We start from the raw sequence: 121,896 nt of genomic DNA on the forward strand, positions 1-121,896 counted from the left end.
GGTATATGCTTTTTCAGTAAACTGCGAGAGAGAGAGTGTGTGTGTGTGCGTGCAATACAATTAATTCATCGAATTTGTTTATTATATCCCACATAACCCACATAGCATTAATAAAAATTAACCCACATAGCATTAATAAAAATTAACCCACATAGCATTAATAAAAATTAACCCACCTGGCATTAATAAAGATGAACCCCCAAATTAATCCCATGGCATTAATAAAAATTAGTGCTGGTGCTGCTGCTTGGCTTGCTGGCTGGGCTGGCATAGGCTTGCTGCCAGTGCCTTGCCTTGCGCTGCCGCCGGAACCTCCTCACTGTCCGGTCCTGGTCCCCGACACACAGTGGACAGACTGCTAGGTAGTCAGTCAGTACTGTCCATGTGACGCCACTCCCGCATGCGCTTTAGGCCTGGCCGCCTAGGCTGGGTGCTTGGTGCGCGCCGCGCACTCTCCCTATGCTGGTGAGACGTCTTGCATGATGCCACTCCGCTGTGCACGCCCCCCTCCACCCGCCTGCCAGCCTGTGTTTGTAGGACAGAACAGGACCCCCCAGGGCAAGACAGGACCCCCCAAAGACAGGAAAGGACCCCTCAGGATAAGACAGGACCCCCCAAAGGAACAGGACCCCCAAGGACAGGACAGGACCCCCCCAAGGACAGGACAGGACCCCCCAAGGAACAGGAAAGGACCCCCAAGGACAGGACAGGACCCCCAATGATTGCAGAGTGCCAGCCACAGCATTGCCCCTAATTATTGCAGAGTGCCAGCCACAGCATTGCCCCTAATGATTGCAGAGTGCCAGCCACAGCATTGCCCCTAATGATTGCAGAGGGCCAGCCACAGCATTGCCCCCAATGATTGCAGAATGCCAGCCACAGCATTGCCCCCAATGATTGCAGAGTGCCAGCCACAGCATTGCCCCCAATGATTGCAGAGTGCCAGCCACACATTGCCCCCAATGATTGCAGAGTGCCAGAACACAGCATTGCCCCCGATGATTGCAGAGTGCCAGAACACAGCATTGCCCCCAATGATTGCAGAGTGCCAGAACACAGCATTGCCCCCAATGATTGCAGAGTGTCAGAACACAGCATTGCCCCCAATGATTGCAGAGTGCCAGCCACACATTGCCCCCAATGATTGCAGAGTGCCAGCCACACATTGCCCCCAATGATTGCAGAGTGCCAGCCACAGCATTGCCCCCAATGACTGCAGAGTGCCAGAACACAGCATTGCCCCTAATGATTGCAGAGTGCCAGAACACAGCATTGCCCCCAATGATTGCAGAGTGCCAGCCACACATTGCCCCCAATGATTGCAGAGTGCCAGCCACACATTGCCCCCAATGATTGCAGAGTGCCAGCCACACATTTCCCCCAATGATTGCAGAGTGCCAGAACACAGCATTGCCCCCAATGATTGCAGAGTGCCAGCCACACATTGCCCCCAATGATTGCAGAGTGCCTCCTCCTCGTCCAATGGCACGGTGTTTGCCTTTCGGCCAATCAGGAAGCGGGAGGACCCGCTCCCTGATTGGCCGGGAAGAGGATACGTGTGACAATAGCGAATTGTCATTTGCTATTGTCACAGAATGGGCAGGTCGGGGCGCACTGCTGCTCCCTGGCCGCCACGTCTGCGGCTGCGCGGTCCGACCGCGGGACATTCAATTGTACTGCGCTCGGACGCGCCACTGCTAAACTGGGGGGGATTTCACCATACCCGTCCCCTCCGCATTATTTCCTGGGGGGGATGTGTCCCCCCCGTCCCCCCCGGTTCCTACGCCCATGGGGGACATATCATTGGGGTCACCCATTCCATCTGGTAGTACAGAGAAATGGAAGGTTGTTTAAGTTGAAATGGCCCGATCAACTCCCGGATCTTTTTATTTTTCTGGAGACTTCTCCTATTCCTGTAATGGATTGGCTTGAAATATTAAGTGATCAAGGTATATGGGATACGAGATTAAATCGGCCCTACCGTCGTCGGAGAAAACTGAGCAAGTCAGTCACAGAAGAAACCAATTAATCCTGTTAGGACGTAAAAAAAAACATATATGTTTGTATGATGGACATTCACATAGATATCCTAGAGACAAACTGCTAAAAATCCGTTGTCTCCCCTATTTGAGTAAGGCTGGCCATACATGATACAATTTTCATGCAATTTTCTGTCCAATTTTTTTTTTTATTTGAAATTTGCCTTCAGGTGTGCAGTGCGAGGGCCTGCCTAATTGGATGCAGGTGAATGTGTTGTTTAGCTTTGGCCTCACGTCATGTGGTTTGTGGTAGATCTAGCAGAGGATTATGCAACAGAGGTTGAACATGTACGGCCAGCCTAAGGTGATCCCATTTCTCTGGATATTAGGGAGATGGGAATATATTTTAAAACGAGGGGATGGGGAAGACAGATGGAGGGGGAATGGGTTAAGGGCGGGGGAGGATGAAGGAGGGATAGAGGTATATATGCGATCAAATATGCCTGCCAGTTTTTTTTTTTTTTTTCATTTTTCTTTTTTCTCTCTTTGTGGATAGAATCATTGTTGTTTTTCTTTTTTATATATATATATATATATATATATATGTAGTTATATCCATAATTGGGGTTTTTGTTTTTTTCTATCTATCCTCCGGGGGCTATTGCAACCACATTTCTCTACATTAGGTAGGCGCCTGGTTGTGCATGGTTAAGGTTTAACCAATTTATAGGGATTTCTGCCCCTTCTTGGGGGCCCTTTTTTTTTTTTTTTGGCAAAAAAAAAAAAGAGAAAAAAAAAAGAAAAGGAGGGGGAGGAGGGGGGGGGGATATGAAGGAGCTGGGAGAAGGAACCGGGAGGGCAAGAGAGTGGGTGGGATAGAGACATTAACAGTCCCACATCTGGCGGCGCCTAGTACCTCGGAGGCCTCATCCCAAAATAAAGCCCGCCACTGGACGTGCACGGCAAGCAGGCACGTCCAGGCCGAGGCGCTAAGAAGGCCACAGTCGGGAGGCACATATGTACACACGATAAGCAGGCAATATAGGCAATATAAACATTCAAAACAATAAATAAGAGAAAAAGAAAAATTGCAAGTAGAAATGCTGGAAAAATACTGTAGAGCACCGGACAGCTATGCCTGCAGAGCTCCCACAGGTCCAAGCGAAAGAGTCAGTACACATGGCGCTTTTCGGGGGTCCCGGAGAACCGAGACCTAGGATGAGTTCCTGGAGATGGTAGGGATAAGGGCGAGGTATAGAAGCCATCCGGTTCCCGGCAGTGGCAGGGTATGGGACAGGGCCATAAGCCGATCAAGTCTACAGGTGCCAAGTCTGAGTGGAGAGCAAAGGGAGCCGAGCATGTAGAGGAAGATATGGCAGCCATATGGAAAAAACAAAAAAGGGGGGGGGGAGCACATCCATGGGTACCAGAGGGAGAGCAGGGGAGGCAGGGAGCAAAAGGGGGGCCATAAGCAAACTCACGATTCCGAGGCAGTCCGGGATTACACTTCAAGGGAGACCATCGTGGGGCTATCGGATCGCGTTCCCGAGGCTCTACATTGACGACGATGACCATTGGAGCGTGGCCGCAAGGGCCCGCTGCCGGGAGGGCGAGCATCTCTGCCCGGAAGCCTCGGCAACCAGTCCGGGATATCCAGTGGCTCCATATCTATGAACCGGAACAGGGCCGAAAGGTCAGCCTGCCTGCGAAGGGTGAAAGAGGACCCATTTCTGCGGACGACAAGGTGAAGTGGGAATCCCCAACGGTAAGTGGCATCTTGGGCACGTAGTCTTTCCAGAAGGGGTTTCAGCATTGCCCGGTGGGTCAAGGTACCACGGGAAACATCCGGGAAGATGTGGATGAGAGCCCCATCAAAGTCCACCGAGCCCTTCGACCACGCCGCTCGCAGCACCTGCTCCTTCACAGAATAGCGGTGTAGGCGCCAGATTACATCTCGTGGCCTTGCAGCGTCTGTTGATCTGGGGCCCAAGGCCCGATGGACCCGGTCAAATTCCAACACAACTGGGGGATCCGATGGCAATACTCGCGATAAAATAGCAAGGGCATCGGTATGAGCAGCCACTTTAAATGACACTTGCGCGGTCAGGCAACACTCTACCCATATGACATTTTTGTCATTTTCTTTCACGCAAATAGAGCTTCTTTTGGAAAATATTTAATCGCTACTGGATTTTTTATTTTTAGCTTAATAAATAAAAAAAGATCAACATTTTTTAATTAAAAAATGTGTTTTCTTAGTTTCTGTTATAACATTTTGCAAAAAAACAATATTTCTTCATAAATTTTTGCCAAAATGTATTTTGCTACATTTCTTTGGTAAAAATAACCAGAATTGGTGTTTTATCATTTAGTCTGTAGGAAAGTTAGAGAGCCCACAAACTGTGGTATTTACAGGGGCAACACAAAAAATTGTATATAGATTCATTGCACACAGAGTGATATATTTCAGGCATTTCTTTCTTGTAATTTAAATGATTATGCCTTACAGACAGTGAAAACACAAAATTCAGTATTTCAGGAAATTTGAATATTGTGGAAAAAGTCCAATACTGTAGACTCATAGGGGTTGATTTACTAAAATTGTAGAGTGCAAATTCTGGGGCAGCTGTGCATAGAAACCAATCACCTTCCAGATTTTATTGTTAAAGCTTAAAGAGTAACTCCACTTTTGTTGAAAAAAAAACATTCCCCTCTGGGTGATCTCTGTACATTGCAAGGATTTTAACAAACTTTGTTGCAGATTCCTACCTTTTGTTATTCTGAAGAAATCATTGTTTGTTCCTCTGTGCCTCTGTGCTGAGTGGGTCAAATGGGAGGGGTTTCATAATTATCTATCAGCTGTGGCAGCTGCAGGGCTCTAATGAGGAAAGCTGCCTGGCCTGCATCCCTTTAGACATGTTCCTATTGGGAGTATCTCACCAAAAATGACATTTTTGTTGCAGGGGATGCCAGAAATCTGACTTGTATCTTAGGCAGACATCTGGGAAAATTGGTGAGCCAATCACACAAGCAGGAAATTATGTTTCTGTGGTGTGGTCAGTACACATTCTGTGTACAGAACACCTCCAAGGTAGCCATATTGCATTTTCATAAAATTACAACAGCTGCAGATTGAAAATGAAAGGTAATTTTTAATAACATTCATTGTATACGCTATATTATTTTTTCTTTATTTGATAATTTTTTTCCCCACGAAAGTGGAGTTACTCTTTCGTTGAAGAAGCTGAAGTTAGAAGCTGATTGGTTACCATGCACAGCTGCACCAGATTTTGCACTCTTCAGTTTTAGTAAATTAATCCCATAGTGTCACACTCTAATCAGCTAAAAAAAAATCAAAACGCCTGTAAAAATTTCCTGAGCCTTTAAATGGTCTCTGGTTCAGTAGGTTACACAATCATGGGGAAGACTGCTGATTTAACAGTTGTCCAGAAGACAGTAATTGACACCCTCCACAAGGAGGGTAAGTCAGAAAAGATCACAAGAAGGTGGCTGTTTCATGAGGTCCAGTGTGAAGTTTCCACAGTCCGTGATGATTTGGGCCATGTCATCTGCTGGTGTTGGTCCACTGTGTTTTATAAAGTCCAAAGTCAGCGCAGCCCTCTACCAGGAAATTCCAGAGAACTTCATGCTTCCCTCTGCTGACCAGCTTCATGGAGATATTGATTTCATTTTCCAGCAGGACTTGGCACCTGCCCACACTGCCAAAAGTACCAATACCTGGTTTAATGATCATGGTATCACTGTGCTTGATTGACCTAAACCCCATAGAGAATCTGTGGGGTATTGTCAAGAGGATGATGAGAGACATCAGACCCAATAATGCAGATGAGCTGAAGGTCACTATCAAAGAAAACTGGGCTCAGCAGTGCCACAGGCTGATCGCCTCAATGCCAGTATTGAGTGCATACTATACTATACTGTACATGGACATACTTTTCAGGAGGCCAACATTTCTGTATTAAATCCTTTTTTTTTTTTTTTTTTTGCATTGGTCTTGTGAAATATTCTACTTTTCAGAGATACTGAATTTTGTGCTTTCCCTAGCTGTAAGTCATATTCATCAACATTAAAAGAAAAATGTTTGAAATATATCACTCTGTGTGTAATGAATCTATATAATAAGATGAGTTTCACTTTGTGAATAATAACTTTTTGATGATACTCAATTTTTTTTAGATGCACCTGTATATCTGAAAATTGATCAGCCCTGATGTACTGACGACCTATCACATTTCTTGAGGCCTGAAAATGTCAGGACAGTACAAATATTCCCCAAATTACCCCTTTTTGCAAAGAAGACAGTCCAATGTATTTTGTAAGAGATATGGGGAGTTTTGTCAAAGTGTCACTAGTACAGTACAGCATCATCATAAAACTATAGAGATCCAATTTAAGCTAGGGGCAAACTGAAGGGGATTTTCGTGGTACTGTTCCCAAACAGATAATCAGTCTGGGAACAGTACCACGAAAATCCCCTTCAGTTTGCCCCTAGCTTATATCGGATCTCTATACATTATTTTGGGATGCAGGTACTTTTATCTCATGCAAAATATTTATGCCTGATATTTTCACTTTTATCATCATAAAACTGGTGTGGCGGTGATCAGGGACACGGACTGGTGACAGTATGTAAGAAATAAAGAAAAAAACATTTTTTTTTCTTTATTTTTTTTTTTAACACTGTGACCAGTGACCAGTGTTAGCATAGGGAAAGTGATCAGGATTTTGTATTTTTGTTTACACTTTATGATTGCTTATACCAGTGAATTTCACTGTTATAAGTAGGGAAAGACTGATATATTTTTTTGGCCGATACCGATATTTTGGTCACTACATATCGGTATCTGCCGATATGGGCCAATATTTTGTACATTTAAAGTTTTGAAAAATAAAGAAAAATTTTGACACAAATCTGGTACTGAACATGTTAATTTTTGTTTAATGCTTAATGGCTGGCTTGCTGGCACCCTGTGGTGGCTGGCTGGCTGGCACCCTGTTGTGGGTGGCTGGCTTGCTGGCACCCTGTGGTGAGTGGCTGGCTTGCTAGCACCCTGTGGTGGATTGCTGGCTGGCACCCTGTGGCAGGTGGCTGGCTGGTACAGGGTCTGTGGGTGGCTGGCTGTCTGGCACCCTGTGGTGAGTGGCTGGCTGGCTGGCACCCTGTGGTGGGTGGTTGTGATACACTCCCGCAAGACTAGTCCCGACTCCAGACGAGGCTGTGCAAGACGAGGGAGGCGGCCTAAGAAGGCAGAATGACATCAAAAAAATATCAGCCAGTTCCGGGGCCGATACCGATGTATCGGGGAAAGTGCATATAAGCCTTGCCGATAATCGGTCTATCCCTAGTTATAAGCAATTATTTTTACTGCAATCACAGCTAGAAACACAAATGTACACAATAAATGGCATGACAAATGTTTAGGCAGCACTGATAAGTGACACTGGTTAAGAGGTACTGATAGGCAGCGATAGGTGGCACTGGTAGGCACTGATAAGTAGCACTGCAGGGCACTGATTAACAGCACTGATTTACACTGTGTGAGACCAATGATCTTATAACAGAAGCCGGTTAACGGCTTTCAGCTTTCTTCTTTTCTTTTTGCTGATAGCATGAGGGGAAAAAAAGGCTGATAACTGGCTTCTCTTTACTTCCGTGATGAGCTGTCATTGGCTGACAACTGATCACTTGGTAAAGGGCCCGTTGTGATTGGCCCTTTACCCAATCTGTGATCAGCCGAGTCCCAAGGACTCGACGGTCACAGAGCACGCTGCACACGAGAACGAGAGGACGTCTATTCACGCCCTCCCAGCATTTTAAGCCCAAGTAGTTATAGTCACTACTACTAAGAAGCATAGTAGTTATAATCACTAGATGGAGCTGATGATCAGCGCAAAAAAATACTTATTTACTATGATCATGGAAGCTGTCAGCTTGAAACTCAGAAGAAGTGCAGCCCAGGAGTGCTGTATAAATGATAAAAAAAGGAAATACACTATAATACATGGTACTTTATCAGAAAATACACACCTTTTATTGCTAGTTATACAAAACTATTTTTTCTCATTGTTAAAAGATTCTTCTCTCAAATTTTATGTGTGGGTGTATAATCACACTGCAGCTGTGGATGTTGAGATAGGGCACATAATCTCCGTTTTCTACAAGTCTTCAGAAAAAGGGAATTTAGGATGATTCTTCCATCTGCAAGAACAAGAACAATGAATATTACCATGGACCCATCATAAAAATTCACAAAAAATATACGTAGGAAAACTAACTGCATTACTAATTTGAGTTTTAGGAAGTCCAATTTCTTACACTTTCTTTACATTTCCTATTTAATGCTACTTCCAAGCTTCATAGCCTGGACATAAGATGTGAAAACCAAGAAGGTAAAATCATTGTGCAGTATTACTACACAGAGCCAGACTATGTAATAAGCGAAGATAGCTGCACTCCATGTATGTAAAAAATTACAATCCGAACACACCATTTACGTCATGTTTATATCTTTCAAATGCATTTCTAAAAATAGTATAAGATTAAAAATATTAAAGATTTAAATAATAATTCCTTTTCACCCATAGCCACCAGCCTCACACATGTATGCCTCGTCACAGAGGAGAGCCTTCTTCGTTGGCACCATGTATTCCTGCTGGAACCGAGCTCCATAGCCCAACATCTCGACACCAGGAGACGCTCCCGACATCTCCTGATCTCGTACTAACAACTGAAAGCCATGAGGAGACCTGCTTCTGTTCACATGACCACTGTGATAGCTTGTGAATAGCTATCATAATGATTACTTGCTGTAAAAGTTGTCCCTGTGGTCTTTCTCATATAAATTGAGAAAAGGATATTACCAAGTTGTACCATGTTATAAGCAATGCAAAAAAAATATTTTGGAAATTGGAAATAAATATATTTTATTTGGAAATAAGAAAATAAAAAAGCTAGATGAGACATTGATCTAGAATTTTTAGTATCGGCTTTAAGCAGGATTGAACAAAAAATCAAAATGGGCACTACTCCTACTGGGCCCTGTTTGGGTACAAATAATGTACTCAAATGTGGTATCGCTGCAAATGTCAGGAGTAGGAGAATGTCTTGACATTTTCTGGTACTATTTTTGTACTATTTTGGGTCAGTTTTCCCTTAATATTAAGAATAAGAAAAAGAAAAAATCAGGAGATACCCATGAAAATGTACCACCAAATGAAGGTCCGAATTATCCTGAAAAACAAGGTTTAACTCACCTGGATACATTTAGCAGCTGCAATGATATTTACAGCTTTACACATTCCAAAGTTCCAAAACTGCATTCAAATATTAAGATTTGTTTTACTTTCCACCATGAAGGAATTAGTGCCGATTCACACATATGCGATGCGGGAACTCTGCAAATCCACTGCGGGTTCCTGCATCGCACTTGACTCGCAGGCAGTTCACACTGCCATATGTGTAGCACTGGGGGTGTCAATATAATGTTAACGACACCCCCAGATCAGTTCGCATATCGTAGTGTGAACTGTCAGTTCGGACATGAATTGAATCGCATAGGATTGAACACCCATGCGATCCGATTCTGGTGCGGACCAAAAAAAGGGTCCTGTGCAACTTTGGTCTGAATGAGATGCAAATTCAGCCATACAATCTGTATGGCTGAATTTGCATCGCACAGATATCGCATGTGATTTTCAGAGCAGTGTGCTGCGAATCACATGCGATGTCTGACATATGTGTGAACCGGGACTTAATGCACAGTGCACTGTTTACATTTTTTAAACTGGATTGCATGTCACATTGAAACATTTAATTCTTCCCTTTGCATACAGAAATGGAGCTGATGGTGAGCTGTGGGCCGGGCAGAAGAATGCTGACATTTTCCACATTTCTGAACCACAGTTCACCTAAAGGATACATTTATTCTTATTTAAATTTTTATTTAATTTCAGACAATTACATCTTCATACATTTACATCATCTCTCCCTATATACTCAAGAAGAGAGAAAAAAATAATAAAAACAGCATAGAAGATGTAATTACCCTTTTGCGCAGGATTGACATTATCGCGGCTCTGGCCAGTCACAGAGCCGGAGCCGCAAATCCGGAAGGAAGACCAGGTATAGATGAACGCTGTCTCCAACAATGACATTGCATCGCTGGAAGGCTTCGTTTTTAGGTAAGTTTCACATATTGTGCTAGTATACAATGACTACTATCACATTATGCCTTTGCCTTGCAGGTAAGGCAAAAAAAAAAAATGCAGTGGTTTACAAGCGCTTTAATACATTCTGTGTATTAAGGCATCATCTTGGTATCTTTTTTTTTTATACCACTGATGCTCTGTAATGTGAAAACAATCTTAGTGACTAACTAGCCGCTGGATTGCTTTTACAAGTGGAAGGAAGGGTGCCCTCCCCGCTGCTCTCTGTTGACTTCCTGGGCTCTCCCATCAGATTTGGCAGTCTCAGACTGAAGCCAACACTATGGCCGGCTTATCATAGAGCTGAACGGGACTGGAACAAGTATTTTGTCACTTCCAGTTTCACTGGATGTAAACAAAGCCATTTTTGGCTTGGGAAAGGATCTGATCATACTGATCTTGGTGTGATCAGATGCTTTTAAGGGCAGAAGAGAGATCTGGGGTCTAATAGACCCCAGATCTCTGAGTAAAAAGTATCTGTCACTGCTTATTGGTATCACAAGAAATGTTTAGATAATAATAATAATAAAACAGCGCTTGCCTTTGTAAAACTATATATACTGTATATCAAAATCAATGAAAGGTTCATGTGCAAAAATATGGTATATACATGACATCAGTAAAGGTGCTAAACTATTCCAACAAATGTAAGTGCTGAAAGTGCTCCAAAATGTCCACAAAGTGTATTAAGGTGCTTGAAGATATAAAAGTGCTTCAGTGATTCAAACAAATCAAACGGTGCTGGGTGCTTCACTCCCCTCCTGTGCCCCCACTCACCAGAAATAATGAACCCTCAGCTATTTCATTCTGGCTTAGGACTGGTGAGGTGACACCAATACACCTGCTTGATGCTGCCACACTGCCGCTGTACACCAACTTGCAAAGGGTCTTTGGGGTTCAAAAATAATACTGTAGATAGCTAACATAGTGAAGTCTGTTTAAAACGTTTATTGCACATAATAAAAAGCTGCTCACAAGAAATAAGTACAAAGTCGGCTTGTAGGAGAACAGAACTCTTCCGGGATTTTTTACATTCCTTATGAAAGCAATAAAAGTGATTTTAAAAAAAATTAAAGAGACAGTGTAATAATAAAAAATTTAATAAAATAAATAATTTAAAAAAAGTTACCCCGTGTTTGCTCATAAAAGCGTACGCATACGTAGGTCGTGCACGCAAATGTAAACAATGTTCACACCACAAATGTCAGGAGGAGGCTTTCAGGAAAGATAGTGGGTCCCTGCTCTTTCCCTACTCATCTGGAACATCTCTCTTCAGCTAATTATGTCCCTGACTGACAGCTGACCTCTCCCTACACTACTCACTAGCGAAATGTGTGCGAAGCCCAGGATCCAAGGTCCAGACTCTGCCTGACCAAAGATGGACGCCAGAGTCACATGGGGCGGCAGCATCCAACCGATAGCTTCCCCAGTGACCCAGGAAACCATAGAGGAACCATGTTACTCTTGACTTCCTCTTCTTATGCAATGCTGCTGTGGTTGAATGCTACCTGCTTTGGAGTTAGTAGACTGCATCTGCCTACACAGGCCTATCCCCGAGGTCTGCCTATACATACTGAAGGAGTTATAAGAAGAAAAGTGCAACACCTAGACTCCCAGATTCCTCATGGAGATGGACTAACGGTGCTTCTGCTCAGAGTGTCTTCCTAACACTAATGAAACAGGAGGTATGAGGTAGAGAGCCGGCAACTTTTTCTTCAGAAAAAGTCACTTTATTATTATTATTATGATTATTATTATTAATAATATTATACAGGATTTCTATAGTGCCAACAGTTTGCGCATCGCTCTACAACATGAGGGAAGACAATACAGTTACAATACAATTCAATACAGGAGGAATTGGAGGGCCCTGCTCATTGGAGCTTACAATCTAGAAGGGAGGGTCAAGTAAAACAAAAGGCAATCACTGTGGGGGATGAGCTGATGGAGAAAATGGAAGTATAGTTGTTAGGTGTGGGTAAGATGGGCTTCTCTGAAGAGGAGAGTTTTCAGGGATCGTCTAAAAGCTAATAGAGTAGGAGATAATCAGACAGATTGGGGTAGAGAGTTCCATAGGATTGGAGAGGCTCTGGAAAAGTCCAGGAGGCGAGTATGGGAGGAGTTGACGAGGGAGCTAGAGAGCAGGAGGTTTTGAGAGGAACAAAGAGAGTGATTAGGTTAGTATTTTTCATCGATATTGACAGAGAGATCGGGGGAAGGGGCACGTGGTGGAGGGAAAATTATAAGCTAGGTTTTGGATAGATTGAGTTTGGGGAAGTGGTGTGACATCCAGACCGATATATCTGATAGTAAATTAGTGATACGTGAGGAGACTGAGGCAGAGAGCTGAGGGGTGGATAAATAGATTTGTGTATCGTCAGCGTAGAGATGGTATTGGAAGCTGTGGGAGGCTATCAGCTGACCCAGAGAGGAGGTGTAGATTGAAAATAGGAGAGGTTCAAGAACAGAACCTTTGGGGACCCCAACAGAGAAAGGAAGAGGAGAGGAGGAAGTAGAATTGTAAGTAACGCTAAAGGTGCGGTTGGATAAGTAGGAAGAGAACCAGTGAAGAGTACAGCCATGGAGACCAAAGGTGTGGAGTTTTTGAGGAGGAGGGGGTGGTTAACTGTATCAAAGGCAGCAGAAAGGTCCAGGAGTAAGAGTACAGAATAGTGTCCATTGGTTTTGGCTGTTAGTAGATCGTTTGTTTTAGAAGAGCAGTTTCTGTGGAGTGTTGAGGCCGAAATCCAGACTGAAGGAAGACTATTCTTGGCAAGGTGGTCGCTCAGTCGCTTGTAGACCAGACGTTCAAGGAGTTTGGATAAAAAAGGGAGCAAGGAAATAGGGCGTAGGTTGCTAAGATTGGTTGGGTCCAATGAGGGGCTGACTAGTGCATGTTTTAGTTGGGGAAGTTTACATCGACTGGAGTGTACAAAATACAGTTGCTTACGTGTTTCGGCAATTAGCAGTGGAGATCAGAGAGTATCCCTGACATGTGGAGGGCAATGAAGGAGGAATGACAAAAGGGTGAAAAAGAAAAAAGTTGAATACTAAAAATAAATTAAATGAAGGCCAGAAAAAATAACAAAAAGTACAGCAGAAAAAAATTGATTTGTACAGGAACATAATCTAAAAAAATTAATGATGTTTGAAAATGTATGACTATCTGGACGGAAGTGATTTCCTGAATTGCATGAGAGGAAAACATATATGTAAATCGCTTATTAAAAATACAAAAGTGTGAAATAATAATAAGAATATGAGTAGCATATATGAGCAATGTCAAATGATAGGCAGACCTCAAGTGTTGTTCAGAAAGCATCATATAATAAATAACCCAGTGACTAGTTGGGAGGAGCAGTCCGATCACCCTCATAATGAGAGACTACATGGTGTATGTCATCATTTAAAAAAAATAAATAAAAATCTATGTCCCACCTGTAATTGAGTCCTGAGTGCATTCTAGTCTGCATGGCAAAAATCCTTTTGGGCTTCTTATCCAAAAGGATGCAATGCATGTCCCCCCATATGCAGGCTTTTTTTTTTTAACTCTCTCTATGCCACTGAAATTAAATGAGGTCATATTTGCAAGATGCACATCCCTAAAATGTTTAGAAACATTTAAAATGTGGTTAGCATTGGGATTACCAGTATCATTGTAAAGCTCAGCAATCTTGGCACGTAATTGTAATTATGCAACCAACGTATTGCAGTGCACAGGCAGTACATTCTACTACATACTACTACATACACTACAAAATTCAATCCACAATTGATGTATTCAGGAATAGGATAAATCCTCCCTGTAGTTGTAGAAGTGATAGTTGTACTTTTATAATGTTTGTCGCAGTAGCGACAGGTTCTTAAGCCACAACAATAAGAGCCTGCATCCGAAAGTGACGTATTTTTGTGGATGTTTAGAGAAAAAGAGGCTGTTGGACAGGATTACCTAGTATCTGTGAACCTCTATTAGAAAATGTACAACCCTCCTCCGTGTTTGCAAGATCTTTGACAGCATATAATGTGGGTACACATTTATTTACAATGCTAACAACCTGTTAATATTTTTTCGATAAAACGGTGACAAAGGTGACAGAATTCTTGGTTTTCTTTTTAGACATTATTTATTACCATTGCCATGTAATGTGGCTCGTCTGTGTTAGAAGCAATGTGTTTACCTCTACTAATATGCCAGTCTTTGTAACAACACCTGTTGGATATCAATAGGTACTCCTTCTCAAAGATTTCAGGAGAATAGCAGTTTCTCTTGGCCCTAATAAACTCGCCCCCCTGAGATACATCCCAGCACACACTGCGAATCACCGAATGACGTAATCGCCGACCGGACCCGGAAGTGAGAAGAGGATAAATAAAGCAGAAAATAGGGTATTTACTAGCAACAACAAAAAAAAAACGTTCCATTTGTAAAAGTCGTTTTAAAGGGGATTACATACATCTATGTAATCCAATTTATTAAAAATGGGTGGAACTCCACTTTAAGAAATGATCAGAAGATGTTCGAGTTTGGGAAATAATTACTGGGAAAATGTCTGGGATTAATAACCGCTCCTGGATGTGCACTGGTTCAACAGCAGACTTTACTAACATATTTAGAACATGTGGTGGAATAAGCAACTAAGGGATAGAGATGTACCGAACGGTTCGCCGGCGAACAGTTCCCGGCGAACTTCGAACGTTCGCGTTCGCCGCTGCGGGCGAACATATGCGATGTTCGGTCCGCCTCCTATACATCATCATTGAGGCAAACTTTGACCCTGAACATCACAGTCAGCAGACACATTCCAGGCCAATCAGCATACCTCCCTCCCACACCCTCCCACCTCCTATAAATAAGCAAGGGCAGCATCCATCTTAGATCATTTCTGTGTTACTGAGAGCAGGGAAAGTGCTGGTGCTGCTGCTGCTGTTATAGCTGGGGACAGTTCCCGGTCTTGTTAGCCAGTGTTCTTGGTACACTCCTGCTGTAAGGACAGCACCCCAAAAAGCCCTTCCTAGGACTGTTTTTTTTTTATATATATATATATATATATCTATTGTCCCCAAAAGCCCTTTTGAGGGCTGGTATTTGTGTAATTTTTTTTGTTCTGTGATATATATATATATATATATACATATATATATATATATATTGTCCCCAAAAGCCCCTTTGAGGGCTGGTATTTGAGTATTTTTTTAATATATATATATATATATATGTGTAGCATGTCCAGAACCAGAAAAAAAAGATCATATAGGTGTAAAAGGGGTTCCCACCATCCCTGCTCTACTGAAAAATTATCTTTTTTTCTGGTTCTGGACATGCTACAGAGCTGAAACTTCACAGGTACACTTTTTAGACCCCCTAGACACTAAATCACACAAAAAAGTTCTTAAAAATTGTCATTTTTGATAGAGAGCCAATTATTGGAAAAAAAAATAAAACTTAAGAAAAAAAAAATTTCTTTGGATTTATTGTCTGGGGGGTCTAAAAAGTGTACCTGTGAAGTTTCAGCTCTGTAGCATGTCCAGAACCATAAAAAAAAAAAATAGAATCAGGGTTAGGGCTAGGGTTAGGGTTAGGGTTAGGGCTAGGGTTAGGGTCAGGGCTAAGGTTAGGGTTATTTTTAGTGCTTAGGGTTAGAGGGTTAGAGTTAGAGGGGTAGGGGTAGGGCTACTAACTCTAACCCTAAGTATCTCACCGTAACCCTAACCCTAGCCCCTAACACTAAACCTAACCCTAACCCTCTAACCATAACCCTAACCCTCTAACCTTAACCCTAACCCTCTAAGCCTAGCCATAAAAATAACCCTAGCCCTAACCCTAACCCTAACCCTAATTTGTATTTTTTTCTGGTTCCGGACATGCTACAGAGCTGAAACTTCACAGGTACACTTTTTAGACCCCCCAGATGCTAAATCCAAATTTTTTATTTTTATTTTTTTTTTAATTTTTCCAATAATTGGCTCTCTATCAAAAAATTACAATTTTTAAGAACTTTTTTTTGTGTGATCCCTCTCCGGCATGCCACAGTCCAGGTGTTTGTCCCCTTGAAACAACTTTTCCATTACTATTGTGGCCAGAAAGAGTCCCTGTGGGTTTTAAAATTCGCCTGCCTATTAAAGTCTATGGCGGTTCGCAATGTTCGCCGGTTCGCGAACATTCGCCGATGTTCGCCGTTCGCGAACAGCGAATTTTATGTTCGCGACATCACTACTAAGGGACTAAGTTTTGCAATATATTACATCCTTAACCAATGTCTCTATCCCCCAGGATCAAAGGGTTTTTCTATTAGGCCTGGTGAAACCCTTGGCCATGCAGAAATCAACAACAATATTACTTGGCCTAAGGTTATTTTACCAGGAATGACATTGTTCTCTTCTGGAAACCTCCAGCTCCTCCAACTCTGGACTGTTAGAAATCCTTTATTAACTCCTTGATCTTTGAGGAGTAAAAATGGCGACTGAGGTTTCTTAGCCCTGTAGAGGGCATGCGCATTCTACTTGATATGTGGGAGTATTGCCCAGCTAGGGTTGGTGTGATCCTTCTCTTTTGGACCTATGCATCTGCTGGAAGGGAGCTGTATAAAAGTGGCAGGGTTTGGTCCAGCACCCCCTGGGTTCTGTGACAAACACACCACAGTGACATCCCAACCTAAAATTGCTAGGCAGAGATAGACCCACGGTGGGGGATATAAAGGAAGGGGTGTCTACCTTATTTGGGAGATGAACAGGAGCTTTCCATCTCTGTGGGTCTGAGCACCACGATATTGTAAAATATATGGAGTACATTTATAACATGGCGGTTTTAAGACAATGGGTGTATTTGCTGAATGTTCTATTGCACAGTACAGTATTTACAGTGCCTAGAAAAAATTTTCATACCCCTTGAAATTTTCCACATTTTGTCATGTTTATCATTGAAGCAGCCAAGGGGCCCATGGTAACTCTGGAGGAGCTACAGAGATCCACAGCTCAGATGGGAGAATCTGTCCACAGGACAACTAGTCGTGCACTCCACAAATCTGACCTAATGAAAGAGTGGCAAGAAGAAAGCCATTGTTGAAAGAAAGCCATAAGAAGTCCCATTTGCAGTTTACGAGTAGCAATGTGGGAGAGACAGCAATAATGTGGAAGAAGGTACTCTGGTCAGATGAGACCAAAATTGAACTTTTTGGCCTAAAGGCAAAACACTATGTGTGACGGAAAAGTAACACTGCTCATCACCCTGAACACATCATTCCCACCGTGAAACATGGTGGTGGCAGCATCATGTTGCTGGGATGCTTTTTATCAGCAGGGACAGGGAAGCTGGTGAGAGTTGATAGGAAGATTTATAGAGTCTGCAAAGACTTGAGACTGGGGCAGAGGTTCACCTCCTAGCAGGACAACAACCCAAAACATACAGCCAGAGCTCCAATGGAATAGTTTAGATCCAAGCATATTCATGTATTAGAATGGCTCAGTCAAAGTCCAGACCTAAATCCAATTGAGAATTTGTGGCAAGACTTGAAAATTGGTAGATGTGTATATTCAGAGAATATGCCTCGCGCCTAGGAGTGCCTAATATAATATGTGCTGCTATAATAAATATATATAAATAAAGCAGCTACTATAGATAAATGAATTGAGTAAGAAAACCCCCCGGCTAAAAGGGATAATATAGCGCTTGCTAAAAATTGCAAATATGTAAAATATCAATCTAAAACCATAAATAATAATATAAACGTCCCTAAAACGCACAGTAAGACATTACATGAATATAAAATTAATAACAATAGTGCCAAGTGAAGTCCAAAAAAAGTGCAATAGTGACTATATAATAGTGACTATATATTAAAAGTCCAAAGAAAGTGCCAGGAAAAAAAGTGCGAGTGCTTGAGGCTGAATCCTCCAGTGATCCAGGAACTCCAATCACAAAGGTGACATTCAAAGGAGATATAGGATGTACACTCACCAGATGTGATGGGTCTCAAGTGTCATATGACAAAGAGACCAATATTGCTTAATGACCATCCAGGTCAGGGATAGGTGACTGCTGGGCTCAAATCCTCCTAGACCGGGATTCTCCTGATGTATAGATCGGGTTCCCTAGGTCCTCTAATTTGAATGGGGAGAGGAAAGAAAGAGGCTCCGGATGGTGCAATATCGTTAAAAAGTATTGTTTATTGAATAAAAGTAGCCAAACATGGATGAAATAGCTTAAAAATAGCTGCTAGCTGTCCTCCGGTAACTGCCTGTAGCGTGGTGAGCGGTTTGCGTTCCAAGCTCGACTTCCGGGTTGACGGAGTGCGTTCCACCTGACGTGCGTTCCACCTCTGAAGACATCACACGCTCTGACGAAACGCGCGTCAGGTGGAACGCACGCCGTCAACCCGGAAGTCGAGCTTGGAACGCAAACCGCTCTCCACGCTAGGGAACCCGATCTATACATCAGGAGAATTCAGGTCTAGGAGGATTTGAGCCCAGCAGTCACCTATCCCTGACCTGGATGGTCATTAAGCAATATTGGTCTCTTTGTCATATGTCACTTGAGACCCATCACATCTGGTGAGTGTACATCCTATATCTCCTTTGAATGTCACCTTTGTGATTGGACTTCCTGAATCACTGGAGGATTCAGCCTCAAGCACTCGCACTTTTTTTCCTGGCACTTTCTTTGGACTTTTAATACATAGTCACTATTATATAGTCACTATTGCACTTTTATGGACTTCACTTGGCACTATTGTTATTAATTTTTTATTCATGTAATGTCTTACTGTGCGTTTTAGGGACGTTTATATTATTATTTATGGTTTTAGATTGATATTTTACATATTTGCAATTTTTAGCAAGCGCTATATTATCCCTTTTAGCCGGGGGGTTTTCTTACTCAAGACTTGAAAATTGCTGTTTACAGACAATCTGACAGAGCTTGAGCTATTTTGCAAAGGAGAATGTGCAAAAATGTCACTCTCTAGATGTGCAAAGCTAGAAGAGACATACCCAAAAAGACTTGCAGCTGTAATTGCAGTGAAAGGTGGTTCTACAAAGTATTTACTCAGGGGGGCTGAATACAAATGCACGCCACACTTTTCAGATATTTATAGGTAAAACATTTTGAAAACCATTTATCATTTTCCTTCCACTTCACAATTATGTGCCACTTTGTGTTGGTCTATCACATAAAATCCCAATTAGGGATGAGCTTCAAGTTCGAGTCGAACCTAAGTTCGACTTGAACATCAGCTGTTCGCGTGTTCCCTGAACACACGAACAATTGGGGCGCTCGGCGGGAAGTTCGCACCGCCGATGAGCGCCCCATAATGCACTGCGCTGGTGCAGTGAATAAATTACTAACGATCTGATGATTGGCCAAAGCATTCACATGACCTGTATGCTTTGGCCAATCACAGCACAGTGTCAGTGTGCATGTCAGTGTCAGTGTCAGAGGCATGATTGTCCACGCCCCACACTATATAAGGCTGCTGCTTACACGGCAGCCGTGCATAGTGTATGATAATAGAGTTTAGGCAGGTAGTTAGTGGATAGTGAGTTGAGTTATTTTAGTACAGTGAACAGGCATACCCCACTTTTATAATGTATATGTTGTAGTCTTGGGTCCCCTCTCAGTGCTCCCCAAGTTTTGTGTCCCTGTCACTTATAGTTCATAAGCAGTGCCATGTCAAGCAGACCGAGATTTCCCATAGACGCCAATGTTAAAGACAGGGAGCAGGGCCATGTCAAAATGACCGAGATTTCCCATAGACACCAATGTTAAAGACAGGGAGCAGTGCCATGTCAAGCTGACCGAGATTTCCCATAGACACCAATGTTAAAGACAGGGAGCAGTGCCATGTCAAGCTGATCAAGCTTTCCCATAGACGCCAATGAGCACTGAAAGCTGAAGATTGGTCTAGGCAGGAAGGGGGTGAAAGTGCCCTGTATTTAAGTTAACACTATGACAGAATTAAAAAAAAAAATGGAGTGGGCCCCCCCCCCCCTCCCACGATCCATACCAGACCCTTATCCGAGCAAGCAGCCTGACTGGCCAGAATGGGGGGGGGGGGGACGAGCGAGCACCCCCCTCCTGAACCATACCAGGCCGCTTGCCCTCAACATGGGGAGGGTGCTTTGGGGTGTCCCCCAAAGCACCTTGTCCCCATGTTGATGGGGACAAGGGTCTCTTCCCGACGACCCTGGGCTGTGGTTGTGGGGGTCTACGGGTGGGGGGCTTATCGGAATCACAAAGCCTCCTTTAACAAGGGGGCCCCCAAACCCCGGCCCTCTATGTGAATGGGTATCGGGTACATCGACCCTATCCATTCACCGAAAAAGTGTACAAAAAAAATATAAAGACAGCTAGTTTTTGACAAGTCCTTTGTTAAAAAATAAAAATAAAAAAATAGTGTCCCCCCATTTTAATCAATCTTCAATCACGTCGCCCGCTGCTGCACCCAAAAAAGAGGAAAAAAAAAAGACGCTCCTGCCTCTTCACACGCCTCCCGTAATGAGCTGTTTGAGCAGTGACAGCTCTTTTATAGGAAAGGGGCGAGGAAACCGCCCCCCTTCTGACGTCACGAGCGCCCGATAATGCACTGCGCTGGTGCAGTGAATAAATTACTGATGTCACGTCAGAAGGGGCGGTGCCACTGGGTGATCCCCGCCTCTTTCTTATAAAAGAGCTGTCCCCATACACTTTTTATGGCAATAACGTGCATATAAGCCTTTAAAATGAGGACTTTTGATTTTTCATGTTTATGTCCCATAGACTTTAATAGAGTTCGCTAGACCTTTTACCCTGTTCGAGATGTTCTGTCACTAATCCCAATAAAATACATTTACATTTTTGGTTTTAACATGACAACATGTGGAAAATTTCAAGGCATTGTATGTTTATACAGTCTCTAACAATATAGGGTAATCTTTATACCCAACCTTTTTGTATTGAACTAAGGACCCCCCTAATACATACAAAAATCTGGTACAGCTTTCCTTAATTATTTCTTTGGGAAATTCAAAGTTTGTTGTTATTGGTTTAATATTTTTGATAGAAAAGCTGGTCGATGAGATATATAATTCATATCTTTAGTGACATCTAGTGGTGGTTTTCAGAATTTCTATAGCACTATTTAAAGAGGTATTAAATCCAAAACCACAAATGTAATATATGTAATATATTATTATTATTATTTACATTACATTCCGAGCAGAGGATATTGACATCTGAAAATGCTTTGTTTTATATTATTATTATTATTTACATTACATTCCGAGCAGAGGATATTGACATCTGAAAACGCTTTGCTATCTTCTTATAGCCTTCTCCAGCTTTGTGAGCGTCAACTATTTTCAGCTTCAGTTTTCTAGACATCTGCTTAGTAGGGTTGAGCGGACACCTAGATGTCCGTGTTCGACGGGTTCGGCCGAACTTTAAAAAAAAGTCCGGGTCCGTGTCCCGGACTTTTACCGAACTTTTCCCGGACACCGAACCCCATTGAAGTCAATGGGGACCCGAACTTTAAGGCACTAAAATGGCTCTAAAACACCAAAGGAAAGGGCTAGAGTGCTGCAAATGGCAGCAAAACGTAATTAAGAGCATGGCAAGTGCTCTGCAAACAAATGTGGATAGGGAAATAACTTAAAACAACAAAAAAAAACAGAAAAATAAAACAATGTTCTTCTTCATCTCTGAAGGACGAGGCCCATATGGAGTAGGAGGGAGGTTGAGGTGGTGGTGGATGTGGCGGTGACATAGGCGTGCGCACAGGGTGTGCTGGGTGTGCCTGGGCACACCCTAATCACCTAGGGCACATAGCATTGCCAGTGAGGAGATGGGAAAGATCTCCCTGGGACCTGCTCTGCTCTATTTCTCCTTGCCTACAGGTACATGGCCCCGATACATTACTCTCCCTGCTGGCAAACACATGCATGTGTATTTCAACTTTGGGGTGCACACCTTAATGCAATAGGCTGCGCACACCTATGGGCGGTGTAGGTGGAAGCGGCGGTGGAGGAGGACCAGGGCCGGATTAACAGCATCATGGGCTTGGTGCTGAGGATTTTGAAGGGCCTTAAGGGCCGTGCCTTGCCATGCACCCAGAGGAGGAAGGGTGCAGCCATGCATGCCTAATTCAACATGGGATGCTGTCTCTGAAGCCCATAAACACATCCATGCATCGCCAACTGTCCCTCCTTGTCCGGCCTTCACGCTGTGTGGGGAGGTTCTGAGGGTGCTGCCTGGGGAAGCGAGCATAGAAGCCAGACTTCTGTGTTTACAAGTGACAGAAGAGCGGTAACAGTGAATATGGCCAACCCGGGGCCTATATAAAAGGTAGGGGCCTGGAGCTGCAGCTCCAATAGCCCCTACATTAATCTGGCCCTGAGGAGGAGGACGAGGTAGCCAACACTGCTTCTTTTCAAAAATTTTAAATGAGGGTACACCCCAAAAGAGTGAGAAAGAGCAAAAATGGAACAATGGGTGGGTAAGGTCGGTATCCATTGCTATTCTGCATAAGGTACGGAAAAGTCCCGTGGGATCCATGCCTGGTTCATTTTAATGAACGTGAGCTTGTCCACATTGTCTCTGGACAGGCGGCTGCGCTTGTCTGTTATAACGCCCCCAGCCGTGCTAAATACCCGTTCAGATAATACACTGGCTGCAGGGCACGCCAGCACCTCCAAGGCGTAAAGGGCAAGCTCAGGCCATGTGCCCAATTTGGAGACCCAGAAGTTGAAGGGGGCAGACCCGTCATTCACTACATGTAGGCGTGTGCACACATACTGCTCCACCATGTTGGTAAAATGCTGCCTCCTGCTAAGACGTTCCATCTGAGCTGCTGGTGCTGCTGTTTGTTGTGGCGTGCTGACAAAGCTTTTCCACATTTCGGCCATGCTAACCCTGCCTTCTGAGGTGCTGGCGGTGCCCTGGTTGCGTTGGCGACCTCCTCCTCCTCCTCCTCTGCCTTGTGCTTCCACTGTGGCCCCGCTGTCAGATGGGAATGCCAGCAGCATGGCGTCTACCAGCGTGCGCTTGTACTCGCGCATCTTGCGATCGCGCTCCAGTGAGTGAATTAAGGACGGTACGTTGTCCTTGTAACGGGGATCCAGCAGCGTGGCCACCCAGTAATCAGCACAAGTTAGAATGTGGGCAACTCGGCGGTCGTTGTGGAGACACTGCAGCATGTAATCGCTCATGTGTGCCAGGCTGCCCAGAGGCGACGAAAGGCTGTCCTCTGTGGGAGGTGTATCGTCCGTGTCCTCTGTATCCCCCCAGCCACGCACCAGTGATGGCCATGAGCTGGCCTGGGTGCCACCCTGCTGTGAACATGGTTCCATCTCCTCCTCCAGCTCCTCCTCCTCCTCATCCTCCTCATCCTCCAGAACTGTGCCCCTGCTGGACAATTGCGTCCCTGGCGTTTGCGTGTGCAGGAACCCACCCTCGGAGCCCCTTGCGAATGACTGCCCTGAAAGCCTTGGAAATGTTACCTCTTCATCCTCCTCCTCCTCCTCATCCTGTGCCACATCCTCTTCCATCATCGCCCGAATTGTTTTTTCAAGGAGGCATAGAAGTGGGATAGTTAAGCTGAGAACGGCGTCATTGCCACTGGCCATGTTGGTGGAGTACTCAAAACAGCGCAACAAGGCACACAGGTCTCGCATGGAGGCCCAGTTATTGGTGGTGAAGTGGTGCTGTTCCGCAGAGCGACTCACGCGTGCGTGCTGCAGCTGAAACTCCACTATGGCCTGCTGCTGCTCGCACAGTCTTTCCAGCATGTGCAAGGTGGAGTTCCACCTTGTGGGCACGTCACATATGAGGCGGTGAGCGGGAAGGCCAAAGTTACGCTGCAGCGCTGCCAGGCGAGCAGCAGCAGGGTGAGAACGCCGAAAGTGCGCACAAACGGCCCGCACTTTCTGCAGCAGCTCTGACATATCGGGGTAGTTTTTAAGGAACCTCTGCACCACCAAATTCAGCACATGCGCCAGGCAAGGGATGTGCGTCAAACCGGCTAGGCCCAGAGCTGCTATGAGATTTCGCCCGTTATCGCACACCACCAGGCCGGGCTTGAGGCTCGCTGGCAGCAACCACTCATTTGTCTGCTGTTCCATGCTCCTCCACAACTCCTGCGCGGTGTGTGGTTTGTCCCCCAAACAGGCAAGTTGTAAAACTGCCTGCTGTCGTTTACCCCTGGCCGTGCTGAAGTTGGTGGTGAAGGTGTTACGCTGTCCGGATGAGGAGGCGGTAGAGGATGAGGAAGCGGAGTAGGAGGAGTTAGGAACAGGAGGCAAACTGAAGCGCCCTGCAATCCTCGGTGGTGGAAGGACATGCGCCAAATTGCTATCCGCCTCAGGCCCATCCGCCACTGCATTTACCCAGTGTGCCGTTAGGGAGATATAACGCCCCTGACCGTGCTTACTGGTCCACGTATCCGTAGTTAGGTGGACCTTGGCACAGATGGCGTTGCGCAGTGCACACCTGATATTTTCCCCCACTTGGTTGTGCAGGGAAGGGATGGCTTGCCTGGAAAAGTAGTGGCGGCTGGGCACGACGTACTGTGGGACAGCCACCGACATAAGGTTTTTAAAACTGTGCGTCTCCACCAGACGGAATGACAGCATTTCAAAGGCCAATAATTTTGAAATGCTGGCATTCAGGGCCAGGGATCGCGGGTGGGTAGGGGGGTACTTCCTCTTCCTCTCAAGTGTTTGGGAGATGGAAAGCTGAACGCTTCCACGGGACATTGTGGAGATGGTTGTTGGTGACCCAGGTGGTGGTGTTGCTGACAGATCGTCTGTTTGCGGGGTGGCAGGTGCCGGTATCACTACAGATGTGGCTGGAGCGGCCGAGACTGCAGCAGAAGAGGAAGCAGGATGAGCCAGAGACGTTTCTTGGTTTTGAAGGTGTGTACTCCACTGCAGCTCGTGCTTTGCACTTAGATGCCTGATCATGCAGGTTGTGCTCAGGTTGAGAAGGTTTATGCCTCGCTTCAAGCTCTGATTGCACAGGGTGCAAACCACTCGTGTCCTGTCATCAGCACATTTTCTAAAGAACTTCCACGCTAGAGAACTCCTTTGAGCTGACTTTGGTGCGCTCGTTCCCTTGCTGCGTTGGGCAGTAGCGGGCGTAGTGTCTAGGGCACGGCCGCTCCGCTTCTGCACCCTGCTCCCTCTTCTGCTGTGCTGGTGGCTCTGTGCGACCACCGCCTCTTCCTCCAAACTACTCAGGTCACCTGCATGACGTTCATTCCATGTGGGGTCGAGGACCTCATCGTCCTCCACATCATCTTCCACCCAGTCTTCACCCCTGCCCTCCTTGTCGGTCTCCACAATGCTGAACGCCGCAGCAGTTGGCACCTGCGTTTCGTCATCATCGGAGACGTGCTGCGATGATCCTTGCATGTACTCATCTTGAGAAATAAGTGGTTGGGCATCGCTGCACTCAATCTCTTCCACTTCTGGGGCAGGGCTAGGTGGATGGCCCTGGGAAACCCTGCTGACAGAGTCCTCAAAAAGAATAAGAGACTGCTGTATGGCTTGGGGCTCAGACTGCTGGCCTGATTTGCAAGGGGGTGAGGTGAAAGACGGTTGGACATTGGCTGCAGGTGCCAACTCTGACCTTTCTGCAGTAGACTGGGTGGGAGACAATGTGAAGGAACTGGAGGCACTGTCAGCAGCAAACCAATCTACTATCGCCTCAACTTGTTCTGGCCTCATCACTTCTAGGGGCGTTTGATGCCCTACCAAATACTGATGCAGGTTCTGTCGCCTACTCACACTTGAGGAAGGTGTTTCACTTGTGCGTGTAGCTGGCACAGATCGACCACGTCCTCTCCTTGCAACAGGAGCTCTACCAGCAGCACCACGACCCAGGCCACGGCCCTTATTTGACGGTCTCCTCATATTTCTGTAATTTAAGATCTTGCCCTAGAAAGGTTTTTATTGAATAGCGGAATAGGAAATATGATCCAAAAAAGTGTATGTATCTCGCACGTACAAAACCACACTAGGCCCCAATTACTATTGTTTCTACCCCTAAAAGGATGGATGAGGAGTAGGAGGAGTATGGAACAGACAGCACCCTCAAATCTTCAGAAGTATGAGATGAACCCCAAAAACTTGGAAAGGTGGATCTCACACGTACCGACACAGACTATCCCGCAATTCAATTGATCCTCAAAGGTTTTTATTGAATAGCGGAATAGGAAATATGATCAAAAAAAGTGTATGTATCTCGCACGTACACAACCCAACTAGGCCCCAATTACTATTGTTTGTACCCCTAAAAGGATGGATGAGGAGTAGGAGGAGGAGTATGGAACAGGCAGCACCCTCAAATCTTCAGAAGTATGAGATGAACCCCAAAAACTTGGAAAGGTGGATCTCACACGTACCGACACAGACTATCCCGCAATTCAATTGATCCTCAAAGGTTTTTATTGAATAGCGGAATAGGAAATATGATCAAAAAAAGTGTATGTATCTCGCACGTACACAACCACACTAGGCCCCAATTACTATTGTTTGTACCCCTAAAAGGATGGATGAGGAGTAGGAGGAGGAGTATGGAACAGGCAGCACCCTCAAATCTTCAGAAGTATGAGATGAACCCCAAAAACTTGGAAAGGTGGATCTCACACGTACCGACACAGACTATCCCGCAATTCAATTGATCCTCAAAGGTTTTTATTGAATAGCGGAATAGGAAATATGATCAAAAAAAGTGTATGTATCTCGCACGTACACAACCACACTAGGCCCCAATTACTATTGTTTGTACCCCTAAAAGGATGGTTGAGCAGTAGGAGCAGGAGTATGGAACAGGCAGCACCCTCAAATCTTCAGAAGTATGAGATGAACCCCAACAACTTGGAAAGGTGGATCTCACACGTACCGACACAGACTATCTCGCAATTGAATTGATCCCCAAAGGTTTTAATTGAATAGCGGAATAGAAAATATGATCAAAAAGAAAGTGTATGTATCTCGCACGTACACCACCACACTAGGCCCCAACTACTATTGTTTGTACCCCTAAAAGGATGGTTGAGCAGTAGGAGGAGGAGTATGGAACAGGCAGCACCCTCAAATCTTCAGAAGTATGAGATGAACCCCAAAAACTTGGAAAGGTGGATCTCTCTCACACGTACCAACACAGACTATCCCCCAATTTAACTGATCCCCAAAGGTTTTTGATTAAATAGCGGAATAGAAAATATGATCCAAAAAAAGTGTATGTATATCACACGTACACAACCACACTAGGCCCCAATTACTATTGTTTGTACCCCTAAAAGGCTAGATGAGGAGTAGGGGGGGTATGGAACAGGCAGCACCCTCAAATCTTCAGAAGTATGAGATGAACCCCAAAAACTTGGAAAGGTGGATCTCTCTCACACGTACCAACACAGACTATCCCCCAATTTAACTGATCCCCAAAGGTTTTTGATTAAATAGCGGAATAGAAAATATGATCCAAAAAAAGTGTATGTATATCACACGTACACAACCACACTAGGCCCCAATTACTATTGTTTGTACCCCTAAAAGGCTAGATGAGGAGTAGGGGGGGTATGGAACAGGCAGCACCCTCAAATCTTCAGAAGTATGAGATGAACCCCAAAAACTTGGAAAGGTGGATCTCTCTCACACGTACCAACACAGACTATCCCCCAATTTAACTGATCCCCAAAGGTTTTTGATTAAATAGCGGAATAGAAAATATGATCCAAAAAAAGTGTATGTATATCACACGTACACAACCACACTAGGCCCCAATTACTATTGTTTGTACCCCTAAAAGGCTAGATGAGGAGTAGGGGGGGTATGGAACAGGCAGCACCCTCAAACCTTCAGAAGTATGAGATGAACCCCAACAACTTGGAAAGGTGGATCTCTCTCACACGTACCAACACAGACTATCCCCCAATTTAACTGATCCCCAAAGGTTTTTGATTAAATAGCGGAATAGAAAATATGATCCAAAAAAAGTGTATGTATATCACACGTACACAACCACACTAGGCCCCAATTACTATTGTTTGTACCCCTAAAAGGCTAGGAGTAGGGGGAGTATGGAACAGGCAGCACCCTCAAACCTTCAGAAGTATGAGATGAACCCCAACAACTTGGAAAGGTGGATCTCTCTCACACGTACCAACACAGACTATCCCCCAATTTAACTGATCCCCAAAGGTTTTTGATTAAATAGCGGAATAGAAAATATGATCCAAAAAAAGTGTATGTATATCACACGTACACAACCACACTAGGCCCCAATTACTATTGTTTGTACCCCTAAAAGGCTAGATGAGGAGTAGGGGGGGTATGGAACAGGCAGCACCCTCAAACCTTCAGAAGTATGAGATGAACCCCAACAACTTGGAAAGGTGGATCTCTCTCACACGTACCAACACAGACTATCCCCCAATTTAACTGATCCCCAAAGGTTTTTGATTAAATAGCGGAATAGAAAATATGATCCAAAAAAAGTGTATGTATATCACACGTACACAACCACACTAGGCCCCAATTACTATTGTTTGTACCCCTAAAAGGCTAGATGAGGAGTAGGGGGGGTATGGAACAGGCAGCACCCTCAAACCTTCAGAAGTATGAGATGAACCCCAACAACTTGGAAAGGTGGATCTCTCTCACACGTACCAACACAGACTATCCCCCAATTTAACTGATCCCCAAAGGTTTTTGATTAAATAGCGGAATAGAAAATATGATCCAAAAAAAGTGTATGTATATCACACGTACACAACCACACTAGGCCCCAATTACTATTGTTTGTACCCTTAAAAGGCTAGGAGTAGGGGGAGTATGGAACAGGCAGCACCCTCAAACCTTCAGAAGTATGAGATGAACCCCAACAACTTGGAAAGGTGGATCTCTCTCACACGTACCAACACAGACTATCCCCCAATTTAACTGATCCCCAAAGGTTTTTGATTAAATAGCGGAATAGAAAATATGATCCAAAAAAAGTGTATGTATATCACACGTACACAACCACACTAGGCCCCAATTACTATTGTTTGTACCCCTAAAAGGCTAGATGAGGAGTAGGGGGGGTATGGAACAGGCAGCACCCTCAAACCTTCAGAAGTATGAGATGAACCCCAACAACTTGGAAAGGTGGATCTCTCTCACACGTACCAACACAGACTATCCCCCAATTTAACTGATCCCCAAAGGTTTTTGATTAAATAGCGGAATAGAAAATATGATCCAAAAAAAGTGTATGTATATCACACGTACACAACCACACTAGGCCCCAATTACTATTGTTTGTACCCCTAAAAGGCTAGATGAGGAGTAGGGGGGGTATGGAACAGGCAGCACCCTCAAACCTTCAGAAGTATGAGATGAACCCCAACAACTTGGAAAGGTGGATCTCTCTCACACGTACCAACACAGACTATCCCCCAATTTAACTGATCCCCAAAGGTTTTTGATTAAATAGCGGAATAGAAAATATGATCCAAAAAAAGTGTATGTATATCACACGTACACAACCACACTAGGCCCCAATTACTATTGTTTGTACCCCTAAAAGGCTAGGAGTAGGGGGAGTATGGAACAGGCAGCACCCTCAAACCTTCAGAAGTATGAGATGAACCCCAACAACTTGGAAAGGTGGATCTCTCTCACACGTACCAACACAGACTATCCCCCAATTTAACTGATCCCCAAAGGTTTTTGATTAAATAGCGGAATAGAAAATATGATCCAAAAAAAGTGTATGTATATCACACGTACACAACCACACTAGGCCCCAATTACTATTGTTTGTACCCCTAAAAGGCTAGATGAGGAGTAGGGGGAGTATGGAACAGGCAGCACCCTCAAATCTTCAGAAGTATGAGATTGTGTTCACTGTACCCCACAAAGATTGAGTTCACTGCACCCCACAATGATTGTGTTCACTGCACCCCACAAAGATTGTGTTCACTGCACCTCACAAAGATTGTGTTCACTGTACCCCCCAAAGATTGTGTTCACTGCACCCCACAAAGATTCTGTTCACTGTACCCCACAAAGATTGTGTTCACTGCACCCTAAAAGGATGTTGTTCACTGCACCCCACAAAGATTGTGTTCACTGCACCCTAAAAGGATGTTGTTCACTGCACCCCAAAAAGATTGTGTTCACTGTACCCCCCCAAAGATTGTGTTCACTGCACCCCACAAAGATTGTGTTCACTGCACCCCAAAAAGATTGTGTTCACTGTACCCCCCAAAGATTGTGTTCACTGCACCCCAAAAAGATTGTGTTCACTGTACCCCCCAAAGATTGTGTTCACTGCACCCCACAAAGATTCTGTTCACTGTACCCCACAAAGATTGTGTTCACCTCACCCCAAAAAGATTGTGTTCACTGTACCCCCCCAAAGATTGTGTTCACTGCACCCCACAAAGATTCTGTTCACTGCACCCCACAAAGGATTTTGTTCACTGCACCCCAAAAAGATTGTGTTCACTGCACCCCAAAAAGGATTTTGATCACTGCACCCCAAAAAGGATGTTGTTCACTGCACCCCAAAAATGATTTTGTTCACTCCACCCCAAAAAGATTGTGTTCACTGCACCCCACAAAGATTGTGTTCACTGCACCCCAAAAAGATTGTGTTCACTGTACCCCCCAAAGATTGTGTTCACTGCACCCCACAAAGATTCTGTTCACTGTACCCCACAAAGATTGTGTTCACTGCACCCCAAAAAGATTGTGTTCACTGCACCCCAAAAAGGATGTTGTTCACTGCACCCCAAAAAGGATGTTGTTCACTCCACCCCAAAAAGATTGTGTTCACTGCACCCCACAAAGATTGTGTTCACTGCACCCCAAAAATGATTTTGTTCACTGCACCCCAAAAAGGATTTTGTTCACTGCACCCCAAAAAGGATGTTGTTCACTCCACCCCAAAAAGATTGTGTTCACTGCACCCCAAAAAGATTGTGTTCACTGCACCCCACAAAGGATTTTGTTCACTGCACCCCAAAAAGATTGTGTTCACTGCACCCCAAAAAGGATGTTGTTCACTGCACCCCAAAAAGGATTGTGTTCACTGCACCCCACAAAGGATTTTGTTCACTGCACCCCACAAAGATTGTGTTCACTGCACACCAAAAAGGATTGTGTTCACTGCACCCCAAAAAGATTTTGTTCACTGCACCCCAAAAAGATTGTGTTCACTGCAGCCCAAAAAGATTGTGTTCACTGCAGCCCAAAAAGATTGTGTTCACTGCAGCCCAAAAAGATTGTGTTCACTGCAGCTCACACACAGAAAAATGGATGTGGATCACTGACACCTGCCTATCTCCAATCCCACACCACACAGCAATATCGATTGTAGTTTGTAGAACACAGTTTCCCTAAAATTCAGCAGACTCTGTCCCTAACAGGATTGAGAAGAGATCGTAGATCAGGATTGAGTGCAGATTCACCCCACCCCCCACACAGCAATATCGATTGTAGTTTGTAGAAGACACTGACCCTATAATTCAGCAGACTCTATCCCTAAAATGCCTACAACTCGCCCTGCCTAAACACTCCGACCTGTCCCTCAATTCTATCCGGACACAAATGGTTTTTTCCTGCCTATCTTTCCCTAATCAGCAGCCAGCACGTTGATGTGTGCTCTGTCCCTGATATAAGCAGCATAATGACGCCGCTGCGGCTGCCTCGAACTTATAAAGACTTGGTCACATGCTTCAGACGGCCAATCACAGCTACTAAGACATTTGCAGGCATGGCTGGGATGGCTTAAGGCACACCAGTTAAACGATTGTTGATTGGCTGTTGAAAGCCCGCCATGAAAAGAGCGCCAAAGCATGCAAAACCCGGAAATAAAACGACCGAACACGGATTTTTACCCGAACATACAGTAAAGTGTCCGTGTCCGTGTTCGGGTACAAAAAATCCAATTATTCGGTACGAACACGAATAATACAGTCCGTGTTCGCTCAACACTACTGCTTAGAAGATCCCATGTTGCTGATTGTTGGGGCAAGGTGAGATGAGTCTGGGCATTTAAAACCTTTGAGATTGACATCACCTGGTCTTCCCAGACGATGATTGAGAACAATCCATGACACTGGCAGGTCTCAGCCTTGCAAAGGGGGCAGTGCATGCTATAAATTCTGCAGGGTGCCCAAACTTTTGCAGACGCCATTTTTTTGTTTTCTGTAATTTTTGAAAGTGTCAATGATGGAAATAAAATCTAACTTTTGTTGACATTTAAGAATGTCTAATCTGTAATTTGATGCCTTTTGGAGATTTTTCCATCTTTCCTTGGCTTCTTTATGCACATTAATACAAATTTTTACCTGGGGTGCCCAAACTTTCGATCCCCACTGTACTAGGCAGATCACCAGGGGACAATAAAGGAAAGAAAGACTAAAAAAGAAAACAAATCCAGCCATCACATCTAAGGATTAGTAAACTGCAATATAATAAATGTTTCCTTTGGATTTAGAATTGCTCTAGAATTAAAGGAGATTAAATGGCACCCATTCATAGGATTAGAGGAGGAACATATAGATATTGACTAATTATGTCTATGCTAGAATTAGATTGATTGTATCATCAGTTAATTACATTTTACAACGAATATACACCTGTGGGTACTGATGTATGAATATTTTATTAATGCTCATACTCGTAGTTTAGGGCTAAACCTCAAATGGAATTCCAGGTAAAAATAAAAATAAAAGCTACTCTTTATTTCTATGTATAATAAAAACTTTTTTTATATTATGCATTATTGGAATTGTGAAATGTCTGATTTAGAAACTGCCTTCTAATCAACAGTCAATCGACAAAAGTTTGCTGCTCACAGGCAGTTCCTGGTACCATTGTCGAGGTCTGTGCAAGCAGAGCAGCACAGCCCTACCTCCTACTGCCCGGCTACATTGGCCCAACACCCAGCCACACTCTTAGACTGTCCAGACCAACGCTCATTGGCTACAGAGGAACATTATCATGCCACTAGGACTAAAGAGAAATACAGACCAGGTACCCTTACAGAATGGCTGGAGAGGCACTTGCTAAGTGACAGCAATGCAACATATGCAACATCAGGAAAAACAAGGTACAAACACAGAAGTTTTAATCACTTCTGGACCGCCCAATGCAGTTTTATGTCGGTACTTTGACGTTAAATACCGTAGCTGTTGGTAGTGGGGAAAACGATCCGGTCCGCTGGCCTCTTAGGCAGGAAGTCGAATGAGGACAGCATAGGCCCCACTCGACTCTATGGCCTTGGAGGACCAGAGCGACATCATCATCGCTTCCTAGCAACGGCCTTAAAGGTCCCATTTTTTTTTTCATCATGAAAAAAAAAAGAAAACTTTATTTTTTTTTTTTTTGCTTTTTAGTGTAGATGTGAGATCTGAGGTCTTTTTTGACCCCCATATCTCACATTAAAGAGGTCCTGTCCTGCTTATTTCCATTACAAGGGATGTTTATATTCCTTGTAATAGGAATAAAAGTGATCAAAAATGTTTTTTTTTAAAAGAACAGTGTAAAAATAAAAATAAAAGATAAAATAAATAGAAAAAAAAATAAAAAATGTAAGTGCCCTGTCCCCGTTAGCTCGCGCGCAGAAGCGAACGTGTACGCCACGTATGTAATGAAAGAAAGGAAAGCCACTCAGGTGTAGTAGTTAAGCCTGATGCAGGTCAGATCCGTCGTCCGAAATAGTAGAAATCCAAAAGTGTGACCGCACACAAAGCAATTAGTTGAAATCAATAAATTCCTTTATTCCTCGTAGGTGAATTCATACAGACAGTGCAAAAACAGACATGTCCGGTTGACGTGTTTCACGATACAGATGATGGCTTACTCACAACCACATAAGTCGCACCCACATATAAAAACTGCGTTTAAACTGCACATGTGAGATATCGCCGTGATCGTTAGAGCAAGAGCAATAATTTGAGTCCTAGACCTCTTCTGTAACTTTAAACTGGTAACCTGTAGATATTTTTAAAGTGTCGCCTATGGAGATTTTTAAGCACCAATGTTTGTTGCCATTCCAGGAGCATGCACAATTTTATATCAATTTACTCGGCATAACATTATCTTTCACATTTTAGAAAAAAATTGGGCTAACTTTGCTGTTTTCTTATTTTTTTATTCAGAAAAGTGTATTTTCCCAAAAAAAATTGCGTTTGTAAGACCGCTGAGCAAATACGGTGTAATAAAAAATATTGCAGCAATCTCCATTTTATTCTTTATGGTATCTGTTAAAAAAATATATAATGTTTGGGGGTTCGAAGTAATTTTCTAGCAAAAAAAAACCTGATTTTAACTTGTAAACAACAATTGTCAGAAAAAGGCCCGGTCTTAAAGTGGTTAATAATTATACGAACACTAATGGACTTGGAATACCTAACTGAGTATGAGGGATTATTTAGATACAAGCCTTTTCTTCCACGGTAATGTTCAGTCATGATTTTAAACAAAATGATAACATGAAGACCCGTGTAAAATGATATATACTTAGTTTGTAGACACTCACAGTCTTCTGTCTCCACACCTATAGAGAGACCATTATCTTCCACATTTGTTTGTATGCCCTCATTTCTCCTGCAGCCCTATTGGGAAGTTTTTTCTAGGCTGGTAATGGGGGTACAAGCTAATATTGTATGTATTTATCTACATTTAGATCTGATAATTTTAACTAAAAGATATGTTGACATATTGAAAGTATTTTGTGTATACTTTATATACTAATGATGATTGCATATATTAGATGTATTCAAAGGTGAGCACAGCCTATTGCATTAGGGTATGCACCCCAAAGCTCAAAACAAGCATTTGTGTGTCTGTGTATGTACAGTAAATTTATTTATATATATACACACAGTATCTCACAGAAGTGAGCACACCCCTCACATTTTTTTAAATATGTTATTATATTTTTTCATGTGACAACACTGAAGACACTTTGCTACAATGTAAAGCAGTGAGTGTACAGCTTGTATAACAGTGTAAATTTGCTGTCCCCTCAAAATAACTCAACACACAGCCATTAATGTCTAAACCGCTGGCAACAAAAGTGAGTACACCCCTAAGTAAAAATGTCCAAATTGGTCCCAATTAGCCATTTTCCCTCTCCGGGGTCACATGACTCATTAGTGTTACAAGGTCCCAGGTGTGAATGGGGATTGGGGAGCAGGTATGTTAAATTTGGGGTTATCGCTCTCACTCTCTCATACTGGTCACTGGAAGTTCAACATGGCACCTCATGGCAAAGAACTCTCTGAGAATCTGAAAAAAAGAATTGTTGCTCTACATAAAGAAGGCCCAGGCTATAAGAAGATTGCCAAGACTCTGAACCTGAGCTGCAGCATGGTGGCCAAGACCATGCAGTGGTTTAACAGCACATGTTCCACTCAGAACAGGCTTCGCGGTGGTCGACCAAAGGAGTTGAGTGCACGTGCTCAGTGTCATATCCAGAGGTTGTCTTTGGGAAATAGATGTATGAGTGCTGCCAGCATTGCTGCAGAGGTTGAAGGGATGGGGGATCAGCCTGTCAGTGCTCAGACCATACACCGAACACTGCATCAAATTGGTCTGCGTGGCTGTCGTCTCAGAAGGAAGCCTCTTCTAAAGATGATGCACAAGAAAGCAGCAAACAGTTTGCTGAAGACAAGCAGACTAAGGACATGGATTACTGGAACCATGTCCTGTGGTCTGAGGAGACCAAGATACAGTGGGTACGGAAAGTATTCAGACCCCCTTAAATTTTTCACTCTTTGTTATATTGCAGCCATATGCTAAAATCATTTAAGTTCATTCTTCTTCCTCATGAATGTACACATAGCACCCCATACTGACAGAAAAACACAGAATTGTTGACATTGTTGCAGATTTATTAAAAAAGAAAAACTGAAATATCACATGGTCCTAAGTATTCAGACCCTTTGCTCAGTATTTAGTAGAAGCCCCCTTTTGATCTAATACAGCCAGGAGTCTTTTTGGGAAAGATGCAACAAGTCTTTCACACCTGGATTTGGGGATCCTCTGCCATTCCTCCTTGCAGATCCTCTCCAGTTCTGTCAGGTTGGATGGTAAACGTTGGTGGACAGCCATTTTTAGGTCTCTCCAGAGATGCTCAATTGGGTTTAAGTCAGGGCTCTGGCTGGGCCATTCAAGAACAGTCACGGAGTTGTTGTGAAGCCACTCCTTCGTTATTTTAGCTGTGTGCTTAGGGTCATTGTCTTGTTGGAAGGTAAACCTTCGGACCAGTCTGAGGTCCAGAGCACTCTGGAGAAAGTTTTTGTCCAGGATATCCCTGTACTTGGCCGCATTCATCTTTCCCTTGATTGCAACCAGCCGTCCTGTCCCTGCAGCTGAAAAACACCCCACAGCATGATGCTGCCACCACCATGCTTCACTGTTGGGACTGTATTGGACAGGTGATGAGCAGTGCCTGGTTTTCTCCACACATACTGCTTAGAATTAAGGCCAAAAAGTTCTATTTTGGTCTCATCAGACCAGAGAATCTTATTTCTCACCATCTTGGAGTCCTTCAGGTGTTTTTTAGCAAACTCCATGCGGGCTTTCATGTGTCTTACACTGAGGAGAGGCTTCCGTCGGGCCACTGTGCCATAAAGCCCCGACTGGTGGAGGGCTGCAGTGATGGTTGACTTTCTACAACTTTCTCCCATCTCCTGACTGCATCTCTGGAGCTCAGCCACAGTGATCTTTGGGTTCTTCTTTACCTCTCCCACCAAGGCTCTTCTCCCCCGATAGCTCAGTTTGGCCAGACGGCCAGCTCTAGGAAGGGTTCTGGTCATCCCAAACGTCTTCCATTTGAGGATTATGGAGGCCACTGTGCTCTTAGGAACCTTAAGTGCAGCAGAAATCTTTTTGTAACCTTGGCCAGATCTGTGCCTTGCCACAATTCTGTCTCTGAGCTCTTCAGACAGTTCCTTTGACCTCATGATTCTCATTTGCTCTGACATGCATTGTGATCTGGAAGGTCTTATGTAGACAGGTGTGTGGCTTTCCTAATCAAGTCCAATCAGTATAATCAAACACAGCTGGACTCAAATGAAGGTGTAGAACCATCTCAAGGATGATCAGAAGAAATGGAAAGCACCTGAGTTAAATATATGAGTGTCACAGCAAAGGGTCTGAATACTTAGGACCATGTGATATTTCAGTTTTTCTTTTTTAATAAATCTGCAACAATGTCAACAATTCTGTGTTTTTCTGTCAGTATGGGGTGCTATGTGTACATTCATGAGGAAGAAGAATGAACTTAAATGATTTTAGCAAATGGCTGCAATATAACAAAGAGTGAAAAATTTAAGGGGGTCTGAATACTTTCCGTACCCACTGTAAACTTATTTGGTTTAGATGGTGTCAAGTGTGTGTAGCAGCAACCAGGTGAGGAGTACAAAGACACATGTGTCTTGCCTACAGTCAAGCATGTTGGTGGGAATGTCATGGTCTGGGGCTGCATGAGTGCTGCCGGCACTGAGGAGCTACAGTTCATTGAGGGAACCATGAATGCCAACACGTACTGTGACATACTGAAGCAGAGCATGATCCTCTCCCTTTGGAGACTGGGCCCCAGGGCAGTATTTCAACATAACAACCCCAAACACACATCCAAGACAACCACTGCCTTGCTAAAGAAGCTGAGGGTAAAGGTGATGGACTGGCCAAGTATGTCCCCAGACCTAAACACTACCGAGCATCTGTGGGGCATCCTCAAACAGAAGGTGGAGGATCTCAAGGTCTCCAACATCCACCAACTCCGTGATGTTGTCATGAAGGAGTGCAAGAGGACTTCAGTGGCAACCTGTGACGCTCTGGTGAACTCCATGCCTAAAAGGATTAAGGCAGTGCTGGAAAATAATGGTGGTCAAACAAAATATTAAAACTTTGGGCCCAATTTGGACATTTGCACTTAGAGGTGTACTCACTTTTGTTGCCAGTGGTTTAGACATTAATGGCTGTGTGTTGAGTTATTTTGAGGGGACAGCAAATGTACACTGTTATACAAGCTGTACACTCACTACTTTACATTGTAGCAAAGTGTTGTCACATGAAAAGATATAATAAAATATTTACAAAAATGTGAGGGGTGTACTCACTTTTTTGAGATACCGTAGTTGCATAGTTAGTCAGTTTCAAAAAAGACACAAGTCCATCTAGCTTAACAAATAAAAAACAAAAAAGAAAACACAACCATACAATCCCATATACACAGTCCTATACCCACAGTTGATCCAGAGGAGGGGAAAAATCCCAGCAAAGCATGATCCAATTTGCTACAGCAAGGGAAACATTCCTTCCTGATCCCCCGAGAGGCAATTGGATATTCCCTGGATCAACTGTACCTATAAACAGTGGCGTAGCGTGGGTTGTCAGCGCCCGGGTCAAGGTAAGTAATTTCCGCCTCCTACACAAATCTACACAGACCACTAAACTGACCTAGCTGACCACTACAGAGACCTACCTTATTCCTACACTAACCTACCTGATTACTATACTGACACCTACACAGACCGACCTGACCACTACACAGACACCTACACTGACCTATCTTATTCCTACACTGACCTACCTTATTCCTGCACTAACCAACCTGATCACTACACAAACCTACCTGACAATTACACTGACCCCTACACTGACCTACCTGTTTCCTGCACTAACCTACCTGATCACTATACTGACACCTACAGAGACCTATCTGACCACTACAGAGACTTACCTGATTCCTACACTAACCTACCTGATTACTATACTGACACCTACACAGACCTACCTGACCACTGCACTAACCAACCCTGATCACTACACTGACCTACCTTATTACTAGACTGACCCCCTACACTGACATTCCTGATTCCTACACTGACCTACCTGACACCTTCACTGGCCACAACACTTACACCCCTACACTGACCCCCCCCACCACACACTGACCCCTTCACTGACCCCTTCACTGACACCTACGCTGACACCTACACTGACACCTACACTGGCTCCCCTTCTTCCCTGCCCCTCCTTCACTAACCCCCTAGACTGAACCCCCCCCTACACTGACCCCTTCACTGACACCTACACTGACACATACACTGGCCCCTTTTCACTGACCCTTCTTCACTGACACCTACACTGACATTCCTGATTCCTACACTGGCCTACCTGACACCTTCACTGCCCCCTACACTGACCCCCCACCACACTCTGACCCCTTTACTGACCCCTTCACTGACATATACACTGACACCTACACTGGCCCCCTTCTTCCCTGCCCCTCCTTCACTAACCCCCCCAGACTGAACTCCCCCTACACTGACACCTACACTGACACATACACTGGCCCCCTTTCACTGACCCTTCTTCACTGACACCTACACTGACATTCCTGATTCCTACACTGACCTACCTGACACCTTCACTGCCCCCTACACTTACACCCCTACACTGACCCCCCCCCCACCACACACTGACCCCTTTACTGACACCTACACTGACACCTACACTGGCCCCCCTTCTTCCCTGCCCCCCCCTTCACTAACCCCCCTAGACTGAACCCCCCTACACTGACCCCTTCACTGACACCTACACTGACACATACACTGGCATTCCTGATTCCTATACTGACCTACCTGACACCTTCACTGCCCCCTACACTTACACCCCTACACTGACCCTCCCCCCCACCACACACTGACCCCTTCACTGACCCCTTCACTAACCCCTTCACTGACACCTACACTGACACATACACTGTCCCCCCCTTCCCTGACCCTTCTTCTCTGCCCCCTAGACTGACCTCTAGACTGACCCCCCTCCTACACTGACCCCCCCCTACACTGACACCTAAACTGACCCCCCTACACTGACCCCTAAACTGACCCCCCTACACTGACACCTACACTGTCCCCCCCTACATTGACCCCCCTTCACTGAACCCTTACACTGACCCCCTACATTGACCCCTTCACTGACCCCCTCCACTGACCCCTTTACTGACTCCCCTACATTGACCCTTCACTGACCCCCTCCACTGACCCCTTTACTGACTCCCCTACACTGACCCCCCCTACACTAACCTCCCCTACACTGACCCCCCTACACTGACACCTACACTGACCCCCCTTTACTGACCCACCCCCCACTGACACCTACACTGACCTCCCCTACAGTTCCACTTTGACTTTACTGCAGTCAGTGCTCTCCAGTCCAGGCTGCTCCCCCCCCTCCTCCTGCCTCCCTAGATGCCTTGTGTGTCTGTCAGTCCAGAAAAACATCTCTCATGGTCTCACCTCACCTCTCACAACTCTCTCTTCAGTCCTCTTCACGCTGTGCTGGCTGAGTGCCACAACTGGAAAGATAGAGATGAATGATTCCTGTGACAGCGCCGGACTGCTGAGTGAAAAGAAGGCTGCTGATTCGCTGAGCTGACTGAGCTGTGCAGAGCTTGCAACGCTACGCCAATAGGCAGGGGAGGCACAGTCCAGCTCCGCCCCGCCTCGACCCGCACTTTCCAGCCATAGGACGCCCGCCGGCTATCTCCCAGCCTAAAGATGGCGGCAGCCGCAAACAGTGTGTGATGACACTGTGTTAGTAATATATATAATGTCAGACAGAGTGACACTGCAGGATGCGCCCCCCAGATGTTGCGCCCGGTGCGGCCGGCCCCCCCTGCACCCCCCACGCTACGCCACTGCCTATAAATATTAGTACCCAGTTATATTATGTTCAACACTGCTTTGTTGAACTAGGATCCCCGCTATTGGGAGCCTTCCTAGTTCCCCTCTCAACTGTGTCATAATATTAGCCAGTTTTGGTTTGGAATGCAAAAAAAGACCCTCCCAAGACTGAGAGTAATTCTGAGTTCATTCATTAAACATCCACTGCTGTTGAACTGGATGCATATTTACTCTCTTGACTCAAGTAATCTGTGTCTGGTATAGCTTTTGTGATAAATACAATCTTATCTTGTGTAATCCTGGCCACCTGACTTCTGTATATTACTCCCTTATGCATTATATAGGGTTCTGAGTGATGAGTGGTTTGGAGTGGGAGGTTTGGTCGACACAAGTAAGTGTAACTGACTTTGCATTTACTTTATTTTCTGTTTTTGTAACTGCAATACAGAACTTTATTAAAAACAAAAACAAAGTTAATTTTGGCTTAAAAGGACCCAATACAGGTGCATCTCATGAAATCAGAATATCATCAAAAAGTTCATTTATTTCAGTAATTCAATTAATAAAGTGAAACGCATTAATTTTATATAGATGCGTTACACGCAGAGTGATATATTTCACACATTTCTTTCTTTATTTTGATAATTATGGTTTACAGCTAGTGAAAACCAAATATTCAGTTTCTCAGAAAATAGAATATTACATAAGACCAATAAAAAAAAGGATTTTTAATCACTTAAGCCCCGGAAGATTTTACCCCCTTCCTGACCAGGGCCTATTTTGCGATTCGGCACTGTGTGATTTTAACAGACAATTGCGCGGTCGTGCGACGCTGTACCTAAACACATTTGACGTCCTTTTTTTCCCACAAACAGAGCTTTCTTTGGGTGGTATTTGATCACCTGTGCGTTTTTTACTTTTTGCGCTATAAACAAAAAAACAGCGTCAATTTCGCAAAAATAACAATATTTTTCACATTTTTTATATGAAATTCCCCCCCAAAAAAAAGTAAAAATCAAAATTTTTTAACGTTTTGGGCCAATTTTTTTTTTTTTACCATATGTTTGGTAAAAAAAAATCGCAAAAAACGTATTTTGATTGGTTTGCGCAAAAGTTATTGCGTTTACTAACAAAGGGAAAGATTTTTGTCATTTTTGTTGTTTTTTTTTTTAACGCGTAATGGCGGCGATCTGCGATTTTTTTTGCGGGACTGCGACATTGCGGCGGACAGATCGGACACTTGACTGACATTTTTGACACTGTTGGGGTTACCAGTGACATTTCTACAGTAATCAGTGCTATACATATGCACTGTTACTGTAAAATTACACTGGCAGTGAAGGGGTTAACTTTTTTGAGAGGGAAGGGTTATGTGTGTCCCTAGGGGCGTGATTCTAACTGTGATTGGCTGTGGCTTGAGGTGTAGGAACAGTGATCAACGGTCCTACATAGTAGAACCGTATGATCACCATTCCTACACAGGGGAGAATGACAGGCGGCTTGTTTACATCAGCCGCCTGCCTTTCTCCCTCTCCACCCGACGATCGCGAATGACCGGCGGATATTCGGGTCCGCCGGTCACACGCGCGGGGGGGTCCGTGACCACGCGGGAGCGCGCCTCCGGCGGCGCGCGCTCGCTCCCTATACCCTCACAGGCTAGCGACGTAGCCCTACGTCGCTCTGCCTGTGAGGGACTGACCGCCGATATAAATTGACGTGCGGCGGTCGGCAAGTGGTTAATACAGAAATGTTGGCTTACTGAAAAGTACTGTATGTCCATGTACAGTATAGTATGCACTCAATACTTGGTCAGGGCTGCTGTTGCATGAATTAATGCATAAATGCTGCGTGGCATGGAGGCGAGCAGCCTGTGACACTGCTGACGTGGTTTGGAGGTCCAGATTTTTTTTTGATAGTGGCTTTCGGGTCATGTGCATTGTTGGGTCTGGTGTCTCTCATCTTCTTCTTGACAATGCCCCACAGATTCTCTATGGTGTTTAGGTGAGGTGAGTTTGCTGGCCAATTGAGCACAGTACCATGATCATTAAACCAGGTATCGGTTCTTTGGCAGTGTGGGCAGGTGCCAAGTCCTGCTGGGAAATGAAATCAGCATCTCCATAAAGCTGGTCAGCAGAGGGAAGCATGAAGAGCTTTAAAACTTCCTGGTAGAGGGCTCCACTTTGGACTTGATAAAGCACAGTGGACCAACACCAGCAGATGACATGGACCAAATCATCAAGGACTGTGGAAAATTTTGCATTGCATTTGGAAGTCAAGGTCCCAGAGTCTGGAGCTAGAGTTGAGTGGCACAGAATCCAAGTTGCATGAGGTCCAGTGTGAGGTTTCCACAGTCAGTGATTATTTGGGGAGCCATGTCATCTGCTGGTGTTGGTCCACTGTGTACCAAGTCAAAAGTCAGCGCAGCTCTCTACCAGGAAATTCTAGATCACTTCATGCTTCCCTCTGCTGACCTGCTTTATGGAGATTAGGGATGGGCCGAACTCCCCCCTGTTCGGTTCGCACCAGAACACCGCGAACCGGGGGAAGTTTGTTCGAACATTCGAACTTCATTAAAGTCTCTGGGACTCTAACCTGAAAAATTAAAAGTCCTCATTTTAATGGCTGAAATGCAAGTTTTTGCCCAAAAAAAGTGTATGGGGGTCCGGGTACTGCCCTGGGGTACACGTACCAATGGCAATATTTTTATTTTTTTTTTTAAAACAATCGTTTTTACAGGAGCAGTGATTTTAATGATGCCTAAAGTGAAACAATAAAAATGAAAAATTCCTTTTCAATATCGTGCTTGGGGGGGTCCCCTTAATGTGCCTCTAAAGTGGCGCATTTGTACGATGTATGTAGCCTTCTGCAGCAATACTGACATTTCTAAAGGAAAAATGTAATTCAAACTTGCCGCTGTGATGTATTGTCAGCTCCCGGAAATACAGATAAAAAAAAAAAAAGAAAAAGGGGCGTGTCCTAGCCGCTGAGTGAGATGACCGCTTAGTCCTTCTCCTCCTCAAACGGGTGTCTTTAGCTACGAGTGACTACATCCGCCGACAGCCAACCCCACCAGGGCGCAATCTGCTCAGGAGTGGACTGGCTATGACTCGGAGAAACCTGATGGCGCAGGGTCCGCGGCGTCTGACGGATTTCTTCACACAGCCGACAACCACATCAGGCCAACATGGCGCCGGAAATGCCGGGGATGCCTCCCACCCACACACTCCGCTGGAGCAAAGCATCCCACAGACACAGGAGGGGCTGTCAGATATGGGGGAATCCTCCCCTAAATCGCCATCCAAGCCAGGTCAGTCTACAGATAGAGGTAAGAGGGCTGCCAGATCGATATAAAGTCCTCAAACAAGCCTCCCTCAGCTAACAAAATACATGGAGCTGCCATCTTGGAGTCCCTGACTGACAGAGACACTGACAGCTATGAGACACTAGCTGCCTTCCCTGCCTCAGATACCCCAGCATCAGAAACTACTCTAAAAGCTATGCTGCTCTCTTTACAGTCTGGTCTTCAGAGAGAGCTGGGCTCCTCCAATGCACAACTAATCAATAGGATGGACCACATGTAGGACCGCACTGAGCAAATTGAGGAGCAATTAAGAGAAGTGGCTGTGGGCCATAATGAAATGCTCGATGCACATGATACACACACAGAAGAAATCCGCACACTGCAGCTTAAAATCGCCGATTTGGAAGATCATTCCCGGCACAACAACATCAAATTCAGGGGCATCCCTGAAATACTAAAGAATAAAGAGCCGAAACCATATCTTCAGCAGCTGTTCCTCAAACTGCTCCCAGATCTCTCTCTCCGGGACATCCTGATCGATAGGGCACACAGGATTATGAAACCAAAACATCTGCCTGACATGGTGCCTCGGGATGTACTGGCCCGAGTACACTTTTTACACATTAAAGACAGGCTCCTTAAAGCAGCTAGAGAAGCGCGCACACTCCCAGCACCGTACGCCAACATTGCACTATATCAAGACCTGTCAGCAGCAACATCGCAGTGGCAAAGAGCACTTTCAAAACTGCGTACTTTCTCAAAGTGTATCAATCACTGGGAAACAGTACAAAAGATTCTGCACAACTGGTACTACACACCCGGTAAGCTAGCACGGATTTACCCTGAAGCCTCACCTCTCTGTTGGAGAAAATGTGGGATGTGCAGCTCGCTTAGAATTATCTCGCAGCTGGAAATCTGACTCTCCCCCCACTCTTCCGCAATTGATCAGTATTCTAAATGAACATATGATGCTGGAATACGTGTTCGCTAAAGCTCACCTCACAATGGCAAAATTTCACACTCTTTGGAGTACGTGGATCAGACATTCCAGTAACATAATCTTGGATCACTAAATATGCTTCCACGGAAGCCACTCTTGTTTACCACCCCCAACTTCTGGATGGAGACTCGTCCCTAACATGAGGACAAGCTCTGTGTACAACACATGTCAAGATATCTACCTGTAGATCTTTACTACATACAGTCAACTTATATGTACTTTATTACCAATTAATACAAAGTTCATTTTACCATGTTCTCCACACCCTTTTTCCTAAGTTCAGAAAAGGCTTTTATGTAACCAGTCATATTGTAGCTTTTCTTCTCTTGCATCTGTATAGTGCATTGCTGTAACCTTATAAAGCATTTTCTTTCGAATAAAAGTTAAAACAAAAAAAAAAACGGCGCATGTTCTTGTCATAGAGGTGCAGAAAAATTGGGCCTTGGTTGTTGGTGGTGCCTGAACACCGCAACCCCTCGCAGTTACTCTTGCTGGGCTCAGGAACGGGGCCTGCTGTTAAAAATTTGATACAAAATTCAAATTGCATGTACTTGTCATACAGGTGCAGAAAAATTGGGCCTCGGTTGTTAGTTGTGCCTGAACACCACAACCCCTCGCAGTTACTCTTGCTGGCTGCAGGAACAGGCCCTGCTGTTAAAAATTAGATTTGAAATTGCATGTACTTGTCATACAGGTGCAGAAAAATTTGTCCTTGGTTGTTGGTGGTGCCTGAACAACGCAACCCCTCGCGGTTACTCTTGCTGGGCGCAGGAATTGGCCCTGCTGTTAAAAATTAGATCCAAAATTCAAATCGCATGTACTTGTCAGAGAGGTGCAGAAAAATTGGGCCTGGGTTGTTGGTGGTGCCTGAACACCACAACCCCTCACAGTTACTCTTGCTGGGCACAGGAACGGGCCCTGCTGTTAAACATTCAATACAAAATTAAAATTGCATGTACTTGTCATACAGGTGCAGAAAAATTGTGCCTCGGTTGTTATTGGTGCCTGAACACCCCAATCCCTCGCGGTTACTCTTGCAGGCCGCAGAAACAGGGCCTGCTGTTAAAAATTCAATACAAAATTCAAATTGTATGTACTTGTCATACAGGTGCAGAAAAATTGGGCCTCGGTTGTTAGTGGTGCCTGAACACCACAACCCCTCGCAGTTACTCTTGCTGGCCGCAGGAACAGGCCCTGCTGTTAAAAATTTGATTTGAAATTGCATGTACTTGTCATACAGGTGCAGGAAAAATTGGGCCTTGTGTGTTGGTGGTGCCCTAAACCAAAAACATTGTTGGAAGCTAGCATAATTAAGATTGAGGAATAGGATAGACAGCATATGCAGTCTTCAAGGGATGGCAGACCCCTAGCAAATCCAATCAGTTACATCAGCATCAGGGGCTTGATAGCTGCTGTTGATCCAGGACTGATTAATTTTGATAAAAGTCAGTTGGTCAACGAAGTCTGTGGACAGACGTACTCTTTTGTCCGTCACAAAACCTCCAGCAGCACTAAATGTCCATTTGGAAAGCACGCTGGAAGCAGGACAGGCCAGTAGCTCCATTGCATATTGAGCAAGCTCTGGCCAGTGGTCCATCCTCAAGACCCAGTAACCCAGTGGATGCTCAGTTGGAAAGGTCTCTAAGTCTGCTCTTGCCCCTAGATAATCCTGCACCATATGAGGAGACGCTGCCGATGGTTGCTTAAAGCTAACAGCCCTGGGCGCTGATTTTTATAATTGTGATATAATTTTGATAATTGTTTAAAGGCATCGGTCAGCCAGCCGCCTTCTCCATTGCTCCTCCTTTGGCTGAACAAAGCCTCAGAAACATGTCCAGAAAATGGTAACCTCCCAGTGTCTGGAAAGGTGTTACACAAATTTTTCTTCAAGGCGTCCTCAAGATGTTTCATCCTCTGCTCCCTCTGCGAAGGCAGGATGAGCTCTGCAACTTTACCCTTGTAACTTGGATCAAGAAGGGTTGCCAACCAGTAATAATCCCTCTCCTAGATACGACAAATCCTCTGGTTCTTTCGCAGACTTTACAGAATCAGGGAGCCCATGCAGCCTATGTTTGAGGAGGCATGAAATTCTGATTCCTCTGGGTCACTAAGGGTGACATTGTCAGGAGCAACCTCTCCCCAGGCACGTACAACTCCTGGGGTTTCTGGGGAATGAAAACCATCCCTTGAAGACTTTTGTATGTTATCCTCTACATCCATGCTGCCACAATCCTCCTCCTCTTCCTCCTGTGTGTTTTGTGGCCCCGCAGGAATGATATCTGCATAAAGGGGGCCTTGTGAGGAAAGGAAGTCCTCTTCTTCCTTCCGCTGTTCGTCTCAAGTGCCCTATCCATGATTCCACTAACCACGTGCTCCAACATGAAGACTAGAGGGATAGTGTCACTAATGCATGCATCGTCCCAGCTCACCATCCTTGTGGCCTCCTCAAATGGTGACAGAGCAGTGCATGCATTCTTTATCAGCAGCCACTGGCATGGCAAAAAGAAGCCAAGCTCCACTGAGCCTGTCCTTGTGCCATACTCACACAGGTATTTATTTATGGCCCTCTGCTGCGTGTGCAGCTGCTGCATCATTGAAAATGTTGAGGTCCACCTGGTGGGCATGTCACAAATGAGGCAGTTGGTGGGCAGGTTGAATTCCCGTTGAATGTTAGATAGCCAAGTACTGGCATTGTATGACTGCCAGAAATGGCCACAGACTTTTTTGGCCTGCCTCAGAAGATCTTGTAAGCCCGGGTACCTGTTCAAGAAATGCTGCACCACCAAATTCAGGACATGTGCCAAGCATAGAACATGTGTCAAGTGTCCCTGTCAGAGGGCGGAGAGAAGGTTGGTGCCATTGTCGCATACAACCATTCCTGGCTCAAGCTGCCGTGGCGTCAACCACCTCTGAGCCTGCCCCTGCAGAGCTGACAGAATCTCTGCCCCGGTGTGTCTCTTGTCCCCTAGACAGACCAACTTAAGCACTGCATGGCATCTTTAAGCCTGACTGCTTGCGTAGCCCCTTAAACGCTTAGGGAGCACTGCTGGTTCAGAGGACAGTTCTGCTGAAGACGACATAGAGGAAGAAGAATAGGAGGAGGGGGTGGAGTAGACAGATGTGGCAGAATCAGCACCAGCTTTTTGGAGGCATGGAGGCAGAACAAGCTCCAGTACTGAACCCTGTCCTGCATCCTTCCCAGCTGCCAACAGATTTACCCAGTGCTCTGTGAAGGAAATGTAACGTCCCTGTCCATGCCTGCTGGACTGAGAGTCAGCAGTAATGTGAACCTGCCGGCTGACTGCTCTGTCCAACGAGGCCAAAACACTACCTTCCATATGATGGTAGAGAGATGGAATGGACTTACGTGAAAAGAAATGTCTTTTTTGGAACCTACCACTGTGGTACAGCACATTCCGCAAATTCGCGAAAGGGGGCAGAGTCTACCAGATAAAAAAAGGCAGCAGTTGTAGTGCTAGCAATTTGGCCAGGCTAGAATTTAGATGCTGAGCATGTGGATGGCTGGGACAGTATTTTTTTTTACGGTTCAGCAACTGGGGTAGCGAAATTTGCCTGTCGGTGAAATCAACAGGTGGTGTACTGCTAGCAGATTGGGTGCAAGTATCTGTGGCACCCATTGCTATACCATCATCCCTCTCAGTGCAAGTTTTTGAGAAGACATGAGGTATAGTAGGGGTAGAGATCACAAATGAGGAGTAAGGAGAAGTCTGTATTTTTTTATGATGTTGGTCTTTCACGTGCTGTTGCCAACGGACTGCATGGCAGGTCGTCATATGTCTTGTCAAGCATGTGGCGCCCAAGCGGTTGGTGTTCTGGCCACGCTTGATCCGCTTTAGGCAAAGATTGCAAACAGCAACGCTGCGTTCTACTGCACATGTGTGGAAAAATGCCCACACCAATGAACGTTTGGAAGTCAGCTGGGAGTTAGCAGCGCCCTGCACCTGTGGAGCTCTGTGGCGTGATGCAATAGGGTGGCTCCCCTTAAGGCGGCCCCTGGAGCACATCCTGCCTCAATGGAGTTGTGCTACCTCCTCCTCTTCCTCACTTTCCTCCTCTATTCTCTCAGGCACTCAATTACAGTCAGTGACCTCATCATCCCCTTCCTCCTCCTCACTGAGCAAACTCGGCAGTATGCTGCAGTTGTGGCAACATGACTGCTAGTTTCTTGTCCGTCGTTGTCACCCCCCTCTCTAGGCTCACATTATTCCCTTCCACAACCTGGAAACCAACATCCGAGCAATAAAATTGCTGCGCATCCTCCAGCATCATGTAACTGACACTATGATGAAATAATTCAGTTGACTCCTCCGTGCATGATGGTGAGGCTACAGAAGGAGTAGCGTGGACAAGGAGCCTGTGGAGCGGGCCACTTTGGCAGCTGCGGTGGAAGGCAAACTAGTATGAGCCTTTGGTGACAGAGGATGAGGAGGATGAGGACGGCTTAGTTATCTACTCCACCAACTCTTCTGCATGTTGTGGATCAATAACACAGCCAGCACCGGAAAAAAAAGGACAAGCGCTCCCCCCCTGCAGAGGATGCACCATATCCATGACCACCAATTTTCACTGTGGACACAAAGGCTGCTTGCCCTCTTTTAGTGGCCTGTGAGCGTCTGCCTCCCCTTGTTGGCCTTTAAGACATGATGTGGATTTTGGGGGAGGGGTTTATAACTGTTTGTTATAGAACGAGGGATGGAAATATGACGCTTGGGTGCAATACTTTTTGTGCTTGGTGCACTATAAACTGTTTTATTATTGTGTTTTATTTTTTGGGGGGATTTTTATAACTTTTTAGTTTACATTGTGGGAAAGGAATATGGTGCTTGGGTGCAAAACCTTTGTGCTTGGTGCACTATAAACTGTTTTATTATATATATTTTTTTTAATAAAGAATAAAACCAAAAAAAGAAAACTCCTGCTAAGGCAGGAGGAATAGCACCTGAGATGCACAAGGGGAAAGGTAATTATACCGTAAATAAAATTAGTGCTGGTGCGCCACCAAAAAGAACCACCAACTTATGGAGCAGTAGGAAAACCGGCTGCACTGGCTGATATATACACTGCACAGGCGGATATATACACTGGACTTGGCTGATACAGTGCCTTGCGAAAGTATTCGGCCCCCTTGAACTTTGCGACCTTTTGCCACATTTCAGGCTTCAAACATAAAGATATAAAACTGTAATTTTTTGTGAAGAATCAACAACAAGTGGGACACAATCATGAAGTGGAACGAAATTAATTGGATATTTCAAACTTTATTAACAAATAAAAAACTGAAAAATTGGGCGTGCAAAATTATTCAGCCCCTTTACTTTCAGTGCAGCAAACTCTCTCCAAAAGTTCAGTGAGGATCTCTGAATGATCCAATGTTGACCTAAATGACTAATGATGATAAATAGAATCCACTTGTGTGTAATCAAGTCTCTGTATAAATGCACCTGCACTGTAATAGTCTCAGAGGTCCATTTAAAGAGCAGAGAGCATCATGAAGAACAAGGAACACACCAAGCAGGTCCGAGATACTGTTGTGGAGAAGTTTAAAGCCGGATTTGGATACAAAACGATTTCCCAAGCTTTAAACATCCCAAGGAGCACTGTGCAAGCGATAATATTGAAATAGAAGGAGTATCAGACACCTGCTAATCTATGAAGACCTGGCCGTCCCTCTAAACCTTCAGCTCATAGAAGGAGAAGACTGATCAGAGATGCAGTCAAGAGGCCCATGATCATTCTGGATGAACTGCAGAGATCTACAGCTGAGGTGGGAGACTCTGTCCATAGGACAACAATCAGTCGTATACTGCACAAATCTGGACTTTTTGGAAGAGTGGCAAGAAGAAAGCCATTTCTTAAAGATATCCATAAAAAGTGTCGTTTAAAGTTTGCCACAAGCCACCTGGGAGACACCAAACATGTGGAAGAAGGTGCTCTGGTCAGATGAAACCAAAATCAAACTTTTTGGCAACAATGCAAAACGTTATGTTTGACGTAAAAGCAACACAGCTCATCACCCTGAACACACCATCCCCACTGTCAAACATGGTGGTGGCAGCATCATGGTCTGGGCCAGCTTTTCTTCAGCAGGGACAGGGAAGATGGTTAAAATTGATGGGAAGATGGATGGAGCCAAATACAGGACCATTCTGGAAGAAAACCTGATGGAGTCTGCAAAAGACCGGAGACTGGGACAGAGATTTGTCTTCCAACAAGACAATGATCCAAAACATAAAGCAAAATCTGCAATGGAATGGTTCACAAATAAACATATCCAGGTGTTAGAATGGCCAAGTCAAAGTCCAGACCTGAATCCAATCGAGAATCTGTGGAAAGAACTGAAAACTGCTGTTCACAAACGCTCTCCATTCAACCTCACTAAGCTCGAGGTGTTTTGCAAGAAGGAATGGGCAAAAATTTCAGTCTCTCGATGTGCAAAACTGATAGAGACATACCCCAAGCGACTTACAGCTGTAATCGCAGAAAAAGTTGGCGCTACAAAGTATTAACTTAAGGGGGCTGAATAATTTTGCATGCCCAATTTTTCAGTTTTTTATTTGTTAAAAAAGTTTGAAATATCCAATAAATGTCGTTCCACGTCATGATGGTGTCCCACTTGTTGTTGATTCTTCACAAAAAATTACAGTTTTATATCTTTGTTTGAAGCCTGAAATGTGGCAAAAGGTCGAAAAGTTCAAGGGGGCCGAATACTTTCGCAAAGCACTGTGTGTGTGTGTGTATATATATATATATATATATATATATATATATATATATACTGCACGGGCTGATATATACTACACGGGCTGATTTATACTGCATGGGCTGATATGTACTCCACTGGCTGATATATACTGCATGGGCTGATATATACTGCACTGGCTGATACATACTGCACTGGCTAATACATACTGCACTGCTGATATATACTGCACGGGCTGATATAGACGCCACTGGTTGATATATAATGCACGGGCTGATATATACTGCACTGGCTGATATATACTGCATGGGCTGATATATAGTGCACTGGCTTATATATACTGCACTGCTGATATATACTGCACTGCTGATATATACTGCACGGGCTGATATATACTCCACTGGTTGATATATAATGCACGGGCTGATATATACTGCACTGGCTGATATATACTGCACGGGCTGATATACAGTATACTGCACTGCTGATATATCTATACTGCACTGGTTGATATACAGTATCTATACTGCATGGGCTGATATATACTGCACTGGTTGATATATAATGCACGGGCTGATATATACTGCACTGCTGATATATCTATGTATACTGCACTGGTTGATATATCTACACTGCATGGACTGATATATACTACACTGGCTTATATATACTGCATGGGCTGATATATCCTGCACGGTCTGATATATACTGCACTGCTGATATATCTATACTGCACGGGTTGGTATAGCTATACTGCACGGGCTGATATATTCTGCACGGGCTGATATATACTGCACTGCTGATATATCTATACTGCACTGGCTGATATATAATGCATGGGCTGATATATACTGCACTGCTGATATATCTTTACTGCACTGGTTGATATATCTATACTGCATGGGATGATATATACTGCACTGGCTGATATGTAATGCATGGACTGATATAAACTGTACTGCTGATATATCTATACTGCACTGGTTGATATAGCTATACTGCTGGGGCTGATATATACTGCATTGGCTGATATATACTGCACTGCTGATATATACTGCACGGGCTGATATATACTCCACTGGTTGATATATACTCCACTGGTTGATATATAATGCACGGGCTGATATATACTGCACGGGCTGATATATACTGCACAGGTTGATATATACTGCACGGGCTTATATATACTGCATGGGCTGATATATCCTGCACGGGCTGATATATACTGCACAGGATAATATATACTGCACTGCTGATATATCTATACTGCACGGGTTGATATAGCTATACTGCACAGGCTGATATATACTGCACTGCTAATATATTTACACTGCACGGGCTGATATATACTGCACTGGCTGATATATAATGCATGGGCTGATATATACTGCACTGGTGATATATCTTTACTGCACTGGTTGATATATGTATACTGCATGGGCTGATATAAACTGCACTGCTGATATATCTATACTGCATTAGTTGATATACGTAGCTATACTGCTCGGGCTGATATATACTGCACGGGCTGATGTATACTACACTGCTGATAAATACTGCATTGGCTGATATATACTGGACTGCTGATATATACTGCATGGGCTGATATATACTCCACTGGTTGATATATAATGCACAGGCTGATATATACTGCACTGGCTGATATATACTGCACAGGTTGATATATACTGCACAGGCTGATATACAGTATACTGCCCTGCTGATATATCTATACTGCACTGGTTGATATATCTATACGGCACGGGCTGATATATACAGCACTGGCTGATATATAATGCATGGGCTGATATATACTGCACTGCTGATATATCTATACTGCACTGGTTGATATATCTATACTGCACGGGCTGATATATACTGCACTAGCTGATATATACTACACTGCTGATATATACTGCACTGTCTGATATATACTGCACTGCTAATATATATTGCACGGGCTGATATATACTACACAGCTGATATAGACTGCACTGTGTGATATATACTGCATTGTCTGATATATACTGCACGGGCTGATATATACTGCACTGGCTGATATGAACTACACTGCTGATTTACACTGCACTGTCTGATATATGTGGAAAAAATATACTCCAACAGGTGTATATCCCTCGCGCCTATGGAGGTCCTAATTGAGGGTGGGTGGGGTAAAAAAATTAATGAATAAAGGAGGGTGAGGGGTGATGATAGCAGCTGCTATATGAGTAGTAGTGAGTGAAAAAATTGAAAAACCCCAAATAGTGGGATTAGTATAGCGCTTGCTAGTATTATTCAGGGGTGAGCAATTACTTGTTCATGTCCTGGATAATCAAGTGGTAAAAAAGTGTTGTATAAATAATTATTAAAATTAAATACTGTAGTTTTGTTGTGTAGGTCACACAGCTAAGTGGTAATGAACCAGTGATATTCACAATAAATATAAATGAATCACAATATACAACAATCTTAAATAAATACTATGGTTAACATAAAGTGCAGACTTAGTGCCAAAATTGGTGCCAAAAATGTCCAATTTGATTGCCATTTTCATTATCCAGGACATGAACAAGTAATTGCTCACCCCTGAATAATACTAGCAAGCGCTATACTAATCCCACTATTTGGGGTTTTTCAATTTTTTCACTGTCTGATATATGCTGCACTGCTGATATACTACACTGTCTGATATATAATGCATGGGCTGATATATACTGCACTGCTGATATATCTATACTACACTGGTTGATATATCTATACTGCATTGGCTGATAAATTACTATTTAACTCACACAATCCACTACCTGCCTAATCTCACTCCTATCTCGCCCTAACACACTCTACACGGCTGCCGTGTCAGCAGCAGCCTTATATAGTGTGGGGCATGGACTTAGCCCCTGTGCCATGATTGGCTAAAGGCACCCTGTCTTTGTCCAATCATGGCAATGACAGGACATTGTGCTGTGATTGGCCAAAGCATATAGGTCATGTGCATGCTTCGCCCAATGACAAGCACTTAATGCACTGCAATTGGGCAGTGCAATATGGGGCGCTCATCAGCGGGCGAATTTCCCTTGAAGTACTCCATGTGAACACACGAACACCTAATGTTCGAGTCCAACGTACGTTGGACTCGAACTCAAAGCCCATTAATAATGGAGATGCTAATTTCAATTTCCAGCAGGACTTGGCACTTGCCCACACTGCCAAAATTACCAATACCTGCTTTAATGATCCTGGTACTGTGCTCAATTGGCCAGCAAACTTGCCTGACCTAAACCCCATAGAGAATCTGTGGGGCATTGTCAAGAGGAAGATGAGAGACACCAGCAGCTCCAACAATGCAGAGGAGCTGAAAGCCACTCCCAAAGCAACCTGGGCTTCCATAACACCTCAGTAGTGCCACAGGCTGATTGCCTCTGTGCCATGTCATATTGATGCAGTAATTCAGGTAAAAGGAGCCCCGACCAAATATTGAGTGCACACTATACTGTACATGGACATACTTTTCAGTAAGCAAACATTTCTGTATTGAAAATCCTTTTTTTTTTATTGGTCTTGTGTAATTTTTTCTAAAATATTGAATTTTGGGTTTTCACTAGCTGTAAGCCATATTCATCAAAATGAAAAGAAAGAAATGCTTGAAATATATCACTCTGTGTGTAACGCATCTATGCAAAATATATGAGTTTTGAGTTGAGTTACTGAAATAAATTAACTTTTTGATGATATTCTAATTTTTGAGATGCACCTGTATGTGGCAGTAAAAACACTTCCTGCAGCATCACACAACCTATACTGATAACATTGTTTTTCCAATCTCCATTAGCCCAGTTTGGGTCAACCAGTGCCCTTGATGCCCTAATTTTTTTTGCACTTTCTTGTTCCCTGTATATGTTTATAGATGGTCTTCTGTGTGGCACTGATGTAAAGAGCTGTTATTGCAGTATCTGTGATCTTCCTATGAATTTGAACAAATCATTCTCCTTATCTACAGAGCAGGTACTGTCTAAATAGGTTTACATAGGTTGAATTTCTATAGGAGCCTTTAAAGCGTATCAAGGCAATGCAGGTGTTCAAGTTGTATCAAGTGTTGCTCCTCAATTGCCTTTTGAAATTTTTTTTACATTTTTTCCAGTGCTAAAAGGGCACTTTGCAGCATCACGTTAAACATGCTGTTAATGCGTTAGGCGTGTTTACGGTGCATTTGTGGCGCGTTTCAATAGAAAAGGATATAAAGCAGTTGTACAATGTTAATACCATGAGAACGCTGCACTTTTTGTTTGGCCTTGACACTAGGCAATAACAACTCTACCAGGGACATAAATAATTAGGATTAGGGAGGTCTAACCCCCCCAGAGCATCTGAAGTGCTGACAGCTATGGTGGACATTCTGAAGCAGGAGCCAATCCTATAGCCTGTCTGTTCAGGCTCCAGTCACATTACCTAGCTGCAGGAGAACTTCACTTTAAAATGCCCTGGTCTAGTAAGTATGTTTTAGGGAGGGGAATCGGGGAGCTGAACTGGGGGAAAAACTGTACTGGGGGGAGGGAAAACTGTCCCAATGCAGGAAAGTTGTACTTCGGGGGGCGTAGTAGCTGTACTGAGGGGGGAGAGCTGTACTTGGAGGGGGGAGATCTAATCTGTATGGCAGTTGCAGACACATCCGATTTAGTATGGACAGGCATGTTTTAGATAAATATTACTCCAATAACCTATGAAGCAAAAGCAGACTGCTTCCTGTAACTTACTTATCAGCATTTACATAACGCCTGTTCTGGTTCAATCCATCAAGAGTTTTGATCTCTTCATTACTTAGTTCGAATTCAAAGACCTGAAAAAAATACAACAAAACTTCAGTCCATAAGCACACCATCATTTATGTAACATTCACTGTCATGCCTTCAGCTTGGAAGTAATTAATGTTAGTGGAACTTGCAATACCAATATTGTCCACAAGATGCCACTGTGACATAGACTGTTGTTGGACAGTACTTTATGGTATTTCCTGCTCTCTATTGCTGGATATTAGTTCCACCCCTCTCTGAGAAAATCTCCATTTTAGATTTACCTCATGGACACAGCCAGACAGCATCTGAGGTTCCTGTGGGAAGATTCCTGAACACCTCTTGGAAGCATTGCTGGTATGCTCAGAACTGTTAGTTATATACCCAGCGCATATATTGTTTATGTTTGTACACTGATTGTATGCCTTTATCTGTTTATTTACAGTTTCACCTGACATAACAATCCTATTTGCATATCCATCTGACTTGTAACCTGTTTCATGTGACCACCATTCTTTCACTGGAATAAAGCCTTAAGTTACAAATGGACTGGTTATTATAGGATTAAAGGATTAGCTGTATGTTGAGCTGCACACGCCTGGGGCATATGTAAGGGATGTCAGGTACTCCATAAAAAACAACCATTTCCGTTTTATGGCATTTCTATGAAACCACCAGTAGATGGCAGCACAAAGCACAACTGCAGCAAGGCATGGGAGGAACTAAAAGTTCGACGTTTTGTTTCTGGGGGAACAGAATAGCTGTGCTGTGTCCCTCAGAATCATACCTCACTCATGTCCTTGTATTTCCAGGTAAGAAGGAGTATATTTATGGTTATAAACAGGGCGAAATTCATTCAATTTACATCCCTGTGATCAGCAAAGGCTCCTGTCACTACTGTGTGATTAAATAACACACTGCACAAATGTTAGTGGGTCACACTGTCGCCTCACATGACTACAGTCAGTGTACCAGGAATGTGATTATAGTGTTATGTGTTTATATCTTAAATTAGAGTATTTAGGGTATTATTTTCTATGAGGACGTTATTCCTGTATATCAGAATGTTGATATTAATATATTATATAGATGTGTAATAGTATGTATGAACAGAATAGCTGTGCTGTGTCCCTCAGAATCATACCTCACTCATGTCCTTGTATTTCCAGAAACGGTTTCAAAAAAAATAATTCTGGTTTCACCCGGTCCGATCCCTTCGCACATTGGAATTATTGACCATACTTTCAGCATATGTGCAACAAAATTGGCGCCCGAACAGGGACCGGGTGAGGAAAACGCAAAGGTCACGGAAGTGGAAGAGAGCGGTTACTCTGTCCGTGGCGAAGCTGAGAGAAGATTAAAGTATTAACCGTTGCTGCACAGGAATCGCACAGAGATGGATGTAGAAAAATTGCAAGATGAAATCAGTGGGCATCTGATTCACATGACAGTCGGTGATCTCATTGAGACTTGCCAGTTTATCAAGGCCTCCGAAGCAAGTATGGCAACAGGAAAAACCCGGTGCCACTACATGCGGATAGTCAATGAGGTGATAGATGAACTGGTCGAGACTGAAAGTGAAGAAGCAGTGACACAATTTCTCCAAGCAACTAAGAGATTTGTCAGTGAGCTAGAGAAGAAGAGGGACAATGCTGAAGCACCAAACACCAGTGAGAAAGACCCCCAACCAGAACAGCAATTAACCAATCTGAAACGACAATACCACACTATGCAGGAGAAGTTCCAGGAAACATCCAGAATGATTGAGGAACAGATAAAAGAGCTGAGTACTAAAAGCCAGGACTCAAATGACAGTCATTCAAAACAAGAACCTTTTCCAGTTACTCAAAGACTTCACCATGGTAACTTGCCAGAGGTGACAATCAGGAAGGACTTTAAGATTGCTGGTCAGATAGGTGAAAAGGAACAGAAAGACAAGTTGTCCTATACAAACCTTATGCACCAGATCGACATGGGACTACAAAAAGGGTATCCCGAGTCCGAGATTGTGGAAGCTGTGGTAAAAGCCATAAGTCCCGGCCTAAGTCTCAGAGGTATGCTGGAAATGAAGAATGGACTGACACTAGTGCAACTTAGGAGAATCCTAAAAAGCAATTACAAGGAGGAAAATGCTTCCGAACTGTACCAACAACTGATAAACATCTCACAGAATAGTAAGGAAACTCCTCAGAATTTCCTGTTCAGAGCTATTGAATTGAAGGACCGCCTGTTGTTTGTCTCACAAGGAGAAGGTTCGGATGAACACTTCAGCGCTGAGCTGATACAAAAGAAATTCCTAAGGTCAGTGGGTACTGGACTGAGAAGTGACCACATCAAGTTCCAATTAAAGCAGTATTTAGACGATCTGTCCATTACAGATGAGGTGCTCATAGAGAAAACAAATGAAGCCACTAATATGGAGATTGAAAGGGAACAGAAGCAAAAGAAAACTCAACCCAGCAATTCGATGAAAGGGAAAGAGCGTCAGTCCAATGTCTTACAGTGTCCTCAGGAACCAGATGTCCTGACAACGACCGCCGACACAAGATCAAGTAGCCCAACCATCCAACAGCTTTCAAAGAGCAACTCTGAACTGGAAAAGCTGATACTCCAGATGCAAAAAGAGATGATAGAGATGAAAACACTTTTCTAAGGTTCGAGAACTCGGCGAGATTGTGAATTTAGAGGGCCTCAGGTAACAATGGGCATGAGCAATAGAGGTTGTCAATCTTGTAAAAGAACTGGTCGGAGAACTGCCTGTGACCATTGCTTCCATTGTGGTCAATCTGGACATATAGCGAGATACTGTAAAATGACCAGTCCCAACCAGTTAAACGGGAGAGGGTTGCTGTCAAGGGACCGACAGTAACCTGTGCGAGAACCAACCCTGTGTCCCAAAGTGCAACTCTTATCGGTAGCAAAGCAACAAGTTCTCAAACCACCATCAGTGCCACGGCTGGAAGGGTGAACCCAGATCCCTTGCAAAGAGTACCCACCCGCAGTAACCAAAGATTCTACCAGGTGGCTGAGGAAGTGCCAACTCATGTGGACTGTGTTACCATGAGACAAAACAGCAAGTTACTGAGTCTCATTGGAAAAAGGTGCCTTGTGAACTGTGAAATAGATGATACTCCTGTCCAGGCCCTACGGGATATCGGCTCTCAGGTTAGCATTATCAATGAGAGCTGGAGACAGTGGGTTCTGCCACATACGATGCTCCGATCTTTTGAAGAATTGCTTGGGCCCGGAGTCCTCCTAGGAAAAGCAGCTAATGAGACTGAGATTCCCTTCTTCGGGTGGATTGAGGTCGTTTTTCAGCTAACATCGGGAAGTAACACCTGCCAACAGTTAATAGTGCCCCTTGTGGTATCGGAGGATGAGAAAGTAGCTGAAAAGCCCATCATCGGTTATAATGTCATTGAAAAACTCTTCAAGGAGACATCTGCCAAAGGAAAGAAAGCCATTCTAGGTTTTGTAGATGTACTAGGGACAGCATTGGAACTGTCGACCACCAAAACAGAGATCCTTGTAAGTCTACTACAAGCCAGTCACAGGGAAACTGATGTTGCTACACTAAAGACTGGTACTAAGAGCCAAAGAATTCCGGCAAACACTGGGACGTATCTCAGGTGTAGGGCTCACGCCAAACCAGCACTGCAAGATCAGACAGTTTTGTTTACACCTGATGAGGCCCATCATTGGCCTGATGGACTGCATGTAGGTGAGACATTAGTATCACTCCAAAAGGGACAATTTTCCAAACTATTCATCCCAGGTTGGAACACAACTAAGCAGGACATTTTTTTATCAGGTCAGACTAGGATGGGGTGCCTTGAACCCATAAAGACAACTTACCCAGCTCAGGTGAAACTGAAACAATCAGTGAGTGTGGCCACTCACTCAGTAACTCATCGGCCACCGATATCCAGACCAGGGCCAGAAGGTCAAGTGGAAAACCTAAACACGAGTCCATCACCGGTAAGCAATGCTAATCGAGAACACTGGGATCCACCAGTGGCTATCGATCACCTACCGGAGGAGGATCAACAGGTAGTGAAGATGATGTTAAGGGAGGAATGCAATGCTTTCGCCAAAGATGACTCTGATGTAGGATGTATCCCTTCCCTACAATTGCAACTTCGCCTCAAAGACAACACACCAGTTAGGAGAACTTACATGTCCGTACCGAAACCACTGCACCGGGAGGTGAAAGAGTACCTGCAAGATCTACTGAACCGCGGATAGATTGCGGAGTCAAAATCTCCATACTCATCACCCATTGTGTGCGTAAGGAAGAAGGAAGGTAGTTTAAGACTGTGTTGTGACTACAGAGAATTGAACCAGAAGTCTATCCCTGACCGCCATCCAATCCCTAGGATCCAAGACATGTTGGACAGCTTAGGAGGAAGTTCATGGTTTTCGGTGCTAGACCAAGGGAAAGCCTACCATCAAGGATTTGTGGAAGAATCCAGTCGACCACTGACTGCATTTATCACACCTTGGGGTCTGTATGAGTGGATCAGAATACCCTTTGGCCTTAGCTCTGCACCAGCTGAATTTCAACGCAGCATGGAAACCTGTTTAATGGGACTGAGGGATGAGATATGTCTGCCGTACCTAGATGACAACCTTGTTCACAGCAGATCATTCCAAGAACATGTGGAGCATGTCAGGTTGGTACTGCAACGATATCAGCAACATGGAGTCAAGTTACCAGCTAGGAAGTGTGAACTCTTCCGAAACAAAGTCAGATTCTTGGGCAAGATCGTGTCCAAAGATGGTCATTCCGTGGATCCAGCAGACACTGCGCCTGTGCTGGCATTGAAGAACAACCAGCCAAAGACTGTTAGAGAACTCAGGAAACTACTAGGATTCCTTTCCTATTATCGCCCTTATGTCCAAAACTTTTCCAGAATTGCAAAACCCCTCTATGAATTACTGTCAGCGGATACAACACCTGCTGCATCATCAGCACCAACTAGCCAGTCCAGGAAGAAGAAGAAGCCATCACCAAAGCTAAGAGGTCAACTACCCTCTCATCAGTCGATAGTCTGGATTGACCACCACCAGGTAGTGCTGAACCGCCTTATTGAGGTGTTAACTCATCCTCCAGTGATGGGTTACCCTGATTACAGCAAATCCTTTGTTCTACACTGTGATGCCTCGCAAGAAGGACTAGGAGCTGTGCTGTACCAAGAGCAAGTGGAAAAGTTAAAGGTAATTGCTTACGGGTCTAGAACTCTCACACCTGCCGAGAAGAATTATCACATGCATTCGGGAAAACTAGAGTTCCTAGCAATGAAGTGGGCCATATGTGATAGGTTCCGAGACTACCTATACTACTGTCCATCCTTTGTAGTATATACTGACAATAACCCCCTAACCTATGTCCTCACTACGGCTAAACTAAACGCAACAGGTCATCGATGGGTTTTTAGAATTAGCTGACTTCAATTTCACCATCAAGTATCGTCCAGGAAAAAGGAATGTGGATGCAGATGTACTTTCCCGTATGCCATTAAGTCCTCAACAATACATGCAACAGTGTTCGCAAGAAGTGGACCCCAAAATCGTTGGATGCATAACCCAAGCACTTCAAGTATGTCAGAAGGAAGAAATGCCTTGGCTGTGTCCAGTAACCATCACCCATATGACATCAGCAATAGATGGTACCCAAAATAAGGTAGCTCAAATACCTAAAGAGACCATTAGGACAGCCCAAAAAGAAGACTACGTGATTGGCCCAGTGTGGAAGTACAAGAGCCAAAACCGGTTCCCATCAAAACAGGAACAACAAGGTGGACCACTTGATCTCTTCATACTAATGAAACAGTGGACCAAGCTATACCTTGATGAAGATGGAATCTTGAGACGGAAAACATCATCAGGTTCTCAACTAGTGTTGCCCAGGTTGTATCATCAATTGGTGTTGAAAGAATTGCATGAAGATATGGGACACCTAGGAGTCGAAAGGACTGTAAACCTGATCAGAGAAAGATTCTTTTGGCCACATATGCAGAGAGACGTTGAGCAATACATCAACCACAAATGCACTTGTCTGAAAGACAAACGCCCACATAAGTCTACTAGAGCTCCATTGAACAGTATTGCCACCACTTATCCTTTTGAGCTGGTCTCCATTGACTTTCTCCATCTCGAGACTTGTAAAGGAGGTTATGAGTACATATTAGTGGTAATCGACCATTTCACCAGGTTTGCTCAAGCCTATGCAACCAAAAACAAGTCAGCAAAGACTGTTGCCGACAAGATATTCAGTGGCTTTGTCTTGAAGTTTGGATTTCCTACCAGAATTCACCATGACATGGGTAAAGAATTTGAAAATCAATTATTCTTGGCATTAGGGAAACACTGCCATATTCAGAACTCTCACACAACTCCATATCATCCAGAAGGCAATGGACAATGTGAAAGATTTAATTGTACCCTGTTGTCTATGCTTCGGACCCTGTCACCAGATTCCAAGAAAGACTGGAAAAGTTCACTTGCACAGGTCGTACATGCATACAATTGCACTATGAGTGAAGCTACAGGGTATTCTCCATTCTTTCTACTGTTCGGAAGGTCTCCAAGATTACCCATAGATAGCATGTTTGACACTCCAGTAACAGAAAAATACAAGACTCACTCTGAGTATGTGAAAACATGGACAGATAGGATGACTGAAGCCTATCAAGTTGCTTCAAAGGTAGCTACTCAAGCTGCAAAAAGAGGAAAAGAACACTATGACAAGAAGACTCATGGAGTTGAACTTGCACCTGGCAGCAGAGTTCTTGTAAGAAATCTTACTGAAAGAGGAGGACCAGGAAAACTGAGATCATTCTGGGAAGATGCCGTACATGTTGTCCTTAGAAAAAAGTGTGAAGATAGTCCAGTGTACGAGGTCAAGCCAGAAATTGGAAAAGGCCGAACAAGGATTCTACACAGCAATTTATTACCATGCGATTACCTACCCATCGACAGAGGTCAGAAGATATCTGACAGAACCAGTGCCAGAAAACAAGGCAAAGTTCCAAAGACTACTCAACTGCCTACACAGATGTCTGAGGAAGTATCAGAAGATGAATCCGACCATGAACAAGAGCAATGGAGATCTTTCATTCCTGTAACTCAGAGAGACCACGCAAGGAAAGTCACAGAGTTGAATCCAGAAGCAGCAGAGTTTTACCCTTTTCAGCTTAAACGAGTGGGGAAGTTACAGAAGAAAGTACAGCGGAAGTTCAAGAAGAAAGTACAGAGGAAGCTACAGCGGAAGTTACAGAGGAAGCTACAGTGGAAACTACAGAGGACAAGCCTGTGGGTCAAGCTGAACAAACTGCATGTTCACCAGGAGATATAGAAGAAGAAAATCCTTCACCAGAAAAGCCAACAGAGACAGTTGACTGTGACGAAGGCGAGTATGAGGACGCTTCGGATGCCCTTCCTCTACACAGGATACAGCCTAGCAGGCAGTGTTAATTTTGGCAGCAAATTTCAATTTAGTTTTAGTCTTAGTCTTAGGATTAAAATGGCATTTTAGTTTTAGTCCTATTTTAGTCTTCTGCAAGTGTTTTAGTTTTAGTCGTATTTAGTCGACTAAAACTCCAGTATATTTTAGTCGACTAAAACGTCCTACATTTTAGTCGACTAAAACTCATTTTAGTCATCTATAATCGAATGGGTGTAGTTCAATTGTAATTTGTGCATTATTTAAGCATTTCTCTACAATTTCCAAACTCATTATATACTACTGCTGGTCCTGGAGTGAAAAATCTAATATGTTATTATTTATGCTTTGAGCATGCACCAGTGTTAATTTTTGGCAGCAAATTTCGATTTAGTTTTAGTTATAGTCTTTTGACTAAAATGCCATTTTAGTTTTACTCGTATTTTAGGCTTAAGACTAAAATGCCATTTTAGTTTTAGTCGTATTTTAGTCATCTGAATTGTGTTAGTCGACGAAAACGTTTTAGTCGGTTTTAGTCGACGAAATTAACACTGCTAGCAGGAACAGGAGACAACCAAAAGTTCTGACTTATGACACTTTGGGTCAACCCAGTAGTACTGCCAGAAATGCAGCTGTACAGGCCATAGACTGTATTCATACACTACCCATTTGCTCTAGCTGGTATTTAAGTCCAGAATGTTTTGCTCAGGACTCTAAAAACTGGTAAAAACAGTCATAAATATTATGATACGGTCTATTATTTATCACTGTTAGAGTTGTTTACTTATGTTGAAGATGTTAGGTGTTATTTTCTGTAGTTAACAAAAGGAAATTTCTTGCACTCTCACTGCAGATTTTCCAGGTCAAGCAAAAATAGCTTCACGTGATGGAACTAGGTAGTTAAGGTAAAGTCGGCCGACAACAAAATGGATAGAGAGTATTAGGTGGTTATGCTGTATTGTATTGATAACCTACCATGGGTATTCCACCTTAAAAACACAATGGACAGAAGTAATAAGATGTTCCCTAGTTCTCCATCAAACCTCATCTTCTCAATAGCCTACACAAACCTGTGTTGTAGAGGTTTCCTAATTGGTTGGCTATATGCAACAATATCTCACCAGGTACATGAGCGCTCTGGACCTGGTGGGAAACTGTGACATAACTGGGAGTAGATGTCGCAGGGAGGACGGTTCCTCCAGTAATTGGATTACTACTTAACCTTGGCTCCCAATGGCTATTGTGAGATGGGGAATGGAATGGTTCTAATACTAAATCTGCATATGTCGGGGACGACATAAAATTTTGTGGGGGAGAGTGTAAGGCAGTGGTTCTTAACCTTGTTGGAGGTACTGAACCCCACCAGCTTCATATGCGCATTCACCGAACCCTTCTTAATTGGAAAAATAAAACATGATTTTATGAGTCTAGTCTCGGGAGGGGCACTGCCAGAAAATAAGGTGTTGTTTACAGAACTGAATTAAACGTATCATACAAAGTAAAATGTACAGAGGTCAGTAGTATGTAGGGCAGCGTACAGAGGTCAGTAGGCTGTAGGGCAGCGTACAGAGGTCAGTAGGCTGTAGGGCAGCGTACAGAGGTCAGTAGGCTGTAGGGCAGCGTACAGAGGTCAGTAGGCTGTAGGGCAGCGTACAGAGGTCAATAGGCTGTAGGGCAGTGTGCAGTAGTGAGTAGTTTGTAGGGCAGTGTGCAGTGGTCAGTAGTTTGTAGGGTAGTGTACAGTGCTCAGTAGTTTGTAGGGTAGTGTACAGTGCTCAGAAGTTTGTAGGGTAGTGTACAGTGCTCAGTAGTTTGTAGGGCAGTAGCGAGGTCAGTAGCATGTAGGGCAGTGTATAGGGGTCAGTAGTTTTTAGGGTGGTGTAGAAAGGTCAGTAGGATGTAGGGCAGTGTACAGAGGCCAGTAGCATGTAGGGCAGTGTATCCGGGTCAGTTGATTGTAGGGAAGGATAGAGTGGTCAGTAGGCTGTAGGACGGTGTACAGAGAATAGGGCAGAGGACAGGAGTTGACAGGACAGAGGATAGGACAGTGTACAGGGATCAGTAAAGCCACACACCAGGGGGCTGGGAGGGCACACACCAGGGGAGGGTCAGGAGGGCACACACTGGGGGGGGGTCAGGAGGGCACACACCGGGGGGTTATGAGGGCACACACCAGGGGGTTGGAAGAGCATACACTGGGGGGAGGGTCAGGAGGACACACACTGTGGGGGAGGGTAGTGAGGGCACACACCAGTGGAGAGTCACGAGGCCACACACTGGGTGTCAGGAGGGCACACATCAGTGGTTGGGAGGGCACACACTGGGGGAGCCAGGTGGGCACACACTGGAGGGGGGGGGGTTGGGGAGGCATACCATGGGGTATCAGGAGGGCACACACTGGGGGGGGGGATGGGAGGGCATACCACGGGGTATTAGGAGGGCACACTGGGGTGGGGTTGGGAGGGCATACCATGGGGTGTCAGGGGGGCACACACTTGGGGGGGTTGGGAGGGCATACCATGGGGTGTCAGGAGGGCACACACTGGGGTGAGGGGTTGGGAGGGCATACCATGGGGTGTCAGGAGGGCACACACTGGGGGGAGGTGTTGGGAGGGCATACCATGGGGTATCAGGAGGGCACACACTGGGGGGGTTGGGAGGACATACCATGGGGTGTCAAGAGGGAACACACTGGGGGGAGGTGTTGGGAGGGCATACCATGGAGTGTCAGGGGGGCACACACTGGGGGAGGGGTTGGGAGGGCATACCATTGGGTGTCAGGAGGACACACACTGGGGGGGAGGTGTTGGGAGGGCATACCATGGGGTATCAGAAGGGCACACACCAGGGGGCATTCACAATGCTTATTGAGCTAAATGAAAAGGACATGCATTTTCATTTGTCAGCTAACAGCACCTCTATGCTAAGCTGCAGTAACTCAGCAGACTTAGCATAGAGGTGCTTGCAAACGAATCCACCATGTACAGCTAGCTGAGCCTACCTCCAGGAACATTCACTCGGCTCCCTCTGCTCAGCTGCTCACACTTCCCTCTTCCAGGCGGGCGCAATCTCCGTGGTCGGGTACACCCTTATCCCGCCCACTCAAGCAGCAAGCAGCCTGCAGGAGATAGGCTGGAAACCTGCTGGGGGAGGTACAGGGGGCAGAGCGTCAAGTGTCAATGGCTGTGAGTCGTCCCGACCGCAGCTCTGATTTCCCGGGGGGGGGGTTGGCCTCACAATCAGTAATATTTTCTCGGGGGGAGCAATTGCCCTGTTGCCCCCCCCCGCCGAACCCCTGAGACTGACTCACCGAACCCCTGGGGTTCGATCGAACCCAGGTTAAGAACCACTGGTGTAAGGGATGTCAGGTACTCCATAAAAAACAACACATTTCCGTTTTATGGCATTTCTATGAAACCACCAGTAGATGGCAGCACAAAGCACAACTGCAGCAAGGCATGGGAGGAACTAAAAGTTTGACGTTTTGTTTCTGGGGGAACAGAATAGCTGTGCTGTGTCCCTCAGAATCATACCTCACTCATGTCCTTGTATTTCCAGGTAAGAAGGAGTATATTTATGGTTATAAACACTACTGTGTGATTAAATAACACACTGCACAAATGTTAGTGGGTCACACTGTCGCCTCACATGACTACAGTCAGTGTACCAGGAATGTGATTATTATAGTGTTATGTGTTTATATCTTAAATTAGATTGTATTATGAGACCACTGTGATGCAGAAGGAGTAACAACATATCAGCACATGTTTAATTGGGTATTATTTTCTATGAGGACGTTATTCCTGTATATCAGAATGTTGATATTAATATATTATATAGATGTGTAATAGTATGTATGAACAGAATAGCTGTGCTGTGTCCCTCAGAATCATACCTCACTCATGTCCTTGTATTTCCAGAAACGGTTTCAATAAAAATAATTCTGGTTTCACCCGGTCCGATCCCTTCGCACATTGGAATTATTGACCATACTTTCAGCATATGTGCAACACATACGTGTAGTGAGAACAGAACATTCACATTCTTAAACTGACAAGCAGTTGTAATGTGAGATGGTTTAAAGTGGAAATCCAGCCAAAATTTGCCTTTGGTCATGGTCTTTTAGCAAAGACTTCATCAGTTCCCCTGAGAAGGTATTTACAGAGAAACACAAAGGGAGGTGGAGAAAGTGACATAACCAAAGTGACATAGTAAATCCCAAAACACGCCCGATAATTGGTGCGATGGGTAAACTGTCTACATGTGCATGTTTTTAAACTTTTAGGCCTCATGCACACAGGGCGTTAGAAAAAAATAAGCTGCAGAGCCACTACCAACGCCATAAAAAAGCAGCTGTAAAAACATGCTTTTAGTAGCTTTTTCTATTGGCGTTAATGTACGTTTAGCCATGTTAGCTTTTAGCAGCGTTTTTCTGCCTCTATTCAAAATCAATGGTTGCCTAGGAGCTGTCTTTGATAGGGCTTTAAGCCCATTGATTTGAATGGAAGTCACATCCAAGTCGGATCAGGATGATCCGACTTGTGGTGCGCTTTGAGCTCTGAGGATCTTGAGGGGAAACTCCACGCCAAAATGGAAAAAAAAATGGTGTGGGGTTCCCCCCCAGGTTCCAAACCAGGCCCTATGGGTCTGGTATGGATTTTGAGGGGAACCCCAAACCGCCCAAAATCCATACCAGACCCTTATCCGAGCATGCAGCCTGGCGGGTCAAGAAAAGGAAGGGGAGGAGCGAGCGGCCCCACCTCCTCCTGGACCATAGCAGGCCACACGCCCTCAACATGGAGCAGGGCGGCTCTGCATCCCCCCTCACCCCAAAGCACCTTGTCCCCATGTTGACAAGGACAAGGGTCACTTCCCGACAACCCTGGGCGGTGGTTGTGGGGGTCTGTGGGCAGGGGGCTTATCGGAATCTGGACGCCCCCTGTAACAAGGGGGCCCCCCAGATCCTGGAACTGTGAATGAGTATGGGGTACATTGTACCCTTACTCTTTCACCCCAAAAAAGGCAGTGTAGTGTAAATAATGACAGCAGATGGTTTTGAGAAGTCCTTTATTAAAAATCTTCCACTAATCTTCTCCTTCTTCTTTCTCCAGTCTTCTCCCTCCGGTCTTCTCCCTCCGATCTTCTTCCTTCGGTCTTCTTCCTCCGGTCTTCTCCCTCCGGTCCTCCTCCAACGATGTCTCCTGTGATTATGCTGGCTCCGCTCTTTGCGGCTTCTTATATAGCCATGGGGACAAGGTGCTTTGGGGTGGGGGGTGCAGAGCCCCCCTGCTCCAAAGCACCCACCCCCCCCATGTTGAGGGCGTGTGGCCTGGTATGGTCCAGGAGGGGGTGGGGCCGCTCGCTCATCCCCTCCCCTTTCCTGACCTGCTGGGTTGCATGCTCGGATAAGGGTCTGGTATGGATTTTGGGGGGGACTCCACGCTGTTTTTTTGCGTGGGGTTCCCCTCAAAATGTATACCAGACCCGAAGAGCCTGGCATGGAACCCAGGGGGGGCCTACACGCCATTTCTTTTCCATTTTGGCGTGGAGTTCCACCTCAAGATCCTCAGAGCGCAAGTCACACCACAAGTCGGATCATCCTGATCCGACTTGGATGCGACTTCCATTCAAATCAATGGGTTCCCATAGGATACCATTGATGTTCACATAAAAGAAAAAAGTATAACGCTGTATAAGCAACGTTAAGCAGTCAGGCAACGTCAGGCGTTTCTACAGCTGTAACGCCGGTCCTCAGAACGAACTGACCCTGTTTTTTTTTTTTTTTGCAGCTTGAAAAACGCTTATGCCACTTACAGCTTTAAAACCTGTGTGTACATGAGGCCATAAGATAACATGGAGGGGCGTTTTTAACCTGCAAAAAAGAACCGTCTGACGCTCCTAAAAGCTGCTGTAAAACGCCCTTTGTGCATGAGGCCTTAAAATAAATTAAAAATTAAAAAAAATAAATTATCAGAGATATGTGTATTGAGCACAGTTTGAGGTAAGTTCTGTTTAGGTCAGAGGTAGAAGAAGTGAGGAGAACACTTAATGCTAGGGATGCACCGAAATTTCGGCCGATAATGGGTTAACAGTGCCGAAATAAATATGGCCGCCGTGGGGAAGGAGGAGGGTGCAGTGCAGGGCAGGTTTAAAAGTCCCGCCTCTGGCCGGCCGCCCGCCTCTCAATGACGTCCCTACTACGATCTGTGCATTATGAATGGACATACCAGGCGGGAGGGCGGGGCGAGCGGCCGCTATAGAAAGAACTAATGTGATCCATCCCTGTCAGCTCAGCGGGACTGTGACTGTGTGAATGAGAACTGATCTAACCTGACACCAGGCGGGGGGGGGGGGGCGGCCGCTAATAGCTATACCTATGTGAGCGATTCACTTCTCTGTAAAGCATGTATCTCCGCTGACAGGGAAGTCAATCGCTCATATAGTTATAGTCATTAGCGGCCGACCCCCCCCGCCCGGTGTCCGGTCAGTTCAGTTCTCATTCACAGAATTTCACACACAGTCCCGCTGAGCTGACAGGGATGGATCACATAGTTATATCTATAGCGGCCGCTCGCCCCGCCCTCCCGCCCGGTGTGTCACTTGTGACTGCCGCTCGCCCCGCCCTCCCGCCCGGTGTGTCACTTGTGACTGCCGCTCGCCCCACCCTCCCGCCCGGTGTGTCAGTTGTGACTGCCTCGGGGAAATTAAGATCCTCATTCTAAGGACACCTGAATTATTAATGGATTTCGTTAGGGAGAGGGTTTTGTTATTCTGCGCTGGTTATGGTTTGAAGCAATGACTAAAACTGGCAGAAGAGCAGAACAAAGAGAACGCACAGCAGCCAATGAACCTTAAAAGCAATGTTATATAAGATTCTCTGTTTTCAGGGCTGACATATAGGCTCCAGCTCTCTACTCAACTGTACACCTATCACTAATGGGATACATCACAAAAGTCCTCTGTACACATATCTTAGCAGAATTAATATGGCATGAGGAAGCTACTGTGCACGAGGATAAAAGCTGTCTAAACACTTTCAGTGCCAAGTCCCATAGTGGGAGGTGATTTCCTGTCAAACACCCCTTCTGGTGAATTATTTTATCAGAAACACCCTCCCAGGAGTAGTTCTTTAGGGGAGGGGGAAGATAGCTGAGGCAGCTTACCAATGGTATTAGTATTATGCAGCATGAGGGGTTAATGTATTGTCACTGCAGGTCACTGATACATTAGTGACCGACCAGTGGCAGTTAATTAACCCCTTTGTGCTGCATTAGTGCAACCAGTATCAGTGTTAATTAACACTGGTTGCACTGATACTGGTTGCACTAATGCAGCACAAAGGGGTTAATTAACTGCCACTGGTCAGTCACTAATGCAGCAGTGACAATACATTAACCCCCTCATGCTGCATAATACAAATACCATTGATAATTAAATTAACCTCTTGCCAACCCATCACAGTACATATACTGTGACAGGTTGGCAGCGACAGGTGTACATCGCTACCTGTTTTTGGTGTATGCCCCTGTTCTATCTATTTTAAAACTTTTTGGGGGGAAAAAGTCATTTTCGGTTTCGGTTTTCGGCCAAGGGCATCCTGCATTTTCGGTTTCGGTTTCGGCCCAGAATTTTCATTTCGGTGCATCCCTACTTAATGCTTTGTCAGGCACTTTTGGGAAAACTGTTTGGTTTGAAATTTCACATTTTCATACATGGGGGTTGATTTACTAAAACTGGAGAGTGCAAAATCTGGTGAGGCTGTGCACGGTAGCCAATCAACTTCTAATTTCCTCTTGTTCAATTAATCTTTGACAATAAAACCTGGAAGCTGATTGGTTTCTTTGCACAGCTGCACCAGATTTTGCACTCTCCAGTTTTAGTAAATCAACCCCATTGTCTATATTTTGTGCAAATATAGTGATTGTGTGATTTTTTTTTCTAATGCAGTTAAGACATTTTTGCAGGTCTTGACCCTTCCCCACCCATTGTTAGACAGCAACAGTAAAAGATAAGCTAACTGATAAGCGAATTTCTCTGTCACTCTGTTCACATCTCTTATCAGCATTTTCACACATAAGCACTGCAGCACCACTGATTGGCTTCATGTGCTGCTTCTCCCTCTTCTACTGTGAGCTCTGTGTACATTGTAAAAAAAAGTGACAGGGGTTTACACCTTCCAAACTCTGCCTAAAGCAAAAAAAAGTATTAGCTAGAGTTGGGCTTTTTTAAAATGTCTGTGACTGGATAATGAAAAAAGCATCAGATTAATGAGCTCATCTCTATGTCAGTCTGCTCTCTCCTACGATCAGCATGCTTTTTGTGCTGTAGCAAAACTGATTATCTTCCTGTGTTGCTTCTCCCTCTGAGCTCTGCTGTACAGCTTTGAATAAATTTGTGGTCTTTTACATCTGCGTCTTCGGATTACTGGTATCAGGGAATTCATGTTAGCTAGTTAACTTTGAGAAATGTGCATGTGCATGCTTCTGCACAAACATTAGTCAAGTGTGTGCAAGCACTGGAGTACATGTGTACCACAGTGTGTACATGGATGTGTGTGCATGCCCAAAATAGACATTGAAGCCAGGTGGCCTATTTAAAGAATGCCAGTGTTGACTGGTTCCTGATACTAACCTGTCTCGCCCCTATCCTGATCCCGAATTCTGCCTGTACTGTTGCCTACAAATTTCTGACCTTGGCTCTGTCCATGACTCTGGTTCAGTTTATGATTCTGTATCTCACTGCCTATTCGCTACTGACCTCTGATTTGGCTCCACGCTATTTCCGAGTGCCTGCACTGGCTGCATCCAGCACCAGCTCCAGTCATTCCTGTGTGTTCCTGTCACAAGCTCACTGGGAGCATTATTGACTCCACCCAGTCTGAATCTACTGTACAATCTGAGTTCCCCTTTAACCTCCACTGGTTCTTCTTGCAGTGCTGCTGTTCCTGACCAGTAATTCTGCTGTACCTCCTCAGTCTGCATCTCCAGCCCAAGGTTCTTCCACCAACATCTACCAACACTCGTTTTCCTCCTATCTGTCTCCCTACCAGTGGTGCTTGGGCCAGAGTTACAAGAGAGACCAACCTTGTCGTTTCAGTCTCCTATCAGGTACAGTATGTAGCAACTGGTGAATATTAGGATGGGTGCTCAGATTTAGGCCTCTCCTTCCTCCAAGCTTACCAAGGCACCTTCCCATCCTGTATACCAAAAAAGTGTAGCGCCAGATACAATAAATAAATAAATAAATATTCAAGATAATAGATGTAAATCAATAAACTGAAGTACAATATAAAACATCCTACTGTGTAGACCACTCGGTGAATGTGAAAAATGAAAGTGCTAAGTGGCTAAGTGCATCTGCTAAAAAATCACTAATAAATACATCAAAACAAGGCAAATAAATCAGGATATAAATATGTAAAAAACGTCCACAATGTGATACAAATGTAAATAAGGAAATTTAAAGTGCTCCGTGCTTCTACTTCACCCGTGATGCCAAGCCTCTCAGATCACAATAAGACCCCTATTTGCAACTGTCCCTCCTGGGGATAATAGCAGTATGGTATAATGGACTCCACAGGTATTCAAGCTAATAGCATGGATATGCCTCATACACCGACCTCAGAGCGAGTTTGGGAAGGAGTAGTTTGACTGGCCTGCACAGAGCCCTGACCTCAACCTGACAGAACACCTTTGGGATGAATTAGAGCGCAGACTGCGAGCCAGGCCTTCTCGTTCACATCAGTGCCTGACCTTACAAATGCGCTTCTGGAAGAATAGTCAAACATTCCCATAGACACTCCTAAACCTTGTGGACAGCCTTCCCAGAAGAGTTGAAGCCTTTATAGCTGCAAAGGGTGGGCCAAATAAATATTGAGTCCTACGGACTAAGACTGGGATGCCATTAAAGTTCATGTGCGTGTAAAAGCAGGCGTCCCAATACTTTTGACAATTTAGTGTATGTGATGTTAGTTAAGGCTATGTTCACATGTCAGCATATCGATCGTGGGCAGAATCACCGCGATTCTGCCCGCGATCCGGAAATCATTGCAAATCGTGGGACGCCTGTGCGTTGCCCGTGATTTGCAATAGCACCCCAAACGCTGTGCGATGTTGCCGCGATTTGTGCCTGGCAAATCGCGGTAACATCACGCAAAAAAAAATTGCGGGACGCATGACGCCCAAAAAAGGTACAAGCGTCCCGCTGCTTACATGTACATGATCCAGCCTGCTCATGCTGGCTGCCTGCAGTAAAAATGCTGTGGGCGTTCGGGCAAGTGGTTAAAAAAGCCTTTGTTTTACTTGTAAATACCTCTGAAAATCTAGTTTAAGAATATAGCTGAAATATATGTATAGCTTTGCTATCTTATAGGAAAGTAAACAGCAGATATGGAAATTACTCTGGTCCATAGAGGGTGTACAGGTGTGAAAGCTGAACTGCTAAATATTGTGCAAGGTACAAGTATGTCACTGACAATTAACTGCAATACAAACCTTCAAGTTCTGCTTAATTCTCTCTGGCTTGAAGCTTTTAGCAAGGACAACAATGTCTTTTTGCAACAAGTGCTTCATCGCCACCTCTGCTGGACTTCGGCCATGTTTTTTAGCAATGGCATTGAGTACAGGGTCTTCTAGCAGGACAGGTGCACTTTGATCAATCCTGAAAGAAATATCATTATCCTTAACATGCAACTAAAGGCAAAACTTTGGTCATTTTAGATAATATAGAAGGATTATAACCCCTGTCACTTTTTTGCCATCTGTGTGCTATTTGGGGAGATTAAACTTAATTTCCTGTCCCCATTGGAAGATTGCTGTTTTGGTGACAACCCAAAATTTGGGATTTTCATTTGCTAATATTTTCAGTCATAATGATCTCTGGGACACACAGAGGGGGTGAACCTCCCAAACAGGGTCAGCAATAAAAAACTGATAGGTGTTCTAGTCTCTCTCCACGTTATCCAAAAAAAAAAAAAAGTTTTGGCTTTAGTTCTATCTTAGGGTGTGCTTGACCTAATTTTCCTGCATGCAGACATTTTACCCCCTTCTAGCAAAATAGCACTGATAACATCATGGAATATTCTAGCTTTGATATGCCAAAATACTGCAAGACTAGATGCCTAATGAAATGCAAAATCAGCTTAAAAGTAACCTAGCATGAGATATTTATTCCAAGTTAAGCACATGCATGCTATATAGACAAATATTTATACAGTGCTATATAAAATCAAATAAAGTGACAATGTGCATCATATAAATCAATAAACTCACTTACAGTGCAATATATATTCCTCTTAGGTGCAATATATAATGTCAATAAAGTGCATTCAAAGTAAAGTGCATAAAAGTCCACTAAAATATAAATATAACCGTGGTTTAAAATTCAATAAAGTGCTTGATAGATGTTTCCATATAAAAGTGCAAGTGACACCACCACCGTTTAGCCACCAGATGGCCTCTCACCTCACTGAAGCATTAAACCAGCATTGAATCCTCAAAAAATGCCACTTCCTGGATCGATCTCTCACCATTCCATGGACATGATATGTGAATAAAGATAATGAGGCATCTAAGTGTACACTGCTATTATCCTTTAATTGATTCACATTCAAAGTAGAATTGCACTCACATGAATCAGCACAATGGGCTTGTGCGGACCGTACACACCAAAAACAGTAGCTGTCGGGAACCGTGCTGGTGGGTCGCCGCTCGTCCCACCAGCAGCGTGCCCTGGAGAGGAAGCGGGACTCGGAGTGACCTGACACGTGACCTGAGCGGCGGCGGTGAAGAGTAGTAAGTCTGATTGTCACTGTCACTCAACTCCAGCTGCCCTATATATACTGCTCACCCAGCTCCATCCTGCCAAAACCCCATAATTCCTGCCTACCCAACTCCATCCTTATTGCCTGCCTACTCGACTGCATTCACTAGGAATGCCTGCTTACTAAACTCCACCCTGCCCCTACTTCATACTGTTTCCAACCAAACTCCATCTTACCCTGACCCTACCTACTGCCTGCCTAACCAGCTCTTTACTACCAGCCTAAATCCATCCTGCACCCAACCTGTACTGCCTGCCTATCCAACTGCCCTATATACTGTAGACTTCTCACCCATCTCCATAGTGCCCCCACTCTATACTGCCTGCCTACTCAACTCTATCCTGCCCCCACCCCATACTTCATCCACCAAGAATGACGGCCTCCTTACGCAAGTCCATCCCAACCTGACCCTGTACTGCCTACCCACCCAGCTCTATACTAGAATCCTAAAACCATCCTGCCCCCACCCTGTACTGCCTGCCTAACCACCTGCCCTATATAGACCGCCTACCTATGTCCATCCTGCCTCCACCTCCACCTCATTCTGCCTGCCAACCCAATGCTATATAGACTTCCCACCCACATACCCTGTTCACTGATCTGTGCAACATTGCCACCCATTTTCACCCTGCCCACTTCCCTTATATAGCCTGCCCACCCAACTATATTCTGCCTCTGCATACCCTTTCCATTTCTGCCCACCTCCCATTTATAGAATATCCATCCACCTCCATCCTGCCCCTACAAAACCTGTCTTCCTGACTTCATCTTGCCTTCCTTCCCCTATATACTGTAGTGTGCCTATCCACCTCCATCCTGCCTCTACATAACCTGACCATCCATCTTCACAATTCTCATCTCCTTTATATAGACTGCCCACACACCTTCAGGCTGACCATCTATCTTTATCCTGCCACTTTGTATATTGACCCCCCAAAATAATACCTTGCCACCCCCGTTTTAAAAGTCTTGCTCCGCCACTGCTGTGGAGACGGGTGCAGCGGAGGGAGCCGACAATGGAAGCCCCATAGTAACTCTATGTGTGACGTCACTCCCCATTCATTTCACAGCTGTTGTCAGCTGTGCCCTCTGCACAGCCTCTGCCGCTGGAGACTGAATCGGCTTCAAAAAAGGTATGTGTCACGGGGTAACGTGGCAGAGCCTGACGTAAGAGGAGTGGCTTACGGGGTAACTGGCGTGGCACAGGTTCACCAGAGGTGCGGAGTCTAAGTGTTAGCCGGTTTTCACCAGGGCCCCAGATGGTAGGGATGGACGTGGCTGCTTGCTAACACCAGGTCGCGGTCCCCTGGATTCCCTGGTGGAGCCAGGAGCAGGTCCAGGACCAATAGCCGGTACCAGGACCAATAGCCGGATAAACAGATCAGGATCAGGCAGGAGAATAGTCAGGACAAGCCAAGGTCAGGGCGGGCAGCAGGTAATCAGAATCCAAAGACAAGCCGGGTCAGGTAAACAGGAACAGCAGAATATAAACAGGCACAGGATACAGGAGAGCTGATGATAACACAGCAATTACCTGGAGTGACTGCTGTGTTTAAATAGGCCGGTTTGGCGCCAATTTAGTAGCCTCAAACTATTCTGAGGTAGCCTCGAACTTATTCCAAGGTAGCCTCTGACTATTCCAAGGTAGCCTCTGAGTATTCCAAGGTAGCCTCGAACTATTGCAAGGTAGCCTCAAACTACTGCAAGGTAGCCTCGAGCTATTGTAAGGTAGCCTCGAGCTATTCTAAGGTTGCCTCTAGCTATTCAAGGCACCTCTTCGTACGCGCTTGCGCATAGGCATTCGCCGGTTAGCGGCGACAGTGCGCCTGCGCAGGGTATTGATTCTCTGACATTGCCCCCCTTAAGGGCAACCTCCGGGTGCCCAAAAAATTCCTTTTGTGGGGATGGTTGAGGAAAAAATTTTGGATTAAGTCTTGGGCATGGAAATTCTGTACCGGTTCCCAGGAGTTCTCTTCGGGGCCGTAGCCCCTCCATTTAAAGTGGAGTTCCGGCCACAAAATCGACACAGTCGATTTTGGGCCATCCGCTTGCTATAGCTCACCTGAAAAAGAAATGGGTAGTTAGGATTTTTTATTTTTTTTACTTACCTTGTAATTGCAGAAAAAAATACTCACCTTCCTTCCACTTCCTCCCTCGGCCGCACGGCCCGCGCCGTCACTTCCGCTTTGCAATGATTCCTGGGAGCTGAACGTCATCGCTCCCAGGAATCAATGCGCCTGCACCGGCCCCGACGTCAGTTCCGGTGCAGGCGCGTCATACCTTGCTAAACAGCTTCTGGGCATGCCCAGAAGCTGTGCAGGGATGATGCTGCAGACCCGGAAGTGAGGGTGGGGCCGGCGCAGTGCACCGTGGGGCCGAAGAGGACGCGGAAGAGGATCGCGCTGGCTTCAAGCTGCCCACACCTGAGATGGCAGCGCTGGAGAAGAAATTTTAAAAGTAAGTATTTCTTCTAAAAGGTAAGTGCGAACCGGGACAGATCAGAGGCTAGCCATTGTGGAATGCACTAGCCCTGACTGTCCCGGGGTATGTTCATTGAAATGTTTTTTTTGTGGCCGGAACTCCGCTTTAACCAAGTATTGTAACCGATTCCTCCGTCTTCTGCAGTCTAGGATGGCCTCCACCTCAAATTCTTTGTCCCCGTTGATGGTGACAGGAGAAGTGAATGGTCTTTTTTCTCTACAAAAAAGATCCCAGCTCCTGCCGGCGAAGTAGAGGGTCGGATGAATCCCTTCTCTAGATTCTCCATTACATAGTCCTTTAGGGTACCCAATTACCGTTCCGACAAAGGAAAGATACGTTCCAAAGGGATCTCGGCCCCCGGGAGTAACTCAATCGGACAATCATAGGGGCGGTGGGGGGGGGGGGTAGAGTCTCGGCCACTTGTTTACTGAAGACATCCAGATATTCATGATAGGGTACTGGGACAGAGGAACGTATCTCCTTATCAGTGTCCATACAAAGTAGAGTGCTAGGAGCACTATAGCGTACTGGCAGGCAATGATTGTGGCAGTAAGGGGACTGGAACTTGATGTCTCCAGAAGTCCAATTTATTTGCGGGTTGTGCTCTTGTAACCAGGGTAACCCCAGAATAACGGGGAACAAGGGAGAAGAGATGGCATCCAGGCACAACAACTCCTTGTGACCTTCGAGGGTGACCACAGGCAATGGAGGGGTTTCTTGAGTTACTGGCCCAGACTTGATGTGGGACCCATCCGCTAGGAGGATGGAGAGTCCTTGCGACTTGGGTCGAAGTGGGATGCGTTGTTGTGCAGCAAAGGTGAGGTCAATGAAGCAGCTGCATGCCCTGGAATCAATTATAGCGGTAACCGGGATCAGGCCTTCTGGAAGCTGGAATGAAATAGAGAGAGCCAGGTGAGTGGTATTGTTGCCAGAAACTGGGTAACTTGAGGGAGATATGGAAAGACACTTACGCATCTTCACTGGGTATGAGCGTACAAAGTGTCTGGCTTCTCCGCAATACAGACACAGATTGTTCTGACGTCGCCGTAAGCGTTCTTCTGCCGATAAGGAGGGACACATGAGCCCAAGTTGCATCGGCTCTGAAGTATCCGATTCAGGAGTAACCGGAGCTGCACTGCTGGGACGGGAACCAGAGGAGAAGGTGTGGACGGGATTAGGGACCCGTGGCATCATCCAGACCGGGCGGGTCTGCTGCGTGGACCTCTCTGCCCTGCGTTCACAGAGCCGGTGGTCTATCTGTATGGCCAAGGCAATTAATCCTCCAGGGTTTCAGGTATGCCACTCGGGCCAGCTCATCCTTCAAATTTTCTGACAGACCCAGGCGGAACTGATGTCGCAAGGCTGCGTCGTTCCAGTGAGTGTCCGTACTCCAACGCCTAAAGTCAGTGACGTAATCTTCCGTGGCTCTACGGCCTTGTTGAAGTGCGGTGAGCGCGGTACGCTGCAGATCTTCATACAACTGCGCCATTGCATTAAAGAAAGCGGACATGGTGTCCAGCTGGTTACTGCGCTCTTCAAGCAGGCGGTGAGCCCAGGACTGAGGTTCACCTTGAAGCAGGGATATGATGAACCCCACCTTGGTTGCTGTGACGGTACTAACCGTCACTATGGGTGACGGATCACCCTGTCCCTGGTTTGTAAACCCCTTTGTGTCATTTTCTTATGAGTTTGGGACATTGCATTTTATTTTCCCTTTATTCATCCTCTGAACAACTCGTGGCATTGAGTTAATGTAATGTAATGTTACAACCCCCCCCCCCCCCTCTTGTTTCTGTGTCTAATTGTGAGGACAATGGTCTGAGCTGAAGACATCTCTCCGCAGGGGGTGTGTATTAAGAGACTGTTTCAAATGTACAAATGTTCAGTTCCCATTGGCTTGTTCCCTGTTCCCTTCCCCCGCTGTGGCAAGGCTAAAGGGAGTTTCCCTAACTGTGTGTAAAACTGTTGTCTTGGAATGTAATAAACAGTTTAAGCTCTGCATGTTGAACCCTCAACACCTGTGTGGATTGTCTCGTGATTGAGGGGTTACGGGCTGGGTATGGCTTCTCCGCAGGCTGTGGGTGCGTTTGGAGGACAGGAGACACAGTTTCGGCGGATGTGCCCAGCTGGGGTACAAAGATCCGTTACAGTTGCTTCCAGGGAGAAGGTTCGGGGTTGCAGGGAGAAGTATAGCTCGCAGGTATTGTGGAAGGCTCTGAACTTGCTCCGATCCCCAGAAAACCTTTCCGGCGTAGGGACCCTTGGCTCAGGAGGCAGCATCACCACCGTTGGACCCGAGGGATGCCTGGAGGAAGCCATGGAAGCAGCAGAAACTGTAGGATCCGTGGAGAAGGTTAGGGACTGAACACGACCCTCTAACTGGGTATAGCCCTCCTGCAGAGACTTAACGGCTTGGGTAAGGGCCGCGAGATGCTGGCAGATGTCGTCCATAGGAGAGGCTCCTCTAGCAGGCTCAGTCAGGGCTGTGTTATACTGTCATGGGGTAACGTGGCAGAGCCTGACGTAAGAGGAGTGGCTTACCGGGTAACTGGCGTGGCACAGGTTCACCAGAGGTGCGGAGTCTAAGTGATAGCCTGGTTTTCAGGGATGGACTTGGCTGCTTGCTAACACCAGGTCGCGGTCCCCCGGATTCCCTGGTGGAGCCAGGAGCAGGTCCAGGACAAATAGCCGGATAAACAGATCAGGATCAGGCAGGAGAATAGTCAGGACAAGCCAAGGTCAGGGCGGGCAGCAGGTAATCAGAATCCAAAGACAAGCCGGGTCAGGTAAACAGGAACAGCAGAATATAAACAGGCACAGGATACAGGAGAGCTGATGATAACACAGCAATTACCTGGAGTGACTGCTGTGTTTAAATAGGCCGTTTTGGCGCCAATTTAGTAGCCTCAAACTATTCTAAGGTAGCCTCGAACTTATTCCAAGGTAGCCTCTGACTATTCCAAGGTAGCCTCTGACTATTCCAAGGTAGCCTCGAACTATTGCAAGGTAGCCTCGAACTACTGCAAGGTAGCCTCGAGCTATTCTAAGGTAGCCTCTAGCTATTCAAGGCGCCTCTTCGTACGCGCATAGGCATTCGCGGGTTAGTGCTGGGTATTGATTCCCTGACAGTATGTATACCGATTTCTTCTTTACAGGGCTAGATAGGTTAGTCTTAGATCATGGATGTCTGTAGATGTAGAGATTTTAGTTTTTGGGGTGGACTTCCCCTTTAATGACTCAACTAATTGTACAATTAAAAACTAAAAAAAGTCTTTACCTACTTGTAAAATCTATTTCTTGGAACATTACAGAGAACAGAGCCATAATATTCCTTAACTTGTAGCATGCCATACACCCCAACAAAGAGAGGGATCTCAGTGTCCCTTGATGTACTCCAAGAAATGGATTTTACAGATAAGTGCAAGAATCCAGTTTTCTTTCTATCATGCATCTGGGGACATACAGCCGCAATATTATTCCTTACACATAGGGATGTCCTAGAGCAATGCATATGAGGGGAGGGAGATATAGCCACCACTGACAGCCCAAAAATAATCTACACAGCAGCCTGTAAAAGTCTTTGACCAAATCAGCACCCTGAGTTGTTTCAAGATCCACCTGGTAAAACCTTGAACATTGAAGACCAGGTTGCAGCCTAGCAGACCTGAGCCACTAAAGCCTGATGGCAGATAGCCCAAGAGGCATCAACCTCCCTGGCAGGATGAGCCATCACTGGAAAATAGTGGAACTTCCCTTTCAAACCATAGGCTTGAGAGATAAGCTGAGAAATGCAAGAAAATAAAGGACTAGAACTACATGGCCCCACTTTTTAGTCCTAATGGAAGGACAAATAGAGAGTATGACTGCCTAGTATACAGGGAAAGCCGAAACCCTCAGCATAAAGGCCAGATAAGGTCGAACAACCACCAATCATGAAGTACCAGAAACAGCTCACTGCAAAAAAGAGCCACCAGTTTTTACCCCTGAAGTAATTCCAACCAGGAAAACCACCTTCAGTGTCAACAAATATAAAGGAAGGTCTTGCATTGACTCAAATGGCGGTTTTTCCAAACTTTTAGCACCAAGGTGAGATGCCCTGGAGTAAACGATGACCTGACTGGAGAAAAAATCCATGTGACATCTTGAACAAAGGCACACACCAGGGAATGACAAGTGATTAGCTTTTGAAAAAAAAAACGACCAATTCCGAAATCTGTCCCTTGATCATACTCTAGGCCATTCTCATATCAACCCCTGACTGATGAAAAGCACACTTGGATGGACTTGTGTCTTTTTTCAACCAGATAGGACCAAAACAGGGAGCAATGATCCCACTGCATCACCAGGTCATATTTTGCCAATGTCTGAGGATCCCTTGACTTGGGAACAAATCTGTCAAGTCTTGCATTGACCTGAATGGCAACAGATCCACATCTGGCCTGCCCCACTCCTTCAGTGCCAATCGTTGATGGCCAAGGAAATCCACTTGTCAATTCCTTACCCCCTGGGCACTAGACTGCAGACAGAGTAAGAATATAGCAGTCTTCTCAAGACACCCTCTTCTTGGGCTGCCCAGCTTCTAGTGCCCCCCCCCCCAGAAGATTTATACATGCCACAGCCATGGCATCCAGTACAACGTCCAAGCCTGTTAAGCTGGCATCCATCATCAGCACCTTCCAAGAAAAGGGGAGAAAAGATTTCCCGCTTCAACCTTAGGGGACACATCCACCAGTCTAGAGACCAAAGGTAATGAAATGTAGGGACATTGGAAAGGCCAACAACTGGCCCTCCTTTCCCATGCTAACATATGATTCTGTTGTAAAGTTCTGAAATGGAACTGAGTAAAAAACAACTCCTCGAACAAGGCCACCATCTTCCTCAAGATTCTCATACTGAGATGAATTGAGGCATACCTCAGTGTTCTAATTAAAAATGCTACCTGATTACTTAGAGCCAGGTATCTTCCTTGATGAAGAATCATCTTCATCTTGACAATGTCCAGAAGCAAACCCAGACATACCAAATACTGAGCTGGCACCAAAGCAGACCTCTGGAGATTGAGAATCAGCAAACCTCTTCAGAGAGTGCATTATGAAGGATGCGGTGTGCTCCAGATGCTGAACAGACTACTCTCAGAGAAGCAGCTCATCTTCCACTCTCTTCCACAGCCCTGTATTACAATGCTAGGAATTTGGCGGGGCTATCTTATATACTGGGGGGCGTATTCACTACTGATTGGCCTCTGGACCCCCTAGTCACTCCAATCACATTCCTGGCATTCTCCTGCCCCCTCAATTGGCTTTTACTGATGGTTCTGGTCCAATCACGGGCTTTTAAAGCCCATTTCCTGTCCCATTGCATTTTGGTCGGTTCTGGTTGCCGAATTTCCGAACTTTTTCAGCAAAAAGTTCGGAATTCGGCCGAATTTCGAACACCCAATGTTCGGGTCGAACCGATGGTCGACCCGAACCGTTTAATCTTCATCTGACAAAACCTAGTAATATGACATGCATCTCTTATCTTATGAATGTCTCATGATCCAGAATTTAGCAAGCAGGAGTGACTGATCAATGTGAGGTTCTGTTTGGCTGCTTATGTGGACCAGTCAGAAGACAGCACACTTGCGATGGTGGTTTGAAACTAATGTGATTTCAAAAAAATGTCCAGATCAGCTGGGGGAAAGGGGGTGGGACAGATAGATTTATAACCAAAATCAAAAGTGGACCTTTAAGGAACTTTACAAGTGTCCATAAGAAAATTTCCAACATTCCTTGCTGGACATTGTATTCTGACAGTGGGAATCAGCACTGATTGAGAAAAGCTTTCCAGCATGTTCCTTTGGCAGTAGTCGATCCCACAGTTGACTTCTGTTGAGTGGGGTGACCACACATGGATTGAAAATTCGACTGGCCCCTGCTGATCCAGCAGAATTTAATTCAGTCTTTATACTGTATTTTATCCTTATATCATCACAAACCGTTGTTCCAGTCTTGAAGAAGAGGGGGTGGTCCCTTCCCCAAAACGTATTGGCTATAGCTGATGCTCTTAATCACACGTGTTTTAAAAAGAATTTCACACAAGATGAACATTTGTATTAGGCATTCCTAACCACACACTTTAAAGTGGTAATAAACTCTTGTGTGCCATTTTTACCTACTTGTATGCTTATAATAAAGCTTACCTGTAGGTTAAATGAATACGGTATCTCCTAAACGTGCACAGTTTAAAAGATATTCCAGTGAGCAGCAGCCGAGCATGTCACCTGCGCATGTGCTCTGAATAAAACGGCATACCCATGCTGTTCCTTCAGAGCTCTGTGCCGTGCCTTGTGTTCCCGCACCATGGCCTGGCCAGTCAAACGGCCTGGAGCCCGCAAACCTAGAAGGAAGACCGGGTGAAGATAGAACCACTGTCAGCGGTGACAGCGCGCCACTGGAGGGCTTTCGTTTTAAGGTAAGCATTTTATGCAATGTATACTAGCACATTATAATATTACCTTGCAGGGGAAAACATTTTTTTTTTTTTTTTATTTATTTATTTTTAGAAGCTTTACTACCACTTTAATGTTATGCTTGATAGCAAAAAAGGCAAAACCTGACAAAAGTGTAATATTAAAAACTATATCTGATATTAGGTCCATCATATTTTTATATGTTAAGGGAAATAAAAGCCACCAGTGTAATTGCTTCCTAATGGAATTCTGACCTTGAGCTCAAGAGGGCTGTGAATGATGAACAAGTCCATGTAATCCAGATTCAAATCCTTCAGAGATCTCTCAAGTGCCGGACGTACCAAATTGGGGAGATGAAAAGTTATCCAGAGCTGGAAAAAAAAATATTACTCATTTTTGCATAAGGATTGTATGGTTCTGTGTGTATACAATGGACAATCTAAGGCTTTGGCCTAGTTAGAAAGTTAGGGGCACCACCTTAGACTTTGTTCCTGTTGAAATCATAAATTACATGCTCCTGCTTTATTGAAAGAGTGTGCTGAGATTAACGACTTTGTGCACACGTCATATGTCTTATGAGCTGCGCTGTGCCACTTATTTAAATTTTTTCCCCCAGCTGAATACCCCCCCCTTTTCCCCCCCACTTGAAAGAAATTATCATATGTAAGATGAACTAAGTCATTATGCGTATTGAGGACCCCCCCAAATTAAATATATATATGGAGGCCCGCCTCCAAACTATTATGTATAGTAAGGAGTTCCTGAATGATTATGGTATAGTGGACCTCCATGATAATTATGTATAAAGAGGACTCCACAAACACTTATGCGTAGGAAGGACCCCCAAAAGATTATGTGTATGGGGGACACCCAAAACAATCATGAGTGAGGGACACCTGGAACAATCATGAGAATGATGGACACCCAACACAATATTGTGTATCAAGGAGTCCCCAAATTATAATGGGTATGGAGGACCATGAAAACGAATATGTGAATCAAAGAATCCCTAAACATTCATATTTATGGAGAAACCCCCAAATGATCATGTGTATGAAGGACACTTCAAATATTCATGTAAATGAAGGACTCCCCAAATGATTATGTGTATGGAGGACACTCCAAACAATAATGTGTATCAACGAGTCCCAAGTTGAACGTGTGTATAATGGATACCCTAAACAATTATGTGTATAAAGGACACCTCAATCAATTATGTCTATGGAGGACCTACAAACAATTATGTCTATGGAGGACCTACAAACAATTATGTCTATGGAGAACCCACAAACAATTATGTCTTTGGAGGAACCACAAACAATGATGTCTATGGGAGATCCACAAACAATGATGTCCATGGAGGAACCACAAACAATTATGTCTTTGGAGGAATCACAAACAATGATGTCTATGGGAGACCCACAAACAATGATGTCTATGGAGGAACCACAAACAATTATGTCTATTGAGGACCCACAAGCAATTATGTCTATGGAAGACCTATAAAAATGATGTCTGTGGAGGGCTTACAAACAATTATGTGCATGGAGGACCCACAAACAATGATGTGTATGAAGGACCTACAAACAAGTATGTATACGGAGGGCCTACAAACAATTATGTCTGTGGAAGATACACAAACAGTAATGTCTATGGAGGCTGCACAAACAATTATGTCTATGGAGGATGCACAAACAATTATGTCTATGGAGGCTGCACAAACAATTATGTCTATAGAGGATGCACAAACAATTATGTCTATAGAGGATGCACAAACAATTATGTTTATGGGTGATGCACAAACAGTAATGTCTATGGAGGATGCACAAACAATTATGTCTATGGGTGATGCACAAACAGTAATGTCTATGGAGGATGCACAAACAATTATATCTATGGAGGATGCACAAACAATTATGTCTATGGAGGATGCACAAACAATTATATCTATGGAGGATGCACAAACAATTATGTCTATGGAGGATGCACAAACAATCATATCTATGGAGGACCCACAAACAATTATGTCTATGGAGGACCTACAAACAATTATGTCTATAGAAGATGCAAACAGTAATGTCTATGGAGGATGCACAAACAAATATGTCTATGGATGATACACAAATATGTATGTAAAGCAAGGACATTCATGTGTATAGAGAACATCCCAAACAAAAATGTGTATTAAGGGGGCCCAAACGATCATGTGTATGAAGTGAAGGCCCCCCAAAAGAGCATATGGATGGGGGTAATACATACATGATCGTTTGGGATGGAGGACCCTCCAAACAACAATATGTATGGACGACCCCCAAAACAATTATAGGTATAGAGAAGCTCACCCAGATATTTATGTTTATGGAGGACCCACAAAACAATTATAGCTAAAGGGAACCCCCACAAACCTTTATGTGCATGGAGAATGATCGTGTGTGGAGGGTACTCCAGTCTGCAGAAAACAAAAAATGGTCAACCTGAATTATTTTTTGCTTTATTCACCATAAGTTCTGAGATAAGTCCTACGTTGGGAGTGTCTGAAAAGAGCATAAACAAGCTTGTTGGGTGCATTTGTGTCATAGTCATTGCAAACTACAATCCTTTCCACACCATTCCTTGACTAGGGTTTGTATGATAATACTACTGTGTGATGTATACCTTTTTTTTTTGTTATATAAAGGTTTAACAGTTACCTTGCTGGTGTAGAATACATCCTCTCTCTTCACTGTCCCATCTGCAATCTTTGCATTGATTGCACGACCGACCTCCACTTCATTACTGTACATAAATGCAGAGTCGATGTGACGATATCCAACATCAAGGGCCACTTTAACTGCTTCTTCTGCCATGGACTTGGGGAACTATTAAAAAAAAAAGGGAAAATATTATAAAATATTTTACGCTTTCTGTATATCATAATAAAGCATATGGGAATATTTCATGTATACCACTTGAAGTCACTAGGTGACAATTGCTCTAAATTATCCCAAAGGTGTTGGGTCGAGGTCAGGACTCTGTGCAGGCCAGTCAAGTTCCTCCACCCCAAACTCGTCATCCGTGTCTTTATGGACCTTGCTTTGTGCAGTTATGGTGGAACAGGAAAGGGTCAACCCCAAACCTTTCCCACAACGTTGGGAGCATGAAATTGCCAAAAAATATCTTGGTATGCTGACACCTTGAGACTGGGTTCACACTTAATACGGATGCGGCTCACAGCAGGGGTCCGGTGCGTCTCTGTTCTTCGTTTCAGGGAGGAATCGAGCCCTAATTTTTGCCTGAATTCGGACCTGAAACAGAGCCAAAGATGCACAGGATCCTGTGCAATCCACTCTGCAGCCGCCACAGGGATGTAGGAACCAGTGAGAGCCGAACACATCCCCCTGTCATGTGAATTGGAATGCGGGGACACCTACCACAGTAACCAAGCACAGGTTAGGCACACATTTAACTCTTTGATTGCCCCTGATGTTAACCCCTTCCCTGCCGGTGTCATTAGTACACTGATAGTGCAAATTTTTTTGTACTAAACACTGTATTAGTGTCACTGGTCCCCAAAAAGTGTCAAAATTGTTAGTTAGTGTCCGATTTGTCCACTGCAATATCATGGTCCTGCTATAAGTCACTGATCACTGCCAATACTAGTAAGAAAAATTATTAAATTAATAAAAATATTTCATAGTTTGTAGACGCTATCATAGTTTGTAGACGCTATAACTTTTGTGCAAACCAATCATTATACGCTTATTGGGGTGTTTTTTTTTTACCAAAAATATGTAGCAGAAGAACATATTGGCCTAAACTGATGAAGAAATTAGATTTTTAATTTTTTTTTATTGGATATGTTTTATGGCAGAAAGTAAAAAATATTGTTTTATTTTCAAAATGGTCACTCTTTTTTTTGTTTATAGCGCACAAAATAAAAACCGCGGAGGTAATCAAATAACACCAAAAATAAGTTCTATTTGTGCGAAAAAAGGATATAAATTTTATTTGGGTACAGCATCGCATGACCACACAATTGTCAGTTAAGATAACGCAGTGCCATATCGCAAAAAATGGCCTGGTTATGAAGGAGGGTAAATCTTCCAGAGCTGAAGTGATTAGCTGAAAAACTGTTCAAAAACGGATCAATGTGAAGGGGTCCTAAGAGTCAGCTCACACTAAGGCGACACGACTCCTTACTACTTCGGGGACGACTTGTGCATTACCATGCACCACGACTTCGGAGCGACTTGCAGGGACTTCACATAATGGAAGTCTATGCAAGTCGCTCCGAGGACGCCCCGAAGTAGTACAGGACCCTTTTTCTAAGTCTGAGCGACTTGTGTCGCTCCTATTAGAACGGGTCCTGTAGCGGTCAATGGACCGCGAGGGAGCGCGACTTGTCAGGCTGACAATTCGACTGACAAGTCGCGCTAGTGTGGACCGGCTCTTACTGTGTTTCGGTTAGGTGGAGGTGGATCCATTAGAATCTCCGAACCATAACATAACAAATGAATCTGAAATGTATTTAATTTAATTTGTTATGTTATGATTCAGAGATTCTGATGGATCCACCTCCATCTAACCCAAACAGAGTGCATAAGTAAATAAGAATCAATACAATTAGCGCAAACTATCTAGTGTTTTCTCACCACAAAAATGTTAATCTGACATAAATACAGTGTAGCGCAACTTAAATCCAAACATAAACTATATAAGTCCCAAAAATTGTTGAAAATATTCCAACAATGTGAATGTGTCCACTTGTTTTCAAAGATTAAAAATTTCAGCGAAAATGATGACGTTATGAATAAACATGAAAAAACATAAAAAAACACCCAGTCTTCACTCTTCATGTATAAGTGCAACTCCTCCACCAGACAAAGTGCCTGCTCACCCCAGTGCATTAAACAACTCACTGAACTGCCAACCAGATAAATCTTGTCTCCTCCTTGCTTCTCAATAACCCTGTCCTTTGCCCAAGCGACTTTTCCCGTTCAGTTTATATATACAAATATATTGAGGTTCCCCTTTGGGCGGGACTTTTTAGGCACTGTTTGATCAGAAATACAATTCTTAATTTTTTTGAAACTTTATTGAAAAAATATGATACAAATGAATAAAAACAAATAGGCAAGTTGATTAATACATTACATGTACAGAGAATCTAAACCACATGACCCCCGGGTAATCACCCGACGCGTTTCGGAGTAGAAACACCAGACTCCTTCTTCAGGGGTGCCCGCAGAGGGTGGTCTAAATGTAATTAGTATATAGATAAATGTGTTATACACAGAAATATCGAATACATTAATGTTATAAAAACAATATCAAAACGAGGTTCAAAACACTTACATAGTTCACTGTAATGAATGAAAGAACTTGCCTGCCTTTGAAGGCTAAAAACAAGAAATCAGTGTGCCCACAATCGCCTGCTGGGGTGCCGTGTGTGGATTCTAGATGTTGAATCCGGAAAACCAAGGAAGGTCTTTAGGTATCACAGTGTTCGAGATTGCTTGCAAACCAGACTCCTGTTAGGAGGCTGGGTGGGAGTAGCTGAAACCCAAAATTGGGCAATCCTGCTGAGCAAGAGTTCAATAATTAGAGATGTAAATTGTGTCCGGAAATCAGAAAACAGAATGGAAAAGAAAGGGGGGGGGGGGAAAAAGGGGGGAAGAAAAGAAGACCAAGGAAGGAAGGGGTGAAAAATTGATTATTGTGGTAGCTTCAAAAAAGACCCCAACAAATGGTGTTTGTGGGTTTTCTATAGCCTTACAAGAAATCCGATCATTAGCATGAACGGTGAATACACAGTTCATTTCAAAGAATAAGGGTATAATATGGGGTTAAAGAAATCCCAAGCATACAATCTAAGGATTCAAAATACAGGTATAACTCCCCAATACCAAGGCTAAGGTTTCCAAGGAAAAAGGGGAAAGGGGACTTGTTGCTAAGATCAGATCGCCAGGCTAATACTGAGTTCTCAATATGAAGATTGTATGTCAAAGTTACCTTAGAGTTCAGTTTTCCGGGCAAAGAAATCCACAGTGGCAGAGTAGATGTTGTATCATGTTCGGCAGAGGAGCATATGATTCCTGTGCCGAGCATGTGAGGTATATAAAGGAGTTGCCGATCAGCTGAGAACAAACCCAGCTGATCGGCAATCCCATTCTTCCGAATGGAGAAATCTTTAAGCCCACGCACTTTGCCAACTGCCGCACTCACGGGGTGGTATATTTACTCCTCTGTGAGTGCGGCTGTTTTTATGTTGGTAAAACGAAATTAGATTTTACAAAACGTGCATGTAGGCACATTAAAAGTATGAGAACCTGCGATCCAGATCTTCCTCTCGGTCGTCATACCAGCTTGGTTCACGCAGGCAGGTTCCCAGAAAATCTAATTTTTGATTTTGGATAGAGTCCACCCCAGCTCGCGAGGAGGGGATTGGAACAAGACCCTCCTCCAACTCGAGCTGCGGTGGATCTACCGTTTAAAGGCAATGGAACCACCAGGACTCAACGAGATGATCTCGTTCAAACCATTTCTAGAAGGTTTTACATCTGGGGGCATGGAAAGATAGCCTAGTACCATGGTGTGGCTTCTTTCTCCTCTCCTTTTCCCCTTTTCTCCTCCCCCTCCACTCCCTTTCCTAGTTTTTTTGATTCTTTCATATTTTACAGGGCCCCATTAAGATGCTATACTTTTTCCATTATCCCCCCTCCCCTTTTCCTTCCCCCTCCCCTTCCCTCCCCCTTTTTATTTTCATACATCCTCAGTGGCTCATTAACTTGTTCTACAATTATTTATGTACATTCATGTGTGATTACATATTTGTGCCAATTCTCTGTACACAGGTATGTCAGCCTGCCCACATAGCTAAGCTGGAGACAAGACCGTTTGCTTTTTATATATATGTTCTATACATCCAAGATACTATGGCAATGTCATTTAAGTATATATACACATATACACTCAGAAAATCTTTTTTCTTTTGTACATCTTTTTTCATTATAGGACACAATCCACCCACACAATGTGGGACACCGAGTTTGCTTGATGGAGAAGGCTATATCTCCATCTATGCTTAGTGGCGCTCGCAGTCTCGGCAGCAGCCTAATACTATCAAGCTCACTTCGTGAGCGTATGGCGCATGCCCAATGGACCCCGCCATGCGTTCCACGCAGGCGGAAGTCCATCACCGTGTCGGTGGGACGCAGAGGCCGGTCCCACTTCCGCCGGATCACTTCCGGTTGGGGGCGGACCCGGCCTACGTGACCCGGGAAACCCTACCGGCAACCAGCTGCTGCGAATTGCCGATCAGCTGGGTTTGTTCTCAGCTGATCGGCAACTCCTTTATATACCTCACATGCTCGGCACAGGACTCATTTGCTCCTCTGCCGAACATGATACAACATCTACTCTGCCACTGTGGATTTCTTTGCCCGGAAAACTGAACTCTAAGGTAACTTTGACATACAATCTTCATATTGAGAACTCAGTATTAGCCTGGCGATCTGATCTTAGCAACAAGTCCCCTTTCCCCTTTTTCCTTGGAAACCTTAGCCTTGGTATTGAGGAGTTATACCTGTATTTTGAATCCTTAGATTGTATGCTTGGGATTTCTTTAACCCCATATTATACCCCTATTCTTTGAAATGAACTGTGTATTCACCGTTCATGCTAATGATCGGATTTCTTGTAAGGCTATAGAAAACCCACAAACACCATTTGTTGGGGTCTTTTTTGAAGCTACCACATTAATCAATTTTTCACCCCTTCCTTCCTTGGTCTTCTTTTCTTCCCCCCTTTTTCCTCCCCCCCCCCTTTCTTTTCCATTCTGTTTTCTGATTTCCGGACACAATTTACATCTCTAATTATTGAACTCTTGCTCAGCAGGATTGCCCAATTTTGGGTTTCAGCTACTCCCACCCAGCCTCCTAACAGGAGTCTGGTTTGCAAGCAATCTCGAACACTGTGATACCTAAAGACCTTCCTTGGTTTTCTGGATTCAACATCTAGAATCCACACACGGCACCCCAGCAGGCGATTGTGGGCACACTGATTTCTTGTTTTTAGCCTTCAAAGGCAGGCAAGTTCTTCCATTCATTACAGTGAACTATGTAAGTGTTTTGAACCTCGTTTTGATAATGTTTTTATAACATTAATGTATTCGATATTTCTGTGTATAACACATTTATCTATATACTAATTACATTTAGACCACCCTCTGCGGGCACCCCTGAAGAAGGAGTATGGTGTTTCTACTCCGAAACGCGTCGGGTGATTACCCGGGGGTCATGTGGTTTAGATTCTCTGTACATGTAATGTATTAATCAACTTGCCTATTTGTTTTTATTCATTTGTATCATATTTTTTCAATAAAGTTTCAAAAAAATTAAGAATTGAATTTCTGATCAAACAGTGCCTAAAAAGTCCCGCCCCAAGGGGAACCTCATTATATTTGTAGTTCTAGTTTGGGATGTGGCACTCAAGGGATCACTCCACATGAACATAACGTTTTCAGTTTATATATAGGGCAAAATCGAGCATAGACATAGCGTACTTTGTATAACAACTTTATTAAAATACCCTGCTCTAAAATCCACTTACAAGATCATAAAAACAGTAGCGCTTAGAAACAATTGCCCCAACCGTCTCACCACCAAGTGCGGCGCGATCCCGGCGTGACATGACAGACTCATGTTTATTCATCACGTCATCATTTTCACTGAACTTTTTTATCTTTGAAAAGTGGACACATTGTTGGAATATTTTCAACAATTTTTGGCATTTATATAGTTTATGTGTGGATTTGTGTTGCGCTACACTGTATTTACTTAAAATCTTCTAAAAATAGCTTCCAAAATACAAATCAATTCGGAAAAACAAATATACGAAATGAATCAGAATATACAAAACAAATACCGAAAACAAATCATTCTAACATATTGAAAATTACTAAACAAAATTATTAACTTAACAAAACTAAACATATTTTTCTCTCATGCACATTTCTAGTTATAAGTGCTAATTATGGTTCCCATGCATTGCACTGATGATGCCCAAATAGCCTGAAACAACTGTATGCAGTTTGGAATAAATACAGCAGCTTCATAATATTAGTGTAGCGCTTTTTTCAGGCCTGTGGCCGGATGTGGGTCTGCCATTGTTGCCGGTTACCTTTCCAGCCCATGTGAGCTGTGGCCCTGGGTGTGAAGACTGAGACATGAACCACTCCGGTATCTTTGTGTTGTTATTTTATTGTAGATAAAAGGGGGTGGGAGAAGGGAATGAGTGGGATACTCCTTTAGGCTTCAACTATATACACTTGGGACTTAGTTCCTGAAAAATGCCTGTTGGCGCTCCCTTAACGCCAGCCGGCGCCAGCCAACGCCCACTATCTCTGAGAACACTCTGTAACTTAAGAGAAGTGCTGAATCCTCGACTTGTAGTCCAGAAAATCCAGGACTGTGGAATTGTAGAACCAACGACACTGTTATACTGCAACAAGTCACTGAATACTTCCCTCCTGCCTTGCTTTGGCTTGAGGAAGTATGTTGTTGAATCCTGTCAAACTGTACATTCCAATTGCCACACACTGTACAATTTAGGGCCCAATAGTAGGTGCCCCCTTTAGTCTTGAATTCTTTGGGGTTCACTATCTAGGCACCCCCCTCTGTAACTTCAGGGTCCTCAACCTAGGTACCCCCTTTCAGCTAGCTGGCACTGGATCCCAGAACCTCTCTGAATTCTCAGGCAACACTCCGAGACATCCTCTTCCCTCAGACAGGAGGAGAGACAGCCGCACTCTCCATCCTGGGACTCTGCTCCCGCCAAAGACATTGTGTCATGTGCCACCCCCAAACTTATACCCACTCCCAGAATCCTTTGCAGCACAATCTGCCTTCTGGGATAGTTATAAGCCTGGATGTTTCCCCTGATTGGGTTTCCTCCACCTCCCTATGAGAAGCCTCTCACAGGAGCCAGTGGGGAAACTCCCCCTTCAGCAGGCATACCTGGAAACCAGGACACCCTGATTTATAAATCACAGCCCTGCTGTTAGGCAGACAAGGCCCACTATACCTTTACCTAGCACCTACCTGTAGGGTGCTACATTAGGTTTTATGCGCACAATACATCAGTGCTACTGGATGTGCATCTTGCCAAAAGGACATAAAGGAATTATTTATTTGTACAGCCCTACAAGAGATGGATGATGATGGCTTTCCCACGTATCTACGTGCTTGGGACCTGTATTTGTAACACACACTTTCCGATGTTCAAAAAGATAAAATACTCTACCTAACTCATGTGTCATCCCTTTCCTCTAGAATCACAGAGATGAACTTCAAACTTCTGTCACGTTGGCACTACTCCCCTACTCGTTTGCACCGTCTGTTACATGACTGAATCAACCCTCCTGCTGGCAGAGATGTGGAATAACAGCCTGTCGTGCTCAAATCTGGTAGTCCTGTCCCCTCATACGCCCATACTGGCAGGAAATGAAATCTCTCATTTTAATCATTACTGACATTTCATTACCTGACAACCCCCAGGTCATACTTTTTCATGGCTTCTAGGACTCTATTAAGATCTATAAACGTTCCATTATTCCCCACTTACTCAAAGCAGCTAAATCCCTGGTTCCCCTCTGTTGGAAGAAACAGGAAGTTTCAGAGTACTGCCGGTTTACTGGAGTGGAGTCAGCAGACAGGTGGCGCTCGTGAGATGTTGCAGGTCTACAATAGTGCCAAGACTGGAGTGTGGTTGGAGGAAGCCGAGGTCAGGAGTCAGGTGGCTATCGGAGCAGACATGGTTAGGAGGATAGCCGTGGTCGGGAGCCAGGAGGGTATCAGAGCAGACATGGTCAGGTTGATAGCCGAGGTCAAACACAAGAAACAGGCAGGAGACAGGTCAAGTACAAGCTGGGCCAGTAACAGGAGACAGGAATATCACGAAAATAATATACTGGAGGTGCCGAAGATCAACCAGCAACTGTAATCACTGACAGGCTTCCTTATTAAGGCCCACTGGCACCAAAACTAGGCTGGGGGCATGCATATCTGAGTGCCAGTGCACCTGCGTGGTCTGGCGTGCGTATTGATTATGCACCATTGAGAATTCCTGCGACCATTTGAAGTACCACCAGAGCTGCCAGGTCATTGAGCACTTCTATTGCTGTTGATGCCCTGACAATTATGCTTATTCATCTCTCGTGTCCAAATCGGGTGGTCCTGTCCCCTCATATGCCCATACTGGCAGGAAATGAAATCTCCCATTTTAATCATTACTGACATTTCATTACCTGACAACCCCCGGGTAGTACTTTTTCATGGCTTCCAGGACTCTATTAGGATCTATAAATGTTCCATTATTCCCCACCTCCTCAACACAGCTAAATCCCTGTTTCCCCTCTGTTGGAAGAAACAGGATACCCCTCCAATGAAACAGTAGTACCAGATTGTAGATCATATCTGCGCAATGGAGGACCTTATCTGTGAAGTCTGCAATACACAATCAACTTTCACTAAGATTTAGGCATGTTGGCTAGATTTCAAGTCCACCCCTCGCTATGCTACAATAATGACCACTGCTTAGGACTTTTTAACTTTGTGCCGTAATGTTTTCTTTTTTACTACACACAAATGAGTTTGTTCTCTTCAATTAGCACTTTATCATTTTTGCCCCATGGTTGGTACTTTGTTGTATCCTGACTAGGGATCTCTTCCTATGGTACGACGCTACACCTGTCTCTTCTCCTTGCTTTTTTGTTTCGTCTCCACCTTTCCTTACCTCTCTCTACCCCTCTCTTCGACTTTTCTCCCCTCTGCTCTATTTTAGAGTAAAAAATACCTTAGATGTTATGTTAAACTTGTACCTAAATGCAGGCTACTTGCATGTTTTAAGAACAGTTGTATTACTCTTTGTGGAATTTTGTACCGAGTGCTGGAGGCGAATGGAGAGAGGGCTTTCCTTGCAGCTAAGTTCCAGACCCCCTGAGGGTGAAACAGGAGGGGTCAGGCCCAAAGTAGCATGGGTTGCTTGCTGGACTGTGTGCAGGAAGTTTCAGAGTACTGCCAGTGTACTGGAGTGGAGTCAGCAGACAGGCGCTCGTGAGATGTTGCAGGTCTATTATAGTGCCAAGATTGGAGCGTGGTTAGAGGAAGCCGAGGTAAGGAGCGAGGTGGCTATCGGAGCAGACATGGTCAGGAGGATAGCCAAGGTTGGGAGCCAGGTGGGTATCAGAGCAGACATGGTCAGGTTGATAGCCGAGGTCAAACACAAGAAGCAGGCAGGAGACAGGTCAAGTACAAGCTGGGTCAGTAACAGGAGACAGGAATATCATGGAGATAATACATTGGAGGAGCCGAAGATCAACCAGTAACTGTAATCACGGACAGGCTTTCTTATAAAGGCCCATTGGCACCACAACTAGGCTGGGGGCCTGCATGTCTGAGCGCCAGTGTGCCTGCGTGGTCCGGCACACACCTGCTTATGTGCGCACACCTGTTCGCCAGTTCGCATGCGTGTGCGCTGGTGCATATTGGTTATGCGCCATTGAGAATTCCTGCAACCATTTGAAGTACTGGCAGAGCTGCCAGGTCGGTGAGCTCTTCTATTGCTGTTGATGTCCTGACAATTATGCTTATTTGTCTCAATAAACACATATTAAACAAAAAAAATAAAGGAATTGTCCACCCACTGTCCTAGAATAAACAGAAACCGTCCTTTTGGGGGGAGATTTGTGATGGAATGAGACATATGATTACTTCCACTTTTATAAAGGCTTTACTGTACTACCCACTGATTTGGTTGGTTGGCTGAGAGCCGGGCTACATTTGATTTGACCAGCAGTACAATCAATCATTCATACCATTAGAGGGATTACAAACATACAGTATGGCTTTCTTTTTCATGACTGGGGGTATTGCCCAATGCTTTATTAACAAAACATAAATAAACCACATTTTTATTACACCATTTTCAAATATATAACATACAAAAACCAGCCTGCCAAAACTACCTGCTCTTCCAATAGGTCTACAGATTTTTGAAGGCACCCTTAAATGACCAACCGGCTGTATCTGTCACCACCTTAGTGTCACCATAGGCCCCCAGACGCAATTACACCGACTCGATCACAAACATTTATAACTCCTCCAACCGATACAGCCAGCTTCCAACCTTGAGTATTAAAACCACCACTTATTAGGACAGGTACACCCATACCAAAGATGGGCCCAGCCCCTCGCTCTCCAAAGAGCGTACCCATCCCCTGCCTTCAAAAACCCAGTGACCTCTGCCTGCTGCCCTGACAATACCCGTACCCCAGAAAGTAGCACTGACGAACACATGCCAACCCAAAAAACAACCCAATAGGGCGGGAGGGAGGGGGATTCTAACCCTGCGCTGTCCCTTGCTGGAATGAAGCTACAAGCAATAACTCCCCCAGAAGACCCCCTGAGACCACACTCTGCCCCACCCTGACCTCCACCAATAAGGTAAGTCCTCTATTTACTTAAACCTTAACCTACTTAACCCTTCGCTCTGTGGCCTGTATGTCCAAACCCCAGTCATGCAGGCCCTCTGCCTAGGCTGTGCCTCAGCTCCTGGCCTATTACTTGACTGGGGGTATTGCCCAATGTATAGGCTGCCCGAGCCTAAACCAACCAACCCACATACCTTCCCTGTATCCCAATAAATGACTACCACCACTTTAGTGTGGTTTAAAATGGCCAAAGCAGCCTCTTTATTAACAAAACATAAATAACCACATTTTTATTACACCATTTTTAAATATATAACATACAAAAACCAGCCTGCCAAAACTACCTGCTCTTCCAATAGGTCTACAGATTTTTGAAGGCACCCTTAAATGACCAACCGGCTGTATCTGTCACCACCTTAGTGTCACCATAGGCCCCCAGACGCAATTACACCGACTCGGGGACAAACATTTATAACTCCTCCAACCGATACAGCCAGCTTCCAACCTTGAGTATTAAAACCACCACTTATTAGGGCAGGTACACCCATACCAAAGATGGGCCCAGCCCCTCGCTCTCCAAAGAGCGTACCCATCCCCTGCCTTCAAAAACCCAGTGACCTCTGCCACAGACGCCCAGCGTGAAACCTTACGCCTGGGCGTCCCCCCACACCCGCACCGCTCTGTGTAGGCCCTCCTGTAAACTTAAGCACCAGAGATCGATGCCCACCGCGTTAAGGTGGACACCATCCCCCCTCAAAAACAAGCCCACGTCCTTCTCCAGCTCCATGCGCCGAACCACCAAGCCCCCATTCCTGACTACAAATCTGGCCACCTCCTTGTTGACTTTTATTCTGGCCTTGTTGAGTTTGTGCACCGACCTGGCCAAGCGTCAGGAGTTGCAGGCCACTATGTCCGACCACACCACTACCGTGTTGGGAAAGAGGGTGCGTAAATGCAGAAAATCAAATTTAATGTCCCTGATCAACTCCCTCATGGAGCGGAGCCCAAGGTCATTCCCCCCTACATGAAGAAGGAGCACGTCAGGAGGTCGGTCCAGCCTGGAGTAGTGGTGCACCTCAGGCAACACCCGGGACCACAACATGCCCGGAATCCCGATCCATTTTACCCTGGCCACCCTCCGGGAAAAACCCAACTGGTGGCCTTCCGGACGAAAGTCCGCCCGTTTTGCCCCCCAGAACACGTAAGAGTGCCCCAGGATCCACACCAAACACTCAGAACCTGAAAAACAAGAGAGGAGACATAGCCACCAAGGGAACCACTCCCACAGACAGAACACAGACAGGACAGTAAGAAAAACCACAAGGAGCCCTAGGGCCCCCACAGAAAAGAGAAACAGAAAAGAACACAATACAAAGGCGACAAGACCCCCCAGTCCACCCCTGACAGGACACCCAGCAACCACCCGGTACCACCCGCGCTTACAACAAGTGCGGGCGAACATACAGACGGAAACGCACGACTTCCATCTGCCAATCCGCCTGACCACTCGGTCATCCAGTCCCCAGCGGGCGGCCTCCGCAGCCGCCCCAATGCGGAAGGAATGCGAGGAGTAGTTGTGCGACGGCAAACCGGCAGCCACCAGGGACTTCCGGAAAACCGACACAAATTGGAAGCGGGACAAAGCCGAACCATCCACATGCCTAAGCAAGGGCCCCGGACCCGAGGGCCGGATGAGCAACCACTCCCGAACAGCCCGTACCGGGCACACCGAGAGCACCTCGCCCAAGTCAATCCACTGCCCAACCCCTTGCTGATCCATTTTGGACTTGCGGACAAGCAAGGACACCCCGGCCCCCCTGAAGGAAACATCCGCGACAGTCAGACCACCACCCCCCTTGCGGGACTGACATACCAACTCACCCACCCTGAACGCACCGAAAAAGGTCAATGTGAACGCCGTCCTAAACAGCGCCGCCTCAAACGGCGAGGAACAGACCCCACCCAAACACCCCACGATGGCCCCCAACATCCCAAAGGAGACCGGGTGGCGAGCACCAGGGGCAGCTTTACCCTGCCTGAAGCCCCGTAATGCCCGTAGCACCAGAAAATCCTTGGTGACATCCCGAACCCCCGACAACTGAAATAAAAATGCCAAACCCGCCATCTTTCTGTTCAAACTAGAAACGGACGTGCCCCCCACCACATTCAATTCGATAAAACACAGCACCGCGCCAAGCGATCCTCCTCGGTGAAACAGCCCCCAAAGTCACTCACCAGCCCATGCCACTCACCCCAAACCTTCTCATACGCCGACCACGTGGACGGACACACCGAATTCCTGACCAACCCAGGGATCAAGGGAAGGCGACGTCCCACAAGTGTCCCGGACAGGGTATTCCGCGCTGCTCCGCTTCCTGTGCCAAGACACGAAACCTCTCCCACTGAAAACGAGACAGGGCGTCAGCCACATTGTTCTCCACACCCGGCACATGCACCGCACAGACATAATAGTTTAAACACAGACACCGCAGGACCAAATGCCGGAGAAAACGCACCACCGGGGGGGAGGATGCCGACGTACTATTGATGGCCTGGACCACCCCCATATTGTCGCAATGAAAGCGGACCCGCCGGTTCTGGAAAGCCTCCCCCCATAGTTCCACCGCCAACATGATCGGGAACAACTCAAGAAGCACTAAATTGCCCAGCAACGCGGCCTCCCTCCATGAGGCCGGCCAAACCCCCGCACTCCACTGACCCTGAAAAAACTCACCGTAGCCCACCGACCCAGCCGAACAGGTCTAGATCACATTGGGACACCATGCTGTCCATCCACAGCGACCGACCATTGTACGAATCCAGGAACGAATGCCACACCAAAAGATCAGCCCTATGGGCTGGTGATAACCGTATAAAATGTTGGGGAGCCCTCACTCCCGCCGTGGCAGCCGCCAGTCAGCGGCAGAAAATGCGCCCCATTGGCATGATACGGCAAGCAAAATTCAGCTTCCCCAAAAGCGACTGAAGTGCCCGCAACTGAATCTTACGACTGCCGAGCGCGGCGGTCACCGACACTCGCAGGTCACGCAGCTTATCCAGCGGCAAGCAACACTCCATCGCCACCGTGTCCATGACAATACCCAAAAACTGCAATTCGGTAGTAGGCCCCTCCATTTTTTCCGACGCCAGTGGCACCCCAAAAACCCCAAAGACATGTTAAATCGTGGACAACAATATCTGACACACCTGGGAATCAGCCGGGCCCATCACCAAAAAGTCATCCAAGTAATGGATGATGGAAGACAACCCGGATACGTCCTTCACCACCCATTCCAAGAAGGAGCTAAAGGCCTCAAACAAGGAACTGAAATCGCGCAACCCATGGGCAAACAGAGGTCTACAAAAAACGTACCCTCTCATACGCACCCCAAGAGGTGAATACTGCGAGGATGCACAGGCAACAACCGAAATGCGGACTCAATGTCTGTTTTAGCCAAAAGGGCTCCCTGCCCCCAGCCTGCGAACCCACGCAACTGCCCTATCGAAGAAGGCATAGGACACCGTACACAGCTCACGGTCAATCGTATCATTCACCGAAACGCCCTTGGGGAACGAAAGATGGTGAATCATCCGAAATTTTGCGGGCTCCTTCTTCGGGAACCACCCCCAACGGGGACACCACCAGGTCCCCCATCGGCGCTGAGGAAAAAGGACCCGCCATCCTACCAAGGGAAACCTCCTTAGCCAATTTCTCGGAGACCACTGCCGCATGCAGTTTGGCAGATCGCAAGTTATCCGGCACCGAAGGGATGCTCTCCAGCGCACTTGGAATCAAAAACCCATCCGAAAACCCTTGAAACAACAAGGGTGCCGCTTCATGATCCGGATACCTACTTAGGAACGGCGCCATTTTTTACACCCGCACTGGGGTCCTCCCCCTTTTCAGCATCAAAGGGCTTCCCTTTTCCCTGCCGGAAGCACTTAGACCCTGGGTGTGAACCTCCGCAACTGGAGCACTCATGCCGAAAACGGTAGGAGCCACCGAACTTGCAGGTCCCCTCCTTGAACTGTCAGCAGAACCCCTTGCGCTTTTAGGCCAACGGTGAAGAGGTTGAAACGCCACCCCCGGCCCCCCGGAAAAGGGGGTGCTGGAGCCCCGCGCCTGCGTCATGAGCTTCATTCACAGGCTAATATCCTTGTGGTCCCAACACAGCTCCGGGCGAACCGCCTTCCGTTGCCGGAACTGCTCATCGTACCGCAGCCAGGTCACGCCCCCATACGCTGTTTTCCCTCCTTCTTGCTCTCATCCGGCTTAACCTTATCAAGGTTAAATTTCTCCAGGGGGAGCAAGGAGAATATCTCCACATACTCACCCTTCCAAATGCGTTCTCTCACCTCCGGCTTCAGATGCGCACCCAAGGGGCCCTCGAAGCACACGTAGACCTCACAGCGCGCCGCATCTGCCAAGCGCACCCCGTCGCCGTCCCCCGCCGCCTTCTTGGGTTCCGCCATCACCTGCACAGAGGGGGGGACTGAACCCGAAACCCCGAAAACTGGGGCCCCCCAGTCCCACAGCGCGACAGCACCGCACTGAAGCCAGAGACAAAGGCCTGCAGGACGTTAGCCATGAGCCCATCCCCCCCCACAGCAGGCGTCCCCGCTAACAACTGGGGGCCCCCCACCAACAGAGACACCCCCCTCGCCAACCACCCCGGAAACACCCCCCAAGGCACCCGGCCCCACCACGACAGACCCATCCGCAGGCACCCCAGACAGCAGACCAGAAGAGACAGGGAGAGAGCTGCAAGCAGCAGACTTACCAGGCTGTCCCGAGGCCATCGGCCGCACAGCCGTTTTTCCTGATCCCTGCAGCAGGTCCCCCTCAGTAGGCTGGAGATCTTGCCCCGAAGCGACTTCTCCCTCCTCCAACCCGGTCAGCTCGCCCTCCGATCGTTCGTCCGATGCACCACCGTCGCCGTCCAGCAGAGGGAGCTCTCGGCGCTCACCGATGACGTCATCCGCAGCTCCGCTCCGATCTCCCGCCGCTCTCCGACTCCGCTTCCCCCGCTGAGCACTCTGCTCAGGGAAGGCGGACGCCGCGCACCGCTCCGGACCAGCAGAAGACACGCCGCCCACGTCCACACCGGTACCTCCGCTTCTCCCTCTGGAAGTCCCGGCCGCCCGGTCAGCAAGGCCGCGGCCCGAATCCGGCCTCCTCCCTCGCCGAGCCCTGCTCCCAGCAGGCCGCAGTCACTCTTCCACGAGATGAAGGGGGAGGGGAGCGAGACCCCAACCTCGCTCTCCCTCCAGGGGGATTACTCCCGCCCCCCCCCCCGGGAGAAGAGGGGGGCATCCTCTTAGCCGAAAGGGCTGAAGGGTCCCGAATGGGGCACCCAATGCGGCGGCCACCCCTAGGGGTTACCTCAGGGCTCAGGCGCTCAGGGGGCCTTGACCTCCTAGCGCGCACTCTACTGGGCGCAGGCACAGCGGTAGCACTTCATGCACCTGGAGCACTTCAGGCATCTGGGAACGCAACCACTGAGGCCCATTAGCCAGAGCAGCCGCCCTCACACTGGCCAACATGCTCTCTAAGTCCTCCATTACTAACACTGCTTCTACTTCACAGGAGAGATTCTAACCCTGCGCTGTCCCTTGCTGGAATGAAGCTACAAGCAATAACTCTCCCAGAAGACCCCCTGAGACCACACCCTGCCCCACCCTGACCTCCACCAATAAGGTAAGTCCTCTATTTACTTAAACCTTAACCTACTTAACCCTTCGCTCTGTGGCCTGTATGTCCAAACCCCAGTCAGTGCAGGCCCTCTGCCTAGGCTGCGCCTTAGCTCCTGGCCTATTACTTTCAGTTGACTGCATGGAATGTTGAATTGCTTTGGTTTTAGAAAATCTACATTATACTGCTTTATAATACGCCACTTCTGTGCTTGAATTGTTACTCATTTACACAAATATTCCAGGTAGTTTTCTGTCATCAGCAGGATTACATCACAACATGCTGAAATCAAGTGCGTTGTACCCGGTTCACATTTTTGGATACATATACCTTTGGACTTTGCATGTGGCACAATATTCAAGCTCCATATTTTGTGCAAACACAGATAGAGAAATATAAGGGCATTTTTATTAATTAGTGAATCTGACATTCGGCAAACATTCACTGCAGGTGAATCTTCCAGGTTCATGCGTTTTAAATATTAGTGATTATAAATAAATAGACACCTCAAAGTGATTGTAAACGATCATCTTGCAAAACAACCCATTCAGTTTAAAAATAGAAATAGAAGGCAAAACACTTTTGTATAGGTATAAATATACATTATAAATACCTTTTTTTTTTATAAATAATTCTATTCCCTCTGTTCTCGGCTGCATAAGAGCTGGGGGGAGGAGAAACAGCAGTACACTGAGCTTCCCAGTGAATGGCTGTGTGTCTGGATATGTCTAATCATTGGAGCTAGAGAACTGACCAAGCTGTGTTCTCCTGCTTATTGTGGTCAGTTTTTAATAGGAAAGCAAGGGGACTGGCAGAAACACTAGGGATTTCAAGCAAAGGAAGCAATACAAAGAGAACAGGGTACTTTCTCATACAAGCATATGGTACAGCAGGCACATATGAGGAATATGAAGTGGGGGGGGGGGAACAAAAGCTTTAAAGCAGTATTAAACACTTAGCATTGTTTTAGTTTGACACATTGAGCACAATAATATAAATATTCTTCCTTAAAATATTTGTTAAAATTCCAACTCCAGCACTTGCAGTTTACAACTTCCAATGCTGCTGGTTTCTGCTTTCTCGGCGCTGCTGGTTTCTGCTTTCTCAGAGCTGCTTCCCTGAACTTCTGATCTCCAGTGCGAGAGCAATAATTCTAGAAAAGGATCTCCTCTGTAACAGTTAACTGGTAACCTTTAAAAAATTTTAAAACGTTGCCTATGGAGATTTGAAAGGAACCGTAGTTTGTCGCCATTCCACTAGTGTGTGCAAATTTAAGCTGTAACATGTTAGGTATCTATTTACTTGGTGTGACATCATCTTTCACAATATACAAAAATTGGGCTAACTTTACTGTTTTTTTTAAATGCAGTGAAATATATATATATATTTTTTTAAATTGCGTTTGAAAGACCGCTGCGCAAATACCGCGTGACAGAAAATATTGCAACGACTTCCATTTTATTCCCCAAAGTCTTTGCTAAAAAAAATATATAATGTTTGAGGGTTCTAAGTAATTTTCTAGCAAAAAATACTGATTTTAACTTGTAAACAACATGTTTCAGAAATAGGCCTGGTCTTTAAGTAGTTAAAGTGTGGTATGTTAATATTATGCAGGATTTATATAGCGCCAACAGTTTGTGCAGTGCTTTACAAAAAGTACAATTACAATACAAGCACCCTGCTCATTATATGTTGGGCGGAAATAGAATGTATGCATTATTTACTTCGACTTTCATGGAGTAAAATAATATGAAGGATTTAAAGGGGTGGTAAAGTCAGGAGGTTTTTTTTATCTTAATGCATTCTATGCATTAGGATAAAAAAGCCTTCTATGTGTGGCAGCCTCCCCCCCCCCCCCCCCAATGCTTACCTGAGCCCCATCTCTATCCAGCGATGTCCACGACTGTCTCAGCTATCTGGGACTCTCCTCCTCATTGGCTAAGACACAGCAGCGGCATCATTGGCTCCCGCGGCTGTCAATGAAAGTCAGTTAGCCAATCAGGAGAGAGAGGGGTGTGGCCGAACCTCAGCTCTGTGTCTAAATAGATACACTCAGCTGTGATTTGGCTCGTGTGCCCCCATAGCAAGTTGCTTGCTGTGGGGGCACTCAAAAGGAGGGAGGGGCCAGTATAGCGAAGAGGAACCCAAGAAGAGGAGGATCCGGGCTGCCCTGTGTAAAACCAACTGCAGAGAGGAGGTAAAGGGGGGTGCACACTATAAGAAAATCGGGCGAACGATTGTCCGATTTTTCTTGTTGTTTCACAGCAAATCAGAACCGATGTAAGAATGTTCTTACGAAAATTCATATGAAAATTCTCGTACGATAAAAAGGCTTTTTTTTTGTTGTTTAATGTTTCTGTAAGAATATTTAATAATAAATATCTCGCGCTCGTACTTATGTCAGAATATTTATACTGCTCTGAATATAGCAGTGTATCTATTTATGGTTAATAAGCAAAGATCTGTGAAAAAGGAGAGTCTTCACCTATTGCCATAAATCAATGTCGTGAATTCTTTTTAATTGATTAATTTCTTTTTAAAAGCATATACCAATCTTAGTGAGTACAGTCTACAGTGTGGAATATATATAAAAATATTTATTCTCAAGACATGCAAACACGATATATGATCAAACAAGAAATGACACAAAAAGATAACTCTACAAAAAAAATACTAACTTCAAATAATCAATGCAATGTGATGTTTAGCTCAATAATGAAAGGGAAACTGAAACAAAGTGAAACCAAAACGAAAGCAAGATTACCATTTCTTCCCAGGTATAGTATAAGCCATAAATTAATGTTCTATATAAACAGACTACAATGGTCTGCGAATCACAGGGCCCAAAGTCATTCCACTGCAGAAGGAATGAGAATAAGCCATGCAAAACGGAAGACTTAAAATTGCAAATAATGCACTGAATCTGATATTAATAAAAATGTATAAAAACAAAAATCAGCTTTTTAGAGAAAAATCTACTATGGCTTATACGGCTAGGATTGTAATCTCATTACCCTTAAATATGCAATATAAAACATATAAGGAAAGAATAAACAATTGTTGAATAAAATCAAATAATACAGCAAGGCATAATTACCACACCTAAGATGGTGTTACCAGAGTCCTAAGATGGATGCCAGTGAGGGAGGAGTTTCCTCCAAGTTTCAGATGAATGATGTGGATCAGGGAGTATGTCTGCATGAGTCTATTGAAAAATGTAATAGCGTGTGTGGTGTAAGTGTGAGGTGTGTTGTCAGTAGTGTAAAGTGTGATGTGTCTCATATCTGGGTTGGTCTTTTATATGGTAAGAACAAAGAGCTATAAAAATTACCATAAGTAAAACCCAGAGGGATGAAACATTATCCCAATTGGTCGGGATATTCTATACCTAAACTAGTGAGGTCAGAGACACACCCCTTTTTATAATTAACCCCATACTTGGTCTAATAAAATTAAGGATGATTCCTCTATATGTAAGATTAATCATATAACACAACATAAAACTTTATCCAGACTACCAGTACATACATAAATGTCCACCTGTATTTCCATCATTCATCTTGGCAAGTAATGCCATTTCAATAATTATATTATTTAACACAATATAATATTTTTATATTGGAATATCTAAAATTATCTCAAGACTGCACCTGGTATTTCGCCTCCAGAGGGCAGTATCGTACCGTTCATTAGATTTTGTATTTAACATAATTTGAAACAATTACCCATCCTTCTTATCTCATGACCTCTTGACCTCTAGCTAGTGAATAGCCATTACTTATTTGGATTGTGACATAGGGCTGTCAGACATAGTCTAGGTTTGGGAATATTTACGACACCTTGAGCACTAAACTAGCCAAAAGCAATTCTTATATAAACACTCCTACCACATGCCTTAACATGAAGTAATTCATTTCACTTTAGTTTTAAGTCTAAGCAAGATACTACTATGAGAATATAAACCTAAAACGTGATACAATATTCCTAAATATATATGTATATGCCTTACATAATATAATAACATAATTATGGCTAATATCGTCTCACATATAATGATGTACCTTTAAAAAAACTTATATAGTTCATCTTTAAATGTTTGATGAGAAACACGGAGCCATTGTCTATTGTTAAATACTTATAGACAGACTGAGATATCACCCCCTTTAACATAGCGTCAGACTGACTAAGTTTTATCTGATCGAGATGTCAAAAGGGATCTTATTTACGATTACATAGAAATACAAAGATCTCTGTTGAAACCATAGACCCTTTGTAAGCCTGTGAGAGACATTTTGTTTAACAAGTATATATGAACTTTGTTTCACCTTAAAAACAAGATGGACGCCATCCTGTTCAAAATCTCTTATGCATAATATGAAATATACATGGCTTTTAAAATCATTTTTCTTTTTACCTATTATTATTTTAATAACCCCCAACAGGCCCGACATATCCCCCCCCTTTCTTCCCAGTAGACAAGTGAGCAACTTAGGCCTATCTGGAAAGAAAGCTTTTTAAGGAGTAGTAAAAGGAAAAAAAATGTCTTGTTCTCTTTTTGTAAGAGAATAGTTCATATTGGGAATTGTGCATAACTTTTAAGTAAAGCGGTAAAAATGAGAAAAAAAAAATCAGTTCCAAATGTCAGTTCGTAGCGACTTTGCTGGTGTTAGCTATGTCACAAAATGTTCCTTATTAGTCTCTTTGAATTCTGATCTCCTGGTAAAGAAACACAAATGTTCCTTGAAATCTGCATCTCCAGTTTGCAAAGTCTTGATGGAGACAGAAATTAACTGCTGCAATGGCATTAGCAACTACCATTCAAAGTGCAGTAAAACAATGTTGTCAATCAGGAATCCGAGAAATCTGTTTGGACATTCAACCTTGGATGTTGGTTGGATAATGAATGGTTTCAGCATGGCCTAGAGTGTTATACACCAAGACTGAGGTTTTGCTCACGTGTGCAATGCACCATTCTCACATCTCCTTCAACTGAAAACAGGAGGTAGTGCGATTTCTCTCAATGGATTTCCTCGGATCAAATGCACAAAGATCTGTTGAAACAAATCTTCCTCTCCGTCAACAAGAATCTGGGGCGTCTCGCAGCTTGATTCCTGAAGAGGGACCTGATGCAATGAGGGGTTCCGTCCTGAGCTGTGCTCTAGGGAGAGATGACCCATCCGATCGCTGTGTCTTTGGCAAACATCATCGTCTGTACCAATCAAGGACCTGGCATGGAAGGTTAATCTCTTCCTATTGGATGAAACATATAGTATGAATATACATTCTTATCAATTGACATTTCAATGCGATGTTGGTACCCTAAGCTTCCTCAGAGTTCTCCTTGAATCCACCGTGTGATCAGCCCTTTTATATGACACCAGGGAAGGTGAGACTATATATGCGACCTTTCCTTGGGCGACGGACTTCTGGGGCTTATTAACATGGAATGTATTTATCGCCATGGATACCACACATTGGACAATGACACAATAATACAATATTTTGTTTAAAATTTACCTACTACTTAGGAGAAAAAAAAAATATATATTTCCCCCTTTGGGGCATCAATGCAATTTATTGTAGGCAATAAAACTACCTGGCATTGAGGATTCCTTCTTGGTTACCGTATACAACCTTTAACCTCTTGACTGCATTACATCATTAGGGTTTGATCCTCCTTGGTATCACCGTCATTGGCGATTTTTGAAAATGTGTCCGCTTTAAGCGACCTGTTTGAGTCAGAGGGATGAAGTGACCACTGAAAAATAGGAGGGTAGTTATTATCTAACAACCAAGATTCCCATGGCAGGGAATTCAGGATCCTCAATGCTGTTACCTGGGATAAAAAGGTGTTAGAACCTCTGTATCCTATGCCTCTATTCAGTGTATCCCTTCTGATTCCTTACCACTTGGGCATTTAAGGATTTTGTGGCCCTTGGCTGGCCATAGGATTTGTTTCCTAAAGATGGCTTATTTTAGTTCTGGGCTGTAGTGCCCTGAGTGAACCAAGTGATCAACTGATCAATTTGGCATCTACTCAGCTGAAAACATTTACAGAATTGAATTATTGGCTCCGCCTCCTGCGGTGCCTATGTCTCTCGGGTTCAGACAGATGGGACAGATCCCCATCAGAACCAGTTACTTGGTTCTGGCGTGAGGTCTGGGCCTAAATGGCTCTTGATCTTCCCAAGGATTTTGGGGAACCCTAGGATGGGGCAAATCCCTATTTATTTGTGGGTGTCCCCCCCCCTTGTTAATGGGATGTCCGGTGTCCTCCTTAAGGTATCCGGTGTTACCTTTGGGGCCTAGGTGGCATATCTTGTTCCTTTGCCAAACTTATTATTACGTACATGGGCAATGCCTCAAAGCACAGGGATTTAAATTCCGGATGGTTGTACTCAGCTCCTTCATTGAAGGGTGTTAGGCACTTTTGAGTACAGCAAAAAAAAAAATAATTCAATGGGGCTTTGGTGCTGTGTACATTTTAAATTGTAGATCACAGCTCTAGCAGCAGTAAGGTTTTATATGGGCTGATTTTTAAATTACATCCTGCAGGCACAACACAGACAGTTGTTTTCATAGGCCTCAGGATGATCAATAATGTCTAAGGACCTTTTCATGGCAAAAATCAGGACAGTACTCTTTTTAAAACTTTTAAATTCTGAAGGTATATGGTGTCTTTTTAGGGATGCTAGTCTTTTTGCAATGACCTGATATGACTCATACCTATTTATGCATGGCTGCCCAATTTCTGCCCTCCTATTTTTAGAAGATGGCTGGGGTAGGAAGTGGACTCTTTGCCTGACTCCCCCCCTTGTCTGGGTCATAACCAACAGACTGCGAGTCATATCTGGGTCTGTGAATAATTACATCATATTTAAAGCAGGACTAATAAAGCATTGCCCTTTTGTATGGACACCATGACCTTATGGAACTCTGCTATGTATTTACTTATGAGTTCCTGTCATGACATGAACTGTTACATTTTTATTTATTATTTTTTTTTTTTTTTTTTCAAAATTTTCCACTGCTGATTATTCGGCAACTGTTTGCTAGAAAAACATTTTTCCTCGCTCAAAACTTCCTAATTATTGCATTAACCATTTACATTTCTCTTTCACATGGTTACTTTCATTATAGCTTACTTGATAAGACTTCTGCCACAGTTCTACTTCATTCTGCAGTTTCAAGCTACATTCTCTTAACTGATGTGTCCCAATAGAGGTTACTTTCACCTGCTCAAGGAGGTTCCTAATCTCATACTCTCATTTATTTGGAGTGGAGATTGAAACTTTACTAAACTCCTTTTTGCTGAGCCTTCTGGTGCAGTTCCTCATAAAGATACAGTAAGATTGGCCATGACTCTAAAAGTATGTGATCACACTTCCCGATGTCTTTTGGTGTTAGATAAGCTATTGGTGAGTTCATACATACAGGTTGTCCTCTACCCATGTCAGATGCCCATATTTGGCCCGACTTCTGAGGATTTTGATATATGACTCTAACCAGCATTTACATATTCCACCATTTCAGACTCAGAGAGGTGTTTCCACACATTTATGATCTGTGCCAAATCTACTGGTGTTGTGGCATTACCACTAGGGATTCACACCTTGCCAGAGTTGGCAGCATGAAAATTACCTGCTGTAGACATTTTTAAGGCATTACTATCAACATTCATAATTATTAAAAAAAAAAATTCCAAAAAAAAAAATTTTTTTTTTTTTTAAAAGTTATTGATTATGTCACCTGATCAATATTTATGATTGGCATATGTAAGAAATCAATAATTATCTCACTAGGGCCTCCATTATATGTAAGAATATTTAATAATAAATATCTCGCGCTCGTACTTATGTCAGAATATTTATACTGCTCTGAATATAGCAGTGTATCTATTTATGGTTAATAAGCAAAGATCTGTGAAAAAGGAGAGTCTTCACCTATTGCCATAAATCAATGTCGTGAATTCTTTTTAATTGATTAATTTCTTTTTAAAAGCATATACCAATCTTAGTGAGTACAGTCTACAGTGTGGAATATATATAAAAATATTTATTCTCAAGACATGCAAACACGATATATGATCAAACAAGAAATGACACAAAAAGATAACTCTACAAAAAAAATACTAACTTCAAATAATCAATGCAATGTGATGTTTAGCTCAATAATGAAAGGGAAACTGAAACAAAGTGAAACCAAAACGAAAGCAAGATTACCATTTCTTCCCAGGTATAGTATAAGCCATAAATTAATGTTCTATATAAACAGACTACAATGGTCTGCGAATCACAGGGCCCAAAGTCATTCCACTGCAGAAGGAATGAGAATAAGCCATGCAAAACGGAAGACTTAAAATTGCAAATAATGCACTGAATCTGATATTAATAAAAATGTATAAAAACAAAAATCAGCTTTTTAGAGAAAAATCTACTATGGCTTATACGGCTAGGATTGTAATCTCATTACCCTTAAATATGCAATATAAAACATATAAGGAAAGAATAAACAATTGTTGAATAAAATCAAATAATACAGCAAGGCATAATTACCACACCTAAGATGGTGTTACCAGAGTCCTAAGATGGATGCCAGTGAGGGAGGAGTTTCCTCCAAGTTTCAGATGAATGATGTGGATCAGGGAGTATGTCTGCATGAGTCTATTGAAAAATGTAATAGCGTGTGTGGTGTAAGTGTGAGGTGTGTTGTCAGTAGTGTAAAGTGTGATGTGTCTCATATCTGGGTTGGTCTTTTATATGGTAAGAACAAAGAGCTATAAAAATTACCATAAGTAAAACCCAGAGGGATGAAACATTATCCCAATTGGTCGGGATATTCTATACCTAAACTAGTGAGGTCAGAGACACACCCCTTTTTATAATTAACCCCATACTTGGTCTAATAAAATTAAGGATGATTCCTCTATATGTAAGATTAATCATATAACACAACATAAAACTTTATCCAGACTACCAGTACATACATAAATGTCCACCTGTATTTCCATCATTCATCTTGGCAAGTAATGCCATTTCAATAATTATATTATTTAACACAATATAATATTTTTATATTGGAATATCTAAAATTATCTCAAGACTGCACCTGGTATTTCGCCTCCAGAGGGCAGTATCGTACCGTTCATTAGATTTTGTATTTAACATAATTTGAAACAATTACCCATCCTTCTTATCTCATGACCTCTTGACCTCTAGCTAGTGAATAGCCATTACTTATTTGGATTGTGACATAGGGCTGTCAGACATAGTCTAGGTTTGGGAATATTTACGACACCTTGAGCACTAAACTAGCCAAAAGCAATTCTTATATAAACACTCCTACCACATGCCTTAACATGAAGTAATTCATTTCACTTTAGTTTTAAGTCTAAGCAAGATACTACTATGAGAATATAAACCTAAAACGTGATACAATATTCCTAAATATATATGTATATGCCTTACATAATATAATAACATAATTATGGCTAATATCGTCTCACATATAATGATGTACCTTTAAAAAAACTTATATAGTTCATCTTTAAATGTTTGATGAGAAACACGGAGCCATTGTCTATTGTTAAATACTTATAGACAGACTGAGATATCACCCCCTTTAACATAGCGTCAGACTGACTAAGTTTTATCTGATCGAGATGTCAAAAGGGATCTTATTTACGATTACATAGAAATACAAAGATCTCTGTTGAAACCATAGACCCTTTGTAAGCCTGTGAGAGACATTTTGTTTAACAAGTATATATGAACTTTGTTTCACCTTAAAAACAAGATGGACGCCATCCTGTTCAAAATCTCTTATGCATAATATGAAATATACATGGCTTTTAAAATCATTTTTCTTTTTACCTATTATTATTTTAATAACCCCCAACAGGCCCGACATTTCTGATCATGCGCAGTCTTTCTTTACTGATTTTTCTTGTAGAAAAATCATACGAAAATGGTACATATTAAATGAAAATCATTACATTTTTCCCATACGCGAAAAATTTTGAAGTTTGTCAATTCGAGAATTTTCGTAAGAAAATTCTGTACACACTATACGAAAACCGTACGAAATTTTTTTGGACAAAAATGTTCGCCCAATTTTCTTTGTGTACGAGCCTTTAGTATAGCGTGTTTGTTATTTTTATTGAAAAAAATAAATAAACGAGACTTTACAATCACTGTAAGGTAAAGTGCGACTCTCACCCTTTTTTTTTAACACTTTTATGGAAGCTGGGCAGGCTATGGTTGCTGGAACCCTAATAGATCTTGAACTATAAGCTGAGGTGGTTTGGAGCAGTGTTGCAGGTTTGGGTATGTCATCAGATTGCCTGAGGTGATGCAGGAAGGAGGATGCATTTCCTCAGTCTCCTAAGCACAGCCAAGAACTACATAGGCACTAGGATTTACATGACTGTGTCACCTGAGCCAGCATCTCAGTCCAGGTATCAGATGGAGACCCTTGAAGATGCCTTAACAAAGATGGCTCCATCTTTCTAAAGAGATAAGCAGATGAAGGCATTGTCAAGGGAAGTACTGTGATCTCTGTGATGGGCAATAGCTGGAAGTGTTAAACTGAAATATTACTCTGCATGCTGCACTTAAAGCGGAGTTCCACCCTAATTTTAACTTTCCATCATACATACCCTTATCACATGCTAAAAACGAATTGGATATATATATATATATTTTTTTTTTTGATTAGTTTACCTTATTTTTAGTGATAAATAACTGCACATCCTCCTTATGCGGCCGCCAACGTCATTTCCTGCTTTGCATTGACTCCGGGGAGATGAGTGTCATCAATCCCACGAGTCAATGCGCCTGCACCGGTGTCCCTCGTCACTTCCGGTGCAGGCGCGTCATTCTCTGCCGATGGATGGAGAACAGCTTCTGGGCATGCGCAATGACGCGGAACCAGCTGTGGGATGACGTGCCTGCCCCGGAAGTGATGAGGGTATAGCATTCTGGGACTCTCTTACAACCGCGAAGTCCAGGAAGAGGGACACTGTGGCTTCAGATGCCCACACCGCAGATGGCCGCGCTGTACAAGAATTTCACAAGGTAAGTAATTCATGTTGCATTTACACTAAACAGGGGACAGTTCACACAATATCGTTCTTTAAATGCACTAGCCCTGACAATTCTAGGGGTATTTTTTGCTAAAAAAAAATAAATAAATTTGGCCGGAACTCTGCTTTAACATATAAAATATATCTGATTCTAGGTCAACTTTAATAGATTCCACTTGCCAGCAACTGCACAAAACTGTAGTTGGGCTTTAAATACTTGATACATATTTACTCAAACTTTATATTGCTGTTGCATGATATCACTGGCTAGTATCAGTTTGTGTTATGCACTACGCGTTTAACTAAAAGCAATATAACAGTCCTGCCAGGTTTTGCTCTATCCAGACAATGGTGGCGATGACTGTGCTGTGTTATACACATAATATTAGAATGTACCTACCTCCTGAGGGGCATAGGTACCCAGCCCGACCACTGGTATCTTGTGCCCATCATTCAGTGGGACCCGAGAATCTTTTGTAAAGACCATGATTAATCAATCGTACAGCTGTCTGTAAAAAGTTGTATTTTTCCTGAGGTTTGCAGGTCACTTTTAATCCAGAGCGGCTCCTCCTCTTGGCTGAGACATTTGCAGTCAGGCCAAACTTTCTGATAACTGTGCTCTGTTGACATCGACTGCACAAGATTTGGAAATTGGAACTCTATTTTCTATTTTTCTATTTGTATAACAGATGCCAACATGTTCTACTTGTTTCTCACAGACACAATCTCTCACACACATTGTACACAGAGACACTTATTTAACCCCAGAAGTTGCCTGCTTGGACTCTTTTAAACGAGTGGTTGGGGGAAGGGGCGTAAAAACGGACAGCTGGGCTGCAGTTCTACTATCCCCCAGCCACCCACCCCAACTGTAACATAACAGTCAGTGCTGTACACATACCATGGCCGCGATGCTTTGCTTTGCAGCTGCGGCACTTTTAACTCAAGGTGCACAGTTTGACAGGCAGTACTGTCTCAAATATTCGGCTCACAGTTGCATCATGTAAAGCAAATTTAAAGTGAAAAAAAAAAAAAAAAAACAACCTAAAAACAGTCAGCCTCTGCTTTACTACCCTCTAAAAAGCGATCCACTGTGGATTGCTTTTCAGAGGGTGGTAGACAGTGCTGCAGGTCTGAAAGACCGTAGGGAGGCCTATTTCCACTGTCTTTGATACAGATAGCAACATATATTGCACCAGGTAAAATTTATTCAGACAGATTGGTGTATTGAAAGACCACAGATGTGTGATTTGTATTACCCCATTTGTTGCGGTTTAGCGAAATGGCCAACTTAGTAATTAGTCATTTATGCTACTGCAGGAGGCTATTGGGTGACTGTTAAAGATTAGCCCCATAAGGTTTAGAGTGGTTATAAAGGCAGACGTTTTTTTACCTTAATGCATTTTCTACATTAGGTAAAAAAACTTCTGCATTCATTTCATTGGCTCCTGCTGCTGTCAATCACAGCCATTGAGGAGGGAGCGAGGGGCAAGGTTAAGCCACGCTCTGTGTGTCTTATGGACACACAGACCTGGCTCCGGAGGAAGCATGCACCAGTCCCCCCCCCACCCCCCAAAGCAAGCATGTTATACTTACCTCCTCTGTGCAGTTGGTTTTGCACAGAGCAGCCCGAATCTTCCTCTTATTGGGTCCCTCATTCCTGCTTCTGGCCCCTCCCTCATATCAAGTGCCCCCAGAGCAAACAGCTTGCTGTGGGGGCACCCAAGCCGAGCTGATGCTCCTTGTGTGCATTCAGATATGGAACTGCCATTCGGCCCGTCCCCACCCACCTGATTGGCTCACTGTCTTTGATTGACAGCCACAGGAGCCAATGGTGCCACAGCTGTTTCTCAGCCAATCAGGAGGAAGAGTCCCAGGACTGCAGAGTTACTCATGGACATCACTGGACAGAGAGGGGGCACAGGTAAGTATTAGGGGTGCTGGGGGGGCTGCTACACACAGAAGGCTTTTTAGCTTAATGCATAGAATGCATTAAGATAAAAAAACCTTCCTGACTTTATAACTCCTTTAAGGCAGTTCCCTGACTTAGAGATGAGCTGTGTCACTGTGCGTGGTAATAAAAGTACAGAGTTCCTCTAAGTCATGTCCCGTGTCACTACACACCATAACTCGATGTATGTATTGCATTAGGAGGGACACTGCAGAGCCTGTGCCCTTTCCACCAGTCTAGCGTACCTCTGTTCCCTTACTCCCATTAACAGAATGGGGTCCCGCCGTGCACATAGCACAGACCTCATAAGTGCATTTGTTATTGCCTTCACCTTCATAGCCACGTGACTAGGCCATGGATTGCCGTAACGTGGGTTAGTTTCCGGTGGCAATTGGAACCCGACAGCTGGGGAGGGAGCCAGATCATCGATCCCCTCACTACCAGAGGACCTGTCACCTTTTCTGGGCACCTTGCTTTACGACTGGCTGCAATGTACCTTGCTCTAGACCTTGGTTACCCATAGCAACTCCATTCCTCCTTCCAGTTGTCCTTGCTGAGTTAACTTTTTATAGAAGTCCTGCTTCATACCCCATTGTGCGTCACTGACCCAGTTCTATTGATACACCAGAACCCACATGCACCCCTTTAATAAATTCAGACCAGGCTCAGAATAGCTGATGAAAGGTTACTTGAGGAATTTCTGCCAATACTGTTCAACATAAACAATGTCCATATCCTAACTGTAACTATGACTGATTGGCTGCCCAGGTATACCTCTACAAAATAGTAGTTCACAGGACTTTTTTTCAGTGGGAACGTGGGGGAATGCAGTCTCAGCATCTTGAGCACTCAATGTATGTAAAGGCAAGGGTTACTGGGGGTATGCTGAAAGGTCTATTGATGCTGGCAGAAATCTGTTTTTCTGCGGGGGTCTATTGTTGCTGGGGGGGGGGGTCAATTGTTGAGGGAGGGGTCTAATGTTGCTGGCTGCTGGAGGGTCTATTGTTGCAGGAGTGGATCTATTGCTGCTAGGGTGGTATTTTGTAACGGGTGGTCCAATGTTGCTCGGGGGGTACAATGTTGTGTAGGGAATCTATTATTATTATTATTATTATTGTGTAGGGAGTCTAGTGTTGCTGGGGGTTAGGGATCTATTGTTGGTAGGGGGAATTCTTTTGCTGCTGGGGTGGGGTCTATTATTGCTGGCTGCAGAGGATCTTTTTTACTGCTTTTCTTGTTATCATTAACAAATCCCATACAAATTACTCAGCACCAAAAAATGATACCTGGTTCTTTACTCTCTACAAGGGCCAGTACTGGGAGGTGGGTAGGGGCTGGCACCAAGGAACGGTGCTCAGAGGTGGGTAGGGGCGGAGACAAGGAGTGACTCAGAAGGGGGGAGTTCCTGCACCTATTCTCTGAGAAAAAAAGCCCTGGTAGTTTATATTGGCACCCTCCATGTGCTGGTTGATCTCTGGATCCCCCTGGTGCCTCTGACGGACTGCAAGGCACAGAAGTCCATCTCCACAGTAGTCACAGCGTGTTCTTCTCATTGGGCTTTCCTGCTCTCTGAACCCAGCCTTCCCTCAAATTTAAACCACCGGTGGGCAGGCTGGATCCAAAAAGCCCGGATACAGCAGCACACACATTAACCCCTTCTTCCCAGCCTGGGCTGGCCATAAACTAAAATCAGCATCTTGTAGGCAACTTGTATGTCTGTTATTTTAAATAAAAACAAAACTAAAAACAATCACTTTAATTAGACCCGTAGGTCGCCTGCCATAGAGAAGCTGTGGACCCGTTCTAATAGGAGCGACACAAGTCGCTCCGACTTAGAAAATGGGTCCGGAGCTTCTTTGGGGCGACCTGGAGCAACCTGCAATGACTTCAATGTTATGAAGTCCGTGCCAGCCGCTCCGAGGTCGCGGTGCGAGCTGCGCGCCGCAACCTGTGAGGTCGCCCCGGCAAGTCGGATTGCCCCAGTGTGAACGGGGTCTGAGGGCTGAACTCAAAAAGAGAAGATTTGCAATGCTAAAGAGCAGTGCTTTTCAACTGTTTCGTACTCAAGGCACCATTTAGAATTGTGTACAACCCCCAGGGCACACCAGTCTGAGGGTTTGTTCACACAAGGAGGTGCATCCTAGCCCGAGCGCTGTTTTGCGTGTTCTATTTTTTATTAGGCTGCTCTATGTTCATAAAACAATTGCAGAGTTTTGCCCATTGGGACTTTAGATGAAGCGCCACACAACCAGTAAAAAAAAAAAAAAAACATAGTACAAGTTTATTGAGTATATGCCAGCAATAAAACTGGGAAAAGGTGTCACAATGCCAAACAGTTGGCCGAAGTATAAAATCTATTACATTGGTACATACAATAATCAAATAGTACATAGTAAATGTGTCATGGCATCTGTGGTGACCCGAAGCATTTTGTGAGTTCAATCTTACTTTTCAGGGGTTGACGCATAGACATAATCTATAAAGTAAAATGATTAAAAAATATATAACATAGTGATCACATTGAAATGTATCAGGTAGATTGGAATGTGGGAATCGGACTAAAGCATGTAGACATCCAAAAGAGAGAGACCGCACTCAAAGGTATAAAATGAAAATCAATCGAACTCCTTTATTCTCCATAAATACAGCAGACAGACAGTGCAATACACGAACAGACATGTCGGGTTGACGCGTTTCACGATGTAGATCGCTTAATCATAACCACACACGAGCGGCTTCTTCCCTTGTCGTTCCGGAATCGGACTAAAGCCCCGTACACACGAGTCAAAATTCTCTTCCTCCCCCCCCCTTCCCCCTAGACCACAACAGGTGGGAAGGAGGGGAAAAGGACGAAACCCCCCCCCCCAAACAAACAGGGACCCCAGACCTTGAGAAATAACAACTCAAATAATTCCCTATTGCCTTATAGAAATCCACCCTACAATAGGGGAAATAATAATGGCAATCAACAAGGGTCTAACCCTAATTTTATAACACCAAGACGGTCTGAGGTTCCCCTTTATAATAGGTTCACCCCCCTAGAAAATGGGGGATGGGATTCCCCCCTGGACACTGGAGACCGAGTAATCACCCGTCATCCGGGTGATATCTCTAATAATGGATGGTCAGCCACCAGGAGACCTCAAAATGAATACTATCCACCCAGGAATACCCCCCGTTCAAATTATCCTTCCTACGAGTATTCACGTGAAGATAATTATCAACAAGGGGATTTTCACAGGGGAGGAGGAAACAAACGCTATATAGAACACAGAGAGGGACCAGAGGGGGGAGGCGGACAAGGAAGGAAAAGAAGAAGAGTGTAAAAGATCCTGGCATCTTCAATTTGTCAAAGGCTCAGTTTTCTGACGATGAAAAAGCCGTTCTTGATCGTGGATTAAAATTTGCACCACCTAAGGCGCTGAATAAATTCAGCGCCTTTATAGACGTGCAAAAGTACGTCAGGAAACTGAACGTTCAGAGATATATTATCTCTAATCCCACTCGCACTTTGGCTAATACCGATCATAGGTATGTACACACATCCCTGGCTAACGCTTCCTTGTTCAACCCCCCTGGAAAAATTGCCCCCTCAGTCCAGGTTTTCAAAGATCTGGTCTTGAAAGACATAGAAAACATCAGAATCAAAAAACCTCCTACTAAGGATAAATTCCATACAGGGCTTCAAAAACTCTGCGATAATAAGGACATAGTGATCCGCCCCGCTGACAAGGGGGGCGGCATAGTAGTTCTGGATAAAACTGACTATGTTTCTGAAATGAATAGTATCTTAACCACTTACCGCATACTAACGTAGGTCTACGTCAGTAAACTTTGCGGTAGTGTACCGGGATGATGCCTCTAGCTAGAGGCACCATCCCGGTACCGTGGTTTAGAGCCGACGGTTGGCTTTCCGTCGGTACCGACCGATGCGGCTCGGGAGCCGCTCGATCGGTACCCGGGGGGGCGGGAGGGGACGTCCCCCCCCCTCCCGCCGCCTTCCGTGGCTTTGCCCGGGGCTCCCGTTCCACCGGGAGCCCCGAGCACCCAGCCGGCACGTCCGCCGGCTGGATGGAGTCCCGATGAATGCCGGAAACGGCATCGATCGGGTCTCCGATGACGTAACCCGGAGGCGGCGTCCATGACGTCACTTCCGGGTTACTGTGCTGCAAAAGGCGGCAAATTTGAAAAACGGCTGTATGCAAAAATGCCGTTTTCGGCGTTTTGCATACAGGGAAGTGTAGTGGAGGGGTCTAGGGTCTTTTAGACCCTCGATCCCTCCATAAAGTGTACCTGTCACTACATATTGGTGTCACAAGGGATGTTTACATTGCTTGTGACAGCAATAAAAGTGATCAGATTTTTTTTTTTTTTTTAAAACTTTAATAAAGTTAAAAAAATAAATAAAATAAATGGGAAAATAAAAAAAAAAAAAAATTTAGCCGCCCCCGTCACCGTTAGCTCGCGCACAAAAAAAAACGTATACGGAAGTCGAGCCGCAAATGAAATCGCTGTTCAAACCACACATGTGAGGTATCGCCGCGATCGCCAGAGCGTGAGCAATAATTTAAAAAAAAGAGCTACACTCTAACTCTAAACTGGTAACCGTTACATAAATTTAAAGCGTCGCAGATTGAGATCTCTTTTGACCGTAGTTTGTCGCGATCCCACGGGGGGGCGCAATTTTAAACCGTAACATGTTGGGTATCTATTTACTCGGCGTGACATGTTCTTTCACAATATACAAAAAAAATGGGCTAACTTTACTGTTTAGTATTTTTTAAAATTAGTGAAATGTGATTTTTCAAAAATTTTCCAAA

The 121,896-nt window shown here is 44.6% G+C and overlaps 1 protein-coding gene across 1 annotated transcript; it reads right to left on the minus strand.

The window, feature by feature from the left end:
• Positions 1–8,129: 8,129 nt before the first annotated feature.
• Positions 8,130–115,696, minus strand: LOC309552735 (prostaglandin-E(2) 9-reductase-like). Its single transcript, XM_082253656.1, has 7 exons — positions 115,526–115,696; positions 87,573–87,740; positions 85,137–85,253; positions 83,345–83,481; positions 74,623–74,788; positions 56,650–56,732; positions 8,130–8,199 (listed from the first exon to the last, which is right to left on the minus strand). The coding sequence occupies exons 1-7, from the start codon at positions 115,610–115,612 to the stop codon at positions 8,157–8,159; spliced, it is 801 nt and encodes a 266-aa protein (XP_082109782.1). The 5' UTR covers positions 115,613–115,696; the 3' UTR covers positions 8,130–8,156.
• Positions 115,697–121,896: the final 6,200 nt, after the last annotated feature.

Source organism: Pelophylax lessonae, assembly GCF_965119305.1.
Source record: "Pelophylax lessonae genome assembly, chromosome: 4".
NCBI lineage: Eukaryota > Metazoa > Chordata > Amphibia > Anura > Ranidae > Pelophylax > Pelophylax lessonae.

Excerpts from the sequence above, each read along its gene's own strand:
- LOC309552735 (XM_082253656.1), bottom strand. The coding sequence starts at position 115,612 with ATGGTCTTTACAAAAGATTCTCGGGTCCCACTGAATGATGGGCACAAG. Across the intron at positions 85,254-87,572 it reads ATGTATTCTACACCAGCAAG|CTCTGGATAACTTTTCATCT; the intron begins GTAACTGTTAAA and ends TTTTTTTTCCAG. Across the intron at positions 74,789-83,344 it reads TTTTTAATTAGAACACTGAG|GATTGATCAAAGTGCACCTG; the intron begins GTATGCCTCAAT and ends TATTTCTTTCAG.